Source organism: Miniopterus natalensis, chromosome 8 (genome assembly GCF_054644295.1).
Source record: "Miniopterus natalensis isolate mMinNat1 chromosome 8, mMinNat1.hap1, whole genome shotgun sequence".
Lineage (NCBI taxonomy): Eukaryota > Metazoa > Chordata > Mammalia > Chiroptera > Miniopteridae > Miniopterus > Miniopterus natalensis.
The window spans coordinates 45,121,533-45,231,069 of record NC_142088.1 but is presented as its reverse complement, the minus strand read 5'-3'; the positions used below and the strand labels follow the sequence as shown (position 1 = coordinate 45,231,069).

The following is a 109,537-nucleotide window of genomic DNA, read 5'->3' as shown; positions in this document are numbered from 1 at the left end:
TCAATGATGTTTCTCTCCATCGATGTTTCTATCTCTCTATCTCTCTATCCCTCTCCCTTCCTCTTTCTCTAAAAATCAATAAAAAACCATATTAAAATTCTATGATTAACATGGAACATATGTAATTTTAAGGGCCAGGAGTTATCATTCAGATGAAAATGAATTTAAACTCAATATCAGTCTCAGTCCTATTACTTTATGATGATATAATATGGCCCTAACTGCCTTCTGTGTAGAGGAGATGGCCCTAAACCAAAGGCCCTTTGATCTTCTGAACTCTTTGGTGAATTTGGGCATTTACATCTAGATATCACAGCTGTGAAAAGCTGGACTACTGTGCATCCTAGAAGAAGAAGAATTTGTAGCTCTCAGAATATCTTGCAGGGAGTGGGTAAGGAGATGGGAGTGGACGGGGAAGGATGATGGGGAAGAGCCCATATCCTTAGTGAAATCTACTAAACCCAAAAGATGATTGGTATAGATAAATCTCTGGTGGAAACTTGTGACAGTTGAAATCTGGCTCACTTTTTAAGAAAGTGGCGAGGTAGTATACATGGAACCAGGACTCTAGGACACAGAAGATAATTTAAGACTTTAAGTCCCTGCAAAGTTGAAGAAGGGTTTTGCACTTCTAGACTGTGAAATTGGTAGGTATTTGAGAAAATTATACACAGATCATTAGGGGGGCAAAGAGGCCCCAGTTTATACCTGTGTTATACCGGTAAGACATACACTTATTTATTTGTAGTGTTTAACCTGTCTGCTTCCAAAAGGAGAAATAATACATTTGTTATATTATTTAGTGTAGTAGAACTTTACATAGTGGAGTTAACCCCTAGGCCAATGTTTCTGAAATGTGAGGAGGGGATGGGGAAGATGTGAGGGGGAGGGAAGGACAATTTTGCCTTCAGGAGATATGTGTTAATGTCTGGAAATATTTTTGATGGTCACAACTAGAGGTTGCTATTGTTGCCTTGTGGGGAGAAGCCAGGGATGCTCCTCCTCATATGATATGCAGGACAGACTCTACAGGAAAAAATATCTGACCCAAAATGTCAATGGTACCGAATTGTGAAACCCTGACTTAGGCCAACCTTTCATTATACAGATGAGAAACTGAACATCAGAGAGGGTCAGTGACACATGCCCAGTTACACAGTGAGCAAATAAGAGAGCTAGATCCTTTAGTGTTTTCCCCATCACACTATGTAACTTCTAAAAGCTAAAAATGGAACTGTTGGAAAATAAAGCTTCTTAGGGACAAATTTAGGCTTAAGATGTACTAAATACGCTATTGCATAAAGCTTTAAAACACAGTACTGCTTACATTACGAAATCTGGGCAACCAGGAAAGTAGAGAATTTCATTATGTAATGTATAGTCGATTGTATGTAGTAAAACCTATTTTTCATGATATTTAACCAAAGTACTGCCCAGCTAGTGGTTTTCAAACTTTAACATGCTTCACAATAACATGGGGGGCTTGCTAAAAGACAAATAACCCCACCCCAGACTCAGAGCTTCTGAATCTAAGTCTCAAGTGAAGCCTGAGAATCTGCATTCTTAACAAGTTTCCAGGTGATGCTGGTCGGGAGGTGACGTGATGAGAACCACTGGCCTAGAACAGGCACTCCATGAATGTTAGCCTAATATTATAGGTTCTAAAAATAGAATCTCACTTTATCATGTAATTTCACTTTAGCAAAGATTAATCAATAAAGCTAATTCACTCCTAGAGAGTCTACAGATGGCAGAACCTAAACTAACTTTATACTTTATTTAACTCAAATCCCTTACTTTAAAAATGAAACAATTAATATAACTTTTTAAGCTTCACTGCCAAAAAAGAATCCCTTTCAACAGTGGCCAATAAAAAGGCATCAAATGAAAATCATTTATAGACTGGCAGTGTTTTCTTGAAGATAAATAAACTCAAAGATTGTGAGTACAACTAAGTATGTATGCATCATTTTAAATATTACATTTATGAGGAATATTCTATATGCCAAACTGAGTAAAACCTGGTTTGATGAGGCTCCTATGCCAAGCTAAGTCTATGGGGAAAATGCCTATTGGCAACAGTAATATAAAATCAGGCCCTGAGGGACCATAACTGTCTCTTCAAATTATTTGGGAAAACCTGTACACATTTAATCAGTTAAATATAGCATAAAATGATTTGCAGTATATTGCCATCATAAGTAATCAATGTGCTACTGTTAATCATGATAAATAGAATGAAAAGAAATTCATTTTAGTAACACTCATTTTCATTTCTTTAATGAAATGAAATGAATGCAATAAAATGAATGCAAAAAACTCCAGATACTTAAAACTACCTGTTTACCTAGTGAGGGTGCTCTAGTTACCTGCCTTGTGACAGTCCACCCATTGAGAGACACCCAATGACTGAATATTCAACTTCCCACTCAGCTCTTTACATCATGAAAGCAGTTTACACAGCCTTCATTTTACTAACTCATGACATCCTGTCCAAAGGACTGAACTTCAGTTGCCAAGGACACACAGGAAGCCAACCCCTCTCAAATGCGCTGCATTTGCCTTCAGGTTTTTAAAATATCCAGCTATGTTCTAAATTTGGTGCCATCTGTTGTATCATCATCTCTGGTTAAATCTTATTAAAATTCCTTGCCCATATCACACTGCTGCTGCAATCTCACCCTGCTACTTCTCCAGGCTTTTCTGCAGCATTCAATAAGAGCCTGCTATTTTAATTAATTCCCATGCCAGGACACAGTGTGAGAGTCTAAAACAGAATCAGCACTATACATTTTCTACTTTTACTCAGAGAGTGGATAACTGTTCGTGTCAAACCTGGGATCATGCCTCTAAGTCCCCTAAATGCAGCGCAGTTTGAATCAATGCAGTTAACCCAACATCATTCAGTGCTAGGATCGAATGGCTTACTGCAGTATTTGCCTTGCTACTAAGTAGGCAGGATTTATTATTTGTTGAAGTCACATAACTGCCAGGTTATGCAGGCTCCGTTCTCATATGATCACAATCGCAACAGGAAACACATACAGGAAAACATCTAGCTCATTTATAAGGGAAGCAAATTTGTGATCAGACAAGAGAGATGTAACAGCCAAGAACTGCAGTAAATCTCTTCAAACTAAGAGCTACATCTAATAATCTATTTTACAGCACCTCCCAGCAATGGATTGAGTTCAGAGTTTAAACAGTCAAGTCAACATTCATTCCCTGATGGTTAGAGATAATGCTTGATAAGCAAACCCTAATTTATGATTCGTTTACTCCTTAAACGCCTTAGAGCTAAGACTGCTAGTACATTGACTATGCTTATTCAGGCATGCTGACAGATCTGAAACCTCTTAGTAATTTCTTCCCGCACCTCTCAGCATGGCTGACGGGCATCTGCCAAGACTATAGCATATAAACCACTGAATCATGCAAAAATATTTACCCCCAAAAGATGTAGTACAAGCTCAGTTTCCTCCAGCTTCCACAGCCCCTGAAGTGTTAATCTGCAGGTAAGAGTTCCGCGAGTTTTCCCAGGCCAGCAGTGTGTCTCCTACACTTGACCTAGACAGCCTTACATAAGAAGCATCGGGCCGGGGAGCTCGCTGAATGTCATCACCAGCAAGAGTAAGGAGCCCTGGCAGCAGCAGGCAGGCAAGCAGGCTGGGGGTTTGCATGAAAATCATGAAGTCTTTCTTGTCTTTCTCTTTTGCACTGTTTTGGAAGGAGAGTTAAGAATAGCTCAGAAACGGGTCTCATTCTTTTTGTGGGAAGAATGACCAGAAGCATAAAAGGCAAATCTTTCAGCAAGTGCAAGGTACCTCTTTCAGTGTTTGCAGTGAAGCCAGCAGAGTGAACTGCTGTCCGTAAAGCCCTGTGCCATGGCACCTCAAGTGAAGGGAACGGCAACGCACGGCAATGACTCAAAGGCTGCCGCCAGAGCTGCTGTCTACCTTTAACTCATTGTGGTGAGTAAAGGGGAATGTGTGTGTAATGAGAGTCACAGTTCGAGGTGCGAGTTGGTTTGCAGGATGGTAGCTAAAGGAGTGCAAAGAGTGTTCATGTTCCTTGAACATCTTGTTGCAAGCAAGATGAGAGTGTTTTTAATCTGGTATATCAAATTCAGAATGGGGTGGGTTAAACTGGTTGTGCTTAATGTATTTCAATTTGAGATATTTTCATGAAAGCAATAAGGAAAGCAGGTGCCTCTCTGTGGTGGTTTGCAGGTAACTGTCAGATGTGTTAATGAATGACTTCCGCTGTCATTACCAAAAAGGAAGATCTGAATTTCAGCATTCAGATTTTGCATAGAGTGGATCTTTTGTTAGAATTTGAAAGCAGTTTCTCAGAATGGGGCAAGAACATTACTGTGCTTTTGACATAAGATTTGTTAGACTCGCTTCTAAGTATGGGGAGAATATTTTAAAATAGCAAAATAAAAATAATATACTCTCTCCATTTAATTTCTACTCAGTTATCTCAAATGTGTGCAATACATGTCCTTGAAATCCAGAAATAATAAAACCAGTCCTCTATTCTGATCCTGAGTGTAGTGGGAAGGTATTATTAATATAAAATGTATTATATTATTTAATTATATACAAAAATGTGGTTTGCTACGGGGATGTGGGCTAAGACATAATTCCTGAGACAACAGAAATAGAGAAGAAGGCATGCATCATTTAAAAATAATCTTAATGTGCTGCTTTTAGTGGGGAAAGTTGTCAACTAATGCATCACACTGAGAACAGAGCAGGGAAATAAGACAATTTTAGGTCTGAGACACAACAGCATGATCTAATTTCACCCCATCATTTAACCCCTAAGGAAACAGAGGTAGAAAGAAATTAAATGGTGTGCTTAAGGTGAAACAGAGGAAGAGGTGAGTGTCAAGTGGTTTTACTGATGCTCACACAGTATTTTGCCTACCTTACTCCAGTGAGTAATTGTCCTTGGATACTAGTGTAAAAAGGTATGAATTTTTTTTAAATCACAGAAATGGCAAAAAACAAAGTGGAGTAGCACTAGTCTTTGTAGCAGTAGCCGGATTTTGGGAAAACAAGTTCTGTAGTGGCTAGAATGAAAAATTTTATTTAATTATTTTTCACAACTAATGAACATATTGGTGCAACAATGAATTAAATTTTCAAATTATGAAAGTGTTCTGAACACTAAGCCATGGACGCCACTTTGGTGGTTAAGATCCTTTTATTTTGTTAATGCTGATTGTGGTGCTGGGCTTTCCCATCTCTTGAGGAACTAATGTACATGAAATAAACAACCCATAGGAAGCAAGGAACTAGAAACTAGAATGTTTTTTAAAAAGATTTTGTCTTATTACTTGTAAGTAAACTGAGCCCCTTGTAGTCAGGCGTTTGTTTTCACCCTTGTATTCCTGTCCCCAGCACAGTGCTTACCGGGTCCTCAGTAACTGCTGAATGAATAAATGGAGGGCTGAAATGCATTCATAATAATCCATTTTTGGGGCGTTGCATATGTTATTGCCTAGGAAAGTTCCTTGGAGGAGTCATTTTAAGAAATGTAAAAAAAAAAAATCATGTATGGATATATCTGTTTAATAATTGCCAAAGTATATGAATGCTTTGAATTACTTGTTAAGAAACTGTTCTTATAAAAACATTTTTTAGCATTCTCCTTACAGTCAAATTGGGTCAACTTGGTATAGGTTTGACAGCTCATAAGAGTACTCCAACTTTCACTAGGTTAATCAAACAGAGGTTTTGTTTTTCTCAAGTGACATTAAGTCAGGCCACATGACATTAAGGTCAAGTAACATTAAGGTAGGGCTTCCCAGTCCTGGCAAAGCCACAGTCCCCAGGATGCTCAGCTCACTTCCTGCTCTCGGCCACCCCTAGCAAGCGGTTTGTATTCTCTGATGTGCTGCTGGTGGCCTCAGAGTGGCCGCCTCATCTTCAGCATCCTGACTGCATCCAGGCAGGGGAATAGGGATATAAAGGGCGAAAGGCAAGTGCCAGCCGAATCAGCTCTTCCTCCAAGAGCTTTCCCAGATCGCCTAGAAACTTCGACTTATGCTTTTGGGTCAAAACTGTGAAAAATGCCATCACTCCTGCAGGGGAGTCTGGAATAATTGTGTTTTTAGCTGAGCCCATTGCCACCCCCAATAAAACTGGGGTTCTTTGTCTTAAGGCAAAGGGGTTTGCTTCCCCTGTATCTGTTCTGCTTTAGCATATAGTTTTGGTATTGTGGTAAAATCATAAAGCATTCAGTGTGTTTGGCCTAAAACTGGTTTGTTTTCTATAATTAGGAAAAGACTTCTCATTTTATATCTCGGTCTTCTATGGAAGAAATCATCCTACTTTTTCAATAGAATGTTACTTGGGTAACAGTGAGTTTATACCTATGAAGTAGACAAATGGATGCAAGGAGAAAGCTGTAGATAAACTTTTCAGGATGAAAAGGGAAAGTAATCTCACGTACCATTTCACCCTATATTAACCCCTTAAAATAAAGTTGTTTAAAGTAGTTTCTTTCTGAAAAGATTCTGACTATAAAAGAATGAACGAACACTGAATTAAAGCTCTAATCCTTAAAATTTCTGCAATTACTAAGTAAAATGGTGTTTCACTAATTTAGAAAAGAGATTCTCACTTTTTCCCCCCAGTTCTGCCTGTTATCTTGCTGGAATCAGCTAGACCGAAAAGCCTGTGGCTCCTCCTGCTGGGCCACGGAAGGGCTTTGTAAGATACACAATTAGTTTGCAAGATGCGCAATGAGTTTGCAAGAATGCCTCTCTCAGCCAAAAGCGGTTTGTCATATCTGCACAAGGAATAATATTGACATCTTTTAAAGAACAAGATGGCCCCTCAAACCAAACGTTTTACTTTAAACTTGTAGAGGGTTCCTAAGCAAAATGGAATATAAATTTTCTAACGCTAGAGGGAAAAAAATGGCATTCTTAGCTTCTATTAAACTTGACTTTTACATGGAGGATAGTTGACTTCTGAACCCAGGTCACAATCAGCTTGAAATAACCTATTAAAAAAATATTTGAATATTGTATTAGTCTCCTACTGCACTAAAAAGCCACATGGAGTATGGTTCTCATTTCACTCACTTATAGGTATAAATAGGGGAAATTATTTGCAGAAAAGCAGACTATATTTGGCTGAACGGGTGACAGCCAAATTAAAATATATTTAGTTACTGACAGGTATGAGTTTTACAAGTCATGCACTCAAAGGAGAGTTTGCAGCACATCACACTGCAGATTCTACTAATCAAATATAGGGCCACATGGATGTGAAGTGGAAATGTGAGTAAGGAATGTTCATATATTTGATCCCCTAGAGCAGTGATTTTAATAATTTAAAAATCAATTATTCGTATAGACAAGGGAAACTTTCTCCACTGTCCTATCAATTAATTTCTATTTTAATGTCCTATTTTTGCCTAATTACAGAAAATTTAATTATTTCTAGGCCAGTTTGATCACTTTAGTACTTTTTTAGTTATTTCAGGTTAAGCTCCATAAAATCTGAGATTTTTATTTTTGCCATTTGTATTAATTAGAGTAATACTAGCTTTAGCAACCAATACACCCAAAAGTCTTGGTGGCCTAACACAATGAAATTGTATTTCTTGCGCATGCAGAGTTCTATGTGGCTGTTTCTGGCTGCAGGTGGCCTTTCATGTGATCATCCATGAATCCTGGATCTTTCTGTCTTGCAGCTTTTCTTGCCTCTAGGTACTCAGGGGCAGCCAACAGATGGAAAAAGAGATCAGAAAGAATTACACCCACTTCTCAGCCTAAAAGTGACACACATGAACTGGCTTTTATCTCAATGGGGAGAACGAGTCACATAGCTCCACTTAGATGCAATGGAAGGTTGAGAAATGTGGTCCCTGGCTAGCCAGTTACTTCCCAGAAGGGATCCTAAGTTATTTAGTCACCAAGCTATCTCTGCCTCTCAGCAAATCAAGCAGTCAACAGACATTTTTTGTTTGCTACCCTTTATGGCTTCTGTAAAGTCCTTGGGCATTTTCAGTCAGAACTCCAAATTAAGTTATTGTATTTGGATCCTAGCTCTAGAAATGCTCTCTTCAAATAGCAAGTTGGCTCTCTCAGACGCTTTGAACATAAAAATCTGTGGATATGTATTATTGGTGGAAGTGGGGTATCCCTTTCTTCACTGAGTGTTGGGGTCTAGTTCTTACAATATCTTGAGAAAAAGAATTTTCTGAGACGTTCATAGGAGGACGAATGATTTTTATTTGCCTGGAATTACATCCCTGGGTTTGCAAAGTCCCATTTCCCTTAATCCAGTCCTGTAAGAGGTACAGCTGGGGTTTCAGCAGAGATAGAAGCAAAGCCAGTGCCCAGAGTTTCTGTTCCATGGTGGAGCTGGGTCTGGTGTGGCATTAAGCTAGTTTCAGTCCATTAGTCCATTGTGAGGTCCACATGGCTGTGAGCCATGTAGGCGAAAGCAGGGGAGCAAGAGAATCCCTCAAGTCAGGAACATGAACCAAGAGGCAAGAGATCAAACTCCTTTGTTTAAGAGTTTAAGTATCTCAAATCTTGCTGCGCTTGCAGAGGCCATACCTACTCTGGCCAATGACCTGTTCCCATGCATGACTGACAGGCAAGCACCTTCCCTATGTCACCCAGACTTTACTGGGCATGCATCTAAATTGCAGCTTTCTGGCAAAGCTGCACAAATGGCATGCCCATAATATTTGGCCTTCCCCTTGCTCTTTCCAGTTATCAATAACTGGGTTGATCACATCGGTATCCTATGTAGAGCTCTAAACCAGCAGAGCTCTTTGCTTAAGGCCAGAGTTCTCCTGGAGGTAGAGAGTTAAGGCTGTAGATGCTGAAGCAGGTAACCCAGACCCATTTGTTTGTTCCTTTTGCCTCACTCTTTTCTACACCTCCCATCTCTCGCTCCCCACCTCCCACCTCCCACTCCCCACTCCCCCTATTTTTCAGTTGGAGAAAGACTTGAAAAGAATCAGATAACTTGCCTGAGGCCACATAACTAGTTGTCTCTAGGGCTTGACCTACATACATATAGGGTTTCTTGACTAGGGTCAACTAAATGAATAATCAATTATTAAAATAGACAATAAACAGCCCAGATTTTTTTGTAGATTTAGCTGGATTATAAAAAATTAAAATATATTCCATTTAGTAAACTGCTAAACATGTTCTTTTATTGACAGTATATATGCCGAGTCATCCTCTTCCTACCCCTTTATAAGTGAAGAAACTGAGGAGAATGTTGGGCTAATGAGAGATAAATGTTAACCATAATTTATATTTGTATGACCGTGTTTAATACTTTACAAAGCACGTTCATATATTTGATCCCCTAGAGCAGTGATTGTCAGCCTTTTTCATCTCATGGCACACATAAACTAATTACTAAAATTCTGTGGCACACCAAAAGACACACTCTATTTTTTGACAATCTGACCAAAAAAAAAAAAAAGTATAATTTTGATTCAGTCACACTGGATGGCTATTGTGTTGGCTGTTGTCATTTTTTTATTTGACAATCTAAAGGAAAAGAGGGCAGTGCCCCAGACTAAATAGTCAGGTATTGCATGTTTTAAAAGTTCTTGCAGCACACTGGTTGAAAATCACTGCCGTAGGCACTCAGATTCGTACCAGATCCACACAAAATCTGTAGGCAGTCGCTTACCTAATTCCATGGCTTTATTACGAGAGAGCTAGGATATATCTCATGTCATGGAATTCTGCACTCAGTGCTGTTTGCAGCACATCACACTGCAGATTCTACTAATCAAGTATAGGGCTGCATGGATGTGAAGTGGAAATGTGAGTAAGGAATGTCCAATCCTAACCCAAAACCTGCCACAGAAAATTTCTGTTACCACTCAGGCCTCTACTGGGACCACTGGAATAGAAGCAGAAGATTTCAGAGATGGGCCCAGGCTTGTAAAGTCCAGTGATGAACAGATCTTCAGAAATGTCAAGCTTTGATACTATTCTGACTAACAATTAGTCCCCAGATGATTTTTATTTTGGGGAAGAAAATCTCAGAAGTGATTAGTCAATGAGCTGAACAGCTGCATATGTTTTCATATTTGAAAACGAGGACAGGCAACAGGGCTCCAAATGCAAGCACATTTCACATATACAAGGAACTACTCTGCCAGCAAGCTTAATTAGGTAGAAAAAGTTTGCCTCTAATTCTAATATTAAGGCGCATTATAATTCAACAAATCATAGGATTTGGAGGCTGGAGGAAACTCCAATTTTGTTATTGCCCAACAGTTACCTTGATAAATACAAAGCAGATAAAATTTTACTTTGATTAGTGTTGGTTTTTTTTAAGAAAAAAATATTTCTAGAACACATTCTAACTCACAATTTTTCTTTACTAATATAAGACACTTTTTAAAATGTAATGTGTTAATAGTTTGATATTTAAATTTTGAGCCCTAATGAATTATTAGTCTAATGAACAGTAATAACACTTGATGTATATTGAGTGTAAAAACACAAGCTATTTTATTTCAAAATAAATTCATTTTATAAAACAGAGCAGAGTAAGTATTACCTATAAGAAATGCCACATCTTGACCATATTCTCTCTGTAATCCTGGGTCCCTGGCACTCAGGGAAACTTTTGGAGGGAAAATAGGAATAATAATGCCTCTCTCACAGGACTGTTGTAAACTTTAGTGGGAAGTATATGGTAGCCACTGGGCATGTGATGGGCAATCACTTACATTCAATTCTATGTTTCTTGTTTCCCTCACATAGAGGTGGGAACTTTGATCCCTGGTCAGCCAGAGGAAGACTATTTTTAGCCAAGTAAACTTTCCGATTAAACTAAATTCGACATCTTCTCTTTGAGTTTCTTTCTAAAACATTTAATTTAATTTTATTTTTTAAATTTATCTTTACTGTGGAAAGTATTACAGATGTCCCCACTTTCCCCCCATTGATTTCTACGCCCCTCATCCGCCCCCCAGCCCTTTCCCATACCATTGCCTGTGTCCATGGGTCATACATTTAAGTACATAAATTCTTTGATCGATCTCTCCCTACCCACTCCCCCTTAATTCTCTGTGACAGGAAAGCCTGAAAGTATCCCCTCTTCATAGAGAAAGCTCACTGGCAGCATGTGTGCTAACCAGTGACCGGCCGACAGACTGAATTTTCCAGGTACCCTTGCTTCTGATGTGCTTCGCCACTGCTATTAGCAAGGAATATTCATTAGCTCCCTAGCCCCATACCTACCCTGGAGAACATACGGCTCAATCCTTCCGTAATGTTTAAGGTCTGGGGAATATGTGGTAATATTACACCGCATGATCAGATCAGGGTGTGCTGGAAACATAAAGTACATTGGAATTCAAAAGAAAACAAGATCACTTCCTCCTCTGGCAGCCTGAAAAATCTTCTTGGGGAAAGTGGGATTTGAATAAAGAAGTGGAGGTGGGGCTGTCACAGGGAAGAATGTAAAGAGGGTGGAGTGGTGAATCCTCCTTGAAGGAAAAAGGGAAGGAGAGCCATATTCCAGAGAGAAGGAATCTTCCAGCAAAGGGAATAAGACAGTTATCTGAAGCTGAGAGTTTGTGCATTATCTTGATTAATCATTGGAACAGTTGCCAAGCTTTCATCATACAAATATTCTCCAGGAGGATTCATCAGGTTCTATTGCCTATTAATTTCTATTGATGCATTTCATTTAGCATTTTCATTGACAGGGAACACTTTTTTTTTCTTCTCAAAGAAGTGAGCCAATAAGATAAAGTTCATCAGAGGAATGACTTATGTGATATTTTAAAACTGAGCAATGTCACTTCCCCAAGCAAATTATAAGTATTTAGCTTTAGTGATGTTTTCAGTGTCCTTGAAATTTCTAAATATATGACTTGATATTTTTGCTTAGTACTTATCAGTTGATAGTATTTTATCATCCTATATTTATTATTTATCAGGTAATATGAAACAAGGCAATGGAGCCCTGTGGCACATGTTTTGATTTGGAATAAAAAAAACTTGGTTTATAGTCCTACTTTTACCATTAAGTTGTATTTTCTTGCATGACCTTGAATATTTTCCCATATGTGAATATGTGTAATCATATACAAAATAAGTGAGACTACATTAAAATGCATTTTGATCCCTTAAGTTTTAAAATTGTATATTTTAAAAAACCCTCACAATCCTCTATTATTTTTCTCCTTTTTAAGAACCACATTCCTGATGGATGGGATCTGCACAGTTTAATGTGTTTTTTTTTCCTTAAGAAGCAAAAGAATTTTTCAAGGGCTACATAGCAGCTTTTGACCCAGTTAAATCTTAGTGTCGAAACCAACATCCTAAAGATACTTAATGAGATAAAAGATGGTTTTAAAAGGAGGTCTTTTTTCTGCTCCTGGTTGGGGCTTACAAGGAATCCTGAAATATGTGTTATGTAACATTTATCACAGCAAATCATTAGGCTTTGCAGTTCTAAAATGAGAACACCCATACAACTGCATTTGCCCTAAACATCCATTAATGACAAATAATAATATATTCAAGCCTCACCACTGGAACTACAAATGGGGATGCTGCCCTTATGAAGAACGGGTGCTATCTTCCATGTCGAGGATATATCAAGTAGGCCAACAGCTGATGAATGGTCACCCCACTCATGAGTATAGCCAAAAAATCCTTCGGGTAACATTACTGTCTCTCTCAATTTTCCAGCAAGAAGACTGAGATCACCCTCTCTGAGCCTATGTGTGTTAGAGGACATTTGCAGATCTCAATGAGCGCAGACCACTGATGCATCTCTGTCATCAGAAGCCATGGGGGGTGGAGGTGTCTCAAGCTCCTGCAAGAAAGCCCACAAGAGGCTTCTGCAGTTACAGTTTCTCACAGCCCTGAGAAACCTTATCAGACATTTTCATAAGCCTGAGTCCTATATAGGCATGTAATTCTAGCTACACATAAATAAATAACATCAGTGTTAATCAGACATACACTTCTTGTTGTGAGGTAATTTTGTCCTAAATGCTTATTGCTATACATTTTTAATTCCCTTCAGAAAACAGAAACTTTTCTCCACAAAGTGGTAACTGAAAGATGAAGCCCCTTTCTTCTGTTTTTCTATTTGATAAAAACAAATTTATCATTCTTTAAGGTTTGAGAACATAGGAGACCTTATTCCTCAAAGCAGATTTGAATTTCCTACTTTCACTTTTTAATAGTTTAAAAAATATTTTTAAAGGTTTGTGCATTATATAAGCCAAAATAAGACTATGCTTATAAAAACTATAATTAACAATAAATCTGCATCACATGATCATTTGAATTTAGCTATGATATAGTGTGAAAATTACAGTAAAACACGGTGAGGCAGATCCGGAATGAGATTCTAGCTTTATTAATAAGTAGCATTGTGACTTCTGGAAGTTGCTTAGATTTTCCAAGTCTTTGTTCTCATCTGTTAAATGGGGATGTAAATCACTTATTGATGATAGCTATTTTGATAGGTGTGAGGTGGTGTCTCACTGTGGTTTTAATTTGCATTTCTCTGATGATTAGTGGTGTTGAGCATCTTTTCATATGTCTATTGGCCACAGTATTTGGCCATAAAAAAGAAGGAAACTTTACCTTTTGAGATGGCAAGGATAGACCTGGAGAGTATTATACTAAGTGAAATAAGCCAGTCAGAGAAAGACAAATACCATATGACTTCATGTCTATGCGGAATCTAATGAACAAAATAAACTAACAAAAAAATAGAAACATACTCACATGTAAGAGAACAGACTGACAGCTGTCAGAGGGGACGGGGTTGGGGGCCTGGATGTAAAGGGTAAGGGGATTAACCAAAACCAAAGAAAACAAAACTCTTAGACACAGACACAGTATGGTGATTACCAGAGGGAAAGGGGGGTGAGGGAGGTAGAAGAGGGTAAACGGGGGATAAATGGTGACAGAAGTCTTGACTTTGGGTGGTGAGCACACAATAGAATATACAGATGATGTATTATACATTTGAATTGTACACTTGAAACCTATATAGTTTTATTAACCAATGTCACCCCAATAAATTAAATAAAAATTTAAAAACAATGTAAATTAAAGTATGTTATTCCACTGTTTAATGCATCCCAAAGAAAACCCACAGCCTTTATCAAATTACACAAAGCCCTCCATGAGCTGGCCCTGGCCTGTCTCAGGCCTCACTTCCTACCGTTCACACCAGCCTTCTTTCCCTCAAACAGCCTGCACTCAATTTCCCCCTTCGCACATTTGCTCATACTGTTTCCTTTGTCTGGAGTGCTCTGACTCTGGATCTTTAAATGACTTATTTTCTAATCATTCCAGCTTTACATTATATACTCCTTCTCAGAAAGGTATTTCTGTAGCGAACAAATCCAATTTAGCCCTCTCCCCTTCCCCTTCCCCTTCCCCTTCCCCTTCCCCTTCCCCTTCCCCTTCCCCTTCCCCTTCCCCTTCCCCTTCCCCTTCCCCTTCCCCTTCCCCTTCCCCACAGTCATTGCCTCTCATATCACACTGACTTCCCTTCTTCTTAGAAGTTACCACTACTGGAAATGATCTTGTTCATTTTTTTGTTTAGCTTTTCAAAAAATTTTTCAGATGCCCTGCCTCCCCCTGCCTCCCCCAACTCACAACCCAGCATAGGTACACTAGGACGTAGCGTTTTGTTCAGCACCTGGTGCATAACAGATGTGGAATAAATCTTTTTTTTTTGCTTTTTTAAATTTACCTTTATTGTTGAAAGTATTACAGTTGTCCCTCTTTTTCCCCCCGTTGATCCCCTCTACCTCGCTCCCACCCGCGCCCCAGGCCTTCCTGCACTATGGTCTGTCCGTGGGCTATGCGTGTATGCGTATAAATTCATTGGTTAATCTCTTCCCACCCCACCCCCCTTCCCTCTGAAATTGTCAGTCTTGCATGCTTCAGTGTCTTTGGATCTTTTTTGTTTGTCAGTTTTTGTTCATTAGATTGACATGGAATAAATATTTATCTCCATTGTTTAAGTTTGGCGCTAGCATTCTGTAAGTTTCTTTTAAAGTTCTGTCATCTTAGAAATGTTATTCTGAAACTTCAGGCAGATTTAACCTGAAGTTAGTGGAAGAAAAATAAGCTTATAAAGTACTTCTTGTTCAGAGTATTCCATCAAGGAACTAAATAATAATCAGCCACTTGTTTTATTTTTAATTGGGTAAAGGGTAAGAAGACCTTTAGGGAGACCTAACTGTCCACTGCTTGAAACTCACATATTGTGTTATCACTCACTATTCTTTTTTAAAACCATGTTATAATCTTTCTGGAATTTTAAAACACATTAGTGTTTCCACATTTTTGTGGTGATGTTTTTCTATGTTGAATAGAAATGTTTAAGTCATCATATTGAGATGAACCTTGTTTAACTTTTTTGGGAGGCAAATACTTGAGGTATTTCTCAGCAAAATGCAAGACTGAGATTCCCCAAAGCAATTTCACCTAGTTAATTGCTCCGCTGTGATCTAAAAGATCTTTCATTCCCACTGCTGCTCTCAGAAACTAAACATTAGATAGTGTAGCAAGAGGGAGTGACAGCTGAGGCAAAATGATGGCCTCAGCCTCGTCTCAGCACCTTTGTGAGAAACAGGTTCCAACGACCAGCTGACAAAGAAGAGGGGCTGCTGCCTGAGAAAGCCCTTCCTGGAGTTAGGAACTCAGGTCAGCGACCCCCCAAGGCCTTTAGAAACTGCATTGAGATTGCAGCTTCTTCTAACTTATTTGCTCACCTCCCAACACACACATTTTTATGCACCCAAAAAAGTAATATTAAGTAGTAATATTAATATTGTACACAGGCGCACGCACACCCTAGTTCATTGCCCTGGGTATATAATATAAGGACATCTTTTCTTAGAAGAAAAGACTTTATTTCATAAAAGAAATCTCCACCAAACTACTTTTATAACATGCTTCCTTTATTTTCCTGTGCTAGAAAGTGCTCTATATCTGTAAAAGTATTAGCCTCCCTATTGGTTTAGTGTCTGCAGATGGAGTTAAAAATATTTTAATGTGTCCTTTCGTCCAATATTACTACGTCCTAACCATATGTCAATTGGGCTTTAGTGCTTCAGCGTGTGCCAAAGCAATATCCATCTTAAATAGTGATTGTGGGACATGTATAATCTTTCATCAGTGTTTTTTTGGACTCTCCGATGCTGTCTTTATAGAGGGGAACTAAGTACAGCATATGGGATATTTTCTGTGTGCATTGGGTGAAATATTTAAATATAGATGTCCGCTCTGTATTTTCACTTCTCTCTTAGTTGTACTCTAACTATAAAGTGAGCTTCATGTTGCAGAACTCATCTCTTAAATTCCCTTTATTCATGGCTAGTTGGTAGAAAAGAAAGGGCAGATATAAACCCATCTTCCTACCCAATCCTTGGAATGCCATAAAAATGGAAACTTCCTTGTGATATTTTGTAGTCCCCTTAATCCCAGAAGTAAAATAAACTCACACATGTTAGAAAACTCCTCAGTAAGAGATTAAGAGGTACAGATATAATTTTAGAAATTGAGCTCCAAGTATTTAATGGTGGATTAAAGAGTTCTCATCAGTTTGGTGACACCTGCTCTCTAACTGAAATTCCACATTGCCCATGAAAATGGAACCGATTGTCTTCACGTTTCTCCTGCTTATCAAAAATAATCAAGCAACTGCTCACTGGTTCTTTACCCTTTTCCACGCACAAAGAAAATAAAATGTTGATTTTTCTTGTCTCCACTTCTTTATGTTCTAGTCATCCTGGTTTTCTAAGTTTATTATATTCACTAGTAAAATAAAATATCTTGTTCAGTCCTGAACAGCCTGTGCAACCAGCATCATTCTTTAAAGTGTGTTCATACTGAGAGTAGCTCTCTTCACTCTAAAACAATCTTATTTTCTCAATAACTTTTTTCTGTTTGAAGGAAGACATGAGAGTTTTGGGGTCCACTGCTAAGAACAGAGTAATCAGAATCTTCTTACAGAGTTAGTTTTACACTTACTATTCTTTAAGATAATAGAAGCAGTTAAAAGTAACACAAACATGAGAAACACATACTGTAGATAAATTATTATTTTTTAAACTCCGTACAGTCCTTTGTAGTCGATTTATTCTCAGGCTTAAGGTATTCTTTTTCCAAAGTATAATTAGCTGATAAGTGTTTCGTAGATTTATGAGTATATCCAGATATTAAATGAATAAAAAAGCATTTCTCAGACCTTTGTATTTGTTTGGAGATGCCTGATAAAATGAGTGGGCAGCTTATCTCAGGCTCTGCCTGTGTTCTTGAATACAATTCTGTGCAACCTAGATGCTGCTTGGGCACCAGGCTACATCGCTCTATTTGTTAACTTGTCCCTTTTCCCTTCCACCATGAAACCATTACCTTTCAAACACAAAGCTTCAATGCAATGTGAGCCAGCTGGAATCTTTACCAACGTGGCCTTAAGGTGTGTCCAAGTAGATAGTGAGGTCTGAATCCTGCCAGTATCCTCACTTGGCGAAGTGCCCACTCTCTGCATTTATAATTGACCTGATTCCTGACCCAAAGCTCATACTCATACTCCAGGGCCAAGCCTGCCCCAAGGTCAAAGCCTCCATGTGGTATTCCAGTTTTGAATAACCTCTTTGCCCTATGCTCATTCTACCTGCTTTATGTCTAAACTGATTAAAAAAATTCATGCACTAGAATGAACTTTGATCTATGAAGCCTCACAATTATGTTTATTGGATTATAATGTACCTCAGTCCTTCCAGCTGTTCTTTATTTGAAAGTCTACTTCCTTTTGGTAGGAATGCCAGGGTTCACTTTGGGCAAGATCCATGGACCTCATTTTGTGCAGTCGAGGCACAAATGACTGAGGTTGAGCCAACTGGATTTTCTCTCTCCCTCTCTCTCTCTCCCCCTCCCTCTGTCCCCCCTTTCTCTCTCTCTCTCCCTCTCTCCCTCTTCCTCTCTCTCTCTCTCTCTCTCTCTCTCTCTCTCACACACACACACACACACACACACACACACGACTTAAAACTTTGAGAGCAGAGAGTGAACCCAGGGGCTGCTGCTTTAGACTTTCAGCATCTTACTCAATTCTTTTTTTCTGAATCTTCTCCTTTAGCCTTCCCATAAATTTTGAACCACAAAATACCCTTATAACACACCGTTTTCTCCTTAAATTAGCCAGAGTTGATTTTGTTGCTTGTAACCAAAGAATTCCAGATGAAATATGTTGCTTTCTTGAGTATAAGTCTGACTTGCATCTATATTCCTCATGGATTTAATCAACACAAATTTTTCTTAATGTGTGCTTTTGGGTTAATTTTGACAGTTTTACACATGATTTCAGAGAGAGATGTGGTATCAGCTTCCATTTTAGGCCTAGTTAAAGAGAAGAGCAAATTAAAGTCATATTCTTAGCCATGCAACAAGTGTTTATTTGGATGCCTGTAAACAGTATATTCTACATTTGATTAAGAGGAGGCTCTAAAATAATAAAAGCTCCATATCTTCACACTGAAGGGAGATTTAATTTCATCGTCTAACAAGGTTATATTAGACACAGCCACAAAACATCAACCAAGTGTAAGTCTTAAGTAAAAATAAAATCATAGTACAAAAGATGTCCCATGGCAATCACAGGTGTCATTGTCGAACGAGGGACAGAGATAACAGGTGCTGTGATGTCAGAGGAAGGTGAGATTCCTGTATGTTGAAGTGATCTAAGGAAGTTCCACCGAGGCCTGGAGAAGATTAGATTGAACTGGGCCAAGAAGGATGTGTCCAGCAGAGCAGTGCTGTTAATTTAAGGATATCCCCCAACTCTGAAAAACATGCCAAACCACAAGAGAGGACAGCTGTGGAAAATATATGATAATAATATTTTCGAATCAGCCTTTGGCACACCGATACCTGCGCCTTTTACATCTTCCAATTCAACTCACACATTAGCTCTCTGGCTTTCTGTTTGCTCAGATTGTCTGACGTGGAAACTGATTTGATCAAATCTCAGAGCTCTTGATTCTTCCACTTGCAGGTTGAAAATTGCCTTCTTCCTCCAGTATTGATTTTGGAGTGTCCTCTTGGTAATGCCCTTCTTCTCGTTGGGTCCACTCCAGAGAAAAGCTGCTCTTTTGAGCAGCATCTCCTGGGTACGTGCCAAGCTTCTCTCCTTCACAGTCCCCGAAGGTTGTACTCAAATAATGGGGAGGCCTCGGAGAGACCGGGAGAAAGAGACTCCGGAGCGACAGAGTGCAGGGAGATTAGCATGAGGCCAAGGGCAGGTGCAGGAAAGTGTCTGTATATTTGGGGGAGCTGCTCTGGCCAATTGGAGTGATAGGACTGAATGAGGGAATAGTGAAGGATTCAAATGACAAAGCAAGTTGGAGTTGAGAAGAGAGAGCACCAGAGTAATCAGTATGAATTTTATCCTGTGGGTGACGGGAGCACACTGATTGTTTTTAAGCAGCGCCCTCTATGTGAACATTGACTGGATTTTAGAGAGATTAATTTGGAAAGGTTCTGACTAATGGGTTAAAAACAGGAAACTCTTTCAGCAAACTAGCTATGAAAAGATGATGTGTTTGGCTAGATGGTGACAGTAGATACGAAAATCACTGACTGATGCAAGAAGCGTAATATGTTCCTATGACCCCAAATGGTTTTTATTGCTCTGCACTTAAGCAGACTAAGTTACCAATAATTATTCTGCGGATTTCAGAGCGGGCCATAATAAGAAAAAAAAAAAAGATTCTTACTTTTTTATTCAAATTAGGTCATCAAAAATAGTCTGATTCTTCCAAATTTTTCTACTTGTGATGTGCAGACATAGAATAATTAGCACTGTCACCAAAGTGGTGGCGTAGGAAACCCCAGCCTTCATCTTCCCACAGAGATAAACAGCTGTCCACAAACGAACAGCTCTGGGAGAGCTCAGGATCCCACTTAATAAACATCAGCAACACCGTGGAACCAAAATCCTGAGAAAACCAGAGGCGAAGGCAGAACAGCTTCATTTTGCCTGCATCATCCCAACCCCCAGGCTGTCACAGCCCAACGTCCTGAGGTAACTGTGCCATCTGATATATATGGCTCAATTTAAAGAAAATACAGTTGGGGTCACAATGATATATTAAAATTTAATACAAGGGATGGAAAAATTAATCCATTTAAACAAATCTCACAATAGTGTTGTCAGCGATTGACGTCAACTACTCATGTTCAGTTTCAATGTTAAAAGCAAGTTTATTTTATCCTTCAAAAATCCTGAACTTCTGATTAAGCGTATAAGGCGACAGATGATTTCTAGTTAGTGGGGTGGTCACACTGTAAGGTACAATATGGTCGAATCACTATATTGTACACTGAAACGAATATAACGGATACACAATTATTTACCAACTATAATTAAATAAAAATAAATTTAAAAAGGAAAGAAGAAAAAAAAGAGGTAACTCTCCACCTAGAAAGAGTTCCTCTCCTCAGGAAAGCAGGGTGGGGTGAGTGACCAGCTTCTCCAGCCTTTTGGGGCGCCACAGGAAGGACCCACTTTGGTTTCACTGAGGCCAGCAAAGCTGAGACATGCAGAGATGCTGGAGGCAAGGAGTGGGAGCTACCCACGTCGGCCACACAGTGGGGCCACAGCTCCCGCCAGTTAGAGCGGCTGTTACCAAAGGGAGGAGGAAGCCCCTGGCCAGTGTGGCTCAGGTGGCCGAGCATCATCCTGTGTCCCGAAAGGCTGCCGGTTTCATTTCGGGTCCAGGAGCATAGCCGGGGTGTGGGTTCGATCCCTGGTCGGGGTGCATATGGGAGGCAATCGATGCTTCTCTCTCACACTGATGTTTCTATTCCTCTCTCTCTCTCCTTCTTTCCTCTCTCTCTCTCCTTCTTCTTTCCTCTCTCTCTAAAATCAATGAAAACATATAAAAAAAAAGAGGAGAAAAACCAAATCATGATAATGTGGGGAAAGGGGAACCCTGGTGTGCTGCCGGTGGTCGTGTAAATCTGTACAGCCACTGTGAAAAACATTAAAAAGTTAAAAATAGAAAACAACTCAAAAAACTAAGAATAGAAATACCATACGATCCAAAAATCCCATTTCTGGGTATATAATATATCCAAAGGTAGTGAAATGCTTATCTCAAATAGATATCTGCACTCCCACGTTTATATCACTATTCACAATAACCCAGACATGGAAACACCCTAAGTGCCATTGATGGACGGATGAAGAAAGAAAATGTGGCGCATAATGGGATGTTATTCGGCCGCAGAAATGAAGCAAACCCTGCCATTGGTGACCACGCAGATGGACCTAAGGGCGTGATCCCCCATCCTTTCACAGTGAGCAGCTCGGGGACTTATTCGCTCACTGAGGTGTCCCGACCCGGTTTCCCTCTGTTCTAGTTTGCTTGCCCACACCTTACTTCCCCCCTTACTTCTCCTGACTCTTCAGCCCATTTAAGTGGAATCATGATAACAGCCTCTTTGGGGTGCTGATCTCAGTTCTGTGTAAGCCCCATGTGGGCCGAAACCCAGTTCCCACAGGCTGAGAGCTGCCTGGTGCCCAGGGCTGGCAGTGAGGAGCAGGGCCCTTTCCCGCAGGGGCACCCCAGCATTGCGCCCTCGCTCCCCCAGGCCCCTCTCTGCCCACTGCTTAGGATCAGCTCGGGCTGTTGCGAATTTTCTTACTACAAATGAGGAAAGTGAAGGATAATGAAGAAAAGAAAGAGACACAGAAAAAAATTGTTATAAATATTAATAAAGTGGATGAACAGATCACGGAGGATGTGGGATAATTATGCCCAACTACTGTTAGCTATTATTGTTAATAGCTAATTATCATTAAAGATTGGAATTTTTGTCTGTTTTGTTTGCTGCTAGCCCCGTCTATGCCTAAACAGTACCTAACATAGGAGGCTGTCAATAAATATTTACTGAATATCTATTGAATTAATTATTCTATAAAAATCATTGGTTATCATTTATTTTCCTTGTACATTTCATAGCAGAGAATGTAATACTTTTTTAGTGAGTTAGTGAAAATACTCTATCTACTGGAAGTTCAAAAGAGGCTCAGTGATTATTTTAATATTTGGAGCATTTAATATCCTATTTCTGTACATTTTTTAGTTTCTTTGTCATACTTTTAAGGTATATTTCTTGTCCATTCATCTTAATAAACTATTTAAAATATCTGCATATTTAAGTACCACGTGGGACTAAGTTTTTTCACTACCATATTTGTAGCATAAAACAGAAGCAAAGGTTTTATACTTTTGTAAAGACGGCACAGAGAAGAAAGTATGGCATTTCTTCCTAACTCTTTTTTTTTTTTGTATCCAGCTAACTGCTTGTACATGCTTTACACCAAGAGACATATTGATAAACTCAACATGCCTTGGTATGAGTAATGTCCTTTTAAACTCAATATATCTTGGTTTGAATACTATTTTTTATTGTGGCCCAGAACCTTTGAATGCATACAAAAATAAATCACAATTTCTATAAATAAACATAAAGAGTACAGTTAAAATTTCTATTTATGTATGTCACTGTCTCCCTATTCCAAGAATTCCAAGAAAAGTTTCTCCCCCCGTTAATGAAAAGCAAAACAACAGCTGCCACAGCAGCTACAACTGCTGTTTCTAAAATACTAAACTAGCTGTATATATCAATATTCGATTATTTTGCACCAGTAAGTTGTATTTGCTAAGGCTCAAATGGACATTAAAATGTAATTGTAAGTGTTCTACTATTTCACTCTATTGTATGAACTACAGAAGATGGACAAATCATGTTATGTTTGTTAGAGTAGCATCAAATAAACCAGGGACAGGAGAATAAAATGTTTTCATGAGATTTATATCCAAGCAATAAGTGTGTTCATAGTCATTTTTTTCATTAAGAACACATCTTTGCCATTCATTTAAAGTTAATGTTTTCTAATAGGTCTTCACGCCTCCTAAGCTGAGTCCATAAACCCCAAAGATCTCATGTACTTGTTGGGTCCAGATCTGTTTTTGAGAGTCTGTCTTTCTGGTAGACAGTCCACCTCTAGGAACCAAACTTTGTTCATGGGTCAGTACAGCTATCCATAATTTCTCACTGTGATTGTGGTATAAATTTCATAACATTTCCAAATTAGAATGAAAAGTTGGGTACAGAGGTGACACGTCAAGTCTGCATGAAGCCTCAGGGGCAGCAGCAGAACTACCAAGAGGGGAGAATGGGGAGCGGTGACAAAGATTAGAGGGAACAAGACAAACAGCCCCATTTGCGTTTCCATAGCAGCATTAGCGATAGGGATCCATTTAAACAATAATAAATGTAAAATTCTCAGGGTAAAAATTAGTCAAGTGTGTGGAGCTTTTCTGAATAAAAGTCACCTTATTCTTTTCTGACTCATACGAAGACAGGTTTAATTATTTGTGGAGCATGAATTAGGACTGAATTTTGGAACCTGAAAACTTTCTTTCTTTGACCAGAAGATGGAGCCATGATATAAAGAATTTTTAAAACTTGCAGGCCAAAATGGAAATACGATTTCACTCTTTACTATATTCTGAGTACTTTTTTTTTTTTTTTTAACAATAGAAAGAAGGTAATGTGTTTTAACCTCACATATGCGCAGAATTAATACACTGGGCAATTAGCACTTAGTGAAATAAGCATACACATGGAAAATGCACAGCTTCTGTCCTCAGTGTGTGGATTCTATAAGGAGACACATCTGAAAGGTAGAACAAGATGGGACATATTTATATTGTAGAATTATAAGCCGTTGGTTACCTCAGACCAAGGCAAATTTCAATAAGCAGGTAGCATTAGAGCTGCTGCTCTTTAACATTCCTATTCGGGATTCTCATTTAGAAGATTTTTTTGGAGAATATTTTTAAACTAGGAGCTGGTCTAACTTTTTAATCCATTATATACCATCTGTGAGCACCAGTGTCACCATTTCCATCAATATTAATTCTACTCTATAACTCTTTATACTTTTCCAAGAATTTCCCAAATTCTTTTATATACTGCTCTGTATTATCTATACTTACCCAGAATAGGAGGCAAACAGAGAGGTTAAATGTCATATTCAACTAAGTAAGGTCACACGGGCAATACATAGCAGAGACTGAGCGAGACACACAGGCGAGCTCCCTGGCTCAGGGCTTAGGCATAGCCTTCGGATCTCTCTCAGCCGGCACTCCAGCTTCTACCGTTCAGCACACACTTAAAACAAACTAGGAAACTGAGGGGATGAGTGTTCTGCTGGGTCAGTTTTGGTAAGGGTCACCAAGAGCTGTGCATAAAAAACAGCACCTGTAGACTAAAATTCAGAGCAACTTCCATTGGTTTTCACTGAGGTGCACACTAGAATCACTTCAGTAGTTCCTAAAACCCCAATATCCAGCCTGCACCCCAGACAAATTAAAGCAGAATCTCCAGAGTGAGACCCTCACATTTGTATTAAGGTCCCCCCAGGTGATTGCCATGTGCAGTCAAGTTTGAGAAGCAGGGGTCTTGACCAGTGCTTTTCCAGCCGTGATAAACAAATGACTCAGCATCTGGAGCAGTCTTACTCCAACTGTGGCCACTGAATGAAAAGCCTCAGCACCACCTGGGAACTTGCTAGAACTGCAGATGTGGGTCCCCACCCTAGATCGACTAAACCAGAAACTGGGCGTGCAGCCCAGCCACCTGCGGTGATTTTGATGTGTACCAATATCTAACCATCACTGGCCTAGGTCGGGACCTGTCTCCTACGCCTTTGATCCCTGGCAGGTGCTGACTCTGTCTTCTGAAGGGATAAAACTTCATACCTTATAAACCCTTTTATCCTGGGAACTGAATTATTTTTTGCTTTTCACTGCAATTGCAAAACAGACACATCCTGTTTGACAGCGACTCACGTTTTTTCTTCAATACCTGTGCTTCTTGGTGTTTAGGATGTTAATGTTTAGAGGGAGGGGATTTAAAAAAATGCATAGCTAGAGGAGCTAGCAAAGAAAGCAAGAAAGAGGAGTAGAGAGAGGGGTCCCAAGATTTGGTGGCCCGCTGCACTCTGATTAACATTCTACTGTTAGGATTTCACCCCACCTAATGACATACTCCACATATATTGATGCTAGCAATAAAATTCACACCATCTGCCAGACGCCCGGGATAGTCAGAAAATAGCCATGATCTTAAGAAGCAGCTTGACATTTAACCAAAGCCTTGTTATTTTGTTTGTTCCTGAGTTTTTGTGTGGCTTTTTGACTACCACTCTAAAACAAAGGAAAAATGAGGTCCCTGGAGTCAGAGAGATCTGGATTTGAACTCTGGTTTCACCCTTTTCATGATGTGCGTCCTTGGGCAAGTTACCTAAGTTTATTCCCTTCTCTCTGACATGCGTCTAATAAATCAGTTTTATGGGCCGCACTAAGATAGGAGAGACCGAATATAAAATGCTTCACACTGTTCTTGGCACGTGGTAGACAGCGCGGTGCTGGAGCCCATTGGACCAGCTGGGCAGGGCTGACGGTGCCCATCTCCTGGCTGCCGCCCTGCGGGGACTTCGGGTGGTTTGCTCGAACCTGACTGTGGTGGGAGTAACTCCACCAGGGAAACTGATAAAAGGTGCACACATGTAAGAGCACTTCTTCAGAAGAGCCAGTGATAAAACATTTGCGAGCACCCCATTGACAGGCATTCCTCTGTAGTCATTTATATCCTAATGTGTTGATTTAGGAGGTAATTTGCTTTTTTCTTATGATGTAAACAACAATCACCAAACATAGCCCAAAAGATGTAATATAAATGGAAAGATTCCCTTCCCTGCCACCCTCTCCCACTATATAGTACCCAGTTTCTCTGTTAAATTCACTGACCTGTGAAAAAGGTAACACTTTTTATTAGCAGACACTGACCTTTTCCTGATATTAGTCCATCAGAACTTTTCCTTTTCTAGCCCAACTGATGAAGTTCCAGGCTCTGGGGTAATTTATTTAACTAATAGTGAGTATCTGTTGGCTGTCAGGCCTTCTAGGGATGGAGATAGCGGAAATAAATGAGGTTACCTCATGGGGTTACATTTATTAAGTGAGAGGAGATAAGTAAATAAATAGAATCAAATAATATTAGATAACAGTATATGGTGAGATGAAAATAAAAGTTTATCATGGTAGAGAGTGACTGGGGCAGTGGGGTTGCTTTAGGTAGGCTGATTAGGGGAGGCCTCTAAGAGGAGACATTGAGCTGAGATTTCAGATGGTGCAGCTGTGCTCTGAATCGGGTGGAGAAGAGCAAGGGCCCTGAGGCAAGAGTGAACTTCCTGGACTGAAGAATAGAGAGTAGGTCAGGGGGGCTAGAGTGCCCAGTTATAGGAGGGGGTGTGACATGGGGTAGTAGAGTGCAGCAGGGGCCAGACCTTGTAAGGCCCTTTGGAATGCTAGCAAGTGTGCCTTTCATGCTATGTGTGATGGAAAGTTCTGAAGAACCTTAAGAGGAATTGGGACAATGGGGAGAATGGCTTGATCTAAATTAGAATTTCAAAGAATCACTTTGCTCTATGGAGAACAGATTGTAAGTTATCAAAAGTGGAGCTAAAAAACCAGTTCAGTGGCCACTGCAATAGTCCAGGCAAAAGAAAATAGTGGTTAGGACTCGGTGAAGGTGGTAGAGATGAAGAGAAATGGGCAGATTTGGGATAGATTTTATAGGTGGAAGCAATAGTACTTGTTGATGGATTGTATGTCTAGGTAAAGGAAGAAAACAAGAATGCTCTGAGATTTTTTTTTTAATTTGAGATACAGGGTAGATACGTTTATCAGCTAATTTCTAGTCTGAGGTAACTTGTAAAGAGAATGAGTTGTCTAAATAATGAAGAGGAAAGCTTTAGATTTACTGCAAGTTGAAGAAAAGAGAGCTGTTCATATTGCATCCTTTATTTTAAGCCCTTCCTCCAAAGATGAATGATTAATACATTTATGGTACATCCCAGTTCTCAGAGAGCTTTGTGTTGTTAAGTGAAATGCAATTACAATGCAGTAGGAAAATGACACTCCAATTAGATCAAATAATTACTCTCATGCAAAAGAATTAAAACATTTTCTAAATTTACAAACTCAAGTCTCAGGCTTAATGAGTCTTCTTGAATAAATTATTTTTTCCATTTCCCTACAACTTTTTAAAGCTATTTTTATGTTTGCTCTAGGAGGCTTTAGAAATGGAGAAAAAAAATTATTTTGGAAACCCAAGTTTCATTAGAATAACCTTAGTTTTCATAACTGTCAGACAAAGTTGCAGGACATTCCTAAACTGTAAATCATTGGCGTCCATTTAGTGCCTAGCAATTAGATGACCATATACCCTGAAAAAAATCCTGATATAAAATGCCTGTTGGATAAAATTTAATAAGTATATTTTTGAATGCAAAGGAAAGCTTGCAAGAAACTAAAGGAAATTCCCAAGAACCAAAAGCAGAGAAGTAGCCGGACAGAGTAATAGGAGGACTCTGCAGCTGAGCCACCTGAGCCTCCTTTACTGTAGCCGTTCCGATGGTGGTGTAGTGTCAAAAAAAAGGAAAAAAAAAAAAAAAAGGAAAAAGACTGGCATTCCAATGCATAGATAAAATAGCATTTCTGTTTGCCATTTAAAATTTTTCTGTCTTTTATATCTTGTTTTCTCTCTCTATCCCTCCTTTACTGTCTTCTTTTGTGTAAAATGACTGTTTCTACTATTCTATTTTAATTCCCTTGTCATATCTTTTATTATATTTTTGAGTTATTTTCTTAGTGGTTGCCCTGGGATTACAATCAACATTTCAACTTATAACAATCTAGTTTATTGAAGTATAATAAATGCACAGAACAGTGAGAAAATTATACAGCTCAATATGCATATTTGTACTCCCATGTAAATATCACCTGGATTAAAATATAAAACATATCTGGTACCCTAAAATTCTCCTTTATTTCCTTCTAAGCCAATAATCAGCCCAAAGGTTACCACTCTTTTCACTTCTATTATCAGAAAAAGTTTTGCCTGTTATTACGCTTCATAAACTAATTCATGTAATATGTAATCTTTGGTGTCTAGCTTCTTCTGTTCATTACATTGGTGAGATTCTCAATGATGTTGTGTGTTATCAGTAAATTGTATTATCTTGCTGTGCATAGCATTTTGTTGTATATCTATACAACAATATTCATCCTTTCTAATTTTGATGGACTTTTGCATTGTGTCCTGTTTGAGGTTATTATAAATACAGCATCTCTGAACATTCATATGTCTTTGGATGGCCATAAACACTAATTTTTATGGATATATGCCTAGCATATAGGATTTTTGGTTTTATATATGTACACACACACACACACACACATATTCTATACATATACATATACATATACATATACATATACATATACATATACATATACATATACATATACATATACATATACATATACATATACACATATATGTATTTAGCATTAATAGATACTGACAAACATATTTGCAAAGTAATTGTACAAATTTATAGTCTTACTAGCAATGTATGAGAAATTTTTTTACTTCATAGCTTTGACAGCACTTGTTATTGTCAGTCTTCCTTAAATGTAGCCATTCCAATGGTGGTCTAGTGATATTCCATTGCTGTTTTAATTTTCATTTCTTTAATAACAAAAGGAAAAAGACTAGCATTCCAATGCATTGATAAGGCAGCATTTGTTTGCCATTTTTTTCTCCCTCTAACCTTCCCTTACTGCCTACTTTTGTGTTAGACATTTTCTAGTGTTCTATTTTAATGCCCTTGTCATTTCTTTTATTATATTTTTTGAGTTATTTTTAGTGGTTGCCCTGGGTAATACAATCAACATTTTAACTTATAACAATCAAGTTTGGGTTAATACCAATTTAATTTCAGTACTATACAGAACCATTGCTCTTATATATCTCTTTGCCCTCCCCATTCTTTGTGCTCTATGTCATGTAAATTATTTACACATTATATAAGCATCAACACAGACTCAAAATTATTGCTTTATGCAATTGTCTTTTTAAACATATAAAAGAAAAAGAGAAATTACAAACAAAAACCAGTACATTTATATTGTCTCATTTACTGATTTGGTTACATTTATTGGTGCTCTTTATTTCTTTATGTGTGTTTGAGTTACTGTCTGTTGTCCTTCCATTACGAAAGAATTCTCTTTAGTAATTCTTGTAGGGCAGATATGCCCACAACAAATTCTTTTAGGTTTTTTTTATGAGAATGTCTTAATTTCTCCCTCACTTTTTTGAGGTTAGTTTTTCTAGATATGGAATTATTGGTTCAATCTTTCTTTCAATGCTTTTGACTATGTTACCCCACTGCCGTTGTCCTCCATGGTTTCTAATAGGAAATCACCTGTTAATCTTATTAAGGTCAGATTTCTCCCCCTTCCCTGGGTTTGTCATTTTGTTGCTGCGGTGGTGGTAGTGGTGGTGGCTGCTGCTGCTGCTGATTTGTTTAGTGACTTTCCTGGACTAAATCAGTAGAGTCTGTATTCTTTGTCATGCGTGGACAGACACTGAAGAAGTCTCTGCTCAATTAGGTTAGTGGTCAGCTAATGACTGGATAGGAATTTCTTCAGCTGCCTCAGACCATTCAATCTGCCAGCCTTTGCTGAGGGCTTCCGTTTGCTTGCTGGGACGTGCCTTTAGGATGCAGGCAGCAGCTGACAGCTCTACCTTCGCTGTTACTTCCTGCTTACGCAGATCCTCAAGGTCAGCCGGAGGTAAGAGCTCAGGACATGTGCACAGCCCTGGGATGATCACAGCCCTGTAAATGCATGTGGTTTGTAGATTCTCAGAAATATGTGGCATGTTTACAAAGTCCATTATGAACACTCAGTCCCCAGCTTTTCCTTTATAATTTTTGATAGTCTTGTTTACTCCAACTATTATCATTATCTCAGGCAGCTGCAATATTAAATAATTGCAAAAAACCCCAGGGAAAAAGCTGTTTGCACTGGCTGAGCTCTGATCCGGACAAAGAAAGACAGCTTTGTAAGTGGGTTGTCCAGGGAATTGACAAACAATTTTTTGAAACAGGGCTTTGAGGAAGCTCCAAACCCATTCTGTCCCCTCTCGTGGCTTTTAGGCTTCAAGTTTTCACTCTGTGGTACAGTTGGTTTTCATAGCACCATGGAGCTAACTGTTTTTACTGAGATTCAGCCATTGATTTTCTTGAACATATGCTTCTTTGCTTATTGTCCAGAGCTCTGAAAAAGTTGGTTGTGACAGTTTTGCCAGTATTCTTATTTTTTTTTTTGAGAAGAGGACCATCAGAAGTTCTTATTCTGGTATTTCCATCGATGTCCTGAAAGCCCAATTAAAAAAAAAAAGTGTAAAAAGGAAGAATATATTCAAGCAAGAGTATATTCAATATAACTTTTTTAAGGTTCCACATTATTATATTTATTCTATCTGCTTGAAAGGAAAGTTTTATGAGAGGTGGTTAATGGTCATACTAAGCCTTAACATACTTCTCATTGACTCATGCAATGTGGCTTGTATTGAAAAATCGACACTTTAGTGTTCAGTTGTGTGACAACTCTGTGGCAGCGTGTAATGCTGACCATTTTCTCTTTCTTAATACTCTGTCCACTCTCCTTAAAACTCTGTTTCGTGCTTCTACTTGCATGCATACACTATGGTCCACTTAATCTGCTCCTGGAGTCAACCACCCATAGGAAGCAATGACTCCTGGTATGTGTCTCTAACCCTGATGTCTTCATTGAACTTCAGAAGCTTTTTATTCAATTGGTTTCATGACTTCTTTCATTTGGCCCATAGTTCCTCATACTCAACATCTTTAACATGAACTCTTCCTCGGTATTTATACTCATCTCTAGACTACCCTGGCTAGATTAGGCTCTTGTTCCTCATGTGTCCATGATACAATATGGAAATAGAGCATAATACTGTTACCATTGGCTGATTCTTCCAGGACACAGTAGATGCTCGATATCATTTTATTGAATTTATGACTGAATCCTTGAATGAGAGGTACTTCGGAACATGCATAATAAATGATTGCCCTTTAAATCTCCTACCCTGTATTTATATACCTTGGAACTACTGGGTACCAGTCTCTTACAGATAAAAAAAGAACTGAGGCTCAGCAAATATAGTACTTTGATCAAGTTCATAGCCACATTGTTAGTGAAAGAAAGGTATAAACTCAAGACATTGCATAATATGATGCTACTATGTAGATGTTTGTATATTTACATTTATTGACAGTTCTTAAAGGCATAAGATGGTATTGCACTCTGAAAAAGAGGTTAGATTCCTTTAAGTGCTTTCACTATCATGTCTAATTTGCTTTATTGATCTTATAAAGAGGTAGAGATTAGTTTTAAAGGTTTTAGCTCCCAAGATGACAGAAACAGGGGAGAAAAAAATAGTTCTCTTATTCTAGGAGGAAAGAATGAAATGCTAATTTGGAAAAAATGCCAAAGGCTGCCATGTTAAACTGCTATAGGATTCCTCAGCTTTGTGCATATCAAAGGGCTTTGTTTTTCTATGCAAGCACTGGCTTCTTTAGACTAAGCTAACCATGCCCTTTCTAGCTCTAGGCTTGAGAATTAGTAAATTTTATATTTTATTTCAAAGGAAAATATTAAAATATGCTTGCCTGCACACATGCACTTCTTGTTTGCAGTCATTCTTCAGATTTCTGAAATAAGCTGTGTGGCTTAGAGTCACAAAGCTAAAGTAGATTGCTTCTCTTGTTTTCCTTGGCTCTCTCCCAGATCCCTTTCAGCCCATAACCTGGCTCTAAGTGCTATTCTGGCTGTGGCTTGCAGGAGGCAGACCCATCTGCATCTAAAATAAATGAACGATATGTACTTCTTTAGAGATAAACATTTCTTTTCATTGCAAGAGTCAGAGCAAAAGTAGATGACTCTAAGTCAGTTAACAATCTTTGTTCTGAATTTAGGCTCAAAATGAGATGATTAGGGTAAGATGAATATATAAAAGGAAATAAATTAAGCAAGGAGATGAAACACGAAGTAATTCTTTTCCCACGAGTTTCCTTCCAATCCTCTCATCAGAGCTGATTCTATTGAGGGCACCAACTAGAAGAACCAACATATCAAGATGTGCTGAGTTGTTTAGGGAGATTACAAGAGAATTCTATCTTTACTAGCTTCTTAAAGGGAGTCAAATTAAATTTCGATATTTAGAAGTTTGGTAGTTGTGAGCTTCATGAGAGTTTTAAAGAAAAAAAGTAAATATTTTCTGAAGAGTTTTAGTATCTATTTCTCATCCATAAAATTTTATTACAAAATTAGTTTTTAATTTCCAGTATTGAGAACATCAAGAATAATGATAATATCTTAGGTTCAGAGAGGTGCACGAGTTTTTATTTTAGTTACAAATTTTAATTTTTTCTCTTTAAATCTTTGGCCTCAAACTGCCAAAGTGAAATGACAATTTTGAATATCTCTTTTTAAAAAATCACTCATTTATATGTGTGAGAATTAAAACAGCTACTAGGGATAAAAAGTTAGCTACTGAGTGATTTTTAAATTTTTTTGGCAAAAGTGCTGATAAATTATTAAATTGAATGAGTAGAGTACTTCTGGAATTATAAAAATTTACAGTAAAAGAATATGCACAAACTCAAGTCTTAAGTTATGACTAAAAATTGTGAAGCTTTTGAGAGTGAAGTATATAATATAGGTAATAGTATATAATACAGGTAATAGAACATATAATGAAACATAATCTAATACATATAACATATATCTGATTCATAATGTATGACAAAATCAATATATTACTCTCTGATATTTATAATCATTCCTGTATTATCATTTTTGTCTTCTCTCAAATAAAAGAGACTTAGATTGGTTATTTAGCTAAATATGAAAATTACCACCTCCAAATTTTTTCATGGAATAAGCTAAACCTTTGTAAATATGCACATTTCCCCATTTTAACATGTTAAGTTCACAAATATCAAAATTGCTCAAATTTGAAATAGTCTGTTGTGTATGTCACATCATCAAATGTTCATTACATATCAAAAAGATGCATGAGACTCTTTGGGGTACCATGTTTACACAAAGCCATATAAAACAGAGGAAATCCTGTTATTGCTTAACATTTACAGAGAATGCATGTGCTCCTGTGTGACAGGGAGGTAGCCTGACTCTTATATTTTTAGTAGTAAATTGACTGCCACACTAAACAACACTACTGATATACACTCTTGAGTCTGTGTTGTCAGATATCACTCTAATGGCTTCATGGTGATTTTGTCATTCATTCTACACTTATGGCCATATTATGATGTAGAACTATTATCCTCATTTTATAGATGAGAAAGAAAGCCGAGGCGTGCATTGGTTCAATCGTGTATTCAGTAAACTCAGAGAGAGATGGCTGAACTGGAATCCCAATACAGCGCTGGTTCTCGAACCCAGGCCCTTGGCTATTACGTATGCCATACTCTCTCTCTGCTATTGCACACACACAGGGATGCCTACTGTCACCGTGTGGCTAAATGTTTGTGTATTTTCATTTCCAGTCTCATTTTCCCCCCTTTGGCACAAAGTCTCTTGTGGATTTCAGTAAATTGCTTTGGACTCTATATTCTTTATGCCCATCTTTCTTATCCTAGAAGACTTCTTATAGAGGGCATTTGAAACAGTTTATCTTTCAATTTTTTAAAAATAGCAATCAACCCCGCCGGGCGGGGCTCAGTGGTTGAGCGTCGGACCCAGGATCCAGGCGCTCGGGGTTCGATTCCCTGTCAGGGCACATGCCCGGGTTGCGGGCTCCATCCCCAGTCAGGGGCATGCAGGGGGCAGCCGGTCAGTGACTCTCTCATCACTGATGTTTTTTTCTGTCTCCCTCTCCCTCTCCCTCTCCTTTCCTCTCTCTGAAATCAATAAAGATATATTAAAAAAAAAATAGCAGTCAGTTGTTGCAACTTAGGGATGCGCTGAATTTATCTCCTTAAAGGTTGTTCTCACAGAAACAGAAAATGCATGCAAACATAATTTTATTTCTTCTGATGACTTTTATTCATAGATTCTATTACAGTATATCTCAAATATAACTACAATATAATTGATGACAAAGTCAAACTCAAATATGAGCATTCATAGATGTATAAAATTTGTAAAGACTTCTATGTAAACAGCATTATTATATTCATGGCTATTCATTTATTTTTGTGAAGCAATTCTTGTTTTCTTCAAGAACATAACATAATAAACCACAGATATTTTAAAAAACTGGTGGCCTGTATACATAGGTCTTAAACCCAGGCCAGTTACTTGGCCATTCTAACTTAGCTGGCCCTCATTTCATTACTTTCATGAACGTTTCTCCAAAATTTCTATTTAGAACTGCTTTATTTACATATGCATTTTATCTTAATTCTTTTTAATAAAGCTTTCAAAAAATCTATAAAATTATGATGAACATTTTGGTTTGAGGTTTAACAATCAACATTTTAGAATCAGCCCACAAGTCACATCTTTTGTAAACGATGTAACAATCAAAAAGGTAAAATGAGATTCTCCCATATTTATCCAAATTATATGTATAGATTTGTGTTCAAATCTGTTTGCTTCCACTTTATTCTAACTTAAATTTTACAATGTAACTGCCATTCTACATCCGTAGGTGAATTGAGTTCAGTGATTACGTCATTTAAATATTAGTATGGCAATACCTTTGGCAGGGTGATATCTCACAATCAGTACCAAACAGTAATCTACATGAAAAGAGAAATCTATGTTTTCTTTAAGCTTACACTGTACTAAATGAGCTCTTAGTTCCAAATATTGTTCTTAATTGATAAAAAGTCAAAACTAGACATTCCTGGGAAAACACATATATACAAAACCCAAGTACGTTATATATTTTTTAAAATTATAGTTCAGCATGAAATAGGAGAAAGAGCAATTTTATAATTTTTTTTTGAAATGTTAAGAAACTGTGTTGAGGATTAAGTTGCGAATATTTTTTAAATTTTACATAAAAATCAGGAAATGTAAAAACATTAATAGTCAACCGCACATAAACCTGCCCAGCATACATCTTTTCATACTATACTCTATAAATATGCAAAATGCAGTCATATTTATATGTGTTTAAAATAACCAGGATAGACTTAATTAGAATTTAAGGTGATATTAATTTAATGTATTAAAAAATCTTACAAATGTAATGTATTTTGTGTGGTTCCCTCATTAAACTGTCAAAATATATTTTTGACAGGCCTAGCAGGTGTGAGATGCAATGCTTTGCAGCGTCTAGGAAGACCCTGCCTGTAGCTTTCACATTAGATGGAAAAGTGGCTCAAATAAATGAAGATGAATGACTGAGCATGGTGCAAGGAAGCTTTGGCCCTAGAGTTAACTTTACATGTACCTTCTGACAAATGTCCACAAGCGATAATCTCTCTCATGGATATTGTAAAATACATCACAATTTTAAAATTTTCTAGATGTGAAGTTTTGTGCAAATATCTCTGTTTTCGTTTGACTTTCTTTGACTTTCTCCTATCTATGTTTCTTAGCCTTTCCTTTCTGTTTTTCATTCTCGACCCACACCTCTTCATTCCTGTAGGTATGTTTAAGTCTCCTTTATTTTTAACTAGCCAACACAACAAAAAATAGGTTTAAGTACCAATTACAGAAATATAATTCATGTTCTTTTTTAATTTAAAAAAGCAAGTGAATGAAATATCTTCTAGATGTTCGTTTTGCAATTCCCACAAAATCTAAATAAAATTTTCTCCTTACATAACACAAATTTTGCCTGCACATGTATAACCCAATAGGAGAAAGACCTCATATTCCTGAAATGAAATGCTGAAAAACTGCACCATGACCATTCTTTCCAAGCCACTATTAACAGGGATTTCTCAAAAACTAGATTCATCATCCTTGGTAAGAGGACACCAGCTAAAGCAAAATAATTATGTGCTTGGTGAATTATAAGCTCAGGGCACTTTATTGATTGATGCATAACATACCTCACAGCCGAGGAATTTTAAGTAGAAAGTGACATCCTCCTCATTTTTAGATGAAAGATTAGCGGTCTAAAAGGATTGCTTGTACAAATTAGGAAAAGAAATTAAGTGACAAGAAAGCAAGTTGGCAAGAATCCCAGCTGAATGCTCTTTCATTTGTTCTAAAGACAAGTCGGAGTTGAAAGTCTGTCTTATATTATGACTTGAAAGCTTGCCATCCACATTTAGGATGGTTCACAGGGGCTGCGCTGAACACAGGCCCAAGCCTTCGGTGCTAGCGCGTATCAGGAAGCACTTCACTGAAGGGAAACAGCAGCTCTGCTTAGCACTCAAGGATGACTGAACAATACTGCATGAGAAAGCAGGAAAATGCCACAAAAAAGATTAAAAGTTGGGTCATTATTGGTATTTGGGGGCAGCACAGTTTAGTGCTAGATTATATAAATAATAGTAAATAAAGCTTTCTTCAGTGGCTTCTTTTATTTTCCGTTATCTTCATTTTTTTCTTTTGAGGAATGTGATACGCACTTAGCATAATTTTTCATGATTTGTGGTTGTATGAACTAAGAAGGATATAAAAAGACAGGCTATAAAGCACAATACTCTAAAGGTAAATCTTAATTCTGGTTGTTACACGAGTCAGGACAAATGGAAAGTATTTGCTGAAATGATTAGCTTACATGTGTTTTTAATCCCATAGCATTTTATAGGCACATATAAATTGGTCCTGATGCAATATAGATTAAATTTAAGCACCTCAAAATATAGAATGACCTCTCTACATGGATAAAAGAGTCTTGCTTCCTAACACCAAAATGTTTTAACTAAACATTCATTACTAATGTCCATTTCTTCTATCAGGGTATTTCATGGCAAAGCCAAGGCAAAATACTTTCGTAGATATCCAAATGATAGATATGTGTGTGTGTGTGTGTGTGTGTGTGTGTGCGTGGGAAACATGAATGTTTACAATTCTGTGAAAAGATGACAAGGCAGATGTGAACATTTTCTACATGGTCTTGTGATTTATTAAAAGCAAATAAAATAAAATTACCTTTGCTTGCTGCAGTCAGTAATCCCTATAGAGTTACTCTTACAATTATTACAGAATCATTTACCAGTGCAAAAATAGCCATCTGCTAATGCTGCCCAGCTATCTTAGGGAATCAGAGCTAGTGACTGCGCTTTGAGAATATTCTGGTAAAACGTTTTGGCATAGACCTCCTTAAAAGAGTCTTATTGACACAAATACATCACTGTCACAAGCTGTAAACAGTGTATTAAATACAAAGCTCTATTTTTTGCTTTCCTTGCCATTTTTTCCTCTGTCTTCCTTTTCTGTTTTGTCTTCTTCATATTTCTCTTTGTCTGGTTTTGTTACACTATCATAGGAAGGTGGAGAGATGGTACACGGAGTTGCATTTGTTTTTTCCGGACTTAAGTTTTCATTAACGTTGTCAAAAACCGTATCTTCTTTGTGGGGCCAATCATCATCTCTGTCTCCATCCTTTATGTATATACTTGATATATTTTTGACATTTTGCCTTAAGCGGTGACGTCTGTAAGCACGCTGAATGACAGTAGCAGACACAACCTCTTGTTTTCGTTTTAGTGTAGTTGTGATGGGTTCATAGGACACTTTAGAAGGATTTGCTGACATGAACCGGTCTTCCATCTGTGAACGAAGAGAGTCCATCTCTCCACCCTCACCCAAAACACGTTTTGTAAAGGCAAATAAGATGTCAAGACAATGAATCCGGTCACCATTGACCATGGGCAGATCCATGGCAATGAGCTGGACTTTGTTTGGTTTTGCTATGAGAAGAGGAGGATCCAGGGCAGCTGCAAAATCAGAGAGTTTTCTATATTCTATAAACTGGGTCGCATCAGGATCAAACTTCTCCCAAACCTTGTAGAACATCTCGAAGTCGTCCTCACTCAGGGGTTCAGTACTTTCTTCAGTGGCAACACTGAAGTTCTCCAGGATGACAGCGATGTACATGTTCACCACAACCAGAAATGATATGATGATGTAACTGACAAAATAGAAAATGCCAACAGAAGGGTTCCCACAGTCTCCTTCAACTGAACTTCCTGGATGAACTTTGTGGGGGTCACAGTCTGGAGGGCCACTATTAAGAATAGGTGCTAGCAATCCATCCCAGCCAGCAGAGGTGGTAATCTGGAACAGGCAGATCATGCTGTTGCCAAAGGTTTCAAAGTTGAACATGTCGTTAATTCCAGCTTCCTTTTTAACATAGGCAAAGTTGGACATTCCAAAGATGGCATAGATGAACATGACCAGGAAGAGCAGGAGGCCGATGTTAAACAACGCAGGAAGGGACATCATCAGAGCAAAGAGCAGTGTGCGGATCCCCTTTGCCCCTTTGATCAGACGCAGGATTCGGCCAATCCTGGCAAGACGGATCACTCGGAACAGGGTAGGGGACACAAAATATTTTTCTATCAGCTCAGTTAGAAACATACCTGGTGAGGAGGGAATGAATAAAAAAAATATTTAAATTTCCATACTACAGAAAATCTTGACTCTAAATAGTTTTATCCACCAGCATATCTCTTATAATTGCAGGACTGTCGTTTTATTGAAAGAGATTTCATAACAATCAAAGGGTTGAGCAATCCCAAAGGAAAATTATTAGATTTACAACTGTCACATTTTCCCTCCTTCACTAAGTTTGTGGACATTGATTTTTTTCCCCTTCACAATAATTTTCTTAATTATAAGAATAATGCCTACTCATGTAGAAAATTAAAGTACTGAACGCTAAAAAGAAAATATAAATCACCTGAAATATCACCAACCATACTATTATTAATATTTTGTTGAGTATCACTCCAGGCAATTTTTTATGGAAGTACACACATGCATACATAAACACATGAATGTAATCACGTTGCATAAGCATTTTTTGTAATCTACTTTAGTCACTTCATGTCATGAAGATATTTCCATACAAATGACAACTAAGTAATTTCTTACAGGTGTAAAATGTTCCCCATAGTGAAGAATATTTATATTGTTTCCAATTTATGATATTCTCAATCCCTTCATTTCTAAAATGTATGATTCTAATGCGTAACCCATGGACACAGACAATAGTGTGGTGGAGGCCTGGGGCAGGAGTGGGTGCAGGGTGGAAGGGGTCAATGGGGAAAAAAGGAGACATCTATAATTTTTTGAACAATAAAAAAAATAATAAATGCAATCCTAAAAATGCTGGGCAAGGCATGTACAGATAATGGAAAAACAAAAGAATATGAAAACAGCTGTGGTAATGAAAAGGGGAGAAAGTATAAAATCATGTATTGTGATTCATAGACATGACTGGGGTTGGCTGAGAAATGATTGTATTTTATAGACTTGCCAAGTATAAAGCCATAAGAAATGAAGATGGCATTTCTTGAGACCTTAACTTTACTTTGAGTTTAGGAAGAATTTTCATGAAGAGTCACCAATAACCTGGCTGTTAATATTATCATTAATCAAAGGGCAGTTCTCATCTGTGCTAAAACTGGAAATGATTTCAGACTCTGCTTTGGTCTTCTAAGATATACCTACAGAAAGACTCAGTTGCTACTGTTGTGAAAGGTAATCTTGGAAATCAAATGCTGGGTCAAGTGGTATTATGTTCTTCCAACAAATAGAACACTTGAGGATGTGAGGCCTGTCGTGTGAACCCAGGAATTCTGACACAAAGGTTTTTGTTTTGTAAAGTTTTGTTTTTTAAGGTTCCTTCATTCTCTCATTTTACTAATTTACTCAAAAGTAAATTTCTATTCAGGAATTCAGGAACTGCTCTGGGCATGTGTGGAGTTTAGATGCATTCAAAATGAAAACCTGATGAGTAATGGTCTTACCTACAATGGAGATAATCACAATCACAAAATCAAAAATGTTCCATCCGACGGTGAAGTAGTAGTGTCTGAGGGAGATCAGTTTCAGCACACATTCCCCAGTGAAAAGGATAATAAACACCACATTTATCCAATATAAGACGTCAGTCATGTATTTACTTTGTCCCTCTTTTTCTACCATCATGGTCACCATGTTGAGGCAGATAAGAACCATAATGGTGATGTCAAAAACCTGGTTTGTTACGAGGTCAAATATACATCCTTGGAATTTGTTCTGCAAATAAACGATGATAATATGGAATGTAGAGTAAACTTGGCAAGCAGTGCCAACTTATCAATGTTAGTAAAAAAAATTTTTTTAAAGGATCTGTCTTCAAAACTTGTGTAAATTATCCCTGGTCATAGGTTTGTGCTTTCTACAAGAAATATTATTAAATCAAAGTCAGAGTCAATGAAACTTTTTGTTATCTTTCAGTATATCAGTCAGCCTTGTATACTAACATTGGCTTTTACGTTTATCCACCCTGGTATGTTATATTCAATCGAAAGAACATTAATTTTCATATCTTATAGGCCATTGTAGTAGTAAGTTGTGTAGCTGATATAAAAGTGAATGTATATATAATTATTTTTCATTTTTATACAAAAATAAAAAATGAGGAATACTAAGAACTGATACAGTGTTCAAAGTATATATAAAGTTTTACAAGGACTTTTGTTCAAAATATTAGCAGTTTTGTTCAAATTTTTTCAAAATTAATTCAAAATATTCATGTTTAAGAAACAGTTGTACATTAAAGGTGAATTAAGAATAATATGAAAATTCACATGCTAGATATATATATATGTTTTTTTTACCCCTGGCCGAGGTATTGGCTTTTGTGGTTTCTTAGATCCCAGCTTTTTCATTGCATTATAGTATTTCTTCTGTTCTTCTGTCATAAAGATGTCTTGACCTCCAAGGTAAAAAAATAAAGAAATCTGATTAAAACCAGAATCACTGTCTAGATCTTTCCTCAGATTAAGATAGGTTGAAATGTATTACTGTAGAAATGAAATGAAATGCATTTTATTATGTGCAATGTAGCTATAAAGCAAGCCGTCTTAAAGGATTACCTATGTGTAGGCACATGACTCTCCGTATTTAGTGTAATGTGCATATATAAAGTACATGTATTATAGGGTCCTGGAGTTAAAGATGATCTGGTTATGGTTTCTCTAGTTTTCTTGGGTTAGGTAATATTCAGCTTGCTGTTATATTGTACATTGTATTTTTAAAAACTTATCAAATGCTTAATAATAACCAGGCTCCCCTTTCTGTCTTAGAGTATTTTAATTTACCTTTCCTTAAGTTGATATGCAGTCTTTATGTAATTTTGGTATTCATCTGATCTATTGACAGTAAACATGAGAGAGAGCCTTCACACCAATTTTAAGAGAAGCCCAGATACCTTATTGCTTACTGATAGGGGCTGAATATCATAGCATGTCAAGAACTTACCAGAAAAAACTAGGAAAAACTAAGGAGAGAATTCTGAATTAGAGGTAAAATCAAAGAACAGATTTTATCTTCCAATGATGATACATACACTAGTTGTGAATATAATGAAGGGTGGGGGAAAACTAAGAGGAGATTATAAAATATTCCAGTAGTTGAAACAGAAATCTCGGGGGAGTACCTCACTAGCAATATTCAATAAATATTAATTTCCATTACATGTATCATGTCTTCTGCTATAACATAAGCTCCTTGAGCTCAGGAACCATATCTTATGTTGTTTTTCCTCAAGCGCCAGTCCAAGACATACCACCTAGAACAGTGGCTCAGAACAGAATGAAGTAACAGCTTGTGAAATGTGTTTTGAATAAATAATTAGTGCATTAATTTTTCTTAATTATTAAATTCTCTACAGGGGACATTTTAAAAACCTGAATTGTTGCCATATTGCTTAAAAATAGTTATGATTATTTTCTGTGTAGAGATAAATGAGATTAAACATATCTGTAACTGTATGCTGGCCAATTATTTAAAAAAAAAATGGCCTGGCTGGTGTGGCTCAAGGGTTGCGCATCGACCTACGATACAGGAGACTGCAGTTTGATTCTGGTCAGGTCACATGCCAGGGTTGCGGGTTTGATTTCTGATGGGGGGCATACAGGAGGCAGCCGAGAAATGACTCATCGCCAATGTTTCTCTCTCTCTCCTCCTCTCTCTGAAATCAATAAAGATATATTAAATAAATAAATAAATGAATAAATAAAATAAATCAAGTTCTAATGAAGATAATTACTGATATAAAATTAAATTTCACATATTTTTTTGGAAAATAATTGTTCCTATTTTTCAGTGCAATGAAAGAAACTTAAAAAACTTATCTTTTTTTTCTGTTGGTTGAAATTATCTATGATGACACCAATGAACAAGTTCAAAGTGAAGAATGACCCAAAGATGATAAAGATGACAAAATAAATATACATGTAGAGGCTGGATTCATATACGGGTTGCTTGTCTACCTACAAAATTAACAAGAGTTAGCAGCATGTTTACAATAACATTCATCATTTTCTTTCTCACGTGGTTTCACAAGGTAATCCAAACAGTGCTATTCTAGGTGAAATTAGCTTTTCAGAAGGCATACTATTATAGAGGCTTAACAAAATCATTCTTAAAAAATTTCTAACATTAAATATTTATTACATGCTTACTATATACATGACTATAACCTTCAAATGACTACAAAGGGTTTAACTATATAAAGTACTTGTTCTCAGACTGGACAATTTAGTAACAAAATGATCTAAAGTATGTTTTTTATTTCCAGAAAAAAACCTGTAGAAGAGATATACTATATTTATATAGTTTTTTAAAATTTTATACTAGAAATGTCTTCACTGGATTTAACTTTCTTCGTGTGGAACTTATTTCACATAAACACTTCTATGGTATTTTAAAATATAAAAATAAAAACTATGAATTACATATGTTATTTCATTTTAATTTTGATAAACTTATGTTTACTGAGCACTTCTTATTTCCAGGTTGTGCTAAGTGCTCTACTTGCATTTTCTTGTTGGATCCTCAGAACAATCCCATGAGGTAGGCATGGAATTATTTTTCTCTATACAGTCAATAAATAGTCTCAGAGAGGGAATTTGCTCAAATTCAGTTGCCCAGCTTGAATGACATGGTAGAGCCAGAGTCTGAGTCAACTCTGTCTCCAAATAATTAGTGCATATCTAATCATTAAGGCTACAATTAGGTGGAAGTTTTTCAGCTGGTGTGTATATATCAAACACTCCTTGGAACTATTCTTTGAAAATGACACCCGGAGAGGCGTGGCTCAGCGGTTGAGCGTCCACCTAGGATCCAGGCGATCAGGGTTCAATTCCCGGTCAGGGAACAGGCCCAGCTTGTGGGCTTGATCCCCAGCGGGGGCGTGCAGAAGGCAGCCGATCAATGACTCTCTCATCATTGATGTTTCTCTCTCTCTCCCTCTCCTTTCCTCTGAAATCAATAAAGACATATTTAAAAAAAGAAAAAAAGAAAATGGCCAAATTAAACTAAGGAGCTGTTTAAAATCGTAGATTTTCGTTTAATGTTGACCAATACTTACATTAACAGAATCAACAGCTGCATACATAATATCCATCCATCCCTTAAATGTTGCCTGCAAATACAGCATTTATAGAATCTGAATGTGAAGCTAACACTCTAAAGCAGCCACACATGAGTTTAGTCCATTTAATGTTGCATGTATTAAGTAATATCAAATCACTAAATTTTACTGAATTTCAAAATACCAATTTAATTTAAAGGTGCTGTCATAGAAAAAAAAAAAAAAGGACACATTCTCATCACATTCTAAATCTTAGTCCTAGTCAGTTATTTCCAGGTTGTTACAATTCCTGAAAACTTTGCAGATGAACTTTTATTTTTCCAGAGGTAGAGGAGAATTTTATGAAAACGGCAGGAAACAATTTATCTCCATTCTTAAGGATTCTCTGTGCTAGTGGGAAGTCTCTCTCATTCCCATGTAGTGTAAAACTGGCAGTCCAAAAAAAAAAAAAGACTTCATTTTTGGGGCACTATTCAAACAGTGCAATGGTGAGGGCCCAAATGACACCAACAAGTCAATTATGGAGTAATAACTCTTGAGTGTAAAAAAACCCTATGATTTTTTACTCATTTTTATAGGAAAATGTTTCATTAACATCAAGTCTCTTTTAAAGTCACAAAGTACTTCATCTTTAATTTCTAGTTAATAGATAATTTAAAATAATGACTGTCAGTGTCCACTACAATATCAAGCATTCATGAAAGGGGTCACTTACAACTTGAAGCAAAGACAGGTAACCAAGTCCAACATTATCAAAGTTCACCTTCAGGTTTTTCCATCGCACATTTTGGCTAACATTCATCAGTGCAAAACACTCGGATCTATTTTGAACTTTACTTGTAGAAAACCGTGACCCATCTGTGGTGTTAACACACTCATAGAACTTGCCCGCAAACAAATTTACTCCCATGATGCTAAATATCAGCCAGAATATGAGACACACAAGTAGCACATTCATGATGGAAGGAATTGCTCCTATGAGTGCATTCACGACCACCTAGTATTCAAAGAAAGAAAAGAATGATTAGCATTCATAAAAATGTTAAATGGGCAACATTAATGAAACATAATGCAAAATTAAAGAAATTAGAAAAGCCACCCTTAAATGTTTAAGACATCAAATCAAGCAATCAACATATGTTAATCGAATGTCCACTGTATCCTCAGCAGCATGCCAAGCAAGACAAAACGGGACGGGAGCCCCGTGATCAACATGTTTACAAAAATACATGATGAACACAGTGAAACTATGAGCAACAATACAAAACAAAATAACTAAGCTGACATGAAAGCTTAAATAAACAAAAAGAATAAATAAAAATAATAAGCCAAAACCTGATATATGTAAGGTGAAGTTGTAAAATCTGCATACTTTAGAAAAAAAGAAATTTTAAATATAAATCATAGAAAATAAAATGTACATTTAAAGATTCATAGTCCTAGAATTACCAGTGCTAAAATTCTCCCATATAGAGAGACTACTGGTGTGGATAAACTGGAATTAATGATCATTTAGTGGTGCCTGGCTGGGTGTGGCTCAGCGGTTGAGTATGGACCTAGGATCCAGGAGATGGGAGGTTCAGTTCCCGGTCAGGGCACATGCCCGGGTTGCGGGCTCGATCCCCAGTCGGGGGCGTGCAGGAGGCAGCCGATCCATGACTCTCTCATCACTGATGTTTCTATATCTCTCTCCCCCTCTCCCTTCCTCTCTCTGAAATCAATAAAGATTAAAAAAAATCATTTAGCGGTATGAACCCCTTAGATTTAATTGATTCTGCTAGTTGTGTGATATGTGAATTCAGTTAAGACCTTGGGACTCCTGTTTCCTCATCTGCAAAATGAGAGTGATTTTTTTCAAGTGTACTATTCTAACTCCAAAAATACTTTATATAGGTCCTTGGCTAAATATAGATAGTGCTGGCCTCAGTGGAAGCAAAACAGTATAGTTTATCTTTAATACTTTATTTCTGCTTTTAAGCTATTGATCATCAGCGCCTCTTGCCACTGCAGGATGTCTATTGTAGCATTTATCACTTTCCAGATTTTCTTAATAACCCCATTCTTCAAAACCTACCTGTCTCCTGACACTTCAGCTCTAGTCCAAACCTGAGTGGAAATGTGTGAAGGACTAATTTGTTAAGTAACTAATCTGTTAAGCATTGCGCTCTTACTGTTTTGCAATATATCAAGCAAGCTCTTAAGACATTTCCAAATGGTAAAACATTAGTAGTCTCTGATTCCCTTTGAGATTGTCTACAGCAGAGGTTACAGCAGGGGTTGGCAAACATTTCCTTAAGTATTTTTAGGCTTTGAGGGTGATATGATCTCCATTGCAGCTATTCAATTCTGCCACTGTAGCAAGAACATACATAAATCGGCACTGCCAAAATCTAATAAAATTTCCTTTACAACTGTGGGCTTTGGTATGTTGACTCTGGTCCAGAATAACAGTTATTATCCTGGGGTCGATGGACCTGTAGAGGTTCCATGCGGCCATGAAATTCTGCTAACAACATCATGGGTATGCTTTCTCTATGGAGAGATGATTCATGCTTTCATGAGGCTCTTACAATAGTCACTAAAAAGTTAGGAAGAACAGGATTAGAGAATAAAGTTCAAAGTGGCCAACTCTTTCAAGCCCACTTTTTCATCTTCATTTCTTGCTCACCTCGCCCCTGTGCTTACCAGCTCAGCACACTGATCACACGTGCCTTGCACACTCAACTCTGTGCTTCTCTCCCATGGAGCATCTCTGCCCAGAACGCCTACCTGCCTGTGCTTTGGGGCCCACTGTCTCAGTCATGGCCCAATGTCACCTCCTCATAAAGCCTTCCCAGAAGTCCTCAGGCAGCTACACTCACCTCTATGTTCCTGTGAGCTTACTAACTTATAGCAGATGTCACAGAATAACTACTGTTCCCCTGTTTGTCTCTCCGTGATCAGTGTCCCCACTCAGCCTTGGGGTGCTGGAGTCTAGTCACCATTGTACTCTTTTATAGCATGACAACTGACACATGGTTGGTGTTTACATGTTTGCTGAAAGAATGTGACAGTGACAGGTCTCTCAGGGAGATAGGTACATATTGCTCTGATGAGAAGCCATCGACTTGTGAAAGTCAACACTCTCAAGAGCCTCCAAGACTACAAAATGATGCAAATCATTATTTACTTTATTTTTTCAAAATGACACACAGCATGAAGAAACATCTCCTTTTTGCATGGTTAATAAATGTGACTAAACAGACATGTTTTCCCTTCCATATATTAAAATATTCACCTGTATTATAGGTAAAGAACAAGGCAACCAGGGTACAATAATGGGCTGGCTTAATCACTGAGGGAAGTAATTTTTGTAGGGGAAAGTATATTATTTGTTCATAAAATGGAAAAAATGTCTGTTCAAGGATCAGTCTTAAGTTCTGGATATATTGTAACATTCTATTAATGCTTAAAAAGTGAAGGTAACGTCAGTAAATTCCAATAAAATGCAACTTGTAATTTTTCAATTCTTATATGACAAAAAGTACTTGAATTTTATTTATTCATTTTTTTTTGTATGATCATGACTTCTCATATACATGAATCCATCAATACATTGGATTCATTAGAAGTAGAGGTAACAGTCATAGTTAGGTTAGCAGGGATAATAATGAAGATCTGCTTGACTAAAATATCGCTAACATTCACCTGAGACTTCAGATTTCTGAGCCCCATCTCAGAGTTTACGATTCAGTAGGTCAGGGTGGGCCTAGGAAATAGTGTATCTAATAGGTTCTGATGATGCTAATGGCTGGTCAGTAAAGCACACTGAGAGAGGCAGTGAGCTGGACTGACCTGCACACGTTAAATTGTTCAGAGACTACAGGTAGAGAGGAACCAGGTAAATAAAGTACAATATAATAAGGATTATATGTATCTGAACATAGACAAAGGATGCCTAATTATGCCTGATGATGGACAAACAAGGCACATTTTAATTGCGGCTTCAAGAACGGGTAGGTGTTTATCTACCACCTTGATGAGTGAGGTTTGAGACAGGGCAGGGAGAAGCCCTCCCGGCCAAGAGAACAGAGGCATGAGAAACAGGTATAAATCTGGAAAAGAAGAAATCTGAGGAGAACAGCAGCAGGTAAGGGTATAGACTAATGAGAGAGAGTAAGGTCATTGCCCTCCATATATTTTAGGAAAAACTTGCTGATTTAATACAGCCCTTAAAACTAGGTTGCTGGTAGTCATCATTTCTCTCACATTGTTTGTCTTTGCAAAATGAATCTCTTTTCCAGCACTATGCAGCCTAGTGCAAATTATGGAAACTCTCAGAGCTTTAGTTTTCTCAGATATAGTTTGGAGACGATTCCACTTTTATCAAATCATTTATTGTAAGGATGAAATTAAAAATTAATGGCTGATGCTACTTCGCTTCCTTTTTTTCTTATGACCCCTTACTCAGGGTAGTTCCTTACAAAATATTATTTGAGCACCTGATACAGGTAAGTCCTTGATGACTCATATATGAGAGATGTCAGGACTAACAGTGTCCCCTTCACTTAAATTTCCTAGCATAGGGAAGACTTTCATTTAAGAAGGGAAAACTTACTTATTTGGATCATCACCTAACAATATTTGATTTACTCTTTGTTAAACAATATGCACTGAACTACTATAGTATATGTGCATGTACACACACGTACATAAGCAGTTCATATATATGTATGTATATGTATGCATGTGTAACTATAAATGGCCCATAACTTCTACATATCCATTTTTTCATATTTTATACTCCATTTAAAAAATAAGAAAATTATAAAATTATAAGAATATTATGTTAGGAAGTTTAGTATTTTCTTACCCTCATTCCTTCAAATCTAGATAAAGCTCTTAGAGGTCGTAAAGCTCTAAGTGTCCGAAGGGATTTAATGGGGCCGAGGTCTGAGTAGCCAAGAGTGTTTGCAACTAAAGTAACCAAAGAAACCTACAGAAAAAGGAAAATTTTCATTAATTATTTCAATGAAATAACAAAGCATAAAGAGGAAAAGTCAATTTCAAAGATCACTAAGAGCAGCTCAACAAGAACAATATGATTTTATATATCAAGTTATCTAGTCATTGCCTAAAAAATGGGTAAGAGAAATGCTTTTGTAAGGAAATAGATTTAAAGAAAGGTTAACCAAAATAAAATGAAATGATAGAAGTAGGTTATTTCTTATATCTGAATAAAAATCAAATGTACCTTTGGTAATCAATGGTTATGTACTTGCATATTAATTCTGAACATTTAATTAGAGCAAATATCAAAATTTCAATTGAAATAAAACCCAGAGCACAGCGATTCTAAAGCTAAGTGTTAAGAGTACGTGGAATTAACTCAACTAATCCTAAACTTTCGTATGAACCTATTTAAAAGCAATTTGAAGAATCATGATTTCATGATGGTCCATTATATTGAATATAATAGATGCAATTATTGAGAAAACTACAGTGTAGTTTGTAACTGGGAATATATATATGCATGTATGCATTTATTCATCTATCTATGCATACACATATATATACACAGTATATGCCTATACTGATGAGTAATGCTTAATTAAGTTTCAAATAATCAAAAAGCCTACAGAAATCAAACAAGTCCAGCCTCTGAAGATGAAATCAGATCAGTGGTTCTGAAACTTGAATATGCACCAGAATCATTTGGAGGGCTCATCACGACAGTTTGCTGGGTCCCAGAGCCAGAGTTTCTGATTCAGTAGATATTGGGTGGGTTCTGAGAACTGCATCCCTAGTAAGTCCCCACCTGCGTGAACCAATGATGTTGGTTCAAGAATCACACTTTGAGAACAACTACACTAGATAAGTTGCTCAATTTTTGAGAAATTAAATAATCTCAGCTCCTCCCTCAAATCTGCATCCTTAGATCTGAATCTACCAGCAAGAATATTGTTTGTGACTTTGCTCTCTGTGTTACATTATAAAAACATTTCATATCAAATGTTTAATATATTTATATATTTATTTACCTTTTTTGAAACATTAAATATTTCAAATTGAAGCTACATACCTCCCTGAGTTCTGCATATTACATACCCCTTCATATCACCACTTCATATTTTAAAATACTAAACAAAATAATTTGTTATTAAATAGCCATATCCTTTTTATAATTTAAAATAAATTCAATTCTACTTGTAAACTTTTATTTCCTAAGCTGAGTGATGAATATAATTAAAAGGTTTTTTTAATATCTTAAATATTTTATAACTTTTAAAGACCCATCATATTTAAAGGTTAAGAGAAAAGAAATAACCTATATTTCTTCTATCATTTCTTCTTATTTGGTTAGCCTTTCTTTAAAACTATTACCTTACAAAAGCATCCACCTTACCATTTATTTTTATAGGTGGTAACTAGGTAACATTTACATAAAAGGTGAATCTAAAAACAAACAATATGGAATTGTTACTATAAGGTATCAAAAATTAGATTTTTTTTTTTTTTTTATACAGAAAACCCAAGAGGTGCAATGTATACCCTGGGGAAAAATTTTTTTTGCACACCACCTATATAGAAAACAAAAAATGTTATTGCTGTTATATGTAATATTTTATATATTGTGCTGTTAAAAAGGAAAGAGTTTACTGAGCTTCAGATAACCACTGAGAAGCTGAACTTTAGAGTAGATATGATTAGTTTTGGTTTAATTCTGCAGTCAGATTTTGCTGTTTCTAGTCATGCTTACATGTAATTTTGATATCTATGAATAATGCTGTATTAATTTGCCTTTTCTTATAAGTTTGATAATGTAAACTCTTGGTTAAACATTAGAGCACTTGTTCATACTATAAAATTTTGCATGCTGTCCTCTAATTCCAGATATCAGATGGAAAAAAACCCTCCAAAAACTATGACTGATTATAGGATGTTCCTTCCTTAACTACAAAGACTAGATTTAGGAAAATCTAGGAAGATTAGTAAAAGAATGAAGAACATAATTCATTCTGATGAAAATAAGATGAATATATTTTTGCTTTGTTAAAAATATATATACTATACTGAAACATTCTTCTGTATTTTGTATCATCCAAGTGATCAACAGTCCTCTGAACTTACTTGAAATGATTAATGCCAACTTCTCTGCTCCACCACCACTCTAGAGATGAATGGTAAGTTGGATGTTTGAATGGGGGTAAGAGCTGTGACTAATTTTGGTTTTCCCTGACACTGTGACTGAGATATTTTGAAATTCCATGCCCTCTCCTCTCCCTAACATGGAGTTATTTGCTTTAGTACTACCACTTTTACATAACATTCAGCTAATATATCAGACAATACACCCATCACCTTATTTTCTAACTTTATATTGTAAAAAAATTTAATATTTTATATTTTAATTTGTGTCTCTGCCCTTTTCTATTCCCACCTCATTCTTCTCAGTTTTGCATTTTGTTCATATTCTCAACAGAAATGCTACCCAAATTGTGTACAGATGCACGATTCTTTGCAGAAAACATATTCAAGAGTAAATTATATGTTATAATGGTACAGAAAAGTATTTACATTTGTTGAATGTTTCTCTTTTAATATTCCTCACAGATATATTTCCAGTGACTGTATTAATATTTCTAAAAACATAAACCTATAGCCTGAAAGTACAAAAAGCTAACCAAAATTAAAAAATAATATACAACATTAGTGAAGGCTTTGCAAAACACTTAATCATAAGAAGAAACCCTCTTTTAAATTTCACTCAAAGCACCTACATCAACAATTAAGAAGTCTAGCCAGCACCAGGCATTGGTGAAATACGTTTTATAACCATATGCCACCCATTTTAGAAGCATTTCCAGAATGAAGATGTAAGTGAATATCTTGTCAGCATACTCCAGGATAATCTTAATGGTCTTTTTCTTTTCAATATATATATCTTCAAAAGCCTGTGGAAATAATATTCAAATTTCAATTCATTTACAATTGAAAGTTTATGATTTATAACAAAAACAGAACATAAAATTTTTATGGAAAAAACCACCACTGAAATATAATGCTATAATGAACTTCTGGTTTACAGCTACTGCGTAACACCCAGTTCTAGATTCTCATCACCAGTGTGTCACTGGTCACCAGAGATTACAGGAAAGAGGGCACAAAAGAATGAAATTAGACTACTCTAAAAGAACCAGATCTCTAGCATTTGCAGGGACTTCTACTTCATCTGACTCCCCTTTTATCCCTCTTCAAATGGGTAAGACAATAAGACGATTCCAGGATCAGCTGCCCTGATCTATCTTTATCACTCTGCACTCCCCTTCACACCCACAAGTAGGATTTGGAGCCTCTCCTTCAGGTCTTATATGCTCGTGCATCCCCAGGAACACAGCAGGAGGCAAGCAAAGGTTTGCTAATGAACACGTACAGTAGCTTAGTAGGACTACAGAACACAGAGGATGGCTTCTTTCTTTGATTTGTGCGCAATATTTTATCATTCATTAAAAGCTTCAGGTCTAGGAATCACTCTTATATTCAATCCATGAACATGGCATCTTTAATACTTTCAAGTGACAGACAATGGTACTCTGGTCACAGTCCATTGTTTAAGTCCATTCAAATTATATCACAGTTCCTTGGGATATAATGTGAATGGACTTAAACAACTGAGCTCACTAAAGACATTGGAAATGATTGCTGATCTAAACAGGCCTAAAGTATTAGAATTTTCTCTTTCAAGTTTAAACAATATTCAGCATGTTGAAGGAAATTAAAGCAAAAGGTGGTTAACTTTATGCCATCTGTCCATAGCCATGCCCTGTGACATTCTTATTCTCCTTATTTCAAATTCTTCTATCAATACCTTAAAAATGATCATTAGTACTTTTTGCAAATTGTTGGAATGAATATTGAAGAAAACAGAGCAGTTAGGACAGAGAGAATGGGAAGATTTACTAAGATGCTAAAAGAAGGTTAGAGAGGGTCAGAGATTTCCCCAGCATCATTCAGAACAGTTTCAATCAATCAATCAATCAATCAATCAATCAATCAATCAATCAATCAATCAAATAAGTGTCCGGCAGCTGGTGCAGAGGGAGACTTCCAGCCCTCAGGATTTTCCTGCCTCCCTTCTTCAGTTGTGGAGGAATCAGGCCAGCTACCCAGACAGAAACTATGGCAGAAGATACGGAAAGGGCTTGGTCATGAAGACGAGAGTGCTTTCCTGGACCTAGGGTGCAGAGCAGGACAGTGGATGCTGAGAGCCAAATACTCTGTTTGAGTGCACTTTGCTCTGACAAACAGGATTCAGCCTGCAGGGCTCCTAGCTCCTAAGACTAAATTTGTGGATGTGTGAGCAAGGGGGCAAGAAGGTCATTTTATGAGCTCTATCTGATTTGGGGTGTGGGCTTTACTATTTCTCATTTCAGTTACCACTTACCCATCTATCTGGTGTGCACCCCCCTTTCCTAGGAGCCACAGCAGAGTAAAAAGAGACAGTGGCTTTGACTTTAGACCTTAGTTAAGCTACGACTCTGCCATTTACTAGCTCTGAGACATTAAGCAACTGTTAAAACTCTTTACCTCGATTCTTCACTGGTAAAATAAGCAAAATACCATAATCTCACAGGATTGTTTGAAAATCAAAAGAAAAAACCTATATAATCATCTTGAAATACAATAAATATGTACTAAATTAGAGCCATTACTTTTTTATTTATTTTATAGACAGGTATTTAAATAATCTAGCTCAGCTGGCAAATTGCTTGAGTACAAACACCAGCTTGTTGAAATACCTTTCCCCTTTCTTCCTATGATTCATTTGAATTTGGGTTTTGAGAGATTCCCTCCCCCCAAATTTTATCTTCCTTTTTAGACATTTTGAACAAGGCATTACTCTAAGCTTTTCTATAATTTTTTGTAATCTTCCTTCTGAGTCTCCATTATATATGTGACTTCCTTAGTTATTAGGAATACAAGGTAACGTAGATACTGTCAAGATTCCTATTTACATTCCACCTGATAAGTGAAGCAGCATTTTTTTTTACTCATCTTCTGTTTTTGACAGAGCAGAATTGTTAGGAGAGGAGATCTACTGTGAGCCCTGAACGTCCCTGCATGTTCTTGTTGGGTATGGCAGGAATGCAAGGCCCTGACTACTCTTGATCCATTTGGTTGTTTTTGCAACAAGCATCCTTGAGAGATGAGACAGTGTCACCCTCAGAGATGAAGAGCCAGGTTGCTTACTGCTTGCTATAAGAGGATGGGTTCCCTAAGCTCGGTGCTCCTCAGCTGTGATGCTAACCCACGATGTGTGCCATGTACATTAAGCTCCATGCTATGGCCCCATGGGATTTGGGGACAAGGGGAACCAACACAAGCATGTTAAAGTTCATGCTGCTTTCTGTGCCATGAGTAATCAAGTCCTTTGTCTCTGACTCAGAAAGTCTCCTATCTTCCACCAGCATCCATGAAACAGTAACAGTTAACCTTAAAATAAGGTTAACTTATTTTAAGTAGAGTAAAATCAAATCCCAGATCCATGCAGACTGCCTATGAGGCAATTTATTAAGTTCTTAAAAATTCTCTTTTTAGTAGAGTGGAATTTCCAGTGGTATCTCCAGCTGGACCTGGGCTTCTAATCTCTGTTAGTGTCTGCAGGAAAGAAAAACAAATTAAGAAAAGGCTCAGGGAGCTTGTAATTCCCAGATACCTTTAAACTCTCACAAAGGGTGGTTTGTATATGCAAAGGAATGAAAATCTTGTCCCATTCTCACCCTAAAACTGCAGTTTATTTCCCCTTATAATAACATCCAGGATGTTTCATAAGCTGACACTGCCTATCTCTGTCACAGTATCACTGGCCGCCACTTTCATCTCTGTATTTGCTCTTCCTCCCACAACACTTCCTATGGCAACTTTTAATTTCCTGTATATCTGGTGCTGTTCTTTGTTTTTCCTTCCAATTGTACTATGTTCCTCTCAGACCACTTTGCCTCACTGGAAAATTACCATTAATTTTTCTAGATCTTGCAAATCATCATCTACTTTTCTAAAATCCCAAGCAGACAATGGTTCTTGCTACAGGCTTTATCAAGTATATTCTTCACTTACAAACCATAATCACTTCCTTTCTGTTCCCCAGTTGCTTGCTGAGTTCCTTATCTTACCCAGATCTTATCCATTTTTGCATTCAGGGCAGCAAGAATAATGTCTGGCATGTGGTAGCGCTCAGTAAATATTTACTGAGCTGAACTAAAATTTTATCCTTGGTCCTAATCACAGAGATTGTTAGGTAAAACAACCTGCCAAGATATTTTTATCTTCCAACTCATTTATTAAAAGTACTGACAATTTATTGCTTTAGGCGTCAGATCACTTACCAAAGCACCACTGCTGAGCAGGATCATGAGAACAATAAAGCTTTCAAACCAATTATGTTCAACTATCCTATAGCATGTTTTCCTGATGTTCCACCAGATTTTCCCTTCCCTTGAGTCTATGTTAACTTCACAGCATGGGAACCTCCGTATGCAACCTGGCAAGAAAGACATGCATGTAAAATACTGATATTCAGAATTAATATGATGCCTAAAATATATTATTTAATGCAAAGATTTCCCTTTGATAGTCCCTCAGCCAAATAATTTCTAACACTTATACCTTCAACTTGGGTGCTGCCTTCTCTCATCTCCTAACTCTCCATGGTGTTTTCTTAATACTTGTCAGTTATTTCTCACTTAGAATATATTCTTGCCTTCTGTACTTCTCTGACTTCTCACCAATCTCTTCTACAGAGTTTAAGCCACTTACCACTTCTTCTGTTATTGCAATCCTAATACAATCCTAATACACAATCCTGATACACAATGAACACTGAATCTGATGAATAAATAAATGAACTAAAATCTAAGGATATTTCAGGTTCAGGGTCTTCTTTGCTGAAAGATGAACTTTCCTTAATGTAGATCTAGTATGCAATCTGGTGTGGCTTCAACTCCTCCATAAAAAACACTTTGAGAAACACCATTCTAAATTATATATATATATTGTTAATTCTTATCCGAGGATATTTTTTCCATTGATTTTTAGAGAGAGAAGGAGGGAGGGAGAGAGAGACACAGAGAGAGAGAGAAATATCGATGTGAGAGAGACATATTGACTGGCTGACTCCCACAGTCACCCCAACAGATGCAATACAGGTATGCACCCTTGACCGAGAATCGAACTGAACCGGCGGCCCTTCAGTGTGTGGGCCAATGCTCTACCCATCGAGTCACACCTGCCAGGGCAAGTCTCTGCTGTTTTTTTCTATCATGTATATTTTCTGTCCTTTCTCTCTGGAAGCTTCTAAGTTCCCAGAAGGCTAAACCAGTGTCTCTTTTGCCCTTTCTTTCTGCTCACAATACTTACTCTAAGTCCTATACATACCTTAATATGTTGTGTATAGTTGACTGAAAAGGCATAATTCCCCCCAAAAGAGTTCTAAAATCATCTAAGAATTAATCATTATCTGAAAGGTCATATCCCTCTGAATTTTAGAATTTACACAAAGATTGGATTAAAAAACACACGGGGTGAATGGAAAATATACACCTGACTTCACTTATCCAGCATTAATCACAACATGACCTCAGACCTGAAATAATTTATCTTTATTGGATTTAAAGTAATTAAAGAGAAAATATTTTATAAAATGATGTAAAAAAATAGTAAAAGGGTAGGGCCAAAAATTGACTCCCAGATTCTCTTTCAGGGCAAAAGACAACACCAGAAAGATTGGAAAACTAAGATGGAATTTGTTTTATATTAACTTAATGCTTGAGACTTTAGAATTATCTTAAACTTAAAAACAAAGATCTCGTGCAAAACAGAATCTGTGTGCCTCAAGTATAATCATCAAAGGAGAAAGTTATCCCTTTGGTTAAGAAGATTTTACCAACTGGGGTTTAATTTTGTCAGTCTTAAGAATTGAAGAGAAATATTATTCTTGATTGAGGCAAGAAAAGGAACTATGCATTCTAATTAGAGAAGTAAACTTTTTATCTGGGATGAAGGTTCACAAATATTGCCCTCAGAATTTATCACACATCAGAGAGTTTCTCTTATTTTGAGGTAGAGTGCTTGACTGCTTGTCTGGCTTTTATGCAAAGACATATCCCAAGAGATTTCCAACCTAGCTGGTTAACAACATTATTACTCCTTCTTTTTTTTAAAAAACTATTCATTAAATGTGAACATAACACAGAACCTCTCAAACATCTTAATAGATCCCTGAGGGTAAACAATATTTCTTTTGGGTGGTTTCATTAATTTGCTCTCATGACCCATTACATAAAGTTTATACTGGGTTTCATCATGTTAAACAAATGCTCTCAAATAATAAAGAAACCATTGACTCTTCCAAGACAGATTACCCATTAATAAAAATATAGTAGTAGCATGATCTGTATAATTACTATAAGAAATTCATTAGGAAAATAACTCCCTTTTTCACTACCTCTTAAAAATTTCTTTAAAATTTCTAAATCCTCTAAAACAAATGTTTTGTCCACATTTTCTTTCCAATTAAAGACACAAAGGAATTGGTTACTGTGTTATTAAATTTACAGTTAATAGTTATTTTATAGAAAGTTGATGAACATAGAACATTTGGGGAGGGGGAAGTTGAATTGGCTCCTCCTACAAAATTAACAGGAAATACATTATTTTAAGGACAAAAGGGTATCCATCTCACACCCTGGTTCTGATTTTATCATATACTAATTGTTTAATCCAATAAAAGCACAATATAAAACCAAGCAGAATAAAAGTCATGCCAAGTTCATAATTATAGGTTGCCAGGACATGCAGAATTAAGAATAGTGAGGAACAGTGCCAGATCTATGGAAGGATCCTGAAGTCTTGAGTTATAAAGGTAATGGGACAGAACTAAGGATGGTGAAGAGGAGGAACAAGATATGAAATAATAAAGTGATAGACATAGTTGAAAAGGATCAATGGATGTGAAACAATGAACACCAAAATCAGTTTAGCATTCATTTTCACTACTTTAATTTTCACACTTCCTTTTATATAAGAGGCAACAACACAGGAATAGCTGTTCAAGCTACAGACATGGATGAAATCCTTTGGGCTAGAGAATAGGAAGATAAAGCATCAACATGCTGGGGCATCACTATTTAAAGGACATGCATAAAACCAGTCACTAAAAAAATGAGGGGAGAAATTTGGAAGTCTCAGAGATGTAAAAGAAGAACACAGGTACAGTGTGGCCTCTGAAACGAAAGGAAGAATGCTGAGATAGACTGTGGTCAACAGCATCAAACGGTTTACTGAGTTAGCACATAGCTTTAACTTTTGATGAAAAGCACAGTAGTACCATCTACCCCCATCAAATTGTATTCTGTCACCATGGAATACTATGCAGCTGTAAAAAAGGAGGATATTTTATCCTTTGGCACAGCATGGAGGGAACTAGAAAGTATTATGCTAAGTGAAATAAGCCAGTCAGAGAAAGACAAGTACCACATGATCTCACTCATATGTGGAATGTAATAAACAAAATAAACTGATGAAAAAAATGGATCCAGAGACATAGAAGCATGGGACAGACTGAGGGATCTCAGAGGGAAGGAGGGGATGGGAGAGATTAATCAAAGATCTTATATGTTTATAAGCATAATTAATGGACACAGACATTGGTGTGGGGAAGGCCTAGGGGTAGGGCGGAGGCGGAGTGGAGGGGATCAATGGGGGGAAAATGGGGACATCTGTAATATTTTCAACAAAATAAAGAAACTTTTAAAGAATTGTATTCTAATGGTTCCATGGAGCTGGGAACATGAATCAAGGATCTGAAATGAAAAGCATGAACATGCTAGAGTAAGCAGGGTGCTTCACAGTATAAAACACTGTCATTGTAAATTGCTGTTAGTTGAGTATCGTAAGGATGCAAACAGAAGCTTAGAAAGCTCCAATGACTTGCCCTTGGTCATGGAGCCATGACTGACAGCATGGAATGGAGCTGTCTAACTTTTTACTAAACTCCAGTTAAGTATCAGGAATAAGATAAAATCCAACACACTAATAAATAAATGCTAACTGAGGTCTTGATTTTTCTCTTACCATCTGTAAAACAGGCCTCCGGCTCATCCGAATTCATAGGTTCGGCCTCAGCTTCTTCTCCTTCTCCTGGCAGAGGGTTATCAACTGTGCTGCACTCAGAGGAACTTGACCGGTTCAGTCTCTAAAAAAGAAATTCACCACCCACCAGATAGTTCAGTTAGAATTCATTCAAATCTTGCATCTAAGCCATATTTAATCATCAGAGTCATGCAAATTGTTATGAAAAAATATTAACAGTGTGATGGCCATAAAAACAAACACACAGAGGTCAAGTAACCTTAAAATGCAGCTATGCTTGATCTATCTACACATCCTGTGAAAAATAAATTTTATTATTTTTATTATGCTAACAAGTATTTAGATGTAATTAGCATAAGGTGATATTTTAAGGTAAACTATAGCATTTGCAAAGTATTGGCCACATTTTTATTATGTTTTATGTTTTATGGACATTCCTGTGTACCAATAATTATTATTTTAGGACCACCAAGACCCTTATAGCAATAACATACAAGTGCCAAATTGCCAACACCTGATAACTGAAAGGTCAGATCTGACAGTTGGCAGAAAAAAACTTGTTGATACTTAAAAATTTTTTTAAAAAAGAAATTAGTATAAAAGGAAATCCAAACATTTTTACTCTATTAGCTCAGATCAGAATGTGTATCAGGATGATATAGATAGAAGCCTTTCACTGAGACCATAGAAGTCAAGTATTTTATTGGAACCAAGACACTAACGACTATAATGATTATCTCACCCACCACCACTCATTTTAGTATAAAATTTCAGAGTATAGTGCTGAAATTTTATAGTATAATATAGTAGGAAAGATCATAAAGTATCATTTATAATATCAAGAGATAGTGGCTACTGAAGTGAGCACCACATGCAAACTCTGAAACAAAGATTTAATGAAATTAAACATGGCAGACTAACACATGTGAGGAATGAATTCATTGTCATTATGATCATATAACTGATCATAACACAAGCAAGTTTTTCCCAGCCAGAACTTTATGATCAAACATGATGTTTACACACATACACATACACATAAATTTTTAGAAAAAAATACATACAGCAATTGTAGCAAAACTCTGTCAAATTTTCCTAATACTGTTTTATAAGGGGTAGAGCAGCACATCAATGGAAGAGGTCATTTTTCATTCTCATTTGCTGAATAACGTGAATATTGAAAACTACTAGTTATTACAGCACATATTTCTTCATATTAAGATTACTGGTTTATATACTTCTTATATGAAGATTTTGTTTAGAATCGTTAAAAAAATTCAAGAGCTAAAAATAAGGAAATAGTCATTTCAGTCAAATTAATTCTTCAATCTATTAATTTGCATTAATATCATAGGCCCAAACTAAAATATTAATTTTTAGAGATTGACTTGGAAGCTAAAAGTATTCTTTATGGCTACCATATTAAATTCTCAGTGCTATTATTATCACACAGAATTCAACATCAGTGAAAAAGTCATTGATAAAGTATTGTACATAATGAATGAGGTAAGCAAACTTCTTTTTATAATAGAAGTAAAGAACTATGAATGCTCTATTGAATTAATATTTCTAATCAATGTTGGCATAGAGGCATCACTTCTACTTGGCCAAAAAGTTATAATAATATCAGTTATGAACAGTATCAGTATGAAATTTCATTTAAAAAGCAGGTTATTTAAACTGATTGAATTCATCTAAAATTACTTTAAAATAAAGGAAACAGAAATTAATTATGACTGAATATTCTGTAAGACTTAGTTTATAGAATACACATTAATCCAGGAAACCATGGGAAAACTTACGATTAATAATATGTCCTATTGTGCCAATTACCACAGAAAAACCCAACATTTTTAAGTAGTGAATCTAAAAGACTACAATTATTTGATGTCCTCAGTTCTTGACCTCTCAGCTGCACATGAACTGTCACCAGGAACTGAAAGAAAAGACACTATAATTCTATGGAAATGAAACAAAGTCCTTCAATCCTGAAGAAGAATTATTAGCCTGGATTTTGAGGCAAAGCTGTGGGAGGAATTGCTGATGGGAAGACTACAAAGCCCCTCCCTGATATTAGTCAAAATACTAACAACTAGGAAATAGTTATAATGGTTTTTATCCTCAGCTGGTAACAACTTTTAAATAAAATGATTGTAATTTGCAGAATACTGACTTAGCCTAAATCAATGAAAACATCTTCAACTTCAATATTTGATTTTCTAACTGTTTAAAGGAGCATTAACAAAGAAGACTTATGCCAAGTTAATTTATAAGCAAGTAGAAGTGAAGATGACTTTGTGGAGTGTATATTGTCATTTAAACCTTTTTCCCCCATAGCTTTTATGGTAATTTTTGTCAGTTAAATTCAGAGTTTGGCTCAGGTTTTATATCACAAATGAAAGTTATTCAATGTTATTCCTCACTGGAACAGAAATTATCAAAACATTTAACATGAACTATAAATAATTTGCATCACAAGACAAATTACTGTGGCTCTTCGAAATTTACGTTTGGAATATTTTTCGAAAGTGAATGTTTTTCTGGGAATGCACTAAGTATTTAGGCAACAAAATACATTCTTTGAGAGAGGCCGGAATAGTTATTTCACCTAAGCATCAAAACAAGACACACAGAGGACAGCAAGAAGGCTGAGAGAAGCAAACTCAAAGGAAGGCAAGGGCATAGGCGAGAAGAAAAATTATGGGAGACAGTCGCGACACTAAGCTCAACCCTGTGTCAATAAGCAAGAAAGATGCTTTTTCTTAAAATCAGTACTGCTCATCTTTTAATTATATAACCTAACTTTACACCTGCGAAAGGGTCCTGGCTCATTAAGGAGCAAAACAGTAACGTTCAGAAAAGGGTGAAAGCGCTTTAGAGAGGAATTCCGCGCAGAGAGCTGCTATGCTTTCTATGAGAGTCCAGAGTTTTCTAACCTGACCATTCTAATATGGGATAACTTGGATTTTAAAGATTCTTTTCTGGTTTAGAGCCAAAATGCGCTTTTGTCTCCCCTGCAGTTGTGAGGACCCTTTTTTTTGCCTTCTGTAGAAATGCACAGATCCTGTCATCCGTGGATTTGAAAGAGAAAGGCAGGGCGACTCCTGTGATGGGAAGACAGTTACTCGGAGCTGCTGTCGGCATTTCACAGCACGCCAAGCCTGCTCGCACGCAGGGGCTGGACATTTAGATAAGCACCTAGCTTAGGATTCCTGATCCAAGCTCCCGTTCTGATTTTCCAGGGGCACCTTTTAAAATAACTAGTTATGCCCGGCCGGGCGTGGCTCAGTGGTTGAGCATCAACCTAGGATCCAGGAGATCGGGGTTCGATTCCCGGTCAGGGCACATGCCCGGGTTGCGGGCTGCAGCCAATCAATGACTCTCTCATCATTGATGTTTCTCTCTCTCTCTCTCCCTCTCCTTTCCTCTCTCTGAAATCAATAAAGACATATTTTAAAAAATAAATAAAATAAAATAACTAGTTAAAGTTGGGCCAGAGAAAGTTAGTGACCTGGGCCTCAGCCACCTTATCAGTAATAGGTGCTTGCTACCCTGCTTCTTATCCCCTGTTCGCTCTTGACCTGGGGTGGAGAGCTGCCCTTCCCCCAGCTCATCATGCCACACCCCCTGCCCGTTTCTGGTATTTGTAATTAATAAATCTTTGTGGCTTAAAGAATGTATTTTTTATTATCTTGTTAGCCTTTTAAAAATTGGAGATTACCAGAGTACAGCATAGAGAATACAGTCAATAATATTGTAATAACTATGTGTGGTGCCAGGTGGGGGCTAGACTTACAGAGGGGTCACTTTGTCAATTATATGCTGTACACCTGAAACTAATATAAAATAATATTGAATGCCAACTATAACTGGCAAATAAAAAAAATAGAAAAGTAAAAATTGTAGATTACCTACGATATTACCCTTTGTGTTTTTCATCTTGAGTGTAATATTTTGTTTCTATACATGATTTGGTTTTCTGAGCCCCTCAAGGTTCTTCCAATCTTTTTCTGTCTTTCAGAAATTTCTTAAGATTCTTTTAAAAATTTAAAAAATTTTAGTTATCTAATGCCCTAATAGATAACAATATTTTAAAAAGTCCCAAGTTAAAAAGTGCTCCAGATAGCCTTCATCAATGAAAATTCAATACTATCTCCCTCTCTGCTATTCTAGATTTTCACTTTACTTCCACTTAATTTAGCAGAAAACCATCAGTTTGTTTACTAGTTACGATAAACTCTTGGCTCACATTAGATTTATGGGCAACTGTAACTCCAACACTTTTTCAATTAAAAGGCAAGAATATGGAGTTTTTCCTTCCCCAGTGTTCTTGCTACCAGAGAAACCGTAGGCTTTTGGGAAACAGCTGCACATTCAGCAGGAAATCTACTTAACAGTTCCATCAAAGAGTCAGCATGGTATATAGTATTGGATGTTGGAGAAGAAATGAGGTCAAATTTCAGCCACCACCAGGGAAATTCAAAATAAAGCCAAAGATTTCACCAGAGTTCTTAGTTTTCCCAGAATCCTTTACCTAGGGCACATTGTATTCAATAACGTGAACTTACATGACTAAAAGATAAGGTGTTGAATATAAAAACAAACAAACACACAGGACAAAGTTTGCTCATATTAGAAGGTTGAACTGGGTATAGATTTCTCAGCCAGATCCTGCAGTATTATCTTGAAGCTTCTTTCTAATGGAAAGGAAAGCAGCATTCACCAATGAGGTCTTGCAATTTAAAGCAACTAACGACGGTATTCGAGGCCCCTGTGCACTAGCACAGAACTGCTATTTGCAGAAAATAGATATCTAAGTAGCTGGAGTACAGTGGATCAAATCCGAAAGACTGTCTTAAAAACTTTAGAAGCAAACATAGGAACAGTTCTACTGAGGCCTGCTAGAAATTGCAACAAATGTGTAAATGAGGACTGGAACAGAGCCAAACTTGACAGCAAAACATGAAGTAAAAGTGTAGACACTAAGACTCAAGTGTATGAAATGTTATTTATAATCTAGAAAAACACAGAATGACAAACAAAAACCAACTATCTATACATTTGAATGACTAATGCTATCCCCTACAACTACTCAAAGCGAGGAAGGGCAAGGAAAGATAAATTCCAATGAATGGAACAGTTACCAGATTTTTAAACATGTTAATTTCTAATACTGAAAATACAATAGAAAATGATAAAATATATCTTTCCCAACCACTTCATAGGCAGCTTCGTCCAAAGAAAAGTAATATATTTCAAGTCATTCTTCACAACTGAAATATCCAGGGAATGGCCATTTGTTAACCGGTACCTCATGTTTTCTAACAGTAGTTTGGTAAAAAGAAAATAGTAATAATAATTTAGGAATTAAATACACCCATATATTTCTGGAAACAGTTTTCTCAAAAGTTGTGTTTTACCTATACATATATAGATAGCATTGTATATGTCTGCATCTTTATTTAGGGTCTAGTGGGGAGGATATTTACTATATTCTGGAATAAAATTGTTTCCTAAGAGAATATTGTCTCTAAATCCCATCAATTTGAAATAGAAAAATATGTATTTTACTTACAAGCACCTTTAAAATTAACTTTAAGTAAACTGGAATGATAATATGATTTTTTAAAAATTTGAAACTGGTAGCACTAATATCCCTAGAGAGTATCAATTTCAGGATGAAGTTTTGCTTCCATTATTGCACAATGGAAAATGATAATACAGATCCCAACAATGACAGAGAAATTCAAAATATGAACTGGATTATAAAAAAAGGGCTAATCTATTATTAACATAGGTCCCCTCCACCCAACGAACTATTAGTTTTGTCATCCAACAAGGTATGCTAAAATTAAAACAAAATATTATATCTGAGTCTTGTATTTTATTTTATACTTGTTAAAATACTACATGAGGCAATTCATACTAATCTGCTTCTAATTCTAGGAAAAGTGTTTTATATCTTATTGACAGATTTAGTGTTCACTTCATAATATGCTCTAGTTCAATCTTGTATCTTCTGAGGCTACTCTGCATATCTCCTTATGAGATATATATATAATCAGAAACTTATTCTCAATGAGCAGTATTGCTTCTGGAATCAAATTAAGCATTTCAAGCACTTATAACTCATTCGTTCATAGGCAGGGCCTAGTAAATTAATAATCGATGCATTTTACATATGATCAAATAATAACCAAATGTTAATTACTGAATGAATTAAAGAAATAGAAATCTAGTTATCACTTCAAATGTACTGAGTTTGGCCTAGAAGCTGGGCACTTGGATTCTGTCTCAACATTTGAGATGTGTATTTAGAAAGCTCATTTATATGATGAGATACTTCCTTATCTATAAATACAAGTCTAGCATTAGAATGGTCATTTCCTGTTCTGAGATTTTATGTTTATGCCTAAAATATTTCTCCCACAAAAACTGTTTCTTCAAAGAGTTCTAATTTACTGAATTTAAACGTGACATTTTTTTCTGGCTTTACAGAGCTATACTGGACATATAACACTGTGTAAGTTTAAGTTGTACAGTGTGATGATTTGGTACACACATATATTATGAAATGTGTATCACCTAACGTCAGCTAACACATCCTTCACCCCATATAGTCACCATTTTTGCTGTTGTTACGGTGAGCACATTACAGCCGCTTTACTCTCACAGCAATAATGTGACAATTTAATGTGATGTATATCTATACATATATAGCTTAAATTAGCAGGGAAAGTTGATGAGACTTTCAGATTAAATGTTGTTTCCATGGCTCTGTTATAGTCTATATCTTACTACTTTTATAATCCATCCAATAAATATCTGTACATCATGCACTTGAAATCACCTAAGGACATGAGAGAGAGATCAAGAAAGTCATTAAGAGCATAACAAAAAATGATGGAGTTGTCCCAGTGACATGCTGTGATGTCAATTCCTCTATGGAACAATTGAACGTATATGTTTCTACTTTCTTGCAATGGGTCAGGCAGAACATGTGTAGCTGAAGAGCATGCATGACACTGAAAAAAATATCATATATGTATGATTTTTTTTTTTAGGTAACCTGTGTAAAAGTGCTCACATATGTCTCTGCCTGGTTAAGAGCACAGAGCTGCCTCCTTGATTGATCCAGTTTGTTTTTACCCCTGTGAGAAGTAAGAAGGTTAGGTACTGAAGTTTAGAAGTGCAGCAAATTGGAACAGTTTAGTCAACTGATTTACAATGTTTAAAATCACATACCTGTAAAGAGAGATTAGTTATGTTTCACAATACATGCCATATGCTCAATACAAAGCAATATATTTGAAACACAGTAATAAGATTAAATATCTTTTAACATAGATTTAAAAATAATGAACTAAATAGTTACATAATTCTGTTATTTAGAAGAATTTAAATACTGTAATATGCTGAGACAATCTTTTGCATTCTGTTTGTTTTTCATAAAAACATTTCAACATTAGTGAGTCTCAATATTGGAGTGGGATGACAGTAAGGGTGTGTAGTTTTTATAAAAGCATATTATAAAGTAGCATTTTTAGTTACTTTTAATATCATATTTAATTTTTATATTTCAAACAGCATTACAGAAAAGATGTTTTCAAATTACTCAAAATCAAAAGATGAGAAACATTAAATGTCAGGTCAAAATTTCATTGTTTTTAGACCCATAAACCATTTCAATAAAGATAAAAGATTTTAAAGATAGTTTGGAACCAATTTTCAAAAAAGAAATTATCTAAGTAAAATTCTATAGAAGTGTTTTGTTTTTGTAAAAATCTATACATAAAAGATAAGGTCAAATGTCAGCTTCCCCCAAAGGTATAATTGTAACTAATCCCTAAATCTTACTAAGTCAAATGCATTTCTGAAAAATTTATTTTGTTTTCTAAAATGCAATAATGAGAACAAATCTAAACTGCCTTCAACTGCCTCTTTGAGGAAAAAAGCTTAAAAAAAATCTAAAGAGATAGACCTGAGAACAATGTAATTAAAATAATTATATAGTAAAAGGACATAATATATTTAACTGTGGTGACTACAAATATTTATAAAATCAATAAAAGGAATGCATCTAACAACAAGTAAGCATTTAAGTTTCTCCAAAGATGATGTCTTTCAAAATTAATACTGAGTAGATGAATGGGTGGATGGATAAGTGAATGAGTGAATCAGGTGAACAATATGAATGCTTGTTCCTCTGCCTGAGATTTTCTTCTCCACGTATTCACCTAATGAGTTCATCTCCATCCTCAGCGTTGGCTCAAGTGCCACTTCCTTTCATATCCCTGACCCAAAGCATCCTCAATGGACTATTTTATTATTATGATATGGAATGTGCTTTGTTCTGCTCTATGTTATATTACTGAGGTAGATTATAACCTAATAAATCAGCATTAAGGAGGGTTAGAAGCTGAACATTAATCAGCAAATGCACAATACCATTATAATAGAAAATATTATCCTGAATTGCAACATTACAAGGATATAATAGAAAATAATTAAATTCCCATTCACTCTGTTGCCTTTCTATGATTGTTAAAACTTGGCATTCAAATTCAAAAAGATCCCCGAAATATCAGTGACTGACCAACATCACATCTTGTCATCTTTTAGTGTGCTAGTCATCTGTAAGTACAGATTAATAATATCCACTTTCCAGGGTTGTCACAAGGAGGAAGGTTATATAGTGTAGTGAAAGTGGCTAGGTCTCCTTGGTGCTTTCTTCATTTGTGTCCACCTATCAAGTGTTGAGCTGATCACTTGACCTCTTACTTTCTGTGGCCCTGAAGTGCAGTGGAGGCTGAGGTGCAGTGCCAAGGCATTCACCCCTCCAGCTGCCAGGCTCATGGCTGAGTTCCTCTCTAGGAATGGTCATGCAGAAGGGAGCTGCCTCATCCAAGTTTACACTGCTTCCCCTAGAAGAGAGGAGGGAGAGCCTGCACCCAATGACCAGCCGGTTCAGGGAACAAAGGCCTAACCACCTTGCTTCAATTTGGGTTATCCCAAAGCCAGAGATGCCTGTAGGGTCAGCCAAGGCCTGTGCTGTAGTTGCAGAGATATTCAACTTCTCCCTCTGCCCAGGTATCTTGTTTCCCGCACTTCTTACAGGTATAAAGTGTTGTTCCTGAGAACACTACCCAGCAAAATCTCTTAAACTAAAGATTTCTCCCAGAGGTGGCTTCCCAGGGACCCTGACCTCAGACTGACTCCTGGTGCAATCCCATGGTTAACACAAATTAACATACAAAATTTCAACCTGTCTACAACTCTGACTTCTCTTTTTAAGACTGTTTCCAATTACCTACTGTTCAGTATCACTTAGCTATCCTGCAAGTTGCTAACAATTAAGATGTCTGCAGATTTAAAATGTTGCTCCCTTACCCTCTAAATTTGCTCTGCCCCTGTATATTTTTAATAGCATCAATAACTACCCAGTTTTCTAAACCAAAACCTTTTGTTATAAGTCAATTTGTATCACTCCAAAAGATATATTGAACTCCTAACCCCTGGCACCCTTGAACATGACCTTATTTGGAAACAGGGGTTTTGCAGATGTAGCATGTTAAGATGAGGTCATTGGGGTGGGTGCTAATCCAATATAATTAGTGTCCTTATAAGAAGAGAAGACAGAGACACATAGGGAGAATGTCCTCATGTGAGGACAGGAGCAGAGATCAGAGTGAAGCAGCTACGAGGGACAGAAGGCCAAGGATTAAAGCCCACCACCAAAAAGCTAGAAAAAAAGTAAGGGAGGATCCTCCCTAGAGTCTTCAGAGAGAGCATGGCCCTGCTAACATCTCCATTTCAGACTTCTAGCCTCTAGAACTGTCAGAGAACACGTTTCTGTTGCATAAACCCAGCAAGTTTGTAATACGTTTTATGGTGGCCACAGGAAAATAACACACCCTTTAAAACATTTCACAACTCATATATCCAGACCTTAAGGAAGCCCTTATAGTCTAACTTGCAAGAGTTGATCCCCACCTGCCACCGTCACTCTCTTTCTTAGCTTGAGATCTCATTAGCTGTCCTTTGGAGAACTGCAATAGTTTCCTATCCTCTTGCCTTTCTCCCCCTGCTGGGCTTTATCACACCCCTAGTGCAATTTTCATTAAAAGTACAAGTTTGTTAACAAAGTATTACAAAACAAGACCTTAAAATTTCTTCTTTCTGTTAAATAAAAATAAACATATTTCAATTTCTTGTCATGTACATCAAGCCACCCACTCTCTGGCCCTAACCTACCTCTGTAACCTAGTACTTCCCACCAGGCCATCCTCACCTGGATTTAATGGGCCTTTTTGCATCTGGATGCTTCTTCAGGTTCCAGTCCCCCATTTACCTCTACCAGAAAGGTATCTGTCTCTTTCTCTCATTTCCTCTTTCTCTCTCTTTCCCCCCTCTCCCTTTTCCTCCTTCCCTCTGTCACTCTTTCTCCTGATCTGCCTGATAAATTCTCTTCACTCTAAAACATACTTTAAGTACCATCTTCTCTGTGAAGTATTCCAATTTATTTTCAAGATTAGTTACCCCATCCTCTATCCTGCCTCAAAATTGAGTCTAAAACTCCATTTTAGTGCTTTTTATATGTTTAATTATAATCTTGCTATACTCTATAGCACATAAGACAGTGCCAGAGACAAAGAAGACCTTCAGCCTACATTTACTGAAGACATGAGCAGTGATGACGCCATGTCTTTCTAGTGTCTACCAGGTATACAGTAACAAGTAGATGCTCAGGAAATGTGAGCTAAAAAGGGTTAGTGATGATTGATAGAAAATGTACTCAGATGTACTCCTTTGCAGTTTCTTCTCCCACAGTGATCAAGTGAATGATGGGCTTATTTGGACTGTGCTTCCTTTTGGAAAATGAAGTTTTGCATTAATGTGTTTGCAGTGTTTTGCGCGACTCTCTTGAAGGTAGAAAGTTTGATTATATAAAATCCGAAGCTTTCATTGATCTCCTTTTTCCAAGCACCTCAGCTAACTCCATCACAGCTTCGATACAATATTTCAAAACACTAAAGAACCATTAAGCAAAATTTAAGTATCTGCATTTGTCTTGAGAAGGAATGAATGGGGATGTTTTCTGTGAAGAAATTTTTACACAGATGTTTTCCTCTCTGCTGAGCACACAAAATGAGCAAATTCACTTAAGCCGGCCTTGAAAAGTGAATGTATTTGTCAAAAGAGCAATAAAGGAGACTTGGGGTGTAAGATTCATAGCCAGTAAAGGAGCTTCTTGGAAAGCTGTAATAGACGGCTACTATATATTTTATATGCTTTAACATCATATGAGGCTGTTATGGTTTTAAATATTTGGAGAAATAAATTGGGCACATTTAATGGTTTTTCTCTAAAATTTACATACACTTCCAAAATCAATGTTACAGTTTGGTAAAATGGCTCTATTTTTTTTTCATCTTTAAAGCAGAGAAGGAAGTAATCTGTAATAGCTAAAAACTAAGGGAATGCCTCTTTAAGCATCTAAGAATGAGCTCTCCATTTTAAAAAATTAATTATTAATTTAGTTTTCTAAAGCTTTCAGTTTGAGGTTTGGCACAATTAAAAAAAAAGAAATATACTTCTTAAGAATTTAGTTAAGCCAGATGCCAATCACATTAAATTATTACAGCTGGGTGAAAGAATTTTTTCCTAAGCAACCTTTAGCACAATGCCTGGAGCACAGTAGGTCTCAGTAAGTATTTACTGAATAAATGGGTGCATTCCATATTTCCTTCAAGGCTCATAGTAATGAAGGGCTTCACTGCTAAAGGTAAAAGTCTGCGCATTGTATTGTTAACATTTGCCCTGGGCTTAGAGGGCTGCACTGGCCTCAGAAGAGGCTGATTCTGGGAGGGGTCGTGGGTTCAGTATCTGCATTCTGAGAAGCAATGGCGGGAATCTGATTGTCATGGGTCCCCATGAGCTGACAGTGTTTCTTCCTTGATTGTGAGACCAACTTTATCTTCAGAGGAACGCTGATGTTCTATTGCCAGTAATTTCCTCACAACTGTTTAAGATATTTTACTTGACACTTTTATTTGAACTCATACTTTGGTCATTTTCTGGTAAGGTGTTCAATTATAAATACTTTCACTTCATTCTGGAGTGTACATTTAACTGTCTGTCAGGGCAAGGTAACCTGCCTATCTGAGAGGTGATACCAGAAGAGGGTGGAAAAGTCTCCATAAAATATAATGGGAAAATAGGACACTCGGCCATACAAGACAGGGCTTTAAATATACATATGTATATTTTTATTGTTGACTGAAATAAGCCAACCAGAAAAAGATAGGGCTTTTGGAGGAGGGGTGGAGATGTGGAGGGAAAAGAAAGTTGTCAAAGGTCAAAAATATTCTTTCCCCCTGTTCAAAATGCAGATTTGTAAACAGCCCATGAATAAATACAATATCTCAGGAGCCTGGATCAAAACAAACCAGGAGTGAATTTAGGTTCATTTCCCAGGGCAACTCAGTCCATCACAGTGGCCACTGGGCACACTGCAGATAAGGGTGCTGAGGCGGCACCCGACTTAGGGAGAGTTCAAGGATGTGCCTGATAATGGAGAAAATAAAATGGAATTAAGCATTGCTAAGAAAGTCACTTTGAAATAGAGTTGGGAGGCCACTGAGGAAGTGGGGACTATGCATGTCTCATGCATCAGTTCTCAGAACTGCTATTAAGTTGCTAACTTGTGGCTAAACTCAGCTCAAGGCCAAGCCATAAACGTCCTGGAAGAGCAGCTGCTGCCTGGACTTGACCTCCTCCTGGGACTTCCCGCCAGCCTCATCTGCATATCGGAATTCACAATCCTGACGAACCCAGCCAGCAATCCTTCATTTGCACGGAGGCCCTCAGTGGGAACTGCATTTGTGGTTTTTTCCTTTATAAACCCTGCCTTTCTTTGTTCTCTTCAGAGCGCAATATGGATTGCGACCCAGATCTGTGCCTACAGGATTGCAATCCTTTTTGTTCAAATCAACGTTTGTTATAAACCTCTTATTTGGTTAACATGTTCCAGAACAGGCATTGTAACAAGCTCCCTGTGTCTTTACACACTAAAATTGTGAACCACTGATCTACATGATATTACCTCTCTTAAATTTAATCAGTAGCAAATAGCTCCTTACAGTGTATACGTGACTACTCAATTTCACACCCATAATAATCGTTAATTGGGCACGTAGTCTCCAAAAGGCACTTGTCTAATTATTAACATAAATTCTTTAATCTTCATTCCAATTTTAATTTGCATCTGAGGAAACTAAAAAAAGGGGATATTTTGAAATTGCTCAAGATCATAGTTAGTAAATACCAAAGCTAGGATTTAGGGCAAGTATTAAGTCTCAAGGCAGTGCTTAAGACTTAAATAACCTCAATGTATTGAATCAGGCATTACTTTCTATCGGGTAATCAATATTTGCTTCTTGGGCAAGGTTCATCAAGAACATGGCAATCACTATTTCAAAGCTATCTCAGGCATGAAAAGGTGGGAATAAGCAGTTAAAAAATCTAGGAACTCAAGTGGGAGCTGAAGATTAGGGGAATTAGAGCAGGGAAGTTAGCAAGAAAGGGTAAGACAAACACTTTAGATAAAGAAAATCAGCATTGTTTAGTGGTTCAGATGGAGAAAAACACACAAAACCAAGTGGTAACTAGGAACATTTAAATCTGAAGCAACTGGGGAGAGACTCTAGACACAGGGTTTCACAGCTGATGACAGCTCAATATTACCTCTAAGCTATCTAACCAATTTCCTATAAATCTTGAACTTCTATTATTTCTCAAATCCAACATACAGTCAAGTAGATTTGAATGTGCTCAAGATGATATACTTTGAGAAATGTCATGGAAAATTTCTCATAAAGAAGGGCAAACTCTCAAAGTCGATAATTTTAAACCTGAACTTCTTTTAGATGACGAAGATGAATTCAATAATACACAAAAACACCACACCATGCCTCTTTGAATTTTGGAGAGATTATGTCTTTTATGTAAGGTTTTAAAAATAAAACATTTTATTCCTTACTTTGTCATCTTGGAAAGAATTTCTTTGGCTACTTAGAAATATATACTTCTTACTCATATAATCATCTATTCACTCAATAAGTATTGAGAATTTACTATGCATTTAGTACTGGTCATACAGCTACTACACACACACACACACACACACACACACACACACACACACACACACACAGCTGTGTATCTTTATTACAAAGTCCACTATAAATTCATGGAGGTCAAATTGAATATAGGGTTAAGCAGGCAGAAGACGTTTGGTAAATACCTGTCAAATTTTTTCAAATGTGATTTAAAGAAAGGAAAAACATTTAAGTGATATCTTAAAAGTTTAGATGCCATTAAATGCTCTGTCATAAAACTCACTTATGATATTATATTCCATATTAAAAAATATAGCTCAATAATACTTTGAATATATGCAACCAGGTGTAGGGAAGGAGTATACAAAAAAGTTTTAATAAAAGATTCCTGTTCTTAATGAGTTTATAGTACTCTGATGCATACAATCATTTCTCAAAAAAATTAAAATACAAGACTAAAAATAACAAATCCAGGAAGAAGCATAATATTGTGTGGAGTTCAGAATGAGGAGAGATTACATCTGCTTGGGGAGAAATCAGAAAAGATGTAATAGCAACCACTTTTGAGCATTCTGAGTACTTTCTAAGCATTTTATATATGTGTTAATTCATTTAACCCTTACCTAACCCTATGATTTAAGGACTAAAAATTTTACAAATGAGGAAGCTGAAGGCTATGTCTTTATAAAGACGTGTATAGGATTCTGAATGAAGGAAATCCAAAGCAAAGTCAGTGAGGTAGTGTCTGTGGCTCAGAAGGAAATCGGCTTGTACAGGTGAAAGAATTCCAGGAAAACACTAGGAGACACAGTTGGTCAAAGCTGGTGGGGGCCATGATGTGAAGACTCTATCTACGGCCTATAATTCAGGAGGCTTTGGGGACTAAGGATACTTCAAGGGAGTGACATGATTAGGACTGAACCTGAGTAAAATTAATCAAATAAAGAGACTAGAGTAGATGAAAAATGGAGGCAAAGATATCATTAAAGACTCTACTTGGAATGGTTTAGGTAAGAAGTAGTGAGTCCAAAGGCCAAGGGAATGAAGATGAGCAGTGGATTCAACAGACACTGTGGAGGAAACCTCTGTATGACCTTATAACTGATAGCAAACTGGGGATGAACGGAGAGAAGATTTAAAGATACCTGGTGCTTTCAAATATAGCTAAGATTAAATCAATTATTAAGGACCATTAAGCAAAACTTTATTAGATAACCCTTCAGGAAGCTGCTGTGTAAACTCACACACACAAAAACTGCCCATCAGCATGCAGTAAGAGAAAGGACTTATGACTCAAAAATCTGAAATTGTGGTTCATTTCATACTGATTAATACTATGAAACACAATGCGTATAAAAGTCTTACCCCTTTGCTGCATTCACTGTCTGAATCACTGCTAAGCTCCTCAGTGTTCATGTTTTCCAAATCGGATTCCCCAGGCGCAATTGGCACAGTCACCGTGAGGCTGGGATTGTGAATAAATGACTGACTGTCACTTTCTTCCAACAAGTATCTGTCTATGTTCCTTCCCAAACCACTGGTTTTATCTTTTTCCGTGTGGAAGTTGCGATCTTTGTTCATTTCAGCAAGCGTACGGTTAGACATATAGTTCTCCTTCTTCCTGTTTAGATCTTCCGCTTGTCTTGTCTCTTTGGGAATCTTGGGCCTTTTGGAAAATGCCGTTAGAATAAATTCCCGTAAGGTCTGTTTCACATAACTGATTCCCTTCTTAATCCTGGCCACTGCGATCTGCAGGTTGTTTGCATCCGTTTCCTCATCGCTGGCTGTGAGGTTGTCTGAACTAAATGAGCTCAGTAATAAAGCCAGAAACAGGTTGAGGACCTGGATCAGGGTGGGGTGGGTGTGGGAAAAGAGGGACACAGGAAATAAAAAAGAAAATAAGGACACTTTTCTGAAATAAAGGCCAACATCCACACCAGCAATGAAGATCTCTATACCTCTCCACACATAGATAAGAACATGTGATGCGAGGCGAGACTCCGCCCTACCCATGAAGGACTAGCGTAAGGAGCAGGGAACAACACTCCCATTACCACTGTCATTATGTCACCCTGAAGTTCATTCCTGCAGCAGGAGGCCCTTGGTCAAATTCCCTTTTATGAACCTGATAAGTCCTGCTAGTGTTTCCTTATGATTAATATATGTTACCAGGGGGAAAGAGTACAAGAAAACTGTGACTACTGTCTACTGTGCTGAAGTGATTTAGGTCAAGTCACTTTCCCCAGAAGATAAATGTCACTTATTGCAACAAATGGGATATGTCATACTTGCAGACCTCCTGTAATAAAATATTCTGTCCAAGAATTGTGTCAGCTTGCAACTTAATGAGGCTTTTAAAGCAGAGAAAAGGGCTTGCCCATTGAACCCAATTCAAATGAGAGAATGGCATTATGATCTGGGTGGCTTTAACACCAATCATTCTGGCCCTGGAAGAGACTGAAATGAGGTCAGGACAGTCATCCTTGAGGCAAAATCCTGTTTGTGTGCAAAACCATTTCTGCTGTTCCTCCCAGAGGTAGGGTCCAGGTGAACTCAATATTGTAAAAAATAAAGATTCTCACAGAGGGCTGAAAATATGTAAATTATATTTAAACATTGTTTTATATAGAAAACAAAAAGGTAATAGAATTACCCTTCCACGTAAATCTATTCATGGCCCAAAACATCTACCACATATTAATATAATCAAAATTATTTGGGAACACCTATCTATCTCCATCATGACATTATTTTGTTGTGGTTAGAACATTTAACTTCTACTCTCTTAGAGATGTTCAAGTGTTATTGACTATAATCACATGCTATAAAGTAGATTACTAGAACTTACTCATCTTATAACTAGAACTCTATACTCTTTTACCAGCATCTCTTATTTCCACCCCCACCCTCCCAGCTCCTAGTAACCACCAATGCAGCCTCTGTTTCTGTGCCTTTAATTCCATCAAAAACCACAACAAGATGTTAATATTTTATCATAGTCTACTGGATATAACAAATGAGAATGAAGTCCATTCTGTATCATGTATTCATGTTCTTATCAGGCAGGGACAGAAATGTTAATAGATATGTTTTACCCAAGGTGTGATTCTGATTAATGTTCTTCACCAGTTTCCTAATGTAAACTTGAGCTTACTAAAATCTAATTTTCCTAAACTACCCTCTAAAACTTATGATTTTTAATTAATTGGTAGTAAAGTGACCTAAGGAATGAGAAAAAGAAAAAAAAGAGAGGTCTGTTTAGCATATCGCTATATTATACAGAGGACTATATTAGAAATATAATTTTTTATTTCTTTCTTTTCAGATTAAATTCTCTATCATTGGTAATTCAATGGTGGTTGGTTATCAACTTTTGACATTATATTTCTGTCATCTTTCATTGGCAAAAATCTTGTAAAAAATATAAGTACGGGTTATCTGGCAGGAAAATTAAGACAATATTTTGTTGTTTTTTTCTGTTATTCCTCTATTGAAATGATCAATGTTCTATTACAATTAATAGTTTTAGATCTAATTAATCCTACATTATAAAATAACTGGTCATATTCTCATATAATAATTTTCTATGGAGAATTTTTTTTGTTAATCCTTACCTGAGGATATTTTTCCATTGCTTTTCAGAAAGGGAGGGGGACAGAGAGAGAGAGGGAGAGAGAGAGAAAGAGAAACATCCACAAGAGAGACACTCTACTGGTTGCCTCTCGCATTGCGCCCTGACCAGAACAGGGACCGAATTTGCAACCCAAGTTCAGGCCCTCAACCGGGAATTGAACCTGTGACCCTTTGTTGCACTGCTGATGCTCCAACCACTGAGCCACACCAGCCAGGGCACTATGGAGAATTTTAAATGTGTGAACATCTGGCGACATACCACTAGGTTTCCAATGACCATGACCATCATGAAAACAATAAGGCACATGGCTTGACCCGCGACCTCCATGCAGTCCCACATGGTCTCTATCCACTCTCCACACAGCACGCGGAACACAATCAGGAAGGAGTGGAAGAAGTCATGCATGTGCCAGCGTGGGAGTGTACAGTCCTCATTGATTTTGCAGACACATTCTTTGTAGTTTTTACCAAAGAGCTGCATGCCAACCACGGCAAAAATGAAGACAATGATGGCCAACACCAAGGTGAGGTTGCCCAGGGCCCCCACTGAGTTACCGATGATCTTTATCAGCATGTTCAGTGTTGGCCAAGATTTTGCCAATTTGAAAACTCGGAGCTAAAAGTAAACACAAAGCATAATATTAATTATTATAAGTATTAATGTTTCCAATCTTGAGTTTTATTACAAATTTTAAGTTCTAAAATATTGTCATTAGCTAGCAAAAAATTGATTATTTGTAGTTTAAATTTTCAGCCGTTCACAATATTTCTGTTACTTTGTTATACTTCTTCCAATATAATTACTATATATGTTTTGAAGAAAGTATACATTTTAGTTCAGGATTTCTACAGAAGCCTCTTAACATGGTTTCAGATATAAAGTTAATAATTTATCCTTAATTTTATTTTCTGATAGTTTTATAAAATTTTAATGCAGACACATAGGGATAAAGTCCAACCAGATAGAAAAAAAATGCTTTAAAAATTCTTTACCTTTTTGTATTTTTGTTATTAGACAACAATTGTTTTGGGAACAATGATTTAATTTTTAATTATCAAATCCACAAAGTAATGGATATATTATAATGGTTAAAATTCTGTAAACCATAAGCTTCTTACTGGGAAATAAATTATTGCCCTACTGGGTAAAGAAATATTTTCTATTATATGAGTATATACAACTGAATATATCTTTAAGATCCTAAAATTAAATATTCATGTGGCTTTGAGTTCTTTAAGTGTATTTGTTACTGAATGAACTTTATTTTATTAGACATCAGGACCTAATCTTTTCTTTTGGTTCAAACCTCCAAAAAATTTAAATAATAACAATCCCAAAATGAAGAAACACCCTTTTACATACAGAATATAAAGTACAGAATATTTACCAGTCTGAATGACCGGAGAACTGACAATCCGTCCACGTCTGATAGGAAAAGCTCCACTATACTTAAAGTCACAATAATGCTGTCAAAAATATTCCATCCTACTTGGAAATACTCATACGGATCCATGGCAATTAGTTTTAAAACCATTTCAGCTGCAAAAATCCCAGTAAAGACCTAAGTGAGAAATAGAATGTTGTCATGGTATTATTAGAAGGTATGGAATCAACGTAATGATGATAAAGACTAATTGTTTAGCATTTACTGTGCCTGGGACAGTATGCTAGACACTTTACAAATGTTTGTTAGCTTATTTAATCTTACCAGCTAGGTGTCATTATTCCTCCAGCCCTGCTATAAGCAGTGAAGGGGTAAAAGTCTCTTAAGTCTCCTGCCAGCTCTCATTAGCCTTAGATAGTACTTTAGAATAGAGCATATTAAAATTCCAGAAAAATAAAACCTTAGACAACTAAGACAGGTACTGTTCGCAAACAAATTTATATGGTCAATAAGTTATTTTGGAAGAAAGTAAAAGGAAAAACATAGATACTGAGATTTTGAACCAGTCTTTTTTTTCTGGTCTGACTACTCTTAGAGTAATAAAGAACATGTTGACTCACTCTTTAAAGATTTATCAACAGAAGAGAAGAAAGTGTTTAATTGACACAGTGGCAGCTAAAGCAAGACTTCCAAAGCTTTGACAGAAAAGTGCTTCACAAAACATCATTAATTCATGACACTGGTATCAAAGGACTCACTTAAAAAGGAAATAGTGAAAGACTTGCTTATAAATCATTCATAAACAAGGTGTAACTTGACTCAAAGAAACTGACCAAAGAAATTTCAAAGGGGAACGGTTAGGTCTATAACTACAATCCTAAAATAATGACTCAATCCTAAAATAATGCTGCTTCAAGAAGACTTGGGACTGTGGTAATAGATAGGAAACACAGTGAATGCTTTTTTATTTATTTATTTATTATTTATTTATTTATTTTTTATTTTAAATTTTATTATTGTTTAAAATATTACAGATGTCCCTTTTTCTCCCCAATGACCCGTTCCACTCCGTTCCTTCCCCCTCCCCAGTCCCTCTCCCCACCATTGTCCGTGTCCTTGAGTTGTGCATATATGCGTATAAATTCTTTGGTTACTCTCTCCCCCTCCACCCACCAGCCCTCCTCCCTCCCTCTGACATTCGTCAGTCTCATCTATGCTTCCATGTCATTGCTTTTTGTGTTCACACTGATGCAGTCAACTCAGTGAGACGGTATTGATTTTCATGACTCACCCTCCAACAATTAGAACCCAGATAATCCTATCTTTTTCCAAAGAGGAATTAAGGGGCAGAAGAATGCTAACTCAGAAAGCAAATGGGGTACAGGCATTCTGTCTATGAAAAGTTGTAAGCAGCTCAGGAGAGAAGACTGATCCAGAAACACCGTTTGGCTTTAAAGGGCAATTGGTTTAAAACCAAGGCAAAAGTGAAATTATCTGATACAGATATTCACAAAGGCATCTGGGATGATTCATATTTATGAAGAATCACAAGCTGGGACCCTTCAGCCATGAAATAGAATCTTTGCCTGCTTCATGCAGATTGTCAGAAAGTAGCATTTTTTTTGCAATAAAGTGTTCATTAAGCTGAAGTATGACCAACATGGAGTGTGGCATCAATCTTCCTAATCAGATGCTATATCTTCCTGAAGCCTGCAGGTCACCCTCTCGCCTGCCCTTATGTCTCCTGTGTCCAGTTAACCATTTTGGTTTCTCAATATTCTTGTTCTTAAGGCTTGTTTCTGCTAATCAACTGAAAGCATGATGATCATGATGATCATGATGATCATAGTAACAATAAGTTTAGGTTGTTGAGTACTTACTGTATCCCAGGCTAATAAAAAGTAGAAAGTGTTTAATCCTATTTCAACAATATGATAAATGAAGTATTACCATCATTATATTATAAATAAAGAATTATTATTTTATAAATGAGGTCTATTATTCTATAAATCAGAAAATTAAAGATTATAGAGGTTAACACATTTGTCCAAAATCAGGATTCAACCCAGTACTGTGAGATTCTAAAGGCACAGACACTTCACCTATTATGTCAAAACAAAGCATCCAGAGTTTTTCTGAAAATATGTGGGAAGCTGCAACGTTATTATGAAATGGATAAGAATATATCAAAATTTCAAAGTAGTCATCCCAAGAAACATGCTGACAGAAAAAACCCCACAGTAACAACTCCCCCAAATGGTGACTCTTAACGAAAATATTGTTATTTATAGACTTCAACACTACTGCAAAATTATTATTTTTTCCATTGCTTTTCAGAGAGAGTGACGGGGGGGGGGGGGAGAGAGAGAGTGTGTGACGTGGATGTGAAAGAGACACACTGACTGGTTGGTACGTGCCCTTGACCAGAAATCGAACCTGTGACCCTTTGATGCCTGGGCTGACTCTCTAACCACTGAGCCATGCCAGCCAGGGATCTACTGCAAAGTCATTTAAAAATAGTATCTATCACCAGTAACTTGACTCTGTACAATGATTCACAGTGAATATGCATAATTACCTAGCTGTGTATACTTCTAACTTAAAAAAAGAAAGAAATGCCTTTAAGTGACTCACCAAATTCCCCACAGCAAGCACGTTTCCGAATTCTACAGTCATTGGGTGATGCTCCATTGCCATGAAGAGCGTGTTTAAAATGATGCAAATGGTAATAGTAAGATCTACAAAAGGATCCATTACAATAACATAAATAAGCTTTTTAAATTTTATCCAAAGTGGGGAGCAATTCCAGATCAGGAAGGTGTGTGCAAATCTGTACCACCAAGGTGGACACTTTTGTCTGGACTCTTCCAGTTCTGGGAGGAGAAAAAATCCAGAAAACATGAAGTCAATCATTTGAATGTTTTATTCCTAAGCAGTTACCCATCAGCAGCGCTCTTTCCCACTGAAACAAGTCTTCTGCGTCAGACTTTTCAAATTTAACAGTACTGTTTCCATGAAATCATAGCATTATTACACAAAAATGTAATATTACATAGCATTATTACATAAAAGGGTAATAACATTAACATGTAATAACCCTACCACATGTTCACTTGCTAGATCCTAAGTGAGGGGAAGGTAGTGAAATTAGTGACTGAAAGCAGATACAGCATCTCTCAAAGAAACATGTACCTAACATGTGATGGAAAACAAGACAACCTATGTTTTCTTAAGGGAGAAATGTATATTTTCCACCAATGTACACACTTCCCCCCTGTCTCCTTAGTCCCATGACAACAATAAGACAATTCTACTCTATCCAGGAAGACTTTTGCCAGTTCACAGCTGAAAACAATTCCAGAACAAGGAGACTAGAAATAACTTATGGAGTGACTCATACAAGTGATATTTCGTTCCATTAGCTTATTTGCTTCTCACCATAAATTTAGGAGTTGCGAGGAAACTTTGGTGAGGTGGTAGCCTTTGGACAAGATAGGAACTAGAGCATATTTTGGGGGGAGAGAATGGGAGCCAGCACATTATAAAAGTAGTCACTCTTTGACTCCCTTCTCAGTGCTTATGAGGGTCTAACCACTATTACTGACATTACATTTTCAAACCTGCTTTCTCTAATGCCTTTTCATCATAATTTTAACAGATGTCATGTCACATGTTAACATTTTACAAGTTTATAGAATGTGCTCCGGCAGTAATTTATCTACATCTGGAAGTATGTATTATTTCCTTACATATTAGAGAGATAATAAATTCAGAGATAGTTTCTAAGTTTACATAGTGGAAGAACCATACAGCCCTGGGTTAACCTAGGTTCTTCATTAATTACCACTAAGCTATTTATCTTTGAAAAGTTGTATCATTCAATACCTATCTTTAATCACAATTTCATCCATTTTAAACACATAAAGATGATTCCATTAGTGTCCATTGGTTATCTTTACCATTGCTTATAACCATTCTAAATTCTTCCTAAGAACTTCATGTACTGACCAGGATTTATCTGAATTTCATCTAAAAAGTCTGTTTAGTAAAGAGAATAGTATTACCTTCTACAGTGTTTGTCAGTATGCTTGCTCTACTCATTGCTCTTTGTCTGAGATGGGGGTCATTCAACATATCTTCAGAAAGGAGATAAGAACTGGAACGTCGCTTTTTGTGTATTTGACTGGTTGTACCCTAAAAAATATGATCATTTAAAGTTTAAAAATATAATTCTAATAAATTACACATATAAAATTTTGCTTAGGTAGCTATAATGAGTAATTAAAAGTAGAGAGGAGATTGCTGCATTCAAATCATGGCGCTGCTACACTGGCTGTATCATAGGAGAGTTACTTGACCTCTTTCTGTCTCATTTTTATCATTAGTAAAATGGAGATATTCACAGTACTTGCCTTATATGCTTGCTATGAGGAGTAATTAATATTTAGAATTAATATTTAGTTAATAAAAAATTAAACTGAGCTGCTTTTATTGTTATAATCACTATCATCATCTATCTTTCTGGGTCTCCAACGTATTCAGGTAGTTTTACCATGTAAGAGTCTTATATGAAAACAGCTAAACAAGTGTCCTTGGAGTGTGTGTGTAAAGGGGTAGAGTCTCAGTGTTCTCTGACAAATTTCTTTAATTAGTCTTTGTTGAGGTAACAGCATTAATGGAGGAGACTATAATGATTGCTTCTTATTGTCAAGGTAGAGCTCATCAACCGATCTGAGTATATGATGATAAATGACTCAGTTTGAAAAGGACAATTAAGAGTGACGGGAGCTGTAGCAAAATAGAGAATGTAAGCTCCATCTAAAAGAGGTGACCACTGTTTAGTTGAAAGGATTGCTGCCATGCAAGAATATGAGCTCGGTTTTACCAGGTATACTCATTTTTATGTGAAATACCTTATTTCTAAATTATGGAAACTCATTCAAAGTTAAAACACTATGCCGGTTCAGAGCAGGTCAACAATAGGCACACAAACACACATGCTCACACACATACTTATATACATACAAACAACTATACAACTCTACATTTATCATTGGTCTATCCATTTACCAATCTAAATGCTTGTGTGTTATGTATATATGTGTATGTACACACATACACACCACTGACAAACATATATGTATAGTTCTAGAAATGCAAATTTGTATAGTTGTTTAGATATATATGTATATATATCAAAACATAGACACACAGGCATAAATATGCCCATATGTGTATGTATGTATGCAAGTAGGTGCATGTTCACAGACATATACATATCTACAGGTAGCTTTGTTTGTTTGTTTGCTTTTTAATCCTCTCCCGAGGATATTTTTTCCATGGCTTTTCAGAGAGAGAGGAAGGAAGAGAGCGAGAGAGGGCCTCGCTCACAAGCCCCCACTGGGGTTGGAGATTGAGCCTGCAACTGAGGTACGTGCCTTGGCCTGAATCGAACCCGGGACCCTTCAGTCCATGGGCCGATGCTCTAAACCGGCTGAGCTAAACTGGCTAGGGCTACTTGTAGCTTGTTATAGAGATCTCTCTATAACTATGTTTTCCCTCATACAGTCTCTACCTTCTGACTTTTCAGAAGCAGAGACTTCTTTTTCCCCAAGTCAAGAAAAGAATTTGTTTAATCAACAATTCAAATAAAATGAAAACATTTCACTTAAAAATGTGAAATAATCTTCAAATTTGATATAAATGATATAATTATTTACAGATACTACACACTGAAAAGCAAAACTCAACAAAGATCCGATTCCACAGAAATTTGACATGCTCATCTGAAAAGGAAAAGTGCCTTCCAGAGGGCTGGAGCGGTATCATGCAACAGAGAGGTCACCTGTCACCTAGAAGCACATGCATTCATTCAAACTGAAAAATGTGTGGCCATGGCTTTGATGGAACTTTATTCTCACTTGAAATGCTACATTGTCTGCAAATATGAATATATGAATAAGTAGTATGAGTTCCAAGCTTGTTAGGTTAGTCAAAGACCTTGCTGATATTTAGTAAGGCAATATAACACAGTCAGTGGCCTGAAGCAGTAACCTGGAAGCTCCAGAAACTAGAAAGATCCCACGTTCAAACCTAATCAATTCCTGTAACCACTCAATGACTCCTAAATGCTTGAAATTGTGGCTTTTCTTTTCTTTTTATGTGTGTGTTTATATTAAGGTGTGTTCTGATGTTATGTTTTTATTATAGACTCCCAACCAAAGAGTATTTTTAAAATTGAAAACAGTAAATTTCACTTATGTATGGGAAAAAAGCATAGCCATTCTAAATTATTTACATGTTTTGAAGCCTACCACACATTACACAGAGAGCAAAGTGTGGTGGTTCAGAGCACAAGCTCTGAAACAGAGGGTCTGTTTGAACTTTAGGACTAGCAGTTATTAGCTTCATTCCTCTGTGCCTCAGTTTCTCCCTTGTCAAATAGGGACAATAACATATCACCTCATAAGGCTGTTGTGAATACTAAGCAGAGGTTTGCTATTATTATTGTTATTATTAACAACGCAAATAAGATCCCTTGCAAGAAGGAATAATATATATTAAGCAGTAACTTGAAAAAGATAGCAAATTTCCTTACAAAAATGATATCTATTATCAACTAATAAGATCAGTATTATCATTGCATTTTCTGTGCTGATATATATCTTTTATAAATCGTTTTATAAAGGGATGATTTATGATTTTCAAGTATAATAACAATAGATAAGTATCTTTTTCAAAAATGGGATTTTATATTCAATCATTATGTTGCACACCTGAAACTAATGTTATATAGCAATTATACCTCAATTTTAAAAAATAGGGTTTTAAGTGTCTTTGAATTATATGCCTATAGCACATAGTAAAAGGATCAAGTTAATGAGTTAAAGGTGTGTTTCTACAGAGTATTGCAAAATGCAGAGCCATTCACAGGACCAGAGAAGGCCCCTCCAGCGGAAAAGACTGACTGATGCAAGAACAAGGGTCGAACCATGCCTGAGCTATTTAAAACGTCCTTACGCTGTCATCAGAAGTTGCCTTATCTATTATCACCTCTGGCAGAAGCTGTCCATTGGGAAGCATGAGGGCTGAGGTTCCGTCAACCAGGGAGACCACACCATTGCAGTCCACGGCACTGTTCATCTTCCCGTTCACCGGCAGCACTGGGGGGGACCTACTGGCTTGACTGATGTTGCTGCTGCGCCGCTCCCGAGGCCTGTGGGGCATGCACAACGAGCCCCTTCTGCTCTCATTGTCTCCGAAAATGCTGTGCTCGTCGTCGGCAAATTCAGTCTCAGATCCAATATCTTTTCCTCGACCCATGAAACTAAAAAGACTTGTTCTGCTGCTGCGCCTTTGAGGAAACAGGGAGCCACGATTGCTGAGTGGCGACTGCAGAAAAAAGAAAAGATGACACGTATCTGCTGAAGCACCTAAAAACAGAAGTGCATTTCACACAATTACCATAGAAACCATTGACCTGAGGGCAGGTGGCTCAACACAGGTTTAAAAGAAACACATTTCAAGACAAAGCAATTTAGCAAGAAGGCAAATTCTTCCAACTAAGAAAGAGAAAGGCTGAAAAACCCATCCTTTCATACCAGGTAAATAATTTGCTGCTGCACAGCTCTCTACTCTTCTGGCCTGGAGTGACCTCTCCATTCTTTCTGTGCCATTCATTTTGTTATAAAGGACATATCACTTCAAAAATGGTATTGCAACCTGTTAGATTTTCTTCTACCAATCCTAAAGTTCCATAGGTATTGAACTCTCTTGATTTATTTCCATGCTGTATGCTCTTTGCATTCCATTGCTTAGAACTCTACCTTACATATTGACAGCTCAGTTAAGGTGTCTTAAGAAAGACCTTTTAACACTACTAAGTTTACAAAGTCATAAAGTATTAGAACTTGGAAAAGAAGTTGTCCAATAACAAGGAGGGGAAAAGTCACATTTCCATAATTCATATCCAGGATAAACTGTGTCTATAAACCAAACTGAATGCATATTCTTTGGAAGTATCTAATTCAATAAAAGTCAGTGCTTACTGTATGGAAAGGACAGTGGCAGGCATCCTGAGTAATGGAAAATGTGTATAACAAGGTCTTTGCCTTGAAACTAGCTTGGGGGACTGTTCCTGTCATATTTCTTTTTATTGATATTGCATGTATTCATGTTCTGCCTCCCCAAGTAAAGTATGAAGTCTTTGAAGGCAGGGATTATATCTTTTATTTCTATGCATACCTGACAGGGTCTTGCAGACTTACATCTTAGAAGCTAGCAAAGTTAAATGAGGACACAGATGAGAAGAATAGTAATTGTGAGTGGGGCATTGAAAAGCTAATGGGTGAAGAACAGGTGGTGCTATGCCAGAAGGAAAACAAGGAACAAAATTATCCCACTTATAGAAAACCAGGTGAGCTAAGTGACAAAGGCATAAAAGCACAGGGCATGTAGGTGAGAGCGGAGAATCACGGTGGACTAAGTACCTGAGGGTACAGAAATGTAGAGTGAGGCTGAATAACGTGTGGGTCTTGTTCTCTAGGCAGTAGTTATTCAACAGAGTTTTTTCTTTATTTGATCTGAGCAGAGGGACAGCTTTGATTTAGAAAAATTATTTGGAGGGGCTGTGCCATGGAAAATAAAAATGTCAAGGAAAATAGGTTTGTAGGCAGAGAGACCTGAAAAGAGAAGATACTACTCTAAGGTTAGTTTTTAACCAATATGTGCATTACAAAACATAGACGAAATAAAAATATAAAAGTTAATCTGTAGTGTAAATATTTTTTTCATTTCTACAATGGTTCTCATGAATATTTTCTTTTGAAAATGTGTTCATTGGAGAAGATATGACAATTCCAAAACTATAAACTGCTTACACATTTAAATGGAAAACTACATATATCCATAGGCCCAGCAATCAATAGGTTTTACCTATAAATGCCCAGCAATCAATAGGTTTTTACCTAAAAACATACCAAGAGGATCACTCACTCTGCTCTCCTGAGGTCCCTTTCCTCAGAATAGAACATTTAACCCTCCGTCTGGTGACACGCCTTTGATAGTGTCAGTGGTACCTGATTCGGGGTCGACAATCTCTTTTCCCGTGTGCGCCTGTGGCCTTCAACACCGAGGAGGGAACTTCTCCTGATACTCTCCTCTGATTCCGACTTGGACAATTTCCCATCGTCTCCCTTTTCTTCCCCACCAGACAGTTTCTTTTGATTCTTTTTCTTCCTTCTGTTTCTCCTTTCTTTGGCACTTTTAGAGCTCAGTTTAGATGTTTCAGAAGAACTCTCGGAGAGGCCCACGATCCGGCTTCTCCTCCTGCTTGAATATTCGGCTGCTGCCATCGCTATTGCCTGTTGGGCCCAGATATCACACATGCAGTGAGTCATTTCTGAAGTCGAGGAAACCTGGTGACAGGACAGCTCTCTAACATGAATTTAATTATATTGTGCATCTAATCATACCCCTTGTGTGGGAACAAAAGTCGTTTTCTTTACACTATGACCAGAGAACTTAAAAAATGTGTATTTATTGCTTCTCCTGCACTGTAACAAAGGGCCGTTCTGCTCTGGAATTAACTATTACATACTATTCCTATATTTATAGTAAAGCAATTTTAAACAGTACATGTGCAAGTTTTACTAGGTAATTTCTGGGACATAAAGCATGAACCATGGGATAAGATAATTTGCATATCTTGTTCAGATAATTAACTCAATATTAGCAAAATAATCAGGCACTTTATACTTTAGTGAAGGATAAGTTGTCTGAAAATTAAAATTCATTATTACAGAATAATATCCCAAGAAAATGTGAGAGATTTCTCGAGGTTCCCTAGGAAATTCTTTGGATAAACTAATGCTACTGACCTCTTTACAAAAAAACAATTCTTGTAAAAACTTGGAAAATAACTGTATTGTGAATAAAAAATAAAAATCACTCATAATCTTACCTTCCCAAAATAATTGGTATTACTATTTCTTCTAGTCTTCATATATTTAATTTTTAAATTGTTATAGCAACAACTTTTCCTGTCATGATATTCTTAAAACACATAATTTTATGGTCCACAAATACTCCAACACAAAAACATCATAATGCTTTTAACCATTTTTAAATATTTGAAAATTTAAATGATTTCTGATATTTACTTTTATTAAAATACTGCACTGAACATCTTTCTGCATCAAAGTTTATCTGCCTTCTAAGTTACTACCCTCTCCACGACACATTAGATTCCTTGAAGAGATTTAAATAGGTCAACCCATCAAATATTTGAAATTTTGGTTTTTTAGTACAAACCTTCCCAAACTTTCCCACTAAAGTACCCCTTTGCAGAGAGGATTAAGGAAAAGTCCTCAAAAATTTGTGACTCAGCCCAAAATGGCCACAACCATAAGTATAATTTTTTAACATTTTACATTTTTATCTTAAAAATCCTTACAACATTAACAAAAACTGGCACACATTTTGCTTTCTACCCCATAGAGTATCTGTTAACTTTAACATTAAAATAATTTCCCTTAAACCTTTGTGTACAGTTGTTCTGGGGAAATACATCATGTTTTAGGACTTTGCAAATGCCACAGACACTGAGGAATCACAGGTAACAGGTGCAGGAGGAACAGCTTAGAACATTCTTTGTGGCAGAGTGAGCTATCGTGGGGGGAAGTGGACTGGGTCAGATGCCAATTATAACTCAATCCAGAATTGGTTCCTTCGACCACACCAGAATGAAGATTCAGTTTATATAAAGGAATCCATTAAGGAAAACCACCCTGGGGAAGCCTGAGCATCGACTATTCAGCCTTTGTACTTCTACTTCTAGGAAGAATTTTAAACCAAATAACAATACCTCAGCTTCTTCTTGCTCCTTTTTAAGTCGATCTAACATCTGTTGAAATTCTAACTCTTTCTGCCTCGCTTCTTCGATGTTTGCCTGGTTCTGTTCTTCATAGGCCATGGCAACCACAGCCAGGATCAAATTTATTAGATAAAAGGAGCCCAGGAAAATCACCACAACAAAGAAGATCATGTAGGTTTTCCCAGCAGCACGCAGTGTCTAAGGGGAAATGTTATTTTGTTATTTTAATAACAAAAAGGCTTTTTTTGTAAATTATTTCAACTTGAATGGCATATTAGGCATGGGTAAATTGCGCAATTCTACATAATCTCATGTTATCAAAATATAAAGGGATAAAATATCTTCATGGAAAACAATCAGTATGAAAATACATACTTTTTCAGTATAAAGTATATAGCAATCTATTAAACTGGTACAAAAGTTATGTATAATTCCTGATTATTATCAAATAGAATAGTCCTGAAATATTTCCCCCCAGTCTAAAAATTACTCAAAAACCAGCTGCTTTGCTCAGTTTCAAATTACAGGACCAGATAAAAAGTCATTTGTATTTTTTTCCTGTATATTTTTTTATCCTTTCTATATTCATTTATAATATTTTTAGAAATTAAATAAACATAAAACAGGCCAAAAGAAGAATCTGTGGCAAGTTGAGAAAAGGGATTGGTTATTATTCATAATACAGAATAATCATTTTTGGTCTCCTTGCTCATGGGGAAAAGGCAGATCCCACAGGACCAAGTGGATCACACTGAAGTGAGCAGAGATGGCCATGTGAATTAACAATTACAGTACAAGAGGTGGATGCTATAAACTGAAGAATATTCAAAGGGCATGGAAGTCTAGAGTAAGGAGCAATTGAATCGAGAGGAGAATTTAGAGAAGTGAATTGTGTCCTTAACTCTTGTATTAATTTGTATTAATTTGCTAAGGCTGCCTTAACAGACCAGGTGGCTTAACCAACAGAAATGCATTTCTCACAGTTTGAAGGCTGGAAGTTCAATATGAAAGTGTTGGCAGGTATGGTTTCTCCTGAGGCCTCTCTCCTTGGCTTGTAGATGGCCACCTTCTCAGTGAGTTCTCACATCGCATTTTCTCTGTGTGTATGTATCTTTGGTGTCTCTCTCCTCATGTCTTAATCTACTTTTCTCATAAAAAATCCAGTCAGATTGGATTAGGACCCACCCTAACAGACTAATTTTAACTCAGTTACCTCTTTAAAGGCTCCAAACATAGTCATTCTAAGGTACTAGGAGTTAGGACTTCAACATATGAATTTGGGGGCATACAATTCAGTCCACAGCAATTGTACATGAGAGTTCAAAAAATAAAGCATTGTGAGTATAGGACAGCCTGATTTTTAGGGCACTTCAAACAGAAAAGCATGTGTGGAAAGCACAGTTTTTTTAAGAGAGGTATGAGAGAATATTACAGTATATTTCTTGCTCTTTACTTAGGGCACTACGGGATGCTACATTTACAAAGGCAGGGGGTGAGATTTAGAGATCAAATAAGTCCAGGAAAGATAAGGAAATAATTTGTGATTCAAGAACTATTCATTCTAATAGTGCTGGAAGCAGAAAATGTTTAATTTTATTAACTAGACAATAGAGTTTTCTCCACTCTAAATGGAATAAAACATCTCATATTTAAAGCAGGTAAGAAACATACATCAGATTATGCAATGAATGCAATGCATGTTTCTCTTGGCACTCACCTGTTGGTAAAGGTTTTCCCAGTAATCCTGGGTCATTAGCCTAAATAAGGCTAAGAAGGCCCAACCGAAAGTGTCAAAGCTCGTGTATCCATAATCTGGGTTTCTGCCTGCTTTCACACAGGTGTACCCTTCTGGACACTGACTACATGAGAAAAAAAATAACACAAGTCAGAGTGTCTTTGGATGCAAGCTAAACAGTCCTATAGAAAAGTGGGAAACTCAAGGTTCCTTTTCTAAGGGGACAATATGGAATAATCATGAAGAACACATTATTTGGAGTTAGGAAGAACTGGGTTTGAATCCCTCTCTTACTATGTATTGGTTGGTAACTTTGTAAAATTACTTAAACTTTCCAAGGCCCAGTGGACCTTTTCTGTGAAAACAAGATAATAACACCTATCTCAAAAGTTAAGATTGTTATTAAGTTTAAAGAAGATAATGTATGCAAATTACCTAGCCTAGTTCCTACACATAGAAAGTATTTAATAAATAGTAGCTGCTAGTATCATCATCATCATCATCATTACCATCAACACTTGGAAACTTACACCAGATGTCATATAATAGTTCTTGTATCCATAAAGATTGATATTGGCCTCTAACAAAACTGTGTTTCCCCTTAAATTACTTTTGTAATGAATCAGAATCAAGAATAGTCAAAGCATAGCAATTCTATAAGATTTGTAGCCTTCAGACTTTTTTTTTTTTTCCTAAAATTGGTGGGTTGGTATGTAGGATGCCAGATAAACACAGTGTTCTGAGGAGTCTCTGGGAGCAGCAACCTCATTCTTATTTTTATGTTCCCAGTGCACACAAGCCTGCTGAAGAGATATCTGGGCAGGAGGGGAGCAAGAACAAAACCCTGCAGCAGAGATGAAGTTGGTGTTTAGGAGAAACAGCAAGATGGATATTTGCATTAATATGAGATTCTTAAAATATCTTGACCCAAGTCCATGGGGCCCTTTTTTTCAGAGTGGCCAAATGTCACTGCATTAAGTCACCTACGAGTCAGGCTTGATTGGAGAATGAGGGGAATTTGAGGATGGAAAGAAAGTTTGATTTTCATCATCCTTCTTTCCAGAAAGAAGAAAAACAGGAAAGTAACCAACCGATTTTTGGTGAGGTTTTCTGGAACTAATTTTTTCTACTGTTTTAAGGTTTACAGGATGTACATCTTTTTATTTAAGACCACCTCCAAGTCTTACTTTCAAAGGTGTGCAGTAACTATGAACGTTATCAAGTCTGAACACTAGGGGACAGGAGGAGTCAGATAATGCTGTGAAATCTATAAAAACAATACAGAACCAAAGGTTCTTACCAGCAAATGAATCAAGTATGTTTCCCCCCCTTTTTTTAGCCTTTATACACTAAAAACAAATACTACGTACCCTGAGTCTGTACTGTTACCACACAGGAGAGCATCTTTAGATCCCTCCAAGAAATAAAAATATTCTGTGTAGGAAGAAATTGAACAATATAAGGTTATGGAGTATAAGCTGCAACAGGTAAATTAATTAATATAGACATTCACACACATTTAGGCAATATGCATTTATTTATTTATCTATCTATTTATTGATTGATTCTATTTTCCTTCAAATATTTATTGATAACCTCTTATGGGGCAGGCGATGCATATGATGATAAACACGATAAGAACATTAGTTTTAAAAAGCTTTCTTTATGTTTAGCTAAGGGTGGAGTTTAGAGGAGAAAGACACATAATAAGTACATAAATAAATATACAAGGTATTTTCAGACAGTGATAAATGCCCTAAAAGGAAGAAATTAACACAGTATGATAAAATGTGGTCAGGGAAGGCCTTTCTAAAAAGATGACATTTGCACAGGGACCTAAATGCTACAAAGAAGCCAGCCATTCAGACCCTGGTGAAAAGAGAACCTTGGCAAGGTAAAGAGCAAAGGCCCCGAGGCCAAAATGAAGTTGGTGTATGGAAGAAACAGCAAGACGGCTGGCCAGCCTGGCCACAGCGCTGCGAGTGGGGAGAACTGCGGTGGCGGAGGCAGGCAGGGCCAGGCCGCGTAAAGCTTTGCAAATCATGGAAAGGAGTTTGGATTTTAAATATGATTAGAAGTAACAGAAGTGTAAAGTAGAGATATGAAACAATACTGTACTTAGTGTTTTAAACTGTCACTGTGGCTGCTTTGTAGACCATGGACTGTAGGAAAGAAAGTGTGGAACAGGAATACCAGCTAAGTGACTGCAGAGCGAGGTGTCATGGCTGGAATTCAGAGAGCGACGTGGACATGGAGAGAAGGGGACGGAAACAGTGGGCAGGCTTTGCTGGAGCGTGCCTGGCGTGTGCAGGGGAGGATGTATGAGCTGGTAACGATGGTGCCACTTACTGAGAGGAGGAAGACTGGAATAAGAAGTGGCCTGAAGAAAAACCTGGAGCTTTGCTTTAGCTGTTCTTAGCTTGAGATGATTATCAGGTATGAAACTACGTCTGTTAAGTAGGTAATTGGATTGATATGAGTCTTGAGGTCAGTAGAGCTCAAATCATCATCAAGTAGGAGAGTTGATGGGACTTGATGAGTTAACCCAGAGAGAAAGTGCAGCTAAGGAAGACAAGGGTAAGGAGGGGGAGGGAGGGAAGGAAGGGAAGAGAGGGAAGGGTGTTCCCTACTGACCCCCAAAGCTCTCCAAGAGAGGTGGACTCAGCACTATAAATAAACAAAATTTGTTTTCTGAAATTCTCTAATGAGGGGGCTGATCCAACTGTGTATAATTAAGGTATAAAGGACTAAAAAAATTAATTAAAAAAAAATAAGGGCCCAACTTCCTATTTGGTTCAGGTCAAAGGAATAAACATGTAATTATTAGGAGGCTTTTGGAGTAAAAGTGGAAGAAAGATTTTGAAATCAGATATAATTGGATTCGAATGATGTTTCTCCCCCTTCCTATCTAAGTGAACTATCTTACCACTTGAAGGTTTAGTTACTGCCTCTGTAAAGGGCGGGTAAGAGTGCCTACTTTGTGGAGCTGTGGTAAAGTATAAGAAGAACATTGCATGTAAAGCACTTTGCACAGTGATCCACACATTCTATACAGCTGCTCAAAGAGCAGGGGCTCTTTTTATTAAACTATCAAACAATTTCAGGTAAGACTGGCTGACTTACACATCATCATTTTGTTTTACATAGAATATACAAATTTTAGAAGGCACAAATAAAAATAATAAAGAATCTTAGTTTGAGGTGAATATTTAGGTGAACAACTTTTTTTTTTTTTTTTAAATCCTGTGCCTCGGGGAGGGTAGGCGCGGCAGACTAAGAATGGAGGAGGTTAAGATGCACTTTTAAATATATAAACCTCCAAACTGTGATTTTGAAAGGATTACTTTAGAATTATCCTTTAAAGTAACACTGGTTCATGGCTACCAATCATGGAAGGGCTGCTTTAGAAGAAGGGGCTCCCGAGCTGCAGGTACCAGCATGCTGCAGGGCGAACACACTCTATTCAGTACAAGAAGGGTGACCAGGAAAGCAATGGGAGCAGCTCACCCTGGTCTTGCGGACACTTTAAATAATTCCTAAATAACTAGACTTAAATTGTTAGGCTAGTTAGCCTCAAGAGAACTTAAGGTTAGCATGTAAACGGAATATGTAATGCAAAGAGAAAAGAAAATTTATGTCCACAGTAAGACTTGTACATGAATGTTCATAGCAGCATGATTTACAAAGCTAAATCTGGAACAACCCAGTTGCCCATCACATAATGAATGAATAAACAAAATGTATACACATACAATGGAATACAATTTGCAATAGAAAGGAATGAATTACTGCTGCATGCTACATGCATGAAACTTGAAAACATACTAAATGAAAGAAGCCAGTTGCAAAAGACCACATGCTGATTTCATTTATATGAAATACTGAGAATAGGTAAATGCATAGACACAGAAAGTAGGTTAGTGGTTGTCAGGGGCTGGGGGAGGAGGGAAAATGAGGATTGACTGTCAACCAAGGTTTCTCTTGAGGGAGATGAAAATATTCTAAAATTAGAGAGTGATAGTGGTTGTATAACTCGGAATATACTAAAAAACACTGAACTGTGCACTTTAAGAGGGGGAATTTTATGGCATGTGAATTATTTCTCAATAAACCTGTTAAGTAAATGTAATGTAGCGTAATGGCACCTTTGCAGAGCTTATATTCTAGTGGGAATGGAAGATTAAAAGTAGGGGAATAGACAAATAGACAAGAATGATTGCAAGTTTTAATAAATTTTATGCAAAGAAAATAAATCTGAGATACCAATGAAAGGGCAAGGCTTTTCTGAGGAAGTGGCATTTAGGAGGAAATCTAAGTGACAATAAGAAACATAAAATAGTGTAAATATGTATGAATGGGGGCTGCTGCTTGAGTTAGGAGGAATAGCATGTGGAAAGGTTATTATTTTCATTGCTATAGCTCCAAGGGAACACTTAATAAACATGTGCTGATAAATGAATACCTGAAAAAATATTACAATAAGACCTGGTTTCTATGACACAAAAACAGGTAGGAAACCAAAGTCAAACTTGACACAAACATCTCCTCTCTAAATATGTATTTCAGAAGAAAAATCAAGAATAATGTATAGAATTGAGGGAAAGGATTATGGAATAAAATTTCACTGTTAGCTAAGCTGCCATTCACTCATGTGTCAAGCCAACATGAAGACATATTGCAAAATTCAAGAACTCTTTCTCTATTTTGGGGAGAAAAATTGCTTGAGGCCATTCCAGATGCTTAAAAAAAAAATCATTCAAATTCCAAACTCAGTAATGGAACCAAGAATCAGAATAAAAGGACTAGCAGTAATCCTAGTAAAAAAAAGGAAGTTTAAGTAAAAGTTGTAAACTGATTCACAGGAGAATGTAAATGTCAACAATTGCCCATAAGATATATTATTTTTATGGCATGTAAACTGAGGAATAAAATTCTTTGGAAATTGGAAATAAAATTTAAGATAATATTAGTAAGAATCAGAAACTGCAAAAATAAGTAAAGATAAAAAAGAAGGAAAATATGCAAAATTCCTCATCAAAAGCTGGTAGTAAAAAATTTTACCAGACTATGTTTTTTCTTTATTTACAGAATTTAAATAATTAGCTAGATTTTATTTGCTTTTACTTTCCCCAGTGAGTGGACAAGTTCACATTTAATAATGTATTAAAAAATGATGTATAGAAGTCTTTATTATCCAAGGAGAATCCTGACCTCACTCCCTGACCTCCTTCTGTCACAGGCACATACATTTGACAGGTCTTGTTATTTATACCCCACCTCTGGGTCTAATGATCTCTTAAGGCTCATGGGTTCATGTGGGCAACATCATAAAGACATATTGCAGGTGCTAATCTTGCTTGATCTCATTCTCACCCAATTATTCAGTAGAATAATTGTTTAGAAAACATGCAGTTCATGCTTTCTGTAACATACTCTAAAATATACTTGTGAATTAAGCAGACTTCTAAGGCTATGTGTGCAGACCTTCTCATATGGTATCTACAGAACTAGTTCTGATAAATTAAACTTTGATGTGATGCATTAGCTAGATTGAGGAAGCCATTAGAAAGAACTGTAAAGCTCATCACTGGTTATAAGGAGAGTGCTGATAAGTCTGAATAAACTGTCTTGCTTTACACAACTCTTTAGAAATACTATTGTGATAGACATTTTAAAATGTAGTAATTAATATTATATTATGATTAATATAAGTATATCATGTTATAGTTATAAGTATAATACACATGTAAAATATAATTATATTATCATATAGTAAATTACACTATAATATAACAAATTACACTATAATAAATAGGTATGAATTATACAATAAAACTATAGTATGTAAAATAGATATCTTATGATAAAATGTAATAATTAATACTATTAATTCATAGCTAAACTGATTTATCTAGAGTGATTATTCTTTTTTTATCTTACAGTAATTGAGAATTATGAAAGTATCTCATGTTTCCAATACTAGGACTGCTAGAAAGCTCTGAAGCAGAGAGATTTATAAAAATATAATATGATCCAAATTCACACTGTAGCAACTTTCTACACATTTGAATATTTTTGAAATAATTAAAATGAAAGCAACATGTCATTGTTAAAATAGATCAATGCTTTTAGCCTCATTTCAACCTATGAACAACTGTAGGGACAGTCTTACTTCTGTAGAGTTCTTCGTCAAGAGTGTCCAATGTGTTTAATGTTTCATTATCGTCAGGTAAAATCCGCAAGCATTTGTGCTTCAGGTTGCCCATGAAGAGCTGCAGCCCAATCAGCGCAAACACGCTCAGACAGAACACAGTCAGGATCATGACATCTGAGAGCTTCTTCACAGACTGGATCAGGGCCCCCACGATGGTCTTCAGGCCTGAATGCAGGGGGTAAAAAAAATAGTATTCATAATGCAATAAAGCCTCTGAATGAGAAACAAACACAAACACAAGCTTCCCTAGAAATGCATGCACTATATCAAATCAATGACCTTAAATAGCCTAACTCAAAAAAAGCCCACTAGGTCAAAACAGTGGATTTGCTGTTTTATATACATACATATTATTTCTACATATTATTGCAAATGATTAAAATTGTAAAATATTTCCAAAGAATAACCAAATGTCAAAATGAAAAATTTGGTTATTCAAACCATATCCACACGCACTTGTAAAAAATAATTTCTTTAAAGTGCCATTTCAGTAAATTCTTGTCAAACAAACCATTTCTCTATACACAGAAACAAAGAGGCTGAATTGCAATGTATAGTGACAACTTACTAATTTTTGGTTAAGAAATGGTTTGTTGAGGAAAGATTAAAAAAAAATGTGTCATGCGATACCTTCATGCTGATATTTTTTTCTCTCTTTTCTTAACTTTATGAAAAGCAATTAAAACAAATTGAAATTTTCATTCCTGAACAAGCCAAATGGAAAATGAACTGTTAGACAGGAGGGAAAATTTCAAGTTGAGATGTGAGCCAAATGGCCATCTTCATCCTCTAAGACCCATGCAATTGATTAAACTCAAAGGCTGACTTTTAAGGGTTCTGAAAAACATAAGAAATTAGATTCATTAAATTTTCATAAGAGAAAGTTTTTCTTGTCTTTTCTCCAAATGATCAAAGTCAGCCCCGGTGTTTAACCCCACTCTCACCTGGAATGACTGAAATTGTTTTCAATGCTCGGAGAACTCTGAATGTTCTCAACGCTGAGACATTGCCCAGGTCCACAAACTCTGTCACATATCTGCAATAGGGGAGTTTATACACAAACACAGTGACAACACACACACAAACAAACAAAGAACAACTCCCAAACAGTTGGAGTCATGAGTGGCCTAATGCTTCACACCAGTCACTTCTTACCTGGGATTACAGAAATAGTTTTCAAAGCTCTCAACACTCTGAAAGTTCGAAGAGCTGAAACATTGCCTAGGTTTACAAATTCTGTTAAATACCTGTAGAATTAAATCAGAGTTATTCAGAATTTAGATAGAGTCTATGATACTTACCTGTGCCTTTAGTCAAGGTATTTCCTATGTTTGGAACTTCTTATTTAAAGGCATAATTCTGCAAACTTTTTCTTTCCTATCATAACCAATTTTATTTAAGTAGATTTTATTGGACTCATTTGATGTGAGCAAAATACAAATATATTATCTAAATGTTTTCATAGACTTAAATGCCTAAATAAACAATGAAATGATTCAATTATTAGGCCTCAACATTATGGTTCTATAGACATTTAATAATCCTATAAAACATCAGTGGTAAATCTTGAAAACTGTATGCTAAGTGAAAGAAGCCAGACACTATAAGATTCCATTCATGGGAAAAGTCTAGAGTAGATAGATCCAAAGAGATGAAACATAGATGAGTGGTTTCCAGGAACTGGGGTGAGGAGGGAATGGAAGTGACTGCTTTTTGGGATGATGAAAATATTCTGAAATTAGAGAGTGATGATGACTGCACAACTTTGTGAACATACTAAAAAACACTAAGTTTTATATTTAAAAGAACATACTAAGTTTTATACTTTAAAAGAGTAAATTTTATGGTATGTGTATTCTATTTCTATAACAAAGGAGACTCCCCTGAGAAATGCCAGCCCTGTTTGACACAATGTTGTCTTATCAGCAGGTGGTAGGTACAACTGTAGTCCCATGTGATCATGAAAGGAGGAAGCCTGATGGACAAGGTGGGACAGGGGTGAGGGAATCAGAGACTATAACTCTAAAGATGCTTTGGTTTTTGTCTAAGTTCCTCCAATGAATATTCACTACTTTTACAATTCAAAATGATAGAGCAAATATTGTATCTAGGTTTGAGATTAAAAAAAAGTTTTTGACAAATATATTTTGGAAGAGAGTAGCAATGTGAATAAATTAAAATTATATGTTAATGAAATAGTTTTCCCTTGAAAATAAACTGTGGATGCATGCATAATATATATACAGTGCATTAATATTAGGTTCAGTGCGCAGTGAAATCCCTTATAAAAAGATATACTTCTATATTTTAATATACTTATTAGCGCTTGAATAGTATAGATTAATAAAAAGGGCACCATACTTATAATCAAAGACCTGACTTTTTTTCTGTGATTCTTACAAGTTTTATTAGTTTTTAAATAAGAATTTGAAAAATGTGTGAACCTAACTGGCGTCACATAAACTGTCCATCCAAGTGCTGGATGCGGAGGGAGATGCTCAATCTTAATGATGTCACACACTTTTGAGTGAGAAATGATCTTCCTGAAAAAGTTAATATTTGCCTACAAATATCTAGCTTTCATACAGTTTTCTTTAAATGTAACCAATATATGCAGGAAAAGTTAGACCTCAAAGCTTTGTTTTTACTAAAATACTGTGCTGTCTGTGATTTGCATGAATTTGCGATTTAAAAAACTGAATGTAGTACTTACGCAAAAACAATGACGATAAAATCAAGCCAGTTCCATGGGTCACGAAGGAAAGTGAATTCTCCTACACAGAAGCCTCTTGCAAGGATTTTTATAAGTGATTCAAAAGTATATATTCCAGTAAAAGTGTACCTAGACACAAGAATCCATTGGGATACTGAATATGAAAAGAATACAGCACCATATGAATTTTTATAATTTTTCCCCCTGATCAACCAAAGAAAGGCATCCAATACAGTGTGGCTGAAGGTTTATGAATCCACTCTATTAGAATAAACTACATTCAAGGTCTTTCTGTAAAACCTTAAAATGTCCATGTCAGAAACTCTTACAGAAAGTAGAGGTACTGAAAATTACTAAGAACATAGGTTTAGATTTGCCTAGAAAATTCCTACACTGCTCCTATCAGAAATACACCCAAGGAAAGACATATGTAACATATCTAACAATAGGCAGAGTGTCTCATAAGTTCATTCTTCTGGAAAAGACTGTATCATCTAATTATTCTATTCTAATTATTCTATTCTACTGCTAGCAGGTTAATACCATAGAGGAGAAAAATAATAGTTTAAAGAAAAGCAACTATATAATGGGAAGATAAACACCACAACTGTTATACATGGAATAACTTCTTGGTAGGAAAAGGAAAGATAAAAATGATAATACTAAGACCATATTAAAATGTACATATACCCACTTACTCTACATTCTTGGCCCAGTCTGGAGGGTTACTCATGGTCATAAATATGCAGTTCGTCAGAATAGTGCACATGATAAGCATGCCGAATAAGGTAGCTTAGAATCAAGGAATATGATGGAAGACCATGGCAGGAGCCTTGAATGATTAATAATAACACCTGTTGAAATCTTTTCCTTAGAAAATAATTGTAAATAAATTTATAGACTTTTTAAAATCTCTTCAACATGGGAGTAATAGGTAAAAGTAATTTATCCTAAAATGTTAAAACTGCCATTCTCCCCATCTTCTCAGAGACCTACACCAAATTACACTGAAATGATAAACTAAGACTAGTCTTTTCAGGTGCGAAAGGACTAAAAATCTATATTTAAATAAAATGGCAAAAACTACATTTAAAAAAACCATTGCAAGTAAGCATTTTTAAAAAGGATATGAATGTACTAAAATCTTAATAGATATTCTTCTTAGAGGACTGAAAGGAGAGAGCATGTACAAAGCAGGTGTGGCATTGAAACGGAAGATTGCTTTCCCTTTGTTCAATACTATGAATGTCTGCAGGATCAAAAAGAAAACAGGATGAAATTGAGAATCCAAAATTTCAATCTAGTACATTAATTTCAGCAGTTTACCTGTCCATGTGGTAATGTCATATAAAAGAAACACTACCATCAGACCCAAGCAATGTGGTTCCAGTACCATTGACTCAGCTACATATGTCATGTTGGCCAGTAACTACAGGTTCATTACTTCTCAGCAAGTTAAGAAGTGAACTATTGATGAGCATGTGTTACTTAGAGTCCCCAAAATACAATGTCTTCTCTTTTTGATATCCTTTCAACATCAGTATCAATAACTTGTGGCCAATTGGAATTAGTTTAAAATATAACTTCTTTCATTACATTGCATTGTAAGCAAATCAAATAAAAACTATCTATCCCTGATTTTTACCATAACACCTTAAGACTTTTAATATTTGTGGGCTACTGTTATGGTTTGTAGCAAAGGCTCCAAAATATGAATTCCTTCAAAAAATATTTTCACAAATTTAAGAAATATTAGAGTTTGAAGAATCCTAGTCCCTGGATCAATTTTCCTATTTTAGATGTAATACTAATAAAAGCTAAAATAAAAGGACACAAATTAAAGTACTTGCTTGCTACTATCCATGGTAATTTTTTAAAATGATACAAATAGAACCAAACATTCTTAAAATATGTTTTCTAACCATTATTTAATGAGTGACATTCTCCCTGGATTTGTTATTTAGTTAAAACATTTAAAGCCCAAACAAACAAATAGCAACAATAACAAAACACTAAAACAATCTAATGTTTTTGGATTGAAAATCAGAAAGTCCAAGTTCAAATCCTTGTCTTACTTTTCTGCACTGGCAGGCAAATTACTTGTGTTTCCTAGAACACATTGACTTGGTTTTTTTGTTGTTGTTTCATCTGAATTTTATATAAGTTTATGAGTGGACTTTCTGTAATCAACATTTTTACAAATTGGGGACATAAATCTGAATATTTTGCTTTTTAATTGTATGTGGCACTCTTCTCAAGAAAAAGAACCCGAATCTGTTATTTTCAGATGCCCTTTTCTATTCCTGGTCTCTTTCACTATACTAGCTATGTCTAAACATAATCTAACATAAAATTCACTTTTACATTGAAAATTAGTTTTAAAATTAATACCCAGTGTTTGAGTTCAACTATGGTTTTCTTAAATCTCAGTATACTGTGCTTGTTAAAATTCATTCATCCAGTGTTTTCTACAATTGTGTGGTGATCAACTATGGCACAAGGAGCAACGAAAGGAGTTTGAACATAAATGACGCATGAGTTTTGCATTCAAGAAACTTCCTAGAAAAGTGGTAAGACACAATAACTCTAATATAAGACAAGAGGTGACAGGAATCATACAGAGAAATACAAATGGAGGAGTATGAGAGTAAACGGGAACAGGGTGCATGTCTGTCAGAATTACAGGGAGCCTTCGGGAACCAGAAGTCACCTGAGCTAATGTGAAAATCATGACCTCACTACCGAGCCTTGGCAAGATCAAATTACCTTATACTTGAAATTAAAAAAAAAAAAATTAGTTTGCAATTTTTTAATTTAAATTGCCAATTTTCATTGGCATTAAAAACTTTTTTAGGAATGTCTGGGTTTATAACCACCCTGGAGTTAATTATGGGTAGGAAAAGTTGGTAAGCATCAGAAATTTTAGGGATCAGTCTGAGTTTCTTTAGTAAATCCTAAAATCCTATTAGCAAATGCATTAATGTCAAAGTCTGAAAAATTCTTTCAATTTTGCTAATTTATTTAAGAATTTATTGAACATAAAATTAGAGTGCTTAAAAAGCAAAGGCTTTACAGTTGGACAGATATGATTCTCAATGTCATATCTGCCCTTCAGCAGCTTGAGAGCTGACAGTGTCTGTGAAGTTTTTAAGTTTCTGGTACTTTTGGCTGGAGCAGCAGCTGCTATATAGGCAACATATGATCACCAAGGATATGAATATAATAAATCAATGCTCCTATCCTCTTAATCCCCACACTAGAGGGTGATTGGTAATTTATTCTTCTTAAAGACACAAACTTTCACTTATCATAAAGGCACCATTTAAAACTATTAAAAAGTACTTATATCTTCATCACACTTAAAAATAAAGCCCTAACTTCTATCATTAGTTTAAGTGTTCTTTGTTTTAACAAAGCATTGATAATTACACTCAAATATAAATTAAAATCTGAACCCAGGTCACATTAGGGTCATTAAGATTTTTAATCCAAGCAATGAGTATAATGTAGTAGAAATTAAGTTTTTATCAGTAAGTGTGAATAATGTGAAATACTGAGGAATCAATTTTTAGAGAAGTCAACCCTAAAGCTGCAAGCAGAAGTCAAAACTATTTTTATCAAGAATGTTTGAGGAACTAGGGCAAGGCACAAAAAAATGATCATTTAAAGCTCAAACTGAAAAGAAATAAGAGGACTCGGTTATCCCTTTGTACATTTTTTTCAGATATTAACAATAGAGGACCATGAAAATAGATTACTTTGACCCAGTTCTACCCAAGTTTACTGATGAAGTGGGTTAGGCTTCTGATGTGGTGCGTGTTACATTACTTGAAAGGAGCTGGGGCGAAGGGGAGGGGCCTATTATACATTTAATGCAAACATTTTCCCCTTACTTCCCAAATCACTTTAAGCTAATATTAGTTTATACCCCTGACTTGAGGATTATTCCAGAAAAATTCCTTTCCTCCTTAAGAGGTAGCAAGTTAAGTAATATCCAGGCCAGCTTTGGGAATGGGAAATACAGAAAGTATCTATGACGAAACAGGAATTTTTCAGGATGAAGTAATAAGTAAAATGAGAAAGTAGTTTTTGACTGTTTCATTACTTATTCATTCATTATTTCATTCATTTTTTTTTTAAAAAAAGTTAGCATTGTGGTTGCTACACAACAGAACCTAAACTAAACTAAAAGGTATTGCACAATAGAACATCTCAGTAGGGAGGCAAACCAACTTGAATTTTAAAAATCTAATAAAAAATTTACTAGTGTGTAACAATTTTGCAAGTTACTTAATTTCCCAAACCCCTATGTCCCATCTAAAAATAGGATATGACTACCTATCTCACCAGGTTGTGATAAATAAATGTGCTCATTTGTCTAAAGCTCAGAGACCCTCAATACATATTAACATTCTTCCTTTCCATGCCAGAGTACTGACGGCATAATTAGAATGCTATGCAATATTTCGAGGGCTTCTCAAGTATTCTGCTTTCTATCACTGTGCCGTCACCTTGAGATGCTGGTTTTGATGTGAAGTAAAATACTAGATCTCGCTAGACACAGCAACTACCACCAAGACATACGTGTTTCTACCATCAAAATGAAATTCATCACATTTTATGTTTCTCAAGACATTTCAAATGTTCTTTATTTTATTTGCTAGATACCTTATCAAGAAATATTCCCTTTCATTTATTTCTTAAATAAATCCAAATGATTTTTAAACAGACTTTATCATGCTTTTCCTGACCTTTCAAAGATGAGTCTGCAGGCTCTGGTGCTGCGTGCAAAGCATTGCTGGAGAAAGTCATGAAACTGCTGATCTAATCCTTTAATGTCTCACTTTGTCATCTTTAACTTGGTTTTGTGAAGCCACTGTGCCAAAAATGATTGTAATCCCCTTCCCATTTTCTAAATAGAATAACCTTTTAGTAGTTGCTTCAAACTTTTTCCCATTTTCTGGATGCAATCAACACCTTCACTCTGCTGCTCTCAACAATGACTCTCAAAAGGGCATTTTCCACTCCTGTCCTACGGAAAATATTAACATGCATTTTCCCTCTGATGTGCCTACATTTACTCCAACCTATCAGACTCTTAAATCCATCCTCTTAATTGCCACTCAAGCCTCAGACAATAAGGCTTCTCTCCACTTTTCTAATGCAAATACAGTCTGACCTGTTGCTTGTCCCTTAAATTAGCAACTACCTATATTACTCTAATCCTCTGTATTTTTCACCCTGGCTGAGAATAATTTTTCTTTACTTTCAAATGTGCTATTTTATGCTCTATGTGTAAAAGGTTTTCAATTGATTTGGTACCTCAAGTGACCATCTTTCTGGTGGAAAATTTCTCAACATGCACATGTCACCACCTACTTCCTCTTTTTATTTGCTATCGAACAACATCTCGCTTTGATTTCCATCATCTAACACAAACAGCTTCCAAAAAGTTACCAACTCATCCTCCTTGTTCATGCCAATAGCCTTTCTCTATCCTCAACTTTCTGAGTAATTTTAAGAGATGCTCTTTTCCCTTCTTCTTGGAACAATGGAAAATTTTCTGATTTATGCCCTACCTCCCTAACCATCTCCGACTCTTCTTTCTCTTCAACACCGTAAATGAAGATCCTCTCCAAACTTCACTGTTAGGTGAGCAATATTATATATTCTCATGGAGTCAGCTGTCACCTCCATAAAATACACTCTGGACACATCCTCAGGACTTACTTGTCAATTGACAATTCTTTTGTTCCTACCGTATGCATTTAGGGCATGTCCAAACAGGCACAACATTATACTGAACACTTTTAAAAGATTAAAGAAATCAAAATAGTATGACAGAAAACAGTTTCGATAAAAAATTAGAGAAAGTACCTATTCTGAATCCTATATACGTATTTACTTGAATATTTTGGTCATGATGTGGTTTTCCCCCTAAATTCCACTTCAATTTAAAATAACTTTCCGTACAGAAAGAAGCAGAGACCGCACCACTGCAGTCCCAGGAAACTCACTTTTTTGTCTGCGTAGTAGGGGTCCAGGTCCTCCAGGGGCGTGGACACCATGCCTGGAGGGATGTCCCCATAGATGAAGGGCAGCTGTTTGCCAGCTTCCAAGTCACTGCTTGGCTTTGGGCCTTCTTCATGATCATCTTTCTTTTCTTCTTTGGGTTCCTTTGTTTTACCTTCAGCAATGCGTTGTTCAATGAGGGCAAGAGACTGTTTTGTGAAGTAGACAAAGCTCTGAGGTCCTGGGGGAGGCAACATTGCCATCTTTTCATCCTGTATATTTTATTTCCCCTTCAGCTCCTTCCTAAGAGGCCTAAGTGGAAACAGAAAAATAAAGCCTTAAGTGTTTGCCAGCCAAGGATGGCACATCAACCTAATACTAACAGCAATCAATATTATTATTAATGGGCAGCTTTTTGGTTTCAACTACAAAAAGTAATACAGAATTATTAGCATGTTGAGTGAGCATTTATTAAGTGACTACCATGTACAACACTTGATTTCCATGCTTTCTAAGCATCTTTATTTAAAAATTTGAACTTAATACTTCATTGCTTTTAAAGTAAAAAAGTGATAACTTAATGAAAAACATTTTAGTTTCCTTTAGTTTTCATCTGTATTCACTTTTAGTGCAATTCGACTGAACTTTCCTCATTTAAGACTTTATGACTGCTCTGCCAGCACCATTCTCCGGGCTCTCCTCTCACCTCTCTGATCTCTCAACATGCTCACAGGCTCTGCCTCTCTCTCGGGGAAACTCATTTCTGGGAAATGAGGTGGTGGGAGATTGTTTACTCTATTTTACATATTCATTTTTTTACAATAAATACATATCCCTTCACAAATCAAAAAGAGATATATTTCTGTTTCGAATGAAATGTTCTGCTTTAAAATTTATACATCTGATTTGGTTTTTCTGAAAAAATGGTCTTTTTATGGTTTATCACACAATTGAGCCTGCCTCTTGCCCTGTTATATATCAACACATTTCTTTTTAAATCTGCTAACCCATCTTCATTTAAAATGTTTTTACCAAATACTTAGTCTGGGCATATTACCACATGAGATATTTAGAACTATGAGAGTAATGAAAAAACACAGTTTTGTCTTGAAGGAACTTAAATTCTAAAAAGGGACACCAATCACACCAAATCATACAGCAAGGACAAGCCTGGTTTCACTGTAGTAAAGAAGAATACTATTAGTCTAAATAACTGGTGTAGAAACAGAGAAAGAGATATAGACATGTGACTTAAGCACAAAGTTTTATACATTTCTGACATAAATTCCTGGGTTCTTTTATCAGTCTCTCCAGTGGTGGAGAGCTAAATGCCGCTCATAAGTAGTTAGATATATAGCGACATTTCATGGGAGAGAATATGCGGAAAGCCATGCGATGACACATTTGAAAATAAGAGCATATACCTCGTTGTAGATTTAGAATTGTGGACTTTTATAATTATGACCAAAGAAGAACAGCTCAGTCTACCTGCTGGCCCCAAGCAATTGATATTATTGCTTGTGAACAAAATCTCAGTATTTAATTGACTATGTGTTTGTTGGTTTGTCCTTGGTTTTAAAGTATTTTACTAAGATTATTTACTCCATTATTTCTATAAACTCAATACTATTAAGAACAGACATATATATTTTGATTGAAACTAAAGTGTAGAAGATTTTTTAAATAATGTAGTAAAAAACAAGGGACATTTGCATGTGTACATGCAAAGGCAGAATGATTCAGAAAGATAAGAATGAATGGTGACTCAGCAGCTCCACTACTAGGTATGTATCCAAGAGAACTGGAAACATATGGCCTCACAAAAACTTGTACCTGAATGTTCACAAAAGTATTATTGATCGTAGCCAAGAGAGTGGAAACAACCCAACTGTCCATCAACTGATAAATTCATAAACAAAATGTGGAGTATCTACACAATGGAATATTATTTGATAGTAAAAAAGTAAGTAAGTATGGATACACGTCACAGCATGAATGAACCCTGAAAACTCTGAGAGCGAAGCCAGGCCCAAAAGCCTGCATACAGTACGATTCCCTTCGAAATGCTCAGAATAGGCATATTCTCAGAGACAAAAAGTAAATTATTTCAGGAGGCTGGGTGGTAGAGGTGATCAGGAATAACTGTTAATGGTTATGAGATTATTGGTTAATGAGAATAAGGTTTCTTTTGGGGGTGATAAAAATGTTCTACAATTAGATCATGCCAGTGGTTGCACAGCTCTGGAAGTACACTAAACACCACTGAATGTACACTTTAAAGGGTGATTTCTATGGTATGGAAGCTACACCTCAATAAAACTTAAAAGGTGCTAAAAATGAAATCATGAAATACATAAAAATTGTCCTGAGAAGAGGAAATAAGTTTATTAAAATGGAAACAAATGTACATACTCAGCACCAACCACCTTGAGTCTCTACAGGCTCAATACAAATATGGAATTGCTTTTGGTTTGATATTAATTCAAGAGATGCTAAAGTTTAGTTCTAGCGCTTAAAGGCTAAGCTTGGTACAGTTTATAAAACTTTGGTCACAAACCAGGTGACTTGATTCCAGAAGTTAGTAGCCTTTTAGAAACTGAACATCAACCTGAGAAATAAGGCAGTGAGTGCAGCTGCCACTTGGGCTTAGAAGATTCCTCAACACTTTGGAAATCATAAAGGCGAGGGGGAGAGATTACTTCCCTTGACAGATTTTCAGTGTACACATACTTAAGCTCCTGGAGAAAGGGTGGCTAAAGAATTGGTATTCTTGTACAGTACATCCTACTTTGAAGTGGAGGCTGTCACTTCTTTCAAAAATTATTTGATAGAAATTCAGGTAAGTAGATGTCATGAACTCAAATGTCCAAATACCAGTTCCACTATTCGATATTCCTATTATCTTCCCCCCTGCCCCCTTCCCCTCACTCTCTCTTTGTTTTTGCACACTAAAATAGGTACAAACAGTGAGAGTGGGGGTGATGGATGTCAGTGGTACCACATACGGGAGATATTTTTATGATCAGGCTAAACTAAAGAAGACCTGCTTAACATTAGGGTCTTTGCAAAGTAAGTTGAAGAGACCCTGATCAGATTCCATCACCATCCTCTAGTTTGGAGGGTATAGGAAAATCTGGATGATGGGAAAAAATACAAACTTTTTCAGCATAATTTTGCAATATCTATCAAAAGCCTAAATATGTTCATTCATTTATACTCCCAAATAACTTCCCTTCTAGGAATTTATTCAAAAGCAATAATATCAGATGCCCTCTAACATTTATGAGATATTTATTCAATGTTTTTATAATATTAAAAAATTGTAATCTATCCAAAAGTCTAACAGTCAGGGTTTCATTAAATAAAAAATGAGCATAATGTGAAAAACTGAGCAACTGAGTAGCCTTTAAAGAGTGCTTTCAAAGACAATTTAATGAGTTCTAAAAAAAGAGTTATAATGGGTAATTAATGGAATGCAGGTTATATGTTCACAAACATACATGTATATTCATCTCAGTTTTAAAAATGTGTATAAAATAAACATGAAATTAAATGTACAATGTGTTTAATGAAACTTATCTGAGGAATTGTGGAGTATTTTTATTAATTTTTAATATTTTTCTTTATTTTTCAAATTTTTACAGGAAAAATGCCATGCTTTTAAAATTCAACAAATGTATTTGAGAAGTGAAGCCCAAGCTTATTTGACCTAAATTTAATAAAATCAATATTTATTATTTTCATGTTTAATTTGCATTTTTGAAAAACATATTATATTTTCACTTATTATTATGATGGCATTTTCTTTGGAGTGAGATCACGATACTGCACACACAAAAAAAATACTTTCTTGTTCTCATAATTATTTCACTCACCTAATTTCATATTAGGAGATAGTATAGTGTCTAATACTGTAACTCCAAACTACAGCTCCCAATTAACTTATTAATGTCAGGGTGCCAACTCTATTGTGGCTCAGGTAGGATACGTGTGTATTATGTCCATATAATTTTATAATATGAATAATGCTTTTATAATGATTATCAGCATACTTTAAATTACAATATGAAATCTATTTTTTTAAAAAATGGAATTATTCTCTTAAATATATTTTTCATAGAATTCCTTTAGCAAGAAGTTTTCATTTGACAATTTTCAACATTTCTTGCAAAAAGCA

General features: G+C 36.4%; 1 protein-coding gene across 2 annotated transcripts; it reads right to left on the bottom strand.

The window, feature by feature from the left end:
* Positions 1-35,558: 35,558 nt before the first annotated feature.
* On the bottom strand, positions 35,559-105,628 carry SCN9A (sodium voltage-gated channel alpha subunit 9). 2 transcript variants are annotated; one of them, XM_087819803.1, is made up of 26 exons: positions 105,366-105,628; positions 100,479-100,597; positions 100,047-100,136; positions 99,349-99,477; positions 97,791-97,882; positions 96,594-96,800; positions 91,792-91,855; positions 90,404-90,545; positions 88,678-88,884; positions 86,891-87,175; positions 84,834-85,205; positions 81,878-82,007; positions 80,448-80,686; positions 77,817-77,990; positions 76,688-77,044; positions 74,161-74,637; positions 58,658-58,778; positions 54,913-55,067; positions 51,307-51,480; positions 48,399-48,521; positions 44,262-44,543; positions 43,544-43,597; positions 42,306-42,443; positions 40,788-40,892; positions 39,933-40,203; positions 35,559-38,540 (listed from the first exon to the last, which is right to left on the bottom strand). In XM_087819803.1, exons 1-26 carry the CDS (start codon positions 105,621-105,623, stop codon positions 37,348-37,350), a joined length of 5,958 nt encoding a protein of 1,985 aa, XP_087675929.1. In that variant the 5' UTR covers positions 105,624-105,628; the 3' UTR covers positions 35,559-37,347. The 2 variants fall into 2 exon arrangements, with proteins under 2 accessions (XP_087675929.1, XP_087675930.1); XM_087819804.1 differs by having other exon boundaries at positions 84,867-85,205.
* Positions 105,629-109,537: the final 3,909 nt, after the last annotated feature.

Excerpts from the sequence above, each read along its gene's own strand:
- SCN9A (XM_087819803.1), bottom strand. The coding sequence starts at position 105,623 with ATGGCAATGTTGCCTCCCCCAGGACCTCAGAGCTTTGTCTACTTCACA. Across the intron at positions 58,779-74,160 it reads ACAGTGAATGCAGCAAAGGG|AGACTGAACCGGTCAAGTTC; the intron begins GTAAGACTTTTA and ends TTTCTTTTTTAG. Across the intron at positions 42,444-43,543 it reads CAGCTGTTGATTCTGTTAAT|GTAGACAAGCAACCCGTATA; the intron begins GTAAGTATTGGT and ends TTAATTTTGTAG.